This window comes from Corvus hawaiiensis, chromosome 18 (assembly GCF_020740725.1).
Source record: "Corvus hawaiiensis isolate bCorHaw1 chromosome 18, bCorHaw1.pri.cur, whole genome shotgun sequence".
In the NCBI taxonomy this organism is placed as follows: Eukaryota; Metazoa; Chordata; class Aves; order Passeriformes; family Corvidae; genus Corvus; species Corvus hawaiiensis.
In genome coordinates, this window is record NC_063230.1 from 3,457,847 (window position 1) to 3,596,954 (window position 139,108).

The 139,108-nt window shown below is 52.0% G+C and overlaps 5 protein-coding genes across 17 annotated transcripts; 3 read left to right on the forward strand and 2 right to left on the reverse strand.

The window, feature by feature from the left end:
• The first annotated feature begins 8,577 nt into the window (after positions 1–8,577).
• On the forward strand, positions 8,578–11,282 carry PLA2G3 (phospholipase A2 group III). The gene is made up of 7 exons (XM_048323163.1): positions 8,578–9,004; positions 9,078–9,210; positions 9,290–9,424; positions 9,527–9,987; positions 10,098–10,227; positions 10,342–10,476; positions 10,639–11,282. The coding sequence occupies exons 1-7, from the start codon at positions 8,578–8,580 to the stop codon at positions 10,841–10,843; spliced, it is 1,626 nt and encodes a 541-aa protein (XP_048179120.1). The 3' UTR covers positions 10,844–11,282.
• Positions 11,283–11,376: 94 nt separating this feature from the next.
• On the reverse strand, positions 11,377–19,518 carry INPP5J (inositol polyphosphate-5-phosphatase J). 5 transcript variants are annotated; one of them, XM_048322849.1, is made up of 13 exons: positions 18,890–19,470; positions 17,932–18,042; positions 16,350–16,458; positions 15,637–15,753; positions 15,390–15,565; positions 14,723–14,834; positions 14,554–14,619; positions 14,209–14,318; positions 13,724–13,913; positions 13,371–13,508; positions 12,926–13,018; positions 12,595–12,699; positions 11,377–12,463 (listed from the first exon to the last, which is right to left on the reverse strand). In XM_048322849.1, exons 1-13 carry the CDS (start codon positions 19,135–19,137, stop codon positions 11,843–11,845), a joined length of 2,196 nt encoding a protein of 731 aa, XP_048178806.1. In that variant the 5' UTR covers positions 19,138–19,470; the 3' UTR covers positions 11,377–11,842. The 5 variants fall into 5 exon arrangements, with proteins under 5 accessions (XP_048178806.1, XP_048178807.1, XP_048178809.1 ...); XM_048322853.1 differs by having other exon boundaries at positions 12,045–12,356; positions 18,890–19,475; XM_048322854.1 differs by having other exon boundaries at positions 12,177–12,489; positions 18,890–19,484.
• Positions 19,519–22,103: 2,585 nt separating this feature from the next.
• SELENOM (selenoprotein M) lies at positions 22,104–23,823 on the forward strand. Its single transcript, XM_048322716.1, has 5 exons — positions 22,104–22,294; positions 22,377–22,412; positions 22,492–22,526; positions 22,939–23,017; positions 23,107–23,823. The coding sequence occupies exons 1-5, from the start codon at positions 22,157–22,159 to the stop codon at positions 23,317–23,319; spliced, it is 501 nt and encodes a 166-aa protein (XP_048178673.1). The 5' UTR covers positions 22,104–22,156; the 3' UTR covers positions 23,320–23,823.
• Positions 23,824–24,461: 638 nt separating this feature from the next.
• SMTN (smoothelin) lies at positions 24,462–46,520 on the reverse strand. Its single transcript, XM_048322717.1, has 21 exons — positions 46,331–46,520; positions 41,171–41,331; positions 40,835–40,928; positions 40,664–40,742; positions 40,287–40,570; positions 38,702–38,804; positions 38,260–38,489; positions 38,070–38,133; positions 36,754–36,852; positions 35,899–36,222; positions 34,832–34,935; positions 32,687–32,803; positions 31,525–31,683; positions 31,362–31,437; positions 30,932–31,096; positions 30,319–30,381; positions 30,091–30,154; positions 29,589–29,759; positions 29,367–29,490; positions 29,144–29,295; positions 24,462–25,378 (listed from the first exon to the last, which is right to left on the reverse strand). The coding sequence occupies exons 1-21, from the start codon at positions 46,379–46,381 to the stop codon at positions 25,228–25,230; spliced, it is 2,835 nt and encodes a 944-aa protein (XP_048178674.1). The 5' UTR covers positions 46,382–46,520; the 3' UTR covers positions 24,462–25,227.
• An 18,244-nt stretch (positions 46,521–64,764) lies between these two features.
• MORC2 (MORC family CW-type zinc finger 2) lies at positions 64,765–118,692 on the forward strand. 9 transcript variants are annotated; one of them, XR_007207357.1, is made up of 26 exons: positions 64,773–65,021; positions 71,186–71,239; positions 72,701–72,735; positions 73,717–73,785; positions 82,572–82,662; positions 84,217–84,325; positions 85,542–85,701; positions 85,786–85,897; positions 87,126–87,269; positions 94,077–94,156; positions 98,980–99,062; positions 99,913–99,998; positions 102,906–103,046; positions 103,466–103,620; positions 103,748–103,876; positions 105,164–105,269; positions 111,576–111,708; positions 112,509–112,583; positions 112,695–113,069; positions 113,464–113,604; positions 113,698–113,752; positions 114,509–114,650; positions 114,975–115,166; positions 115,261–115,377; positions 116,762–116,950; positions 117,798–118,692. XR_007207357.1 is itself a non-coding variant. In XM_048322485.1 (26 exons), exons 1-26 carry the CDS (start codon positions 64,936–64,938, stop codon positions 117,864–117,866), a joined length of 3,105 nt encoding a protein of 1,034 aa, XP_048178442.1. In that variant the 5' UTR covers positions 64,777–64,935; the 3' UTR covers positions 117,867–118,692. The 9 variants fall into 9 exon arrangements, 8 of the variants coding, with proteins under 8 accessions (XP_048178449.1, XP_048178444.1, XP_048178442.1 ...); XM_048322485.1 differs by having other exon boundaries at positions 64,777–65,021; positions 115,261–115,354; XM_048322486.1 differs by having other exon boundaries at positions 64,779–65,021; positions 87,144–87,269; positions 115,261–115,354.
• The last annotated feature ends 20,416 nt before the right edge of the window (positions 118,693–139,108 follow it).

Genomic DNA, 139,108 nt, shown 5'->3' on the forward strand with positions numbered 1-139,108 from the left:
CAAGGCCCAGAGAGTCTGTGGGATCACCATCCCTGGAGACACTAGAAGCTCAGCTAGAGGAGGACCTGAGCAACGAGTCCTAATGGAATCTGGTTGGAGTGGGAGGCTGCTCTGAAGGTCCCTTCCCACCTACATTGTTCTGTGATACACTGAGCAGCAGTGATATCACAGACTTGGCAAGAAAACTTGCAATACATTTCAGTGAAACCAACTGGGTGACCACAGCCCTGCCCATGGCTGATACCGGATGAGAGGAACACCCCATCAGAAAGGGAGAGGAGGACAGAGGATTGGTGTGCTAGAAGGTAACTGATGACAAACCCACCCTCCAGATTTCTCATTGTACTCCACATCTTTGTGTGGGAGAAGAGGTTTGTTTAGGTCCATTTGGAGGCAAACTTGCAGGAGTCTACTAGGTGCACAGAGCAGATGTCTTCTCTCCACCTCACCCTGAGCAGTTCTGGCAAAGTGCAGAAAGTCTGCCCATGGTCTCCAGGCTGCTGGGGGTGGGCTGTGGCATCCCCTCACTCCCTCCTTCCACAGTCCATCCTGCTTTTCCAACTGCTGGGCCGATGGAGGACATACTGTGGGACACGGCATTTGGTGAGGCAGTTGGAGAACAAAGGACAAACAGGAAGTGTATTGCTGGAGCGTTCAAAGCAGTGCCAGCAAGTGAGAAACCTGTGTGGAAAGAAAAACTGTCCAGCTTGCAGAGATTTGGGTGCACATAGGGACAGATTTGCTCATCTCTGCAACTCTGACAATCCACCAGGTAGGGTCTGTGTCTCCAAATAGCTTCTTCACATAGTAAGGGAATTAGCTTGGAAGGGACCTCTGGAGGTCTTCTGCTGGTGCTGGGTGCCATTCCCCAACCCTGGCACATGCAGAGCGCTGGTCACTACGGCTGCTGGGCTGCCACACAGGGACTACACCGACCCAAACACAGCTGCCGCCAGGAGCTCCCGTATCCCGCCGGGACAGGGACCCAGCTCTTGTCCCCGGGCTCCGCGGGCTGGGCTCCGCCCGGCCCGCAGGGGGCGCTGCACGACGGCACCGACATACTCGAGAGGAGCCGTTCGGCTCCGTACGGCTGCGTTCGGCGGCGTTCGGCTGGGCTGCGCTGGATTCAGCGGGATTGGGCTGCGTTCGGCTGGGCTCACCTCAGGGAGTAGCTCATCGCCAGTTCGTGGTCAGGATGGAGTTTTATCTCCTGAGCAGACTGGGAGGGAGTGTTATCCACTGGACAGACTGGGAGGGAGTGTTAACCCCTGGGCAGGTTGGCACAGGTGCCCTGGGTCTTTTCCCTTCTCCCGCAGCTCTGAGCACAACCCCTCGCCAGTGGGCCTCTGAGCCAGTTCTGGCAAGGGATTCCCTGCTGTAGCAGGGCCGGGAGTCCAGCTGTGCTCTCCATCCCTATGCTTCTCCTCCCTGTGCCAGATTGGCAAGTGAACTCCAGGTCTGAGAATCTTCATGTATGAGGTCACCTGGGGGGCTTCTGTGCTGTACAGAATTTGGCTGACTTGGTAAGGTTTCATGTGGGACACTCTGTCAGGAAGGAGTTACCACTTGCCACCAGGACATGCCTGCAATGAAAGCAGAGCTCTCTCTGCCAGAGTTGTAGTTTGTGCCTCAGTCACCACCTCAGTCAGAGGACCTGATAGGTTACACCGTCACTAACTGGAATGTGAGTGAAACAGGAATCAAATCCGCTCACAGCTTCTCTGGTGTTCCTGGAACAGAATTCAGGAAGCCCATGTCCCTGCATAACCCTGAAGTTCATCTTTGCAAGTGCATGGCAATGCTTGAGGGGTTCCTCCTGTGTTTTTATTTGTGCTTTCCAAGAAAAATGGTCAGTTCCACTTTGACCATTATTTGAATCCAAAATAAATTGGTGAAAATCAGGCCCTTCCTTGCCTGGAGCACCTCTGGCCACAGGGCACAGGAAGGTAACTATCAGCCCCAATAATGCATTGTGAGGTAACTGTGCCTGTGGAGTGGCCACATGGTAAAGGCAGTCCCGAGGACTGAGAGCCTGTGAAGCTGTTATGGCCCTCCAAAACAACTGACATGGACACAAGGATGAATTAAAGCAACGTTGCAGGTGCTGTGAGTATCCAAAATAAATACATGCAGCTTCCTGACCAGCACTGCCCTTTCTTCAGGGATGTTCCAGTGGCAGATTTCTGGAAGAGCAGCTGCATTTGCTAATTAACTTGGTGGTTTTCTAGGCCAGATTCATTCCCCAGCCATGGCCTCCTGCTGCTCACAACATGTGGGTGCTTCTGCAGAGTCACCATTCCTGATGGCTGCGCTGGACCAGGCATGGGCATGTTTTGTCTCAAACATTCTGACTTAGAACAGGAAAGATGTGATTGGAGGAGAGAGACTCATGCAGGTTGGGCAGTGTGTTCTTAGCCAATCTCCTTCTCCTCCCTGAGTTTAATGGTCAGTTCCCTCCTCCAGCTCACTTCCTGCAGGAGGGCTGAAATGGCAGGCTGTGCATGCATGAAAAAACAGCACAAAAAGTCAAGTTTACATAACATGCTTGTACCAGGTTAACTAGAAAAGAAAGTGGATTGGGCCCCCCCACTCTGTTTTCCCTCCCTTTTCTCTCCCTTTCTTTTTCACTTTCTTTGTCTCACAGTCCCAGCTCTGGACCACCCACACGGCAAGACCAAGGTGCCTGATGATAATCTTTGTTCTCTCTCCCTCTTCTGTATTATTTCTCTCCTGGGAAAAGCACACTTATCATATTCCACCCCATACTCTGGACTGAACTTTGTTGTGCAAGTGGGGAGTTTATGGGAGTGTCTTGTGACTTGTTTTCTAGCACCTTTGAGTAGTGGTGCGTTGTGGCATGTTAGCCAGCACCTTGTGGAAGTGTATTACAAGAATTCACAGACTTGTTGGGCAACACCTTTTGAGTCTAAGCAGTGGGCTGGTTGCCAGAATTACGGTGACTGTATAATGAAAGACAAGAGTTCCTGACATGTATCCAGTGGCTTTGCTCAACCTGATAAGAATTTATGCTAAACATCATTCCTGACCAGTGGGTCATAACAACAGCAGCACAGGCCCAGGCTACCATCTTTGGCCAGGGGACGAGGAAGCTCCTGAGTCCCAGTTTCCTTTGCAGAATCCCTTGTGTCAGCAGCATGCCATGTCTCCGGGACTCACTCCATGAATTGCTGCTCTGTGTAACTGCCCTGCTTTTTTACTGCTGAAAACCTTTAACAGCCTGGGACACAGCTGGCCTCATCCTGCTGCTGGCCAACATCTGCAGAGTCTCTGTGGTGTGACTGTTTCTGAGGTTTGCCCTCTGTAGAAATTGCTGGAATTTGTGAATCTGCCTTGTCTCTAGGTTGGACCTACAAATGAGAGCCAGGACAGCAATTTCATTGGATGGAGCCAGGAGAAGCCCAGACTCAGTTGTACCAGACTCAGCTCCAGTGGGAAGGAGAAATTCACTGGGGCCCAAGGCCATCTGAAATTAGCTACTTCCTTTACCAAAACCTGGGAAACTGCCTTTACTGGGAGATGTGTGGAGTTCAAGGAGGAATCCTCAAGTTTTTAAGCTTGTCCTGCACTCGTACTTCTTTGCTGAGCCATATGGTGATGTGGATGTAGCATGGATGCTGCAGGCCAGGGTGCACAGCCTGCAGCCCTACCAGCCCCCATGGGTGCTCAGGGTGGAGCTGGCTGCACGCCAGACCCTGCTCTGCCACCTGGGAGTAATAACCACACATATGTTCTATGGCTTGTTTGCCTGACTCTGCAGTAAATGATTCACCCAGCGCCACACACACTTCCTGCTGCGGGCACCCAAACCTTCCCGGCATTTGTCACAGGCAGAGCTCAGTCACATCTCTTGTACACAATGGGAAGGAAACCTGAAGCATGTGGGAATTTTTTCTCTTGTCAAGCTGCTTTGGTCCCTTCATCTCATTTCCAAAGAGATAATAATACCAGCCCACAGTTTTCCTCGGACATTGAAAGAAAAGAGACTGTGCTTTCCAGAAATGCCTCAACCCCATGACCTTTCCTCTCCCCACAGCATGCCAGCCCACAGCTCCTGCCAAGCCCCCACACATGCTGGGAGGGGGGTCCCTGCTCTGAGCTGATGCCCCTCCTTCCTGCTCTTGGTCAACCCAGCTCCTGCTGACTCATCACTTACCTGACCTTCACCTGGAGTGCAGTGATATGCACCAATCAGGTACCACTCCTCCTTGCAGAGCTGCTTCCTCCTGGGTAGTTCCCATAATTTAAAAGGAAAGCATTCACCAGGACAGTAAAACCAGGTGCTCCCAAGATCACAATGGCATGGAGAATTGCCATGGGGCTAAGGGAAAACAGAAAATGGTAGGAACTTCCTCCTACCATCAGCATCCTCTTACAAGGAATCTCTGTGCCTTGTGGTGGGTTTGGGGGTGGTTTTCTTTGTGTTCCTTATGTATTGGGGCTTTCTGTATTTTCCTATAGGCAAGTCTGGTTATTTACTGCTGGAAGCAAGGCACACCTCCTTGCTGAGGGTGGAGGTTGTCTAGTCCCTGGCTCAATCAGGGTCACCCCAACAAGGCTGCCCAGGGCCTTCAGGGTGCTCTTTTCTTGGAAAAGACCTTGAGGAGGCTGCAGCTCTGGCTGAGAACCTGGAGCAGGAGACTGCTCCTGTGAGCTGCAGGACCTGCAGATGTGCAGACTGACCATCCCCATCTACAGCCCAGACTCACACTGAAAATAGCTGATGGAGCTCGCTTTGCTTCTGCAATGAGAATCTGGCAAGAGAGAAGAAAATTCTGCCTCTGTAGTCCCTTCCCCTAAAAATATGTATTAGACAATATATCCTAGAGGGATGGCTCTTTCCTTGAAGGACTCCGGGCAGATGCTACATGATGACAACCAGCACAGCCTTCTCAGGGCCTGGGGCCAGGCACGTGGGCTGTCCTTGCCCAGGGTGGCCTGAGCACCCATGGGCACCAGTGCTACCCCAGCCTGAACCACTGCTGTCCCTAGAGGCAGGACTGCAGGGTGCAGGTGAGTTAAGCCCACCACCCTGGCCTCTGGCCCCACAGGATAGCCAGGGAGCAAGCAAATGCTACAAAAGCAGCAGAAAGAGCCTGATTCCCACCACATCCCAGTGCCATCATCTCCATCAGGCTGATGGAAAGCCTGAGCAGCCTGATGCAGCAGGCTGCTGTGTGATGATGGTGCCCACGCAAGTGTGACAGGGTGGCACTGGCGTGGGGTCTTGATGCCAAAGGATGGGATCCAGGTGGGACAAAGATATCACATGGAGCCACAGCTTGACCCAGGCTCTCCTAGGGAGACAGGTGGTGGCTGTGTTGGCTGCCCACCTGGGGAGTACCAACCCACCAGCATGGGGTTGAGGGACTTATGGGTGCATGCTAGAGTCCAAAGGAGCCTTCAAGGGTCTCCCCTGGGTCTGCAAGGTGCTTGAACTGATAATCTCAACTCAGGCCTGAAATAACTGCACAATTCCTTTGCTCATTCCCACTTGATTTTTGTCTTCCAACCTTCACAAAGACATTTTCTCTCATGAAGTTGTTTCCCTGTTCTGCCTTTCATGTCCAGAGCCATGGATCCCCTGGATGCTCTATTGCACAGGATGGACACATGTTCATCCTTCCTTCCACAAAGTCGTAAGTTCCAACTTAGAGTAGTAAAATGCAGAGAGACTTATATCCAGTGCTGCAGCAATTCATCTTCCAGAAGGGAAGATGTGTATCCCCTCCAAGGATGCCTGTCCCCAGAGGACACAAGCAGGACATGGCCAGCAGCATGCATGGTACACACACAGTGGGGAGCCAGTGCTGCCAGCTGGCTGTGGTGAAGGGCAAGGCTGGACATGGGGACATCTGGGGGTGTGTCAGCACTGATACAGGTCTGTCAGCCACTCACACAGTCTGGTCATTCAGCCCCTGCCTGCAGGATGTCTTCATAGGATGCATCACCCCAATGCCCATGCTGGCCTGGGGAGTGCAAAAGGAGAAGAAATGAGCCCTGCCATGACTCAGAGTTCAGGGCAGATAAAGTCTGATTTCTCCTCTCCTTCAGCCCAAGTAAGCCTAGCTCCACTCCTAACCAGCTCAGCAGCCTTCACCAGCCTCACTCCAGTATGGGATCTTTCTTGTACTGGGGAGCCCCAAATGGAACATGGCATACAGAGAAGGGGGGAAAAAATTGCTTCACCAGCTTCACCAGCCCATTCCTGTACTCCTGCTGACCCAGGCCCACCCACTGCCCACCCTCGCTGCATTGACCATGAATGTTGGCATCTCCACCACAGTTCAGTGCTCCCCCACTGCGGGCTCAGCCCCCGAGTCCTTGGCAGCTTAGCCCCGCACTGGCCTTGTCTGCGGCCTTGAGCCACGTCAGCAGAGCTGGGTGCAGGGCTGGCAGTGCTGCCTGTAGGGATGGGTAGCCCAGGGCTCAGCCCCACGTCCTCACTGTCCAGCCAGCCACCAGCCTTCTGCCAGCAGCTGACAGCAGGGCAGTAGCTGCGTGATTACACAGTGGGTAGCTCTGCTGCAGAGCCAGCCCTGTAACCCACTGGCTGCTTGGGCAGTGAAGGCCAAAGCATTGAGCATCCCTCCTTATCCCCTGTTATCATCCAGACAAACCCAAACTGGGTTTTGTGTCCCTGGTCCCTGACACAGTTATACACTTGTCAGCCAAGGCTGTCCTTTGCTGCCCCATGGATCCCTCCCTGTGGGGCCCCATGGGACTGCCAACACAGCCCAGGCACAGGGCAGCCCCAGGGTGCTGGGCATGAGGGGGCACAACGCATGCACAGGGCAGCCCCAGGGGCACTGGGACAGGAATGCAGCACAGTGTGGCAGAGCCCATGGTAGAAGGGCTCTGTGGATCCCTGTGGGGGTGGTGGAAAGCTGGTTCTCCCACGTCTGGGGTACCCCTGAGCAGAGCCCTTCCCCAGCCTTCGTATGCCAGTTCCCATCCTGCCAGCCCTCATCCAGCTTCATGAACACAGCTGCCAGGACAGGGGAGACCTTTGTGACACCTGGGGTGATGTTATTGGTGGCTCACAGCAGCCCTATCACAGCCACAGGGTGGACTCTGCCCTGTCTGCGGTGCATTGCTGTCAGGGAAATCCTGATAAGGTGAGATAAACCTACACTGCCAAGCCCCATCCATCAGCCCCCAGTGTCCCTGGGTTAGGGTTAGGGCTCCACAGACCACCTCCCCTGGCCCCCCTGAACCCCAGCAGGGCAGAGCATCAGCCTGGACACAGACATGACTCCAGACTAGCCCTGGAAGAAAGAGCCACACCAGGGGAACCATGGTTTCTTTCCTTCCTTCCTTCCTTCCTTCCTTCCTTGGTGCATCTGAACTTCAGTGGGCCAATTCTCCAGAGCAGGGCCAGCATCCTTTTGGGATGCAGCAGTGATGCACAGGATTACCAGACCCACTGGCTGCCCTAAGCAATGCTTCCCTGGAGCACTGGGGCCCTGGGATAGGTGGGGAGTGAGCTCTGCCCCACAGCCCAGCTACCCTCCCAGGGTATTTCCAGGGTAGAGAGATCCTGATTCCCATGGGGATATTGTACCAGCATAAGTTGGGCCACCAGGTGGAAAGCAGCTCTGCAGGGATGGACCTTGGGATACTGCTGGGCACTGGCTAAGGCAGGAGCCAGGGATGTGTCTTCACGGCAGCCACCCAAGCTGCACCAGGCAAAGCTGGGCAGGGAGCACTAGGGGAGCCGTGCTGCTCTAGCTAGGATCACCTGGGCAATCACTCACCCAGACCTGCTGGGGTGAGTCCAGCAAAGAGCCGTGATGGTGGTGGAGTGACTGGAGCACCTGTACTGTGTAGAGTGTCTGCAGGAGCAGGGTCTGCTGAGGCTGGAGCAGAGGAATTTTGGGGGATCCTGTTAATAGCCAGGCAGGGAGGATGCAAAGAGACAAGACTTTGTCTCTTCCCACTGATGTTCAGTACTGCAACAAAGTACAATGAGCACAAACTCGGACATGGGAGGTTCCTTTGAACATCAGGAAACACCTTTGTACTGTGAAGGTCAGGCAGTAGTAGGACTTGCACTGGGAGGCTGTGGAGGCTCCATCCTCAGGGATACTCAGCCCTCGAACAGGTGTGGTCCTGGGCCATGGGCTGCTTCGGCACGGGCTGGACAGGACAGTGCTGTGTGTCCTGACTGCACGCAGTGCACACTTGAGCAGGGACACGGCTACAGCCTGTGCGGGACACACACATGGTTGGGCATGCACGGCACATGGGCATACGCTCACACACGTGTGTACACGTGTGCTCAAGGTAAGTGTGCAGGCACCTGTGCATACCTGCACGCACCCAGAGCCGTGCACGTGAGAGCACACTCGTGGGTGCCCAGGGAGAGAGCGCGTGGGGCGGGGATGCGTGTAGCAGGGGCCGCCCAGGAATGGAAGCGCCAGGGCTGGGGACTCCGGCCGCACCCCGCCGCTCTCCCCCGCGGTGGGGCGGGGCCTGCGCGGCGCGGGCCAATCAGCCCTGGGTCCGCCGCCAGGCGCGGGGTTAAAGCCGGGAGCGGGGGGCGGAGCGGCGCGCGGGATGTGGGTGTGCGCGGCGCTGGCTTGCGCGGCGCTGTGCGCATGCGCGCGCGCTTGGCCCGGCGGGGCTGTGTGTGCGCGGGAGGTGGCGGGGGCGGGCGGCGCGTGGTACGTGGCGTTCCTGAGTGCCGGCACCGGGCCCGTGCTGGTCGAGAGCGTCTGGGCCGCCCCCGGCCGCCTCCATGCCTGCTGGGCCCGCCGCGATCCGCGCCTCGCCCGCGCCTTCCGCGCCGCCTGCGCGCACCGCCCGCCCGCCGCGCACGGGGCCGCGCTGCGCCGGGCCCTGTCCGTCCTTTGGCGGCGCCGCGCCGCCTGCACCGACCCCGTGACGCCGGGACCGCAACGCCGCCGCCGCCGCCGGGGCTGGACGCTGCCAGGCACGCTGTGGTGCGGCGCGGGGGACTCGGCGGGGAACTGGAGCGAGCTGGGTAGGGAGAGGCGGGGGGCGGCGGTGGCACCCGGTCTCCCTCCCCTGGGCCGCGCTCATCGGCGCCTCCGCAGGGCTGTTCCGCGGCCCCGACCGGTGCTGTCGGGAGCACGACCAGTGTTGGGCGCAGATCACGGCGCTGCAGTTCAGCTACGGCATCCGCAACTATCGCCTGCACACCGTTTCTCACTGCGATTGCGACGCCAGGTGGGCCCGGGGCCGGGGGCGTGGGGACAACGGGGGGGGCCTGGGGAGCCCCGCCCTCCTCACCGGTCCCTGCCTGCAGGTTCCGGCGGTGCCTGCTCGCCATCAACGACACCGTCTCCAACATCATCGGCGTCACATTCTTCAACCTCTTGGAGGTGCCCTGCTTTGTGCTGGAAGAGAGCGAGGAGTGCGTCCAGTGGCACTGGTGGGGCGGGTGAGTGCCCGGGTGCCCCGGCCCTGAGCGTGCCCTGCCCCGCTGCCTGCCCGGTCACGGCTTGGTTGGTGTGCAGGACCTCACAGTACATGGTGTCCCCAGGTGTGAGCGTTATGGTGTAGTGCCTCTGGCCAGGATGGTGCAGCAGAGTCAGTACCACCCCAGCCTGCCGGCAGAGGAGAGGGGCAGCCTCACTGTGCAGCCCCCAGACAAGGGAAGGAATTTCCCTAGAACTGGGCGTAAGCAGCTTCGACAGCAACTGAGGGTGAAGCTTGGGCGCCGCCAGGCATGGAGACCTAAGACAGCCCAGCAGCTGCAGGGCCCAGGTACCCCTGCATTGGCCAGGAATAAGGCTGAGCTTACAACCAGGCACCCAGCAGTGCAGTGGCAGCTAGAGCCTGGCCCCACAACAGCATTGACCGTGTCGGGACAGGATCTGGTTGGAGCAGAGCAAAGGGCTGGAATCTCAGCACACCCTTGGTATGGCAGCATTGGGCCTAGCCCAATCACAGCACAGTGTGGAGCCACACCCGTACCTGCTGTGAAGGAGCGTAGGCAGCAGGGTGAGCTGGTACTGTGGGCAGCATGTGCACACCTCAGGAGGGGTGGCCCAAGGCCTCAGGCTGGTGGGGTCATGTGCTTGGGGTGCCTCTTACCTCCCCACTCTCCTCAGGCCCAGGCAGGGGGTGCAGGTGCAACAAGCATCTGGGTAAGTGTGAGCACCAGATTGCACCCCACGAGGTGAGGTACCAGCTGCACAACGTGGACAGCCGGACACTCCTCCACTGCAACTGCACACGCAGGTGTGAGTCCAGGAGTAAGAGGGCACTGTGTGCATACACACAGTTGGGGATCAGAGGAGGTGGGATGCCTGCCCTGGCCAGCACCTGCTGACGCCTGCTCTCCTGTGCCTGCAGGCTGGCACGGTGCCTCCACAGGGTGAGGGAGTGCAGTGACATGGACGTGGCTGTCCTGGCTGACCACATCACCATGGACTGCTTTGTTCTGGAGCTGCTTGCTGCCTGCAGCCCAGGCAGGGGGTCACAGCACAGGTAGGTGGGGAGGTCAAGAGGCCAGGGCCTGTGTGGGGCAGGAAACAGCAGTGCACACAATGGCCCTTGCTCTGCCATGCCACAAGCAGGCTGCAGGGCAGGGGCAGTGGATGTTGGTGCTGCAGGGTTACATTGATGGTCACAGCTTTGCTTCTTTGACAGCTGTACCACAGTGACCAGGGCTGTACTTGTACCTGCACGACAGCTCAAAAAGACTCTAAGAGGCTGGGGCCCTCTGCCTGTGAGCTCCAAGGCCAAGCATCCACACTGGAAGACACAAGCCAAAGGAGGCACCTTCTGTGAGCAGTGCCAGCATCTGGTCATAGAGCACACACCAGGTACTTGGCCCCACACAGTGCCTCGATGATGCCCAAGCAACGCTGCCTTGGGAAGGAAAGGGAGGAAGATGTGCTGTGCTGCAGCCTGGAGCTGCTTGGGATCTGGTCCCCGAGTCAAAGGATGGCACTGAGCATGTCTGCTGGCATGACTGCACAGAGCTGAGGACCACAGCCAGAGCAGGCAGAGAGCCTGAGAAGCCTCTCAAGGAACTGTGGCTGCCATCCATGAGCATCAAAAGCAAGGGGAAAGAAATAGGAGGGCTCAGGAATGGGGAAACCCATTGTCCTTCCTTGGTGTGCTCTGGGGCAGGGGGGATGGCAGGGTCCCCCACTCCTAGACTGGTGACCCTTCAACTGGGGGGCCTGAGCAGTAAGGTGTGACACTGACCTTCTTGCACAGGCAAAGTAGGAGGGCTGGGGTCAGTACCTGCATGCAGCAGAAGAAATAAAGGGTGGTCAGAGCATGGTGTATGGTGCAAGGGCTGACCCTGCTGGCCCCCTCTTCATGCTGTGGCCCCCACCCCAGGGCTGATCCTGCCCCCAGCAGTGAGCACAGTGCAGCTGGGGTGGGCAGAATCATTTATTTTGTCACTTGCACTATGTTCAGGCTGAGGCACAGTGGTAGAGCAGGGAAGGAGCAAGCTTTGATCTCCAGGGTACCCTGTGGTGGTCCTCGCTCTGTGCCCATCGCCATTCCTGCCAGAGCCCTGCCCTGGCCTCTTGTGCTACCTCAGGTGTGAGGCCAGCACTCCTCCCATGGGATAAGAGTCCTGCACTTGGAAGTTCATGAGGGGTTCCCCAAACCATATTAGACCAGCTTTGCCCACCCTCCCCTGTGTTGTCACCTCACAGCCCTGCCCAGGGCAGGAGCTTGGGCTGGGAGCAGCAGGGGGGGCCTCTACCTGCCAGGCACACAACAGGGGTGAGTAATCACTGCAATAAATAAGGGAGGGAGTGTCTCAGCAGGAAAGTGGCAGAGGAAAGCACACAGCAAGCGCGCTATGGGGAGGAGGGAAGGAACCACTGCATCAGTGGCCCATGGCACAGCTATGTCTGTCCAGTTCCTGGGGGTTGCGCCCCTCCTTTGGGGAGGTGCCACAGCCTGGAAGGCTGGTGGGACTCATTTTCCGGCAGGGGTAATAGCCCTGGTCTGCGCTCTCCCACCGCCGGCCCAGGGCCTGGTCAATCATTTCCAGGCGCAGTGCGGGCAGCAGGCCTAGGTTCCGGGGGTCAGCCCTGGCCAGGGGGCTGTCAGCAGAGACACGCCGAAGGCCACCTTGCTCCTCCACAGTCTGGTAGAAAGAGCTGCCCTCCAGGCTCTCAGCTGCCTGTCCCAGCTCCTTGCCTTTGACTCCGTGGTACCCCAGCTCTTCCTGTGGCAGATGGATTGTAGGGATATTCCTGGGGAGGCTGCGACGGCTCTGGGGTGAGGGACTGCGGCTTGTACCCCTGTCCCGGCTTGATGGCCGCAGGATGAGGCCCTGGAACTTGGCCAGGCTGGGGCTTCGGCTCCGATGCCGTTTCATCTTGCCTGGGCTGGGGCTGCGGGATTTGGGGGCCAGGAGGACAAGTGTACTGTCATCCTCTTCTGAGCTGCTGCCTGAGCTGTCTGTGGAGCTGCTGCCCTCCTCTGACCTGGGTAGGGAGATCTGCACCCCTGCATCAGCACTGCTGGCTGACACTCACAGGGGATTGTTGGGTACCACAGCAACTGACCTCCCCCATCCAGAGACTCCCCCACACCCATTCCCCCTCCCCCTCACCTCTTGCCTGTGCTTACCTGGAAGGGCTCAGTCACACCAGCTATGCTACTGGAGGTGTTGCTGTAGTATCCAAGAATGTACTCGCCATTCCCCTTAGGCAGTGCTTCTTCAGAGAACATCACCTGCAGCCCAGAGACACCTGATGGGCACCAAGGTTGGCACAGAGGTGCTCCCCACCCCACCTCCAGCCCCAGCCAAAAGCACAAATCTCTACTGCCAACACCATGAGCCTGCCTGAGGCTCAGCACAAAGCAGTAACGAGGTGTCTGCCTCCCCCATCCAGGGGCACAAAGGGATGCACCATGGGGCAGAAGTGCCAGCAAGACAGCAGGGCTGGCCCCAGCTCACCTGTGCACACAGCTGCTTCTCCAGGCAGCGTTCCCCCTCATCACTCCTGGCCCAGACATATGACACATAGTCTTTAGGGTGCCGAAAGCCCACCTGTGCACATACATAGGAGAACACAGGTGAGTGGGGCAATGTGAGCCCCACTCGGCACCATCACCCTTCACTCTCCTCTTGCTCAGCCCCCTCTGCCTCACACAGGATGACCCAGAGCTGCCTTGCACCCCCCCACGTGTGCCCTGGGGCCCTGTGGGGCCCACAGAGCAGGAGGAAGAGGGAACTGCTAGACCTGAGCCTCCTGAAGCAGGACCACGTCATGATGCCAGGGGGAGGGCACAGCTCCATGCCCTCACCATGTTCGCTGGTGGGGGGGTAGCTCAGAAGGGACCCCACAGTGCTGTGCAGTGCTCCCCACTCCCTCCAGCCCCAGCAGCCCCCAAGCCCCTACCCGGTAGAGTCCTATCCAGTCCCAGGAGCTCCGGTGGAAGCCAACAGCCATCTTGTACCTGACAACTGCTTGCTCAGGCCTGCTCCACTCGTCAGCCACATAAATCTCAACCTGGGGCTTGTCCACCTTGGAAGCAAACTGTCAGAGACAGGTACATGGTGAGCAAGGGCATGGCAAAGAGCTGCCTTTGTTGCCCAGGGCCCCTGTGCATATACCCACAGAAGGCCCCACTCAGGGGCAAGGCAGCTGAGCTTGCCAAACAGAAGTAAGCCCCACACACTGAGATGCCCCTGCCGGGCATCCCAGCCCTGCAGGTCCTGCCTGTGTTCCCAGCAGCCCTGGACAGTGCTCACCTGCACAGCGAAGATGGCAGCTACTGGCTTGTGGTCGCTGACCGTGTATTCCATGTGACTGCAGTAGCACAGCTGGCTCACTGACAGCACACCCTGGCTGGGCCGGTGCCCACCTGTGCCCCACCCCTTGCTTGGAGGTTTTATCTTCCACAGGATGCGGTCAGTCCAGGCAGGTTTTCGCTTCTTGGCACTGCAGGGCACAGAGAGGCATCTCTTGCCAGGCAGTGGGCTCTGACCCAAACTGCCTCCCCCGGCACTACACCACATGTGGGCAGGGGATGCAGCTCATCTTGGCACTCCGCTCAGCACAGCTGCAGGGACAGACCTGCACTGGTACCAGCATTGCCATCACATCCCAGTCCAGCCTGTGCCCACCCCAGCATGGCTGCTCTCCTCACCCATCCACACCAGCACCCACCCTGGCTCTGAGTCCCACTGCTCCTGCATCTCTCAGCCCCACCTCATGCCCAGCTCTCCTCTCCTACCTGCTGTCGTACTTGTTGGTGCCCACATCAAACTTGAAAGTGGGTGGGAAGTTCAGGGGTCCCTCCTGGAAGCCTCTGAGAACAGGCCAGGTGCTTTTGGCAATGTTCAGCTGTGGGGAAGAGAGCACATCAAGGAGCACAGCAGCCCCCATAGCCAGACCCCTTTGCAAACACCACCAAGATCTCTCCACCCTCGCACACTGTGACATCCCTATCCCGTTCCTGCTAGCTCCCACAGCTCTCAGGGTTTGTCCATCTATGCCAGCAGCTAGTCTGTAGACTCAATGCCTCAGTTCTTCCTCACTCACTGATGAGGGAAGTGTGCCCAGTTCCATCCAAACTGACCTGAGACTCTGCTGTCCCTTCCTCTCTCCAGAGACATGAGAGCCAGGGCCCTTCCTGTCCTATGGGCTGCAAGAGGACATGCCCTGTCCCACAGCTGCATGGGCAGTTTTGGGGAGAGTCAATCACTGCCTGGGGTCCAGTGTAGGCTGCCAGCATGCCCGTCCCTCACCTGATCCTTCTCCCAGAGCTGGCTCAGGACATTGCTGTCAATGGCATACTTCACAAAGCAGATGTCCAGGCTCTCGATGCGGAAATTGAGGTCCCCAAACCAGAACACGAGGCTGTGGATGGGAGCGAGGGCAACAGGCTGAAAGGGCTGAGGCTACCAGAGCCAGCACAGCAGGGGTAAGATGTCCCCAGCCTAGGGGCAGCCTTATCCCACAGCCCAGATGCTCTTGGGAACACTGGCACAGGTCAGTGCTCAGCTGGCAGCCTGGCCAGCTGCCAGGATTCTGCAGGTAGGACCAAGCATCGTTAGCCAAATGGGCCAGACTTCCCCAAGCTGAACCTGAGGGTCCACAGTGAGGCACCCGTTGGATTCAGACAGCACAGCCAGGACACCAGGACAGTGCTGGCCCCTCTGCCTCACTGGTCCCAAACCCCAACAGTGCTAGTAAGGCTTGAGCTGTACCAGCCCTGAATGTGATGAGACCAAGACCCCTCTAAACACCTATCCCACCACACTGAGTCCATGCTGGGCCAGCTCTGCATGCAAGACCTGATCTCCAGGCTGTGCTGGGATGCAGGGGACAGACCCCAGACCCTACATGGATGTGGTCAAGGACTGGGACTGGCAGTAGAGCCCAGACCGGGGAGGAAAGTGGTGGGGTACGCACTCATGGTCCAGGATGCCGTTGGCCACAGGCCCCTCAAACTGCTGCATGTGCAGTATGGTGGCAAAATCCTCCTTGCGCTGCTCTGCCTTCTCCAGGTGTGCTGGCAGGTGGCAATTCAGGAAGCAGACCATGTGGCCGAAGATGGAGAGACGAACGCTCACCCCACCCTTGTTGCCCTGCACCAAGAGGATCCCATGACTCCTTGGGAAGCCAACCCCCTGCCATCTCCCCCCAGGGCCACACTCACCCAGTATCCCCCCAGCCCTGTCCTGGTGCAGTCTGTCTGGATGTCCTGCAGGAAGGGCAGGTGGTAGTACTTGGCAAACACCAGCAGGATCACACCTTGCATCCGCACTGTGCTGACCTGGAATGGGAGCAAGGGCTGGAGGTAGGATGGCAGAGAGCCTAGGGACAGCAGGACAACTTCCCCTGCTCCAGGCCATGGGGCAGCACCTCCACCCTTCGTGTGCCTCCCCATCCCACAGGTGACTAACAGCACATTTGGTTCAGAGATCTGCGCATACCCTCCTGAACACTGACAGCCAAACCTGAGCCTCAGTGATACTGGGCTTACGTATGCTCTGAGGCAAATGCCCTGGGGAGCTGAACCTGACTGGGGAAGCTGAGCCTGCTCAGAGCCTTGCAGGCTACTGCCAGCAGCACAGGCCGGTTCCCACATTCACCTCCTCACCGTAGTTCAATGTAGTCAGCAACAAAGTCACCTCAAAGCACCAGAGAGGAAGCATAAGCACAGGAAAGGGAGCAGAGTGACACAAGCCAAACAACTCACTGGGTGAGATGCAGCAGCGGTCCCTGCTGCTTGGATGGCTGTAGGCTGTCTCTCCAGCCAGCTCTCCCACTGCACCTCCCTCAATCCTGCAGTCCAGCTCTCTGTCTCTGTGTCCCACTGCCTGGCAGGCAGAGAGAACACCAGCTGCCAGCTCCTTTGGGACTCCTTACCAGGATGAAGTGGAAGGGGCTGAGCACATCCATGAAGAGTTCGCTCCACTGATCTGTGAAGAGGGCATCCTTCAAGCGCTTGTTTATCTTGGAGTTTACCTCCTGCAGCCTGAGAGGAAATGTACAGGTCCTTCAGCCACACCAGGAAAGCATCTGTGTCCCAGTTAGTGAGAACTCAGGAGAGGTGCAAAAGCACAATGCTGGGCAGCAGGACAGGGTGTGAAGGGCAGTTCAACGGAAGACATTGATTTTAGAGCACAAACCAGCCATGTCTTTGCTCCAGTGATTCTGGGCCATGTGCTGGCAGGAGGCACAAGTGGCCCTGAATCCAGGAGGCCTTGGCCCTTTCTAAAGCAGAAGCAGTTAAGCTGCACAGGGTTGAGCAGAAGCCTGAAGCCCATCTCAAGGTGCAAGAGGGCTTACGGGGCCTTTCAGTCAAATTAGTCTCTACAGAGAGGTCATGTCCCACCAGCACCAAGCGTCCAGATGTAGTTGAGCAATGCAGCTCGGAGCAGCAGCAACCAGAAAGTTAATAGTGCTCCTCCCAGCTCAGGAATTAATGAAGAGAGGGAAAAACATCCATAGAGAACAGCACAATCAGGAAATGTCTTGCCCAAAAATATCGAGTGCTTGGAGCACAAAGACACAGGTCCAAGGAAGGATGCAGCCAGGCAGAAATGCCAGGAAGCGAGGAGTAAGCAGGACACCTTGCCCGGGCCGGAACATGGTCCCAGCAGGTCCCTCACTGTCAGCTACACCCCTCACCCTATCCATGCAGCTCAGGTTGACCTCTGCAGCCCACACAAACTCATTCCACTGGCCTGCAAGTCTGAGGGGACTGGGAGGCTGGCTCCAACACAGCATCATAGCCCTGGCAGCCTCAGCCCTTACACAACTATGCTCCTGTGGCTGGGAGCTCTGGGGCAGTCCTGGAAGCAGATCCAGCTCTTCCACCTCACATCTATAGGCAGAGGCTGCTTCCTGCTCCCTGTGCAAGGACCACACATCCCTGGCCTTAGCAGGAATTCACATACCACTGCAGTCCTTGAGGGACAGCCACCCTCACCTCACCAGCCTCACCACAGTGCTGTGGCACTGCCCTGCCAGCAGGTCTATGTACCAGGGGCATGGAGCCAATCCAGCCACGGGAGAACAGCAGATCTATGCCCTTGAGGCCTGCATGCCACATGCAAAAGCAGAGAGGAGAATGCTCCCAGAGGACTTAGCCAGGCGAGTCAATTGCCTTGACAGACCTGACCCAAGGACCACCACGGCTCACAGCAAGAGCAGGGCTCACCTGGCCCAGCATAGGCAGCCTCAGGCTTGATGAGGATTCAAGTCTAATCAGTACTCAAGGGTTTCAGTTCCTCTCAGCACTCCCATTCTACCAGGAGCTGATTCTCCATCACCTTTTCTGATATGCTATCATTTGTGATGCACACTCCTCCCTACTCCCCATGCCCCATGGGAGGCTGAAGCTTCCATTCCTTGTCTGCCAGAGCTCTGGGGATTCCCCAAAAAGGGGATTTGCCAGAGGGGGGGGAGGGTAAGGAGAAGGGGAAGCCGCACCTCATTCTCTTACCCGATGGCGATCATGTCCACATCGTTTGTCTCGCCCGTGTTGAGGTGCAGCAGCGATGTCACATCATTTGGGGGCATGGCTGTACCTACGTTCCAGGTGACCACTGTGATGCTTGGGAGGACAAAGGAAGAATAGGCTACCATGGGGGCTTGGAGGGGTTCTCTGTACCCCTGTTTAGCCCCCAGCTCTTCCAAGGAAGCTTTTTGCTGGCAATAGAAGTAGCCAAGGCTGAAGCTTAGTCATGGCATATACACCAGGTCCTTAATTCCCGTATGAGGGAGACAGGTCCTTGCCTCCAAGGCCCCCCAAGATCTGCACCTGAAATTCTAGAAATCAGCACAAAGAGCCCTTGTCTTCATCACCACCAGCTAACACAGGCAGGCTGGCACAGCAGGCAGGCTGCAAGACAGGGTGTCTCTGGAAAACCGCTTCCCCCCCTCTTCTCCAGGAAAGCTCAGGTTCCCGGGGAAAAGGACCCGGATCTCTGTTCCCAGCCCCTGCCAGCCACAAAGGCCAGGGCAGCACATGCGACAGCAGTGCTGCAGCCCCGCAGCGGTGTCCTTCACCAACGCAAAGCCACATCCATCACAACACATTAATGCCATTGCGCACGGGCACCAGCAAAGGGCCCGCAGGCTCTTTTGATAGTGACAGGAGGAGCCTCAGACACAAGGGACACGTTTCAATAGGGAAGGAGAGCAGCGCCACGCTAGCCCCAGTGCTCGAGGACAGCGGGGGTAGGTGGCACCCACTCTGCAGTCGATGTCTCTATCACGACATCCCCCACGAACAGTGGATACCAGGCATCCTCCCCGCCAGGAGCATGCCTGCAGCCCCGCACGCCAATCCTGCTGAACCCGCCACAGTGGGAAGAAGGGGGCACCTCCAGTGCACAGCGGGTGCTGCTCCCACGGCACTGCGCGCCCCGTCCCCGCGAGCGCCCCGCAGCCCCACTCACCGGAACGTGCCGTCCTCCGGGACCCGGTCCGGGCAGTCCGGCAGCGGATCGCAGACGTCGCCAGGGCCGAGCCGGCCGAGGGGCCCGGCGAGGACGGGTAGCTCGCCCGGCTCCGCTCGGGGGGTCAGGCCCACCCGCCCGCCGGCGAGGAACTCGCTGGACACGGCCTTGGGCAGCGTGGGGGCGCGGGGCATGGCGGGGCCCGCCCAGGCCGCGATGTGGTCACTGGACTCCGCCTTGGGCAACATCTCCCGCCGCTCCGGCGGGCCCGGCGCGGGGAAGGCGGCTCGGCCGGGCGCTGCCGGGGACGGGGGGCCACCCGGGACGGGGGGCAGCAGGGCCGGCAGCGGGAGCCCCTCCGGCGGGGTCCGGGCCGGAGGCCGCTCTTCGGTCCCTGCGCGCCGCGGGCAGCCGTGCCCGAAGGGGTCGCACGCGGCATCCGGTCGGGAGCTCCTACGGCCGCCCGGGACGCCGCTGCCGAGGAAAGACGCCGCCGAAACCCCAGCATCGGGCGGGAGCCGAGCCGCGCTCCCGGGGCCGCGCGAGGGGCCGGGTCGGGACCCCGCGCCGGCGGCCGGGCCCCGGTCGGCGCTGCCACGCCTGGCCGGGTCCATCGGCAGGAGGAGACCGGAGCGGCCCCGACCCAGCCCCACGCACCTTGCGGCCCCACCCCGTGACGCATCCACACAGTGACGTCAGCACCTGCCACCTGCGTGGCGCCTTAAAGGCGCAGAAGCGGCCCCGCCCCTCGCGCACCTGCCGCCCCGCCCAGCTCACGTGACCGCTCTTGCCTCGCTCCCTCCCTCTGCCCCCGAAAGCCTTTCCTTGCGTGTGCGCATCTGTCACACCTGTCCTTGCGCACCTGTCCTTGCGTGTACGCACCTGTCCTTGTGCATGAACACGTGTCCTTGCACACCTGTCCTTGCAAGTGCACCACATTGACCATGGGCTCAGCGTCTCCTCAGGGCAAAGCAGGTGAATGACATCCTGGGCTGCGCTGGGGTGTTGTCAGCAGGTCACAGGACGTCACGAATGCGCCTGTGAGTGCTGTGTCCAGTGCAGAGCTCCCAAGAGCAAGTCCTGGAGACATGGACATGCTGGAGGGAGTACAGTGAAGGGCCCCAAGCAGGAATGGCTGGAGCATCTTTCATATAAGGATAAGCTGTGAGATCTGGGACTGTGCCTCCCAGAGCAGAGGAAGCTCAGGGGGATCTCATCCATGTAGATAAATACCTAAGGGAAAGTGTAGGGGCCAGGGATTGGCTCTACCCAGGAGTGCCCAGTGGCAGGACCACAGGCCACAGGCACAAACCAGAGTGCAAGAGGGTCCCTCTGCATGTCAGGAAACACTTTCCCCTGGCCCAAGATGCTTAGGAAGGTGTGCAGTCTCCATCCTTGGATATTCACAAAAACCACGTGGAGACTGTCCTCGGCCCCTGGCTCTGGGTTACCCTGCCTGAACAGGTGATGGGACCAGAGAGACCCCAGATCTGCCTCCATCCTCAGTCAATCCAAGACCCCATGACCTATGTATGGGATGTGCCTGTGCATGGGTGTTTGTGTGCAGCTGCAGTGGGGGGCAGGGGTTTGAGATGGGTGTGTGCAGGGGTACATGATGGTTTGCACATGGATGTGCCTCAGATGAGTGTGTGCAGTGTGTGCATACAGCTGGGTGTACATGTAGATCAGCATGTGTGTGCACACCACTGCACATGTGACTGAGGTGCTGGTGTGTTCCGGTGCACTGCTGTGTAGGCTAATATGTGCAGCTGTAGGCATGGCTAGGAGCAACTGGAAGGGGGGTAGCAGTGTGTCTGTACCCATGTGCTATTGTGAAAACTGCGTATAGATGTATTCAGGACTGTGTGCACGCACCTGTGCACGTGTGTGTGTACAGCTGTGTATGCAGGAGGGTGTGTGAGTGTGCACAGCTGTGTGTGTGAATGCACACACTGACATGGGTGTCTCTGCATGTTTTTGCACTATGTCAGTGTCAGTGTGCCTACTGTGGATGTGTGCAGTGCAGGTGTCATGGGGGTGTGTGCGGTGCAGGTGTGTGAGATGGTGTTTGTGGTGTTGGGGTGTGTGGTGTTGTTGGTGTGCATGTTGGTCTGTGCACATGGTGTGTGGTGTTGGGGTGTGTGTATTGGTGTGTGCTGTTGGCATGTGTGTTGGCATGTGGTGTTGGGGTATGTGGGTTGTTGGTGGTGTGTGTTTTGTCTGTGTGTCAGTCTGTGCACAGTGTGTGTGTTGCTGTGTGTCTTGGGGTGACCTTATGATGTGTATCCCATATCGCTGCCTATGCCCAGAAATTAATTTTTGTGCCTTTCTATGCCTCTAAACTGAGCCTGAAAGGGGGAAGGAAAAAACTGAGCAAAACTTTCTCAAAGCAGTTTGCAGCTCGTTCAAGGTTACAAAAAGATAGCAGGTTTTTTTTTCCCTAGCTGGGGCAGGGGAGGGAGGAAGCACCCGGCTTGTTTTTTCCAGTCAGTTTTTGGCCAGTTTTTCTTCTTGTTCTCCGGAGAGAGACTGAGAGTTGGACTTTGGATTTCCTTCTCTGGAATTCCAGATTTTTCCCCTTTTCTACTGGACTGCTTGATTGCTGTAACATCAGAGCACATCGGGAGGACTTTCCACCGGGCACAGAGGGCCTGGCCCCGGCCCAAGCCCCAGCTCCGAGGAGACCAAAGGGAGGACTCGAACACTTTCCCAGGTTTTTTCCTCTACCGCGAAGGATTTTACCATCTAACATTATTTTCCTTCCCATGTGTTTGTTAAATAAATAGTTCTATCTTCTTCACTTTCCTTCGAGGAAAATTTATTTTTTCCCGAACCTGGTGGGGGAGGAGTGGTTGTGCCTTCTCTCAGAGGATATATATTTCTAAATTTGCCCAAACTGGAACACTGTGTCTATGTGTAGTTGTTGTGTGTGTGGTGTTGCACAATGGTCTGTGCACAATGTGTGTATTGGTGATGTTGGCCTCTGTGTGTCGATCTGTGCACGGTGTGTGTGTTGCTGTGTGCATGCTGCTGTGGGTGGTGCTGTTGGTCTGTGTGGTGCCGGTTTGTGCACGGTGCGTGCTCGCGGGAGTTACGCGCCACTCACACGGTGCGTACGTGTGTGCGCATGTCCGTGTGTGCGAGCACGTGTGTGCGCATGTCCGTGCGCGCGTTTGTGTGTGCACGTGTTTGTGTGCGCGAGTCGCTGCTCATGCGCTGTGCCGGGCGCGTAATCGGGCCGCGCCAGACGTGGCAGCGGCGGGAGCGATGCGGGCGTTGCCGTCGGGGCTGTGTCTGTGGCTGCTGCTGGTGGCGGCGCTGGCGGCGCTGGCGGCGGGCGGCGGCTCGGAGCACCCCCGGCTCCGCGGGGCCGTGCTGCGGGACCTGACCCACGGCAAGGTGGAGGTGAGCGCGGGCGGGGGCTGCGGGGCGCGCTGGGGGCCAACCGGTGCCCGCCGGGTGCCTGATGGGGTGTCCCCTCCCGCAGACCTGCGGCGGGTGACGGCTGAACCGTCTCAGGGAGGTAGGTATCGGGGCCGGGCCGGGCTGGGGAGCCGGGGCTTCCCCGCGCTGAGCCGGGCCCGGCCGGCCACTCTCCGCAGGTGAAGGCGTTCGTCACCCAGGACATCCCGCTCTAGTACCCACCGGCGGCGGCTGCAGCGCTGGGGTCCCTGTGGGATGGGATGGGAGCGGGACAGGTTGTGAAGGAATGTAATATGGGAGGGGATGGGCTGAGGGAGGATGGGGTTTGGTGGGGAGTGGAGGACGGGTCGTTGGGGGATGTGATGGAGGATGGAATGGTATTACATGGGGGACAGAATGGGATGGTATTCAGTGAAGGACGGGATGAGGGACAGAACAGATGGGGTGGGAGGGGGTAGGATATGAGAGAAGATGGGCTGGGATGGAGGATGGTACAGGATAGGCAGGAATGGGATGTGAAAGAGCATAGAAGGGGATGGGATGGTATGGGATGGGATGGGATGGAGATGGGCATGGGGGTTGCTTGGGCCTGACCAGTGCTGCCCACTCCTTGACACATTGCCCAGCCATAACCTGGAGATGAAACACCTGCCTGGTGCTGACCCTGAGCTTGTGCTTCTCAGCCACCGGTATGAGGAGCTAGAGGTGAGTGGGCAGTGCAGCACCTGCTGCCACAGGGCCTGGGGTGGTCAGTGCCCCACAGGTGCCAGGCTACAGCCCCTGTCTGGGTACAGAGAATTCCCCTGAGTGACATGACCCGGGAAGAGATCAACCAGCTGGTGCAGGAGTTGGGCTTCTACCGCAAGGAGACACCTGATGCCCCTGTGCCGGAGGAATTCCAGTTTGCCCCTGCCAAGCCTCTGCCAACACTGCTGCCCCCCCAAGCACCCACCGCTCATGGCAAGACCCCACCCAAACGTGACAAAGAAGAACACCCAGACCTCTAGCAAGGAGTGCCACACTTGAGTCAGGGTCCTGCAGCCAGTCTCCAGTGTAGGGAATAAGGGTGTTATGGCAGCTGGGGATGGTGTCACAGGGTGGGCAAAGGTTTTCCCCCCCCGCTCTTGCTTGGTGCTGTGTAGCCTCTGCCCCGAGGATGCCCTAGACAGATTCAGCCTCAAGCAGGGGCTTCCTGGGTACTTGTAGGCATTCTGACAGGCCTGTGTGCTGGTTTATGCCCTCCCGTCCTTGAAGCCCATTATCCCTGGCCAGTCAGGAGGAGCAGCATTCCTTGCAGTCCTTTGCTGTACCCAGAGGTTTAGCTGCTCCCAGCACTGGGCAGCAGTATCCCACCTGCATGGGACAGGATGAAACCCTCAGCAGAAAGCGCCAGGTGCTAAGGGTAGATGTGCTGAGTCCCAAAGGTGGGAGAGCTGCTCCAGGAAGGGGGCTTTACCCTCCAGCAGGGTTATATCATATCCAGCTCCTAGTAAAGCATTTATTTGCAGTCATCTGCACTGTGTCTTTTTTTAAGAGAGGGCTCGGTGGGGTTCATCCCACACTGCTCTGTTCCGAGGGGAACTGGGTGCATCGAAGCTTCTCACAGAGGCAGGAGGCAATGGCACGGTCATAGTCACTGCTGGTGAGCCACAAACCAACCTACAGACCACTGTGCCATTCCTGTGCCAACCCTCCCCAGCATGATAGAGGGGTGAGGGTGGTGGGCACCATGGCATGGGATGAGCTGCTCTCACAGGGTGCAGGGGGATGGGCATGAGCCCATGAGTGAGTCCTGCAGTGTTGAACTGAAGTCCCATGGCTGCATGGGCCCAGTGGGGATAGCTGGCCCTGAGCTAGGGAAGGAAGTGGGGCACAGCTACACTTGACCACAGCCTTGCTGGCCACATGGGATCTTTTCCCTGTGCCAGGCCTGGGGCAATGGGGGGCAGTGAACTGACAGCCCTGGTCAGGGTGGTTCAGCTATGGACATCATCAATGAGTGGAGGAGCAGTACATGCCCCAGTGTCCCTCTGGGCTGGGCGAGCAGTGGAATTGCAGGTAGAGAGGCCAGGAGCAGCTGGACTGCCAGTGCTCCCCAAGCACTGTGGTGTGCAATATGCTACTGGGAGAAGGACCTGAGCCAGAGGCATTGCCTTTGATAAACCTTTATTATCTGGCTGGTGTTGGTACACGTGTCAGCGCGAGTGTAGAGATGTGACAGAGGGGCTAGCGGCGCTGAGCACGTGGGTGCCCTGAGCTGGAGAGGGGAGTGGGGGAGGCTTGTCCCAGCTTGTTCCTTTGGCCTTGCTCCCCTGGGACCCTTTGCCCCTGCCCACTCCCCAGTCCACAGGTGCCCCCAACGTGGAAGTGCCCCAGGTGCACGTGGATGTGGGAAGCAGGGTGTCAGCACAGTTGTGGAGCTGTCCCCAGGGAGGTGACACGAAGCAGGGCCTACAGTGGGCAGAGAGGCTTCCTTGCAGGGGGCCAAGGGAACCACTGCAGGATGCACCATGACCCTGGCTAGACCTCACAGCCCTGCTCAGCCACAGACTCATGCAGTGTCCCGAGTCTGAGGGCACAGCTGTGCCCAGGCCACCCCAGGGACACAGGGATGCTGCCTGCAGGGCAAATAATTCCTGGAGAACAAATAACTTAAAAGGCTGGAGCATGGGGGGCAAGCCAAGCTGGGAGCATCCCCAGCAGCGCCCAGCTGGCTCTGCCCACAGGGTCAGCCCACAGCTGGCCGAGGCAGAAGCAGCTCTGCCAAGGCAGAGGTGTGGGGGTGCCCTGGTGGAAGAGTTCTCCTGTCCCCAGTGCCAGACCCATGGCCCCCCAGACCCTCCCAGGGCAAGCAGCTCCCCTCCCGCTGGGCAGCTCTGGGGTGAGGGCAGCAGTGGGGGTGGGCAGGGCAGGCTCTAGCACTCTTTCTGCCGCATGCGCAACTCGTGGCGACGCAGGTGGTTATAGAGGGACTGCACATAGGTGAAGACGCACTTGGCGTCTGGCTTCTTCCCCATGATCATCATGTCTTCAACCTCCACCAGCGGCACGCAGTCCACCAGCGTCCTGCAGAGATGAAGCCTTCAGCATGGCCTCAGGCAGGCTGCCCCATGTGGGAGCTGGGATGGGCACCCCACACTGCCGTGGGCCTGCTGGTGTGGGTACTGCTGCCCTCAGACTGGCTCAGCTCCTTTCACACGCCCCCCACCCCACCCTGCTACCCACAGTCCTGCTGCTCCTGACACTGGGAAGAGCATGTGCTATCTGCCCTGGGAGGTGCCTGCCCCAGGGCAGGGGTTGCCCAACTATCTGCACCCCTTGCTCCCCTGGTACTCTCGGTCCCAGCTCTTGGTGTTGGCAGTCATCCCCTGCTAAAGCCGTGCCCCCTCCTCCTCTTGCTCCTCCAGCCGATGCTGGTGACCTCTAGGGAGAGCCCTGCCTGGCTGCAGCTGTCTGCTGTGCCCCTGCCTCAAACCCTACCAAGTGGTCCAGGGAAAGCAGGGGGTGGGTCTTGGTTACATGCTGCCCCTTACTCCTGCCTCAAGCCCTGGTCCTGCTCTTCTGCCTTCCCCCAAGCCCTGCCAGCCTGGCTCCCACCCTTGTCCCAGACTGGAGCCCAGGGGCTGCCTGCCCCAGGCCCAGCACACCCTACTGCTGGAGTGGGCACTGCCCTGCCTCAGCCCACTCAACCTGGCCTGTGCCTATCTCCTCCTCTCCCTGCCCCACCACAGTGCAGGGGTCCATGCAAGACCCTGCTCCAGCAGCTACCAGTCTTGCGGGGCCCTGGCAGATCAGCTGTGGTTGTGTCCCCATCCCCATAATAGCCTTGGGGCTCTGCCTCTGCCCTTTTGGTGGGGTGGCCCATTCTGCCTTGCCACCCATCCAGTGCCCTGGGCCATGTCTCTCCCCAAGTGGAGGCTCCCTGGGTGCTTGAAGAGGCTGACAACACGATTAGGGGTCACTGTGACAACCAGGAAGGACATGGAGGGGGATCCAGCCACCTCTGTCCTCTCCCTTTTACTGGGAGAGAAGGAGCGGGGTCACAGAAGCAGCCCTGCCTCTGCTGCCAACCCTTCTGGCCCTGCCCAGCCCCCTGCACCCCTACCAGGCACTGTCCCCCCTTCAGGGGACAGATGGTGCTGGAGCATGCCAGGCTGCTGCTGCTGGAGCAAGGGCTGCACTTGCACTGGGGTCTGTGCTGACACAAACTGGCAGCACCTGCTGCCGCCATGGCCAGTTCAGCTGCTTTGGCCCAGCAGAACTCAAGGTTCTGCCCCAAGACTCTGGATGCACAAGGAGGATACCCCAAGGCAGGGCTCTGCCCCAAAAGACAGGGTGCACAAGGAGGGTCTGAACCCAATGCTGCCACCCACCACCACAACACCCTCACCCCCAAGCCCTGTACCTCCCCTCTCCCCTCCTGCAGTAGCCCCACTGCACACGTTGGCCCCCTAGAACAGCCCCACCCAACGAGCAATCCCAGCCAGTGTCAGCCCCTGGGGAGCACCCAGGGGAGGCCCCCACCCTGGGTCCCATGGCCCCCCGGCATCCCATTAGGTCTCTGCTGCCTGGTCAGTGGGCTCCCAGCCCACAGCCTGGCTGGCACCAGTCCCACCTCGTGATTTGGCCATCATGGGGATGGGGGGGCAATGCTTGGGGCCTTGGGAAAGCCCTTGCCACTGCCAGCCTGGCTCGGGGGGTGATGGCAGAGCAATGGCAGCACACAGAGAATAACTCTGCCCTTATAAAGCCATTGTTTGGGCCCTGGTGTGCCAGCGCTGTGCAGAGCCAGGGGAGCCGCAGCTCCAGCGCCAGCCAGGATGCCCTGAGAGGCGCAAACACTGCAGGCCGAGGCAGAACCTGAGCCTTGAGTCACACTTTCCAGGCTCCTGCTTCTGCCCATATATGAGCAGGCAGCATTTCAGAGCTGGGCATGCACTCTGGGGCAGGGGAATGAGGCAGCAAGTCCAAGCAGTGATGCTGCAGCATCCTGGAGGGCCACCCACACTCAGGCAGCACCACTCAGAACATCTTGAGTGGCATCCCCAGCAGCTGATCCATGAGTCAGGCTCAGCCATGGGAGAAGGGCTCTGTTATCACTACTGCCCTCCCCACAGGTGGAGAGCCAACAGTCTGTGACACAGTCCCCCCTGCCCAAACTCCCATAGGCACTATTCCAGAAGGCCCGACCCCAGCCAGCTGTCTCTGCCCACCTCCTGCTGGGCCCTGTATGGCACCACCAGCACTCACCCCTCACCCACCAGCATCCCCCAGCCTCATCCCCAGCTGAGGCAGTCAGTTCCCTGCCAAGCCCTGGTGGTTGTGGGGGCATGGGCAGGTACTTGGAGGGGAAGGTTCTCACCATTGGTCCTGGGGGGGTGACAATGGGCTACGACTTTTTGGTTTTTACCAGCCCCTTCTGGACCAGGCAGCGATAGAATTCCTGAATGTATGTGTACACACACTTCCAATCTGGCTCGCGCATCCGGACCATGTCCTCCACATCCAGCAACTGTGGACAGTCCGCGTGCTTCCTGGGTGCAGGGAGAGAGAGGGGCAAGCCAGTGACCGCAGCCCAGTCAGGGAGGGGAGGAAGAGAAAACAAGAGACACAGATCAGTGCAGTTCCCGTCCCATTGGCAGCTGCTCCGCTCTGGCATGCTCTGGGGATGCACGATGCAGGGGCAGGAGGGCTTTGGGCACCCCATGCCGAGGCCATTCAGTGAGATTGGGGGGGCACAAGCAAGGGAGAGAGGGGCAGGTGAGTGGCGTGGAGAGGCGTGAAGTCCAGAGGTAAAGACAGATGGAAGAGGAGGAGGAGGAGTGAGGTGTTCTGGCGCGCCAGGTGCTCGGGGAGCGGGTTCCAGAGTGGAGCATTGCTCTATATAGCTCCTATATAGACCCGCTGGGAGGATGGGGGAGCAAGCCCAGCCCTCCTGCCCAGCTCCACTTGGAACCGCGCAGCACAGCCCTGGTGCAGGAAGCTCGGGAGAGGATGCTCACAAGAGCTGGAGGAGGAGGAAGGACGAGAGGCCACCTGGCTTCCAGGCCGGAGAGATCGATGGCTCTCTCAAGTCCGCACACCAGTTTCCCAATTAAGGCAAAAAATCCATTAACAGGAGTGCCAAGAACCAGGCCCGCAGCCCCCTTCTCGCTCCACCAAACAGCACCACAGCACCCTGGGAGCTTGCGGGAGCCTCCAGCTCACCCCGCCACCTTGGACATCAGCAGGATGGGACCCCCACCCCCAGCCCTGCCCCTGGGCAGGGTGCTGGAGGAGAGGAGTGGGTGGGTGGGAGAGAGACAGAAGGAAGGAGAGAAGGGCTGGCTGCCAGCCCTCCAGCTGGGCGCACTCCCATCTCTCAGCACCCAGGAAAACCAGAAGCAAAAGGGAAGAGACTGGAGAAGCTGCAACGGTGTTTGAGCCCCTATAACTGTGAAAGGAGGCACCTGGCACAGGCAAACCTTGCTCCCCCCACAGGCTGCAGTGCCACACCTGGTACCCCAGGGTGGTATGTACTGCCTGAAGCCAGGTGGGCTTGTGGGGCTGCTGCTCTTCCTTTGGGTGCTCTGCCCCACACCCAGGAACCCAGATTCCCAGACCCACCCTTGCCACACCAGACTGGGTTGCACTGGCCTCTTGTGACTCTGCCCACACAGCTGCTGCTTGCCCCCACAGTGCCTAACCTCGTTGCATTGCATGGGAGAGTGACACCTACTAGAACCCACCTCCGGCACCATCACCTCCACATGTTCCCCCTCGCCCCAGTAGCGAGCAGGAGAGCCACCCCAAGCCATCCCAACTCCACGTGACGGCAAGAGAGGTACGTACTCTGCAGAAGAGAAGGCCACCTCAAAGTTTTGGCGGCGGTTCTGGGGCGTCAGCTTACTGTAGTCAAACGCGTCAGGGAAAAAATTGTGGACCAAGGCACAGAAGGCCATGCCATCACTCCAGCTGGATGAGAAGTTCTGGATGTCCACATGCTGAGAGGGCAACAGAGTTACCAAGGGACAGAGTGACTGGCCTTGGGACAGGAAGAGGAGATGGCACCCACCTCATAGCCCCGGGTCTTGGCTCTGCACCAGTCCAGCAACATCTGCTTGATACTGCTGGCGTTGGGCACGCCAAAGCTGGAGGACCGCTGCACAGTGGTCTGTGATGCTGCGGGGTTTGGTGAACTGTGGCAGGAGACACGGGGTGTTATCCACAGCTGCAGGGTGTTGTTATTTGTGCAGCACTCACTGCCCCGGCCAGCCTGCCCCAGGCCCAGCCTCACCTCCCACCCTCCTTCTGCAGCTTCTCCATCATGGCCTTGCGCGCCTGTGAGGCTGATGTCTTGGGCAGGCTCTGAGCCTTCATCAGTTCCTTCTTCTTCTCCGCCTGGCGCCGCTCCAGCGCAGCCAGGCTGCTCTGCCGAGAGGCACTCTCATCCTCACGGTCAAAAATGCTGGGAGAGAGACAGGCAATGCTAAAAGGGCTGTGGGCAGCCCAGGGGAGGGCAAGCAGCGGTCTCAGCCCACGGCCAGCCCTGGCACTCAGGAGACCTCCATGTCCCTGGGACAGCAGAGAGGTGGCTTAAGGTCCTCAGCTGGCAGACCTATCTCTATGCCCATGGAAGGACCCATGAGAGCCTCTGAACACAGTGAACATACCCCACAGACCCAGAAGGCTTTGGGGCCACGTTTGTGTGGGGACGCTGCAAGCTGGGCAGAAGGTTTGCACAAGCAGGTGAGTGACAGGGACTGTGTGGGGCTGTCCCCACAGGCGCCTCTGCTCACCTGCCCGTCTTCTTGGATGAGGAGCTGTAGGATGATTTGGTTTGAACGAAAGTGCTGTTGCCATCTGCAGAGAGAGAGGAAGGAGAGAGGCCCTGGGCAGGAGCAGAGGGCAGCTGTGCCAGGCAGGCAGGACTCTACCTGCACCAGGGCAGTGACGGCTCAGTGGTAGCGATGCCCCAGGGTTACACCCTGAGGATGCCATGGGGAAAGGGGAGGAAAAACTCTTACTGTCTGATCTCTTCACATAACTTGACTCCATGGTTGTAGTATGGGAGGTCTTGGTGCCATCACCTGCAGGGACAGGGTAACAGGAACTGCTGGGCTGGGAGGAGCAGCACCCACAGATGCCTGCTGCTGCCAAGCACCCTCGCACCCATGCAGTGCACCCATGCAGTGCACCAGGGAGAAGTCCCAGATGGTAGAGCCATGCGCACGGCAGGCAGAGGGAGGACAGAGGACATATGTCCCCCAGGCAGAGAACAAACAGGCAAGCGCAAAGCAGCAGGGAGCTGGGGCATCCCTCAGCCCCTGCAGTCACTCAGCTTGAGCCACCCAGGGATGGGGAGAGCAGGGGTATAGGAGACAAGAGACAGGCCAAAGGTGCAGATGAGGCCCTGCCATCCTGACAGGGTTGGGGATTCAGAGGGAAGTCACCAGAGCAGAATCCTTAATTATCCCCAGGCAGGCTCTGGCCAAGCCAGAACCACAGTCCTGCTCCCAGCAGAGTCAAGCCAGACTCAGGACAGGCAGTGAATGGCAAAGGATCTGTAGTGGTGGAGCACTGGGAAGGATTCTGCAAGGCTCCCAAAGGGCTGGCACACCCCCCCAGCCCAACCCGTACTAGACTGGATGAGACGCTCAGTCTTGGTGACAGTGCTGCGTGCCGAGCCATCGGCTGACTGAGTGCTCTGCATGGTGGTGGTCTCTGTGGTGTGGCCAGCCCTTCCTGCGACAGATTGGCTCCTAGCTTCCTGCAGCCGCTGGTCCCGCTCCTTCTCCCGCTGGTCTGCAAATATGAGTGGGAGATAGCATCAGCAGCGAGGTGGGGTGGGGGGCATGGTTCCTGCCACACCAAGGGTCCTGCAGCTTCTGCTGGCCCACAACTGGCTCATGGGAAGGATGATGTCCTTGGCCTTGCAAAGCCAGGGGGGCAACAGAGGACCCAGGATGCACCCTCCTGCACTTCCTCGTAGCTGGACATCTGCACTTCAGCACCCCATATTGCTACCACCACTGCTCTGACCCCAGCGGGGGTCACCATCCGTGAGTACCTCGCTTGCGCTGGCGCAGCTCCCGCATGGCATTTCGAATCAGCCGTCGCTCCTCAAAGTCTGTTGTACGATCCAGCTGCAAGAGGGGAAGCCATCATTAGTCTGCCACAAGCTTGAGGTCCCTTTACCTTCCTGCAGGAGCCCGAGCCAAAGGAAGAGGTACCATCTTATCCAGAACATCCTCATCCTCAATCCTGCTCAGCTCCTCGACATTCAGCTTGCTCTTTCTCTCCACCTCCCTCACTTGCACCTTCTCCATGCCATTGGGCAGCTCTGGTTCCAGCCTTGGTGCCTGGTGCTGCTCTACCACCTCCGGCTCCATCTGCAAGGACATCATCGTGTGGCTGAGCCCCTGCCAGCCTGGCCATCCCCCCACCTCTTCTCAGGGTCCAGGCCCTCATCACCCTGACACCTGCCCAGTGCTACAGGCAGTGAGGACCCTGGAGAGGATGTGCCACATGGGGCGTTAAGTGCTCTCAGCTGGTGGGATGCCGCAAGCATCTGCAGCACCCAAGGCAGGCAAGGGAGCATAACACTCTCCTGCAGCACCCTGTGCCCCAGGAGGGCCCAGCAGTCCTTCTCCTCCTCCCAGTATGGCTGCCAAAATATCTCCAAATCCTCTCTGCTCCCTGGCAGGAGGTGGCTGGGCCCCCCAGCAGGCAGGGGCTGCCCAGGACTCTGGGCTGGGCAGTGGCTGTTACCCAGCACTGGGCAAGGTGCTGGCAAGGCCAGTGCACGCCATTAGCAGCACAGGGATTTCCATGGAATTAAGGGACTTAGTGTAGAGAAGAGCTTGTGCAGGAGATCAAGAGCCTTCCCCCACATCCCTGCCAGGATCTAGGCCAGTTCAGCCCCTGCCTGAGCACAGCCAGGACGCCAAGTCCCTTTCAGCACGACCCCCCAGCAATGCACAGCAGGCAGTGGGCCAGGCCCAGAATAGGGCACAGAGGCAGCAGGGATGACAGAGCGGGGCCAGAGCAGCCACACACACACCTGGCCCCATCCTCCATCCTGTGGCCCAGTAACCAATCCATGGCAAAGCCATCGGCAGAAGCTGATGCTGGCCACATACGCCCATGCCACCACCTGTGCCTGGTGCTGCGGTGGGGGCAGGACAGCTGCCTGCAGTCTCCCACCTGGCACACCGGGAATGCACAGCCCCATCACAGTGAGCCCAAGGAGTGGCAGATCCCCACGATGCCGTGTCCCTGTGCACCACTGTCACAGTCATGCCTTGTGCCAAGGCTACAGACACCCCCAGGAGCCCTGGGGGCTGGTGACCCCCTTCCACCCCCCTTTCATGGGGCAGGGCTGCCCACACTCACGCTGCTGTTGCTTCGGGAGAGATGCAGGGCCGATTGCTGGCGCGTACTGGAGAAAGTGGGTGGATGGGCCACAGGGCCACTGGGCTCCTCCGTGCCCTCAAAGTGGGTGCAAGGGTCCTGTGCTTCCAGAAAGAGGGTGCTGATGTCCTCCCCAGGGGGCTCCTGCAGCCCTGGCGCCAGCAGATCGATGCAGTGGCCCAGGCGCCCCAGCTCTGCCCGCAACTCCAGGTGCTCCTGCTCCAATGTCTGCAGTGCCTGCGCCAGCGCCTGCACTCGCTGCAGGGCCCGCTCCAGCTGCCCCTCTGCTGCCCCCCGGAACACCACCAGCTCCTGCCGCAGCTCTGCCAGCTCAGCCGCCCCAGCCTGCGCCAGCCCCTCCAAGCTGACCCCCGGCATGGTGGTGGTGCAGGCGCTGTGGCGAGCCCCGCACAGCTGTCCACTGCCCTTTATAGGGGCCCAGGCACCCCCCCGGCTGGAGGCTGGCCCACTCCCTGCCTGTGGGCTATTCTGGTCTCAGCAGCCGGGGGTCCCGTGCAGGGGTGCTGAGCCAGGCGCCACACTTGGCAGTGCATCCGGCTCTGGAACCAGGTGGCTCAGCAAGGGGAGCCCTGCAAGAGGCCCTCCCCCACCCCCAGTGGCTGCCAGGGCCACACACCCTCCTGGGGCCTGTGGGACAAAGTGGTGGGAACCAGCCCTGACCACTGCAGTGCTGGGTGAGTGAAAAAGCCAACGACTGCTGCGTCTTTTCCCCCAGGTGCCTTCCCACTCTGGGCTGGTATCACCCACAGCACAACATCTCCAGCCCCAGGCTAGCATCAGTGCCATGGCATGGGTTTTAGGTCTTCATACCCCCATGCTGCCCAATGCCTGCTCCAAGGAGAGCAGGTCCCTGCACGACGGGCACAGGCAGTACCCCACCAGTGAGAAGACATGCCACTGTGACTACTGCCCCCAGGTCCCTGCACCCTGCTGGTCCTCCGACCAAGCCCTACCTGGCAGGGCTGCCAGCACAGCTGCCTCATCCTCCTCCTCTTCCTTAACCACCAGGAGCATACCTGGAGGGTGCATCTCCTGACAGGCAGCCGACAGGTCTCAGGCCCCCCACCTCACTGGACAGACCCACTAATACCTTAATGAGAGCTGACAAGCGCTCGGGCCAAGCCTGCCCAAGCGCATTAGCACAGGGAAGTCACCCCACTGCAGACAGCTGCCCACAGGCAGGACCTGCTGGCAGGTATGGGCAGCACCTGTGGACACTGCCTGCCTCATGCTGGCAAGGGCTGGGCTGATGATGGGGTGAAGCCAGTGGTACCACAGCCACCAGTATGCCACAGGCCACGGGTGGTACCACAGCCACTGGCAGTGACACAGGCCACCCACAGTGCTGTTCCTGCAGAGGCAGCCAGGCGCGCACAGGGCTACGAGGGAGACAGAGCTGTGTTTGACATCCTGGCTCTGGCCAAGGCAGCACACGGGCGCCTCACATTACCCTAGATGGGCAGGAGCAGATAAAAGCACTTGAAGGGCTGTCTCCTGTATGCACCCAGCCCCAGGGTGACCACAGCCTGCTCTCCCTGCAAAACACTGCAGAGGGATTGTTTTCTCAGGTTTTTTCTCCAGTTGCATCCAAGAATCCCTCCTGGATGGGCTGCAGCTGTGGCCACTCTCCACTCAGGATGGCATAGCAGGAACAGGCAAGACCCCAACCCACAGCTCCAGGGTGCTTTAGAGACCTTTGAGGAGTAGCCCCACTCCAAGGCGGGCTCCCCAGAGACATGGCCAAGGTCCATCCCCAGGAGGAAAAACAGAGGGGTGGTTGGCAATGGGTTTTTCCCTGAGCTGCTGCCACCCTCAAAGGTGTTTAAAACAGAGGGAGACCCACTCCTTGTCCCCCTCTGCCCATCTCCCCAAGTGTCTGGGTACATGGTGGCACAGTTCAGAGTGCAGTGGGCTCATGTGGGGCTGTGCAACCACAAACAACGTCCAGGGTCTCTTGGTGAAAAAAACCCCACCAAAACAAAAGCACCAACCAAAACCAGACAGAGCCTCCAGAGCATGCTGCCTGCACTAATTCCTTGGTCCCTGGTCCCCACCCCAAGCCCTGGAGCTGCCAGGCAATGGCCAGGTGGCCCCCTGGGCACTCACCTTGGTGACATTGCTGCTGACACTGCTGATGTTGCAGATGCTGCTGACAGTGCTGGGGATGGTGGTGATACGGATGGGGGTGCTCCGCAGCCCCAGAGTCACCTCTGCAAGGGGAGCAAGAGGCATGTGGGGTCCGACCCAGCCCACAGGCTCAGCCCCACAGCTGGGGAGTGGCTCTGGCTGAGCTATCTGCCTGCCCCACACATCCTGCCCTGGCAGCAAGCACTGAGCTCTGGAAGAGGGAAAGGGCTTTGGGGACAAGCAAGGGATGGGGAAGTTGAGACCCCTCACTGCCCTGGCTTATCATCCTCCCCAAGGAAGGGCACTTTCTGCAGTGCTCCAGCTGAAGCCAAGGCCCCCGGGTGAGAGGGATGGCCACAGGAGCCACATCTGCAGGCAGGCAGGGTTGGGGCAGGGCTGGAACAGACATGGTGCAGCAGTGGGATGGGACAGAGCAGGATGGTGTGGGCTCCCCCGAACCAGCAGGTCAGTGAGGAGAGGATGGGGCAGGGCTGTGGGGCCAGGGCAGGGATTGGGGAATGACCCCAAACATAAACATGGTGAGATAGTGGGGCTGGGGACAGCCTGCAGGGCCAGATGGTCTCCCTGAACTGAGATGCCCCAAGCAGGCTGAAAGTGCATGCCAAAGGATGAGGGCTACCAGGCACACTCTGTTCTTCTGGCAGCACCTGTGCTCAGCCTCTGGGCTGGCAGCACTCAAATGCCACCACTGCTGATCAACACCCGCCTGGCCTGGCTCAGCCTGCTCGCCTTCACCTACCCACTTGTGCCCACCATCTGTCAGTGCCTGGCTGCCACTGGCACTCACTTGCTCCACTGCCCAGCTGTGCACATTGTCATATTAGGAGCACAGTCCTGTAGTGCTTACAGCCCTGCAGATGTCCACTCCCGTGCAGTGCCCATCTTCCTGAGGGATCCCCACCTTTTCCAGTCATACCTCCCTGCGTGATACCCATGCCCACTACCCCTACAGCATCAAGCCTCATGACAGATGCCACCTGCACACTGGACCTGTCCTGCGCACCCCGTACTCCATCAGTGCTCACCTGCCCGCTGGCTGCCGGGGACGGCCGTGATGCGAGATGCCAGGGGCTGCACACGCCCATCCTTGATCTCGATGGTGAAGAAGGTCTTCATGGCGTCGAGGCGGGGACCGGCAGGGCGCGGGGCCGGGCGCTGCTCTGCGCCGCCGCCGCCGCTGCCCCGTGCGTTTTGAGGGGGCGCCGGCGGGGCCGTGCGGGGCCCCCGCTGCCATTGGGCGGCCCCGGCCCGCCCCCCCGCGCCGCCCGCCCCCGCCGGCCCGAATCGCTGCGCGCGCTCCCGCACCGAGCCGGCGGCGGGGGAAGGTGGGGGTCCGGCGGGGCGCGGCGCTGCGGGGATGGGCGCGGGGTCACCGGACTGCGGCCGCCCCCGTGTGTCCCCGCCCGGGCTTGGCCCCGCACCGTGCGTGCAGCCCCCCGCGATGCACGCTGCCCCCCATCCTGGGGTGCCTCCTGCGATGCATGCTGCCCCTGACCAGGATGCCACACTGTGCATGCAGCCCCCCTGGGTTGCCCACACGATGCACAGTGCCCCCGGAGTGCCTGACCATGCATGCAGCCCCCCACAGTGACCCCAGGATGTATTGCTGCCCCCCAGAGATCCCATAATACACCCAGCATTTCCCAGCGTGGCTGCCGCCCCTTAAAGCCTCCGGTCCCTCCCCCCACTGATGCCGGGTGCTTGTGCACATGGATGGGAAGGAGGGAGGGATTCTGGGCAGGAAGCAAAAGAGCAGGTGGGCAGCCAGCAGCATCCTGCAGCATCCTGACACTGCAGAGCTCCACACCTGCCCAGGCTCCACCGGCAACATCCCGCCACCGGGAAGCAGAGAATGGAGGCAGCCACCACTTGGATCTTACCCGTGGGGCCAGCCAGGCAAAGGGAGGAGGGCGTCAGCTCCCACCGGTGAGTATTCTGGTGAGCCGGGGTCCCCATTACCTCCTGGGTGGGCACTGATGCTTGGGAAGAGACAGGCCAGGGAAGGAATGAGACAAAGGGAGCAGAGGGTGAGCATGGCACAAGTGCTGCTGCCATCCCCCACCCCAGCACAGCACCCTGGAATCTCCTTTCCCATCACTCCACACTCCCCAGAGCTTAGTGCCAAAATCCACCAGCACTCGTAGGCTTCCCTGCACCCTAGGCATGGGCTCTGCCCTGCAATTCAAAACCACACTGTAGAGGAGGGTAGGCTCTGTGCCCAGCAGTGCAGTGGGGGTACCTGGGGTCTGTGTTGGAAGGTTGGGATCACCCCTGTCCTCACCAGGCCCTGACACAGCATTGCCTCTGGAGGGATTGCCTCTGACCACAGGGCCAGGTGGCTCAGACTTCAAGGGTGCAGCCACGGCTCTGCCCTGTGGCTGGAGACATTGATGCCCATGGAGGGAGGAGGGCTCAGCTTCTCAGAACCCAGGTTTGAGCCTCCCTGTGAGGCAAGAGGGGGTTGGGTCCTGCACACTTCCCTCTACCCCAGGGCTGTGCCACGCTGCAACCCACCACCCCCAGCATCTTCCCAAGGCTTCTTCCTTCCCACAAGCCAGCAGCCTCCAGGGGCTCCTCAGAGGGACAGCAACCTCCACCTGTCAGGGCAGCAACCCTGACCCTGGAAGCAGAGAACTGCTTTTTGGTTTTTCCCCATTTCCTCCTGGTACAGCCATGGGGATGGTTTTCCCAGCAGTAGGAAGAGGGCAACTGCTGGCCACCAGCATCCCTCAGGGCTGTGGGGAGGCCCTGCAGGGTGCTAGGCTCAGGGCGGGGGTTGTCAGAGCCAGCCATGCACAGCTCCCAGCCTTATTGGGACAAAGAATGCAAAAGGCCAGGGTTTATTGCTGGCACCGATTCCCTTTCACGGCCCTGCAGCCACCCGGCCAGAGTGGGAGCCCCAGTAAACAGCCTGCCTGGCACCCAGCTCCCTGGCTGGGGTGGGCATTGCCACCGCTTGGCTAGGCAGCAATCAGCCCCCAGCTATGGGTGGCCTTTGGCCTGGCCATGTCCTACACTCACATTCCTGGCCCAGCACATGTGGGCTGGAGTCATGTCCCCAGGGCTGCCTGGGATGTACATGCTGCAGGACAGTAGAGTGGGGGGGGGGGGGGCCGGGGGGGGGGGCCTGGGGTGGGGCTGCCCAGCTGGCAGGGCCCCATGGCTCTTGTGTCACCCCCCTCAGGGCTACACTTACCCAGTGGTGGCCTCCTGTGTCTCCCACCTGGCCCCAGCACCTGGCAGTGCACCCCAACATGAAGCTGTGGGAGGAGAGGGGCAGAGCACTCAGCTGGGGGTTACATGCAGTACCCCCATCAAGTTGCCTTCACCCACAGACTGCCAGCCCTGAGCAAGGAGAGCGGTGGCAGCTGCCACCAGTTCTGTACCTGGTTGCCAGCACTGGGCTGGCCCGGGATGGGGTGCTCCCCTCTGGGACCTTGCACCACACTGGGCTCTGGGATGCTGGCAGGTCTGCCCAGGTTCCCTTCATTCCAGGCTGCCTGTGGCTGCCCCTGGGGCTGGCCATGCTGCAGGTCCTCACCACCATCCTCAGGCTCTGGATCGGGCTCTGGGGCTGGCTGCAGCTCCAGGAGCACAAGGGTCCCCGAAACCACAGCTGTGAGTAAGAGAAGAGGCTCTGCTCGGGAAGCCTGCAGCTGTCTGCAATGCATCCCTACTCATGCAGCTCCTCCAGGCACCTGGCTGCCCTGCCCACCATTGTGAGATGCCATATGCATCTCCCTCCATCATCTTGCAGCTGGCCAGGCACAGCTCTTGCCCCAGGCACGCACCCAGAGGGCTTTGCCACGGACATTTGTGGGGACTCACCCTGACCAGTGGGTTTCTCGGGGTTTCCCGCCTGCTGGCTGCACAGCTCCTTCATCCTGTCTGGGACATGCTCCTGCTCCACCACATCCTTTCGCTTGTGGGCCTGGGGAGAGCAGAACCAGCCACACTCCAGTCTCTGACTGTGCCACCATCTCCCATTCCAGCCAGGGACATACAGGCTGTGGTCTCTTCCCATGCTATCCAGCTCCCTGCTTGCATGCTGCCGGGAATGGACAAGCCAGTCCCTGCACAGGGGTCACAGCAGGAGGCTCATAGGGCAACAAGTGTCCCCACACCCCACTGCATCCTGTGGGCAGGGAGGGAGACAGTGTCTAGTGAAGGGGGACCCCAAATCTGCCCCATGCCCCTAGCCCAGGCACTCCAGGGCTCCATGATACAGGAAACACTCAGTTTTATCCTGTCCTCGTTCATGGCACCTGCAGCTCTGCTTGGCAAATGATGAAATATTCTGGACATAGGACCACACAGAGGTGACAGATGTGTCTCTGACATAAGTCTGAGCAGGGCTAGGGTGTCCTGGTGTCAGCTAGGGAACAAGGTGCCAGTCCTGGCTGTGCCAGTGCCTCTAGCAGCACCATGACTCCAGAGCAGGGGGAGACGAAGATGGGCCCATACCCTGAAGGGGCACAGGGGGACCAGGCCCCAAACCCAAGGACGGAAATGGTCTTGGGTTTGGAGCAATGAGTCAGACTGAATGGAACAGCCCTCTCAGCTGCTCAGTGATGTCCCAGCCCAGCCAGGGCTTGGGGGCTGCATGCCAGCACATCCAGATGGGGAGGCAGACAGTGCTGAAAGGCGGCACAAGGCCACATCCCTTCTGCAGCCTCCTGCTCCGGCCCTGGGGCAGGCAGAGGAAGAAGCAGGGATAGACAGAGGCAGATGGGGGAACCCATGCCTTCTCACCCAGCTGTGGTTAAATCCATTGCTTCTCTTCCCACCCTCACCCTCAAAGGGCAACCCCACAGGGTTGGGTGCAGAGATCTCCTACCACCATACAGTCTCTGCAGGGTCACCCCTGCTGCACTGAAAACCCCAGCTTGTGCTCATTCCTTCCAGCTCTGCCCACCAGCTCATCCTTCACCCATCCAGAAAGCCCCCAGCTTCACTCCAGAATGAGCCCTGAACCCTTGAAGGATGGCAGGAACAGCCATCATGAGAAGGAGGATAGGGAATCAAGGTTTCTACCCATGCAAGGGAACTGCTGCAGGAGAGATGAGCAACTGTTGCCTCCAAAGAGCCCCATCCCCGAGAATTGGAGCAGGGAGGAGTGCACCACATGCACTAAGGGGCTCCCAGATCCCCACCAGGTTGCACTCTTGGGAGAAGCCATGGGGCACCCTGGCCTGAGGCCCCAGCCTCAGCTCACCACTGCTGGAGCCATGCTGGCACAGCCCAGCCATATCTCCCCTGCCCCCAAAGACCCCAGCCCCACCTCCCTCAGTCCCTTCAGGCAGGCGAGCACAGATTGCCCAGGGCTCTGTGCTCCAGAAAGGCTGGCACAGGAGCCCCAGGAAGGGGTGAAATCTTGAACCGTCCCACCCCCTGCAGTGCCCTACACACTCACCACTGAGCCTTCGGGCTCCTGGGCAGGGGGCTGCTCCACAGCCTCCTCATACCCACTCTCGTCTGGCCCAGCCAGTGCTGGCTCTGCATCATCCTGCTGGCTGCTCTCCCTGCTCCTGTCTGTGCCTGGTGGCTTGGTGCTGCCCTCACCACAGCTCTCTTCACTCGCAGTAAGGGCTGGTGTTTCAGCATTGTCCCTCTGGACAATGTTCGCTTCCCCAGGCACAGTGGGGGACTTGCTGCCATCCCTCTGGCTGCTCTGCACATTCCCAGCCAGGGTCGCGGCTGGATGGAAGCAAAGATGGTGTTCAGGAAGGAGCTGCCCACATCCCAGACTCTCCAGGGCATCCACCCCGGAACATGGGAATGGTGCCTCACCTTCAATTTCCTCGGCCCGCAGCTTACGGATAGCAGCTCGGATCAACTTGCGCTCCTCATACTCACCTGCTGCCCGCAGCTGCGAGGGAGAAGGACCCAGGAAAGAGCAGGGTCAGTCCCAGCACAAGGTCCATCCCAGCAAATGGTCTCCCCCAGCACACAGTTGCTCACCAGTTTTGTCAGTTCCTCCACGCTGGTGATGGCTTCCAGCTGCTCAGACAAGGCAGCCAGGGCTGCCTGCTGCTCCTCTTCCAGGTGCTGGGACCTGAGCAGGGTGAGAGCGGTGGCCATCTGGGAGCTGTCACAGGCACTTGCGAGCAAAGTCCCCTTGTGGGCAGCTGGCAAATCCAGGCAACAGGCCCCACCATGTGCCAAGCTGCTCTGTGCCAGGCTGCTCCCACCCTCATGTTCATCCAAATCTGTCCCAGCCACAGTGGGGCCAGGTACTGCAGTCCCCATCTCCCAGGGCAGAGGGAGAGAATGACCCCAGCTCCCCACAGGACTCACTGTGGCCAATTCTCCTTGTCGTCCTGTTGCTGGCTGCTGCGCTCTGGGCGGAAGCGCTTGGATGCCAATGTCTCCTCGTCCCGCTCCAACTCCTGCCGCTGCAGCTCCCGGATGGCCGAGCGGATGCGGCGCCGCTCGGCCAGGTCCAGTGTGGCCTCCAGCTAGGTGCACAGGGCAGAGCTCAGCACTGGCTCTGGTCACTGAGCCCCCGTTTCAGACCTGGTGCTGCCCTCTGCCACGCTGCCATGAGCTGCCCACACTCTGGACAAAGGTGCTGTCTTGTCTGTGGCACCCACATGCCCAGTGCATGCTGCCCAGCACTGCTATGCCCTGTGGAAAGTGGGCATGGCCCCCCTGGGGCAGGATGCTGGGACCAGCCATGGTGAGGAGAGGCTGCCATGGTGGCACTGAGACCTCCGGGCATGTAAAGGTCAAAGAAACGAGCATGTGAAATGAACACCCACCAGTGGTCCTGCAGCCTCCAAGGGTTGGTGCCCTGAAGCTCTGCCCCTCCCAGTGCCACCAGCTCTGGAATGAGCCCTCCTCCCAGCCATGCCAGCCCCTCCAGCAGCGAAGGGACAGGAGAGCCCATTCTCTTCCCATCCCATGTCCCCCCAGAGGTGCTGATTGAAAAGGTTCTAGCATCCCACCCAGGGGTCATCTTGGCCACCCTGCAGCCCTCCCCACCCTCATTCACTGCTAGGGGATGGCAGGCAGCTTTTGGAGCCAAATCCATGAGTGGGATCTGTCCTAAATCCTAGTCTAACCCCTTATGTGTGGGAAGCACAGCCACAACTCCCCCAGATGCCCCCCATGAACATCTCACAGGCACTCCAGGTGCTCCTCAGCCCACCCAAGGTCAGCACCTGCCATGGGCACCCAGAGTTGCTCCCCCTCTTCCAGATCAGATCACACCCCAGTCCCACTACCAGCTCCAGTTTTTCCAGAGGGCCATGAACACAACTCCTGATGTTGAAGGGGCAAAAGGCAGCCAGAACTGCAGTGAAAGGCCAGCCAGGGCAAGCATGGGCCCACTATCCTCACACTGTCCTGCTGTGGGACAACAAGACTGCCCTGACACTAGGAACCTGGGAAGTGATTTCCCATGGATCTTGTTAAAAATAAACCCTGTGACCAACAGCAGCTGCTGTCAGCATCAAGATCTATCATGCTGGGAGAAGCCATGGCTGTGCCACAGGACAAGAGCGTCAGTCCATTCCCTTCCGGTCCCATGGGCCACTGACTGGCCACGCATCCAGGCTCTCTGGGTTCCACTGCAGCAGAGATCCAGGGTCAGTCCCTTGATTGCACCTGAACTGAGCCACACTGGGGGCCCCAGATCACCACCTGTAAGCAGACCCCTCTGCAGAGACTCTGAGAAGCTATCGCACTTTGCCCTCTCTGCTTGGAGTTTGGTGATATTCGGAGAGTATTCCCATCTTAGTGAAGCCAGGAAGCACAGAGCAGGCACAGAGATCCCATGTGCCATCCCAGCAGCAGCCAAAGCTGTGGTACTCCAACCCTTGCCAGCTGCAAAACCCAACTTGGGAGCATTATCCTTCCCCAGCTGGGAAGATCCCAGTGGCCAGGACTACCAACCCCTAGGGAAGACCAACTCTAAAAATACACATAACCTCTGGGGGAGCTGCCTGGAGCCAGGGTGCTCTTTCTCCCCCACCTCAGCAGCCCCCACCATGCCAGCAGGCAGTACCATCCCTTCCAGCATCCTGGCTAGAGCTGAAGCCTGCAGCCCCCTCTGTGCTTTTATCCAGAGCAGGCACCTCTGCCACCACAGGGCCAGGGAAGCAGCTGGGAAGAGCAGGAGACATGGTGCTGCCAGAGCAGTGAGGAGTGTTAGAGAGAAAACCAGCCCCTCCATCCTTATGGGCCTCTCATTTCCCGTCTGCCCCTGACGGCTGATGGCATCCCAAGGAGGCTGCTACAGTGGGGACACTACTACCAGGACAAAGGCATGGTCCAGCAGCAATGGCCAGCTGGGAAGCCCGGCTCCCTGCACACACGGCAGCATTGATAGGCTGGGAAGTGGTGGAATCTGGTTCAGCTCAAAATGAAGGGCTGGAGGCAGAGCTTTGCAGTAAGGACAGCTCTCCCTGCAGCTATCCAAAGGCTATGAGGACAGGAAAACAGTCCTCAACTGCATATTGGGTGGCCAAGGCCTTGGCCCTTCACTAAATAAGCTGCTGGCAGTGAGTGGCTTGGCCCCAGCAGCTGGGTCAGGGCGATGAGGAAGGTGGGAGGAGGGAGGAGAAGGGGCGTGTGCACAGCAGCTTCGTAAATTGTGAGTGCCAGGGAAGGCAGACACAATGGGACACCAGCCCTGCACACCCTAGTGCAGGGAACATGCTGGCACCAGTGTGTGCTGTGTGGCACCCATCTGCCGGCTCTGAGGTCTGCCCTATCCAGGAGGCTCCAGCTGAGACCTGACCTGCACCCAAGTCCTGGAAGGCTTCTCCCCACAGGACAAATGGCAGAGCAGGAGAAAATGCCTTATTCCAAGCCCACGTCAGCAGGGAGCTGGGATGAGGCAGCTTTGGAAGCTCCGTGGCCAGTGGCAGGGGAAAGCATGCTGGAAACCGCAACAGCTGCGAAGGGACCAAGGGGCCCAGCCCTGCCGGCAGAGGCAGGCTCAGGGATCAGCACATTCCGGGGCCCCATGGGCCCTGCTCAGCTTCCAGCAAATTAATGGTTCCAAGCAAATACCCTCCTCAGCCGACAGAGTGCCTCTGTGAAAGGGCACTGGCACAGCACCCATAGGGTGCTTCCCCACTGGTGCCCACCACAACAGTGCTCAGAGCCCTGGTGAGGTGGGCAGCTCCTCCAGGAGGGCTGCAATTAGCCCTGCATCCATCTGTCTCTTTGGAGTGCCTGAGCACACAGCACTTTGGAGGCTGAAGCCCGGCCACTGGGAAACCGCTTTGCAACATCAGATGAACCTGGCACACTGAGCACCTCCTACAGCCCCAAGCTTCACTGTCACCTTTGGAAAGAGCCATGGGAGCATAGGTGTCCCCTGGCAGAGGAAAGCAGGAAGGACACTGGATGACAGGGACATGGCAGGGATGCAGTGCTTCTCAGGGCCATCAAAGATGTGCCAAAGGCTACTGGGTATAAGAAGGAGATCTCATGGCAGCGACTTTCCTAGCTCAAGCCTGCCCTGCCTCCAAAGATATTTACATCCTCCCTAATTAACCAGACTAAGATTTGGAGGGGCTGGGAGAGGGAAGCATTCCCCAGCCCAAGGCCAGCAGCCTGGAGCTCAGCACAGCCATGAGCGCTCAAACAACCCCCTGCTTCTGGACATCCATCTAAAGGCCACCCTGCAGCAGCACCTACCCCATCCCCCACAGCTCCCTCCTCCGGCTCCTCCAAGCCCTTGGTCACCTTTATGCTGCACCATTGGTTCATCCCAACTGGCCTCCCTGGAACTGGGATACCAGTGGGCAGCTGGGGAGGGAATCATATGGATGCCTATGGCAGGAGTTGCGGGTCAGAGGCTTCCTGGCAGCTCCCAGCCCAGCCAGCACAGGAGTGAGGGGGCTGCAGGGACCTCCTCAAGTCCCCCAGCCTCCTTCTTCCAGTTTCCCTGGGGACATCAGATGCTGCTGCCTAGGTGTCACTTGCTGGGAGAAATGAGGAGAAGCAAGGCAGAGTGGAGAGCTGGGGAGAGCAGAGAAGGGAGGAAGCGGTGGGAGAGGCAGTTTTCCCTTATATGGACTAATCCTCTTCCAGCTGAGTGGTGCCAAAAACCTAACCAGAGGAAAAATAATTCTTTCCCTGCCTCACGTCAGCTCAGAGCAGGCTTTCCCCAGCCTGTGCCACAAAGCACAGGGAGATCTGGGTCACAAGCATGGTGCTCTGGGGAGGCAAAGCCCCAGCACATCAAAGAAAAAGCCCCCACAGAACCAGTGCTTGCTGCAGGATGAGATCCACCTCCCTGGGCTAGCCAGAGACTAGGAACCCACCACTGCTCCTGGGGCTCCATCTCAGATCAGAGACCTCGGCTGGGACACGGCAGAGCTGGAGCACTGGCAGGATGGGGAAACACCCAGACCACCCATCCCCAAACCTCTGGATGGGTGGTCTGTTAGCCCCGACATCACCCCACGAGAAGCAAGTAGACTTCTCTGCTCGAACCACGGGAAGGTCTGCATGTCGTCACGCAGAGATGGCTGAGGGTAGCAGGACAGGAGACTCAGTCGGGGGCAGCCTCCATGCCGACCCACGGCACAGCCCCCGCTTCCCGACGGCATCCCGACTCCTTCCTGTTCCAGCAGACCTGCCTTCCCGGCTGACTCAGCTTCCTGCTGTGACCATTCCCCAGCGCTGGGCCGGGCCACCCCGGCTCAACCCCCGGGGCAGCCAGCACAGCCCCAGCCCCGGGCCGGGGGTCCCTGGGGTTGCCCTAAACCGGGCAGTTGTAGGGGCTTCCCGGGACACCAGCCCCGGCCGAGTATCCTGAGTCCCGTCTCCGGGACACGGAGGCCCTCCAGAGCCCACTGGACCCGGCAGCGCACAACTGCGGCTCTCGCTCCTCGGGCAGTGCTCGGCCGGTGCTCCAGAAGCCGTCGCGCAGGAGGGGATGGGATGCAAAGCCATGCGGGCAGAGCCTGGGAAGTGCGCCTGGCACCGCGCCAGCCCCCGGCTGCGCGGGAACCCGCAACGGGAAAGCCGGCAGCAGGGGACCATTGCCGGCATCGGGGAACGATTCTCCGGGATCCGCCGGCCGAGAAGATGGAGCCGGGACAGGCGGTACGGCCGGGCGTGGTTGCGAGCAAAGGGGCAAGCGCTGTCAGAAGAGCGGGACCAGAGCCTCCGGAATCACCGGAGTAGAGCGGGGGCTCATGCTGGAGCTCACCCCGGCCCAGAGCCCGACCCGGGCCGGCGCGGGTCCCTCCAGGTGCTTCCGCCCAGGATCAGAGCTGGGTCCCCAGCGTTACATCCGCTCCCAGACATTGCTCGGAATCCTCCCGGCCCAGCGACAGACCCGAGCCCCGCCCGGTCTCGCTCTGCCCGCGCCTGGGACAGCAGCCCCCGGCCCGGGGGATTCAAGGAGCCGAGGCATCTCCAGGCACGATCCGCCCCTGGAGCCACCGCGGGCGCGCACCGTACCCCGAGCCCCGGAGCAGCCGCGAGACTCACCAGCTTCCGCAGCGCTCCCTCGTCCATCCCAAGGAGGCTCTCCTGGGACATCCTGCCCGTCGGGCCCACGCTGCTGCGGCCCGAGCTCGGTGGCGGCCGACACAACAAAGGGCGGCCGGGGCGGCGCGGCCCCGCGCTCGGTTCGGCTGCGCTCCCGCCCCGCCCCGCCGACTCCACTCCACTCCACTCCACTCCACTCCACTCCACTCCACTCCACTCCACTCCACTCCACTCCACTCCACTCCACTCCACTGCCGTTCGTGCTCCCAGGAGCGCTGCAGCCCCGACGCTTCTCACCGCCCCGCCCCGCCACCGCCTGCCCGGCCCGGCCCCGCCCCGCCCCGCCCCGCCCCGCCCCGCCCCGCCCCGCCCCGCCCCGCCGGACCTGCGGGTCTCGGGTCCCGAATCCCGGTGCACAGCCCTGTTCCGGCACCGTGACTCGGGCACTGAGACGAGTCGCCGTGGCGTGCCGCGGGGCTCCGGACTCACTCCCGTCCCGGTCCCCACGCCGGTGCCGGTGCAGCTGAACTCGGGCCTGGCCCGCTTGGGGTGGCACCCCAGGGTGTATCGCTGCCCGCAGAGTGTTCCCGAGCCCAGCCCGGGCCCGGGGACTCCCCGCCCGCAGGAGCTGCTGCTGACTCGGCTTGCGGGATGCGGGACAGAGAGCCACCAGCACCTCCTGCCCAGAGGCCCTCCCCACCAGGCCCGGGGGATCCCACCATGGCATGCCCCTGCATGCACTGGGGGGCTGTTTGAGCTGTTCCCTCACACCGCTGCAGGATTAATGCCCAGGGCACCCCCAAAAACCTGCGAGGGCTCCCTGGGGATATGTTGTCCCCCCCACATGGTCCCACTGCTCGCTCCAACTCAGAAGCTGCTTGTGGTGTGCTTGCCCTTACATCCTGTCCCAGGTCCCAGAAGGCAGTGCCAGGACACCCAAGCCCTGGTGTCTTGCTGTCGAGAGGTTCCCCTGGAGACCCCAAGCTCCTTACCTGCAGCTGAAGTCCTCTGCTCGGCAGAGGACAAACTTGTTGGGGGTCAATCTTGCTTCTGGGCAAAGGCCAGAAGTATTCCCTGGAGAGGACTAAGTACCTGAAGTAACCGGGAAGCACTGTGGGCTCTGCAAACCAGGCAGCTGCCACCTGCTTCCAGCTCCTAGGAGATGGGGAGAGGTGCTGTTCCCTGCCTTGACCAGCAACTCAGAGACCAAGGGGCTTCTCCAGAGCAGGTCACTGAGATTAAGTTCACTGCTACTCTGGGAGTTCCCAGCAATCTGGGAAGATGGATGGGATGGAGCAGGACCACAGCACCCTCTGTCACAGGGAAAGACCCACCACTGTAGGCCAGAAAGCTGGGGTGTGGTAGAGGTGCCTAGAAGGTCCAGCAGTTTCCATACTGGGAGTGTTGGTTCAGATATCTCACTTCAGGCCTGTTTGGCAGGGTGGGTCTCCAGCTGCACTGGCATCCCAGAGCTCTCTGCTCCCCTAGGTTCCTCAGCAGCTCTCCACTCTCCAGCCCTGAGCAGCATTGGGCTCCACTGGAGCATGACAGCCCCTGCCCAAGCAACTATGCTAAAGCCAGCCCCTCCAAGCACTGTGCCCTCTAACATTACATCATTCTCTGCCAGTCTCAGCAGCAACATCATCTTCACTTGCTAGATGATCTCTGCCACAAGAGCTGTCACACAGGGGTCTGGGGTCTGCCCTGCCCTGAATCTCTTCTGTCACACAGCCCCTCAGGGAGCAGGCACCAGCACACTCAAGGTTCTGCATCACTTGCAGCTCTGCTGTCATGTGGGAGCAGGCACTGGCACATACCCAGCTCCTGGCCTTCAGGCAGCACAGCTGGCAGCAGCACAGCTGGCAGCAGCTCATCTGCCCTTGGGTTATGGGGGGGACCCCACTGCCAACCTTCAGCTGTTGAAGGTACATCAGGTTTGTTCCCCAGCCCTTCTGCCAGCAGCAGCACTGGGCAGGGCAATGGATACTGGTGCGTGGCTGGCAGCGTGGATGGTGGCCTTCCCACATGGAGCACCCAGAAGCAGAAGCATGCTGAGCCATGTGGATAAAGTAGTCTTGGGTGCAGAGCTCTCAGCATATACAGTGGCACTTATCCTGCCTCTGCTCCCACAGGTCTGCACCACTCCTGGCTGCATTCTCCCAGGGCAGTGACCCTGTCACATCCTCACTGACCCACTCCCACATCCCCAGGATCACCACCCACCACACAGCATATGCGGGGCTCCCTGGGGGTGAGGTGGGCATGCAGCCAGCCAAGCACAGACTCCAAGCAGACCTCCTTATTCCATGAAGTGGAGCAAGGAGAGATTTAAAAATCCCCCCAGAGAGCCCAAGGCTTCAGCTCCAGGCCTGGCTCTGGGAGGGCACAGGTGGCTGCCCTGTGCATTGGTGCAGCGCAGGTGAGGGAGTGATCTCACCGATCTGCAGCAATCACAGTGCACTGTTGTGTGTTCTGTGCTGACAAAGGCAGGCATATCGCCCAGTAGATGGGATGAACCTGCACCAGGGGGCAGAGGCCTGGGTGGGTGCACAGGTCCTGGGGGCTCCCTCAGCCAGGGGACAAGTACAGCAAAGAGAGGAGGGGCAAGAATCCTTTGGGTTCCCTTTGGGGATGCTAAACATAACGTTAAATACCAGTGATGGAATTTTATTGTGCAAGCACATGTCTGGAACTGGTTTGGACACCTTCCTGACTCAGGTATGGGACAATGCAGACAAGGGTAGGGATGTGACTATAGTGCCAGGCAGGGAGAATTCAATCTTCTTTGAGGCATGGCCTTTCCTCTGGGCACAGGAGCACAGTATGGGGCCAGCATTACCCTGCTGTTCTGGCAGCACAGACCCACTGGCAGTGCAGGGTTGCACAGGCTGCAGTTGGGCAGAGGAGGGTTGTGGGATCCCTCTCTTCATCCTGAAGCTTTTTTGGTTTCATGCCTCCTCTCCTGGGAACTGCTGACACCCACAGACCTGTGTCCATCCTACTGTCCACACACCCAACACTTTGTGACTGCTCCCAAAATCACAAATTGGCTTGACCTGGTTGGCCTCACTCCCAGAGGAAGCCAGGGAGGGGGGGACCTGTCACCCCAGGTGGGTGTTTGGGCCAGGCAACCACATCTGGCTGACCAAAGCAGCAGGATGAGCTCAGGGAGGAGGAGAAGAAGGAGGAATAAAAAGGGGAGGAGGAGAAGGAGGATAGTTCTTAGCTTCAGTGCACTGTGCTGTTCACCCACGGCACGCACATATGAAGCCTGATGCTGCCACTCCTCTGTATGCTGACAACAGGGCAGCTCCCACAGAGTACCATGCTATTATCAACAGTGACATCATTATTATCAACAGCTCTCAGACCCACTTCCCAGGGCCCCCCATGGCAGAGTACCCACGTGGTGCCCAGCTCCTCTGGGCAGGAGAGAAGCTCCTCCAGCTGCCTGGGGCTGCAAGAGAAGTTGGGCTCTCCCTGACTCCTCCTCTCACTCCTGAGGATTGCAGCCTTGGGTGTGATGATGTGCCAAGATCCTCCTGGACAGTAGGTCCCTGGGCACTATGCAGCTTGTTTAGTTCAGAGGCTGGCATGAAGAGAGGCCAGACCTGGGGTGGATGTAGTGCTGTGCCCTCTGAGAGATGGCAGAACCTGGGCATGGGTGCACCCCAGAGATGGGGCAGGACAAGGGATGGGTTAAGTGCTGCCCTTGGGTGTGGATGGAGGCTGGGCAGCACAGAGTGGCCAGGGTGATGCACTGGAAGGTGTCCTGGGACACGCAGCACAGCTGGAGGGCACCATTATGGCAGCTCTGCTGCAGCCAGACCAGGCACAGGGACCACCTGCCTGCACGGAACCAGTGCCACTTGCTTAGGACAGGGCACTCACGCACAAACCCATCCCCATTTCTCAGGCATGATTCACATCCTGCTGGGAGCTAGGGCAAGATCAGGTGTGATGGATCTCTTACATCCCGCTGCTGGCAGGGGCACTGGGCAGCCTCCTACCTGCCCAGGGGTGCTGCTTCATCTGGGATAGGAAGGAGCCATGTGACAAGGAAAGTCGCACTTTTGGGGGGGTACATGGCCCAAGGAGGATCAGTGCTGCCACGTACATTGAGGGTTCCAGTTGCCGCACTTGACTGGCCTGTATGGGGACCAGGATGCAGAAAGCACACACCACTTCCCTATGAGCTAGAATCAATTTGCCCCAGGTGTGGATCTCGAGGGCTGGATCTCTGTTGTGCCTCTTTACCTGCACAGAGGAAGAGAATGGGTAGATCTGTCCAGATGTCCGCAGTGTTATAAATGACTGTGGGAGGTTGACTTTTGTAGTCCCCCATGACAAGAGTCTCTTATTGTTAATGATTCGTTAAAACAGTTAATGGCTAAGAGGTTCCAAGTTATTGTTAAGTCTGGTAAATGGTTAAGGGGCATTTTGTTATTCGGGGATACTGTTAAATTTGTTTGTGTGTGAGGCTGATTAGCTTTAGGTTTGTTTCTTGTATTAGTACTAGGCCTGGAGTTGATTGACAGGAGGGGAAGGGAGAACTTTCTAGAAGAAGGGGGTCAACGGTGATTAGTGTAAGGGGATAACCCGAGGACCCAGATTGGACCAGGACTTCACCAATCACTCGATGTTCCTATCTTGTCTATTTGAATGAACCAATCACCTGGACAAATGAGCCAACAAACACCAGTCAAGTTGTCTCCAAGACTCTTGGAAGGGGGGTGGTGCTCCCAGGAGGGGCATAAAAGGTGACTCCCGTAGCAATCTGGGTCTCTGCTATTCGGTAGTGGTGAGGTGCCTAGTGTGGGTTGAGTTCTCCTCCCTGGGAATAAGCTAGCCAGCTGTTAGGAACCTTAATTGCTCCATTGTTAGTTTTTGTAAATAAACCTGCTTAGCAGGAAATTGGCTACAGTCATTTCTTTCATGCAGACTCTGGTCTGTTGCTCATGTTGGTACAGGAGCAATGCTGGTGAGTATCCAGGAGCTCAGCCTGCTCAGGGCATGCACCTGTGCTCCTGGTGGAGCCTCTCCAGAGGGTAGATCCACACAAAAAATGCTGGGTTAGCACCCTTCTTGCCCCTGCCCACCCTGGTCCAGCTCAGCTCCTGCTGTGGGGGCTGCAGCAATGGGGCACTGAGCTCCTGCACCACCACAGCCTTGGCTAGCAGGAGTTAAAGCCCAGATAAGTTAATCCATTTCCCTCCACTGACCTTTGGCCCCTGTCCCATGCAGAATCCCCCAAGGACCCTGTGAAGCGAGCACAGTCTGTCCCATTTCCTGCCCTGCCACAGAAGTCAGTGGGTTTATCCTGTAGCATGACATCTGCCACAGGAGCCTGAGTCTGCTTCTGCTGCAGTGCCGCTGATGCAGCCTGCTCCTACCTGGGCACCTCTTGGCCATGACTCCACCTTGCCTGTCCACCAGGAAAGAAGGGAGAAGGAAACACTTTCAGTACCCAGCAGTGCAGGAGCCCAGGGCACTGCACAGCACCCTCCAGTGCAGGATGCAGCCACAAGCAGAAGCAGGGCACCATGGCTGCCAGGAGCAGAGGGAGCCTGCAGGCAGAGGCTGCCGTGGAGCTAGCATCTACTCAGGACATGACTCCTCAGGCTGTAGCCTGCTCCCTGGCAGTGGGCCTGGGGGATTAGAGTGCTTGAAAACTGTCAGGGCCTTGGTGTCAGCATCTCCAGCGACCACAAGGCTGCCAGCCTGCGAAGAAGAGTGGGAACCTCCCTTCCCTACTGTATGGCATTTCCAGATGGATCTGTGCATGGCAACACCTGTACCCAGGCTGAGCGCATGGTCCCTGTCCTGCTGCACAGCTGCTGCTGCCAGGGCCTGCAGAGGCACTCTGTGGCATCTGAACTTCCCACAGAGCTGTGCCCCTGCTTAGATGGCACTGGTAGACTGTAGAGTTTCCCCTCCAGCCTGTCCAGACCTCCAAATATCTCTTGTCTGACTCTCCTTCCTCCAAGGGGCTGTATCCCTCCCACCATGCTGACCCACAGGGCTCTCATCCTGCTTTTATCTGCACTTTGAGCAGTGGTGAGAAACAGGGTCCCAGGGGGACCACAGCTCCTGGCCACGTCAGAAGCCCCACCTGGAGCTGGAGAGAAATATCTTTTTGCTGTCAGAATGGAGGAAGGCTCCAGCTCAGCTTCACATGAAGCCCTGGCTGTGTGTCACACTGAGGGAGGCTGCTTCATTATTTCGACAGACAGGACATTCCTGAGATGTGACCAGACAGCATTCCTCCCTCCTGCCTTTCCAGTTTCTTTGTTACACTGAATGAACACAACTCTTTTTTCCCCTTTTTGAGACACCTCAGAAGCCCACAAATCACAACATTGAGATCTGCTGTGGTCAAGAAAGGAAGGATTTGGAAAAAGAAGAGGGGTTCAGGAAAGATGCCACTCCTGGTCACTTACCCCTAAAACCCAGGCTCCAGACATCTCCAAATACTGCTCAGCCTGGAGAAGAGAAGGCTCTGGGGAGACCTCATTGCAGCCTTCCAGTACTTAGGGGGGGCAGATAGTGATAGGATAAGAGGGAATGGTTTTGAACTGACAGAGGAGAGATTTAGATGAAATGTTAGGAAGAAATTCTTCCCTGTGAGGATGGTAAATTCTTCCCTGTGATGTTGCCCAGGAAAGCTGTGGCTGCCCCATTTCTGGAAGTGTTTTGGGCCAGGTTGAACAGGTCTTGGAACAACCTGGGATAGTGGAATGGCAGGGCAATTAAATGAGCTTTGAGGTCCTTTCCAGCCTAAACTATTCTGTGAAACATGCCAACCCTTTCACGGTTTTCCCAGAAGAGCAGCCACATGTATATCCAAGAATCCTGCCTGTCAGTTAGGAGTTAGGGATTTTGACCAACAGGATACTGGGAGACAATCAAGGAATCGTTTTCCAGACTGTCCCAAAAAATGGCTTTATTCACAAGCTGTATGTCAACAGCAAGATGACTCTTCTTGCAGGGATGGGTTTGGGGAAGGTCCCCCAAATCACTGGGACTAGAGACCAAAGTGGCACTACTGTACCACAAGCAAGGCCAAACACACCTGGGTAGAGATTGCCAAATCCCCTGGACTGCCCAGGTCCTCTCTGCAGCCCTGTGCCAAGGCAAACAGACCACTTGTCCTGGAGCTGCAACACTGCCTGCGTGGAGGGAGACACAGCCCCAAATGCAGGGTTCAGCATGGCCCACACTCACAGGCTGGCTGCAGGCAGCCCTGGCTATGGGCAGCCTGGGCTACAGGCACAATTTCTCCTCCAGGGCTGAGGAGCTGGGGACAAATCTGCCTTAGCACTCAGAGGTTGCTCTCTTGTGGTCAATGGCAGCATGGAAACCACATCACAGGCACCAGTGCCACATGACTCCAAGAAACCTGGAAGCTGTAATGTTATCGAGAACCTGTACATGACCAGACCTAGTATTTGCTAATGAGCCATATCACATGCTGACAAAAGACACTTGGGTGTGCTGCTCCCAATGGCTCATGTCCTGCCAACTGGTGGAGGGCCTGGCTGTGTGTCACACCTCTAGGCTTCCTGCTGCCTGTGGTCGGTGATGGCTGCCCCATGCTCCAGGTCTACCATGTCCTTATGGATCAAGAGGATGAGCTTTCATTTGCTGCTCTCTGGTGACAGCTCTGTTTGCCTCTGCACCTGTCTCAGGCTGGGCCCCTTCTGTCTCATTTACCATGTGAACTATTTCAAGACCAGACTCTTTTCTGAACATATTTTCTCCTTATAGTCACTTGATTCTCCCCTGGGACAGCCACAAGGAATTAAGAAGACTTGGAAAAATATTCCTGAGTATGCTCTTCAGGGCTGCTCCTCCCCAGAACCATCCTTCCCCTTGCCCGCAGCTCCATGCTGTGTCCTCTTGTACTACCCGAGTCTTGTGGGCTCACCATGAGGAGATATTTCTTGGCAGTGCTGCACCTTCTGTGTGCAAAATGTCAGATGTTTTTGTAGCTGTAATAAATCTCACTAGTTACTGTTCTTTTCCATTATTTTTATAGCTGTTCATAGACTTTTCTCTGATGCATAGCTGGCTGCACTACCAACATCCTTTTTCTGTTCCCTTCTTGCTTTGCACAAGCTCAGATATGAAAGCTGTAGACTGGAGACCATCTGTGTAGGGAGCAATACTCTCATGCCAGGGCATTGCTTCTTCTTGTCTTCTTATCTAGACAGCTTACGTAAGAAAGAAATGAACAGCCACCTGGTCGGGAGTCTTCCCTGCCCAGCTGTGACTCTGCCAACTCTTGCACTGGACTCCTAATCCTTGCTGCTATGCCTAATATACTGCAGGCAGGCTGAGCTGTTGCATTAAAATGCCCTGTCCACACACAATGAGATTCACAGAGCTTTTCACAGAATCACAGAATAGTCTGAGATGGAAGAGACCCAGAAGGATCAACAAGTCCAACTCTTAAGTGAATGGCCCATAGGGGGATCAAACCTGCAGCCTGAGTGTTACTAGCACCATGCTCTGACCAACTGAGATTGCTAGTACTCCATTCAGCATTTCACATGTGGTCTCAAATTAACTTTGGAGATGGAAGATTAATTTATCCACTGCAAAGCCAGTATGAACAAATCCTTATCCTGCAGCAAAAGCTCCCACCAGCATCTCATGATGCTCTGCTGTCTCCCTGCGATGTGCTTTCCCACCCTTCCCTTTTCTGGAGGTCATTCTCTTAAGTCCCAACTTCAGTCCCTGACTAGGGTCAACTGCAGCTTTATCATGTATGGAGGTCACAAACCAGCACTTTGCTCCTTTTGACTCATTTACAGCTGACATCCCAATCCAGCTACTGCCTTCCATGATATTCCAACAGCTGCCTCCCAATCCACCTATCTCCTTCCATGACATTCCTTCTCCTCCTCAGTGGTATGATGGCACACAGAGAAATCTTAAAATAACCTTTCACAAAAATTCTGCCATTCCTTGCAAGTTGTGCCTGCATTTGGACGTCCCTTATACTCTGTTCGGTCCCTCAAGAAGCTGCTCTGCCTGCCACCCAAACCGTGCCTGATTCCTGTCCCCACTCCAGCAGCTGTGATGCAAGACACAAAAACCAGCTGTCACAAAGCAAAGCTTCTCCTAATCACCTCACAGCATTTATGTTTTGTTCTTAACAGCCACGCACCTTTAACACCCTGCATATCAGCAGGTGGTTGTTACAAGGCTCCTTCTATTCTCCCAGCACCTGTTAAGATGTTTCCTGGCCCCAGGTACACATGGCAAAGTGAACCAGCAGAATAATGAAGGATGTCATCAACATACATGGAGACCATAAAATGGATCAAAGTCTCCATCTGATGTCACAAAACTTCCTCACAATTCTTAAGATGCTCCTACAGTGGACTTCTCAAACCACCCCATGGAAACACAGCAGGTATTGCAGACTGGTCACTGAGAAAACACCGCAGAACACACACTATAACTGCCAAACTTCCTGCTGAAAGCAAAAAGAGCAGACAGCTTGTCCCACCAACTACCCTGTGTGACAGACACCATTACTCCAGGTTCCCTTGACAACCACATCCTATGCCTAGCGTTGTGGCTCAGCCTCAGTGGCAGCAGGAGCCTCCAGCTGGTCCAAAACTCATCAGCTACAGCTCAACACCAGGCTGGGGTGGTGGGCTCCCAGCTGAACGTGCTTCCCTGTGCTGGGCAGAACTTGCACCAACACGCTGCATGCTGTTACTTGTACCCTTGAATCCTTTGGCCTCCAGTCCCCTCATCTTTCTCCTTGTTTCAGGGAAGCACTTGCTCAAGAGACACCCAGTTCCTATCAGTTACTGGCATCCCAAAAGAAAGTTGGGCTTCACCTGTCTGCATACCTGGAAAGTGGTGCCTGCTTGTTCCAACAGCTACAGCCCAGCAGCCTGACCTCAGCTCTGCCATGAACTTGGGAGAGAGGAGAGCATGGCCAACCACTTGTGTGCTCTGATGGCAGTCCTGCCAAGGTGCAGTCTCACACTCCTCTCTGCCTGGTACATTTCGAGACCACGAATCCAGCGGACACCCGTGAACACTGCAGAGCCCTGGGTGCAGGACAGGATGTTTCTCCACAGCAGGGACCATGCAGTGTGCCTAAAACCCCTTCAGCACTATGAAACTGGGCAATACCTTTGCCATCTAGAGGGAAGGCAAACCCCTCAACAAGCAAAGGCTTTGGAGAACCTCAGGGAGGAGCTGGCAGGGACAAGTTCCAGTTGTGGCACTTGACCCACACTGCCTGCTCTTCACCATGCTGTGAGCTCTGGGGGTCCAATGAATTCTGAGATCCTGTGGCTTCTCTTTCAAGGGCTCCCCATTCCTGGCAAGTGCCCCCTTCCCTGCACAGCTGATGCTTAGCACAATTGTCCCATCCTCTTCCCATGTGTGTTCTTTCATACTCCTCATTCTCAGTGGAAAATCTGTCAGACGGAAAGCTTCTCCCAGGATTAACTAAAGACAAATTCTTTTCTCCCCCTTGCTATGACAGTGGCTGGATTAAGACCTCAGCTACATGTAAAAAGAGGGCAGAATGGAGGGAAGCCCCCAAGCATCATGGCCAGAGCCTGAGCCACATAATCAGCAAAGAAGTAAATCTCTGTGAGGTGGCAGAAGAAAGTACTGTCTTAGAGCAAAATATTTAGATTCTGTGGAATATTGGCCAATTACAGTATTTTTCTTCAAATAGAACATTTATAAGAACACTGAAATAAATATCTGAGAACACTATATACCAAAGCCTTGAGTAATTCTTGATGCAAAAGTGCTCCCTCATTTTTCAGGCAGCTTTCCCATTTAGTGTTTGGAGTTGGGATGACTTCTGGTGGCAGTGAGTTGCACTGACAGTATGTCCCTGCTGCCTGGAAATGGTAAAAGCCCTCCTGGCAAGGGTCACCTCCCAGTTTGAACCGAATGGTTGGGTGTGCTGGAGAGTGAGATGTGCTGTCTTGACTTAAAAGATCCTGCTAGCAGCAGCTTGGGGAAAGGCCTGCAGGCAGCTCTTCCTGGGAAGTGGGAGGGCAGTTTATGACCTTCCTCTGTCTTTCAGTCCTGTGTGGAGGACTGCAGAGGGATGTGGACAAGAATGAGGTTCCTTAAATGGCCTTTTCTGAGATTCTGATGAACTCAGCTGCTAATTTAAGTCACACTCACTGCTGCCACGTCAGGGGACTTGTTCAGTGATGCTGGCAGTCACATCCCACTGCCATGGCTTCAGAAGCAAGGCAAACCCACCCACACAGCCCTAGCAGATTTGGTGTCATGCTCCTGAGCTGATGACCACCCTGGCGCCGAACAGCCCCAACCACATGCTTTGCCTTCTATTTTGCCCCCATTTCCCCCTGCAATATGAACAACCTAACCCAGTTCTTTCTCAGGCTCAATTTTTTCCTGATTTTGCACCCCTCTGCCGTGATTGTAGCCTTGGTGAGTGATCCTAGTCAGGCAGCACTGCTGACACTCTCACCCCTTTGTCTGGCTGTTTCTTGCTTTTTGCCCAGCCCCTGGACAGGGCTGGCCCCTCTTTGGCCTGGCAGTCACCCCTCCATTCAACCTCAGCCCAGAGCCAGACACCTCCTTGCAATTTTGCCATTAATGCTGGTATTTTCCTACATTTCAGCCACTGCCACCTGATGCAACACCAAAACTTACTTTCAACACAAGCTGGAGTCTCTCTTCATTGGCTTTCACATACCCATTATCCCATATGCCAGTAGGAAACAAGCCACCACCACACTCCTTGTGAGCCTATGGATACTCTGCTCTTCCTTATGTTAGGTGGGGCAGGGTTAGAGAAAGAGTTTGGGAGAGGCACACAGTCAAAACCATTTTTACAGAACAAAGTCCTTTGTCTTTTAAAAATATTATGCAGATTATGTATTATGCCGATCACCGATGCAGGACAAAGATGCGGGGCTCAGGATGTATTGAACAAGCATGATGACATCTTCACACGTCCTCCAAATGGACGGGATTACAGGATTGATGAGGACTGGTCAAACCATCACGAGATGATCCAACTACGCTGATAAAACATTTCCGGAGTTTGTTTCTCTTAAATAAAGTAACTAGATTTGGATGGAAAATCTGAGTGACAAGAAATAACTTCAGGGTGAAGTTGCTGAAAAAATGACACTACCTCACAGATTCTTCTTTTTTGGCCTCCCAAGAACTTCCCAGCTTCCTGATAGTTCCAGCTCAGTCTAGGGACAGTCTCTGAAGCTGTATGCTGACAGAGTGCTGACAGCTTTTTGCTACAGTACTTTTGCTCCTCACACCATCTCTTGACTGCCAGACTGACCAGCTTCCTGCAAACCATGACATTCCAGGGAAGATATTACACATCTGTGAAGTTCCCCTCATTCTCTCCCACCAAGGCAGTCAGGCCTTCATGTTGATATCAGCTTCTTATAAGGCAGAAGGGCAGCCCAGGGTTCTGGTGCACCTTGCACTTGTCTAGGGCTAAAGCTAGGGGAGATGAATGCCTTCAGGAGATGACAAAAGACGTTTGACCCGTGGTGGCATTCCCAGCACATGCTAGGGGAGCAGTTATCTAGTCACCACTGAGAGATGCTTTGATGGGAATGACTGGCACAGCCCCACTCTCTCCGTAGCACTCCCCAAGTGTTTTCTGTGCCAGATGTGGTGATATAGCTGTTCATCTCTTCATTGGTAGCACAGCTCCATCTACTTGGATGCTGCCTCCATGAGGCAGCCAAGAGATTTCCATAAGCTTTTCACTACAAGAGTATGTTTTTGGTTGCTTTCAAGTTGCCAGACTGAAATTACCTGAACCGCCCTTGTCAGGCATACATTCATCAGGCTGGGTTAAACAGACACTTTGAATTGGACCAAACTCACAAGTAACACTGTCCACATATTTCAAATAATGAGACAAGGAAAACTATTTATTCATGAAAAGAATTGTACTAGTTAGTCACCTTGTTAAGAAGCCTGCACACCTTACGTTGGTTGAAGCCACTAAAAACATCATAGTTACAGTTCAGAGCAGAAAGCCTCTGGGCATGGGTCCTTTTCAGCATCCATGTGGAAAACCATCCAACCTAGACCAAACTATCAATTTCTGACAATGAGTTCATGCCATCCATAACTCTTTCAAGTTAGTGATGAAAATTCTTGTAAGATACTACCATCGCTCCTTTTCTACCATCTTCTCGTAGGCTCTTCTGCCTGTCTTTCCTGGCAAGGGACTGAGCGTTTTCTGCGGTAGGCCTGAGGTGGTGACATAATGCTGTAACAGCTGTGACATTTTTTTCATGTTGTTAGTTCATTAATCAAACCCGGGCTCAGGACAGCGGGAGCCTGAGTGGCAGTGGAGGATCCTCCCTGTTCACCATTCCGCTTACAATTCACTCAAAGATGTCTCCCTGCTCTCACCTAATCTTACCCTTTCCACTCTTCTGCAAACTCATTTACAAAGTAATTTCTGACAACCAGTGTCTCACTGAGAATGGTACCTAGACTGAAATAAGGAATTTAAATCCATGATGTGACTTTCCCTGAAAACAAAGCATCAAGAGGCTGACACTTGGCACTACAGAAAACGTCTCTGAACCATTATGCTAGTACCTTCCACATGTTTAGGCATCTTTGAACATCTTGCTCTGCATGTCTTGTAAGGACTGACACACAGACTCTTCATAAAACTACTGTTCCAGAAAAGAACCACAGGATTTAGGCCTCCCAACACAAGAGAAAAAGACACTTCCGTGAAGAGAGGTCCAACTTCACGACACTTGCATTTAGTCAGCAAATTGCTCTGCTACTTGATGCAAATGATAGAGAGGCTGGGCAGACATGGCTATGAACACAAGAAACAGGGCTGCCCCAGGTCATACAGGGAATAACTCCTTACTAGGAGAAGCCAGGAGGAAAACACTTCCTTCTAAATTCTTGACTTCAGGGTTGTGTTCTTGCATTGTATTGAATCGACATGGAGATGCAACTCACACCCAAGAAAAGGTGGAATGCTTTGATGCTTTTTGACACAGCCCTTCTCTGTGAGTGAGACTGGCATGCTCTGTCTAAAGGAGAACACCCCACATTGTTTGGAGGCAGCAGCATATTTCATGGCAGAAGTTCTCATTGTGTACAGGGAGACAATGAGAACTCATCACACAGCAGAGGCAGCATATCCCATGACACAAAAGAATGAACCAAAAAGCTGTGAGGCAACATGATTTCAAGCCCATTAAAGGAAGCTGCTTTGAAATTCTTTCTACAAACTCAGGGCAATGGAAAAGAGATCCATGCCAGTTTGGTTACTGGGGCTTGCAACTGCACCCAACCTTCTTAGGAGAAGTACCAAGGTGAACACTCAGTAGAACAGCACTGATCTAGAACTTCAGCAGCTTCTGTCATGACATAGAGGACCTTGCATCCAAAGGCAATGCCATTTTTTCCTTCCATAAAAATGAAGGATAAAGGAAAGACCAGTAAACCCCTGAGGATTACTGGTCATGTCTCAGATTTATTTTTCACTGCCTGCTTATTTCACTCTGACACTGAAAACCTCGTTTCTACAATGCAAAGGTTTACATTTCTTCATGTATATAGACACAGAATAAAACTACAAACAGTTAACTTGGGAGACCTCACAGGCATCTGGAAAAGACACTTTGCTGCACTCATGGCACTTGTCTGGAGCAGAATCTAATACTTACCACTATGATGACTCATGCATTAAGTACTGGCTTGGAAGTCTAGCTTCTTAAAAAATAGCAGAGAAAAAGAAAAATTGTTGACTCAAGACCCACACAGGTGTAGAAGAGGTTACCTTCAACTTGCAGAACAATGGCCACATAAATAAACTCTTCAGTGACCTCAGGCTATGGCCTGGATTCCAGTGGAAAGAGGCTTAACAAAATGCTACACCAGAGTAAGGACCCAGCAAGCACCACACAGGACCACATGAGAACTCACACCACAGCCTAGAAACATAGATTTTGAAGTGTAGAATCAAAAGACTAGTTTTACAAGGGCACGTGGGGATTATTTCAGAGTAAGAAACTCAGCCTTAAAGATGAGCAGTACAGTTTGCCCCAAGCTCCACACATATAGGCTGGACAAACCACCAACCCACAGGTCATTTGTCAGGAACGTTATGTGCACCAGAGCAAACTGCTGCCTTCCACTGCTGCACTGGAGACTTCAAAAATGAGGGCGTACTGCCTGTGACACCTGAGCAGCCAGACTTGTTTTGCCTGTTACTGTAAGATGCAGAGACCCTGGGACTGAACAGAAACTCAGGGAAATGGTGCTGGTAGCAGCAGAAAAAAAAAGGGAGGTTGCCTGTCATAACCACTATAACTGAAAGATCTAGAACTATTTAAACAAAGTTTGGGGAGAGAGTTTCCAAGAAAAAACAGCTGCCCCAGAAGAGGATAAATGTGAATTTCCAGTGGGAAGACTTTCATCTCTAAAGTACTGAGAAAATCAGCAGTTTGCAGCAGTGGTACACAGGCCAAACAAGCCTACTATGTCTCCATCCATGGACGGAGAGGTCCTCATCAAAGCATAGCTCTGCTGTGGCCAAGGCAGAGCGTGATGTAATCCAAATGCTGCTTTGCAAAAGGTGAATTCATTTCATTACACCTTGGGCCAATGTCTGGTAGCTCAGAGAGCCAGTAAACGAATGTATAAATCTTTCAAGACTTGGGCAAGAGAGACCAAAGAGCAGAAGTCTGGAACATGTCTGAAACCTACTGCAGAACAGCTATGGAAAGTGTGTAAGAATTAAATTCTCACTTCACTTTTGTCAAAGAAAATTAAAAAGATGTGGAATCGACCACCACCAAATGGCAAGATGATAATGAGCAATTTCCTGCCTGGGCTGACCAAATGAAATGGAAGTGCAATGTACTGGTCTTCTACCAAGAGCCAGATAGAAAGGACTGGCATCTAGCCAGCTCATCCTCAGAACAGGTCAGATCCCATAGGAGCAGCAGGAAGGTGTTCAACTGCTCTGTCCAGAGCACTGCAATACTCAGATGATGTTGTCAACCTCTCCAACATCAGGAAAGAAACATTGGTTCCTCCCTGAAAGTAAGATGATGAGGCAAAGTTCCTGGTAGGTACAGAGACACTCAGATTACCTAAGAGGACAAGGCTGATATGATGCCTAAGTTCAGGTTCATGTTCCTCAGGAACACATATTTGGGTAATTACCTTGCCCTTTCACTGATAGGATTTATATTGCTTTTTGAACATCTGCTGTTGATATTGACTACAATGGGACAAAACAAAAGCTGAGCACAACAGATGATGCTACAATCTTTAATAGACTCATTGCATGTCATAAACATAATACACCTAAACACAGTTCTCAACAGTAATTTTCCTAATTCTTTCATGCAGTTTGATGTCCTGCTGTGCACAGCTTTTCAGAGATAAAGTCTAAAAGAGCCACTGCAAACACAGGCACAGTCATTTTTTGATGCCTTCACAAGAACACACAGAGAAATCCTTGCCAGGAGGAATGATACAACTTGCTGGCCTGAACAGGCCAAACTGAGAGTAAACAGAGTTAAATGCTGTTCTGGGAAGTGAAGTTCTTAGGCCAAAGCTGCAGACTTGTTAACTCAGGCTCACACACCACCGGGAACGGGGGTCAAACAACTCAAATATGAAACTCAGGTTTTAGCCATTTACCAATCATGAGTAACAGATTTAAGTTTTCACCACATAGCTTGGATATCATAGAATCACAGAATGATGGAATGGTTTGGATTGGAAAGGATCTTAAAACTTGTCTTGTCGTACCCTCTGCCACAGGCAGGACATGGACACCTTCCACTATGCCAGTGTGGGAACTGGGGGGCTCAGCCTGGAGAAAAGAAGGCTCCTTCTTGCTTCAAAAGCCCCATCCAACCTAGCTTTCCACACTTTGAGGGATAGAGCAGCCACAGCTTCTCTGAGCACCCTGTGCCAGGGCCTCCCCACTCTCACAGGAAAGCTCAGTATTCCATTAGCCCTGCCCTCTGGCAGTGGGAAGCCATTACCCCTTGTCCAAAGTCCCTCTCCAGCTCCCTTGGAGCCCCTTCAGGTACTGAAAGGCTGCAGTAAGGTCACCCTGGATGCTTCTCCAGGTTGAATAATACCAACTCCCATAGCCTTTTTTTTTTCTGATGAATTAGATTTTATTGTTGGAAAATTATCAGATAAAATTGAAGTACTTCTTTTTTTTTAGCAAAACTTTACCTTTTCCCTGTGGTGCCCTATAAATAAAGTATCAAATAATGTCTACCCTTTTTAAATCTGCAATCTTACACGTTCCATTCTTGCTGGACATTCTTCAAGAACAAATATGCCACATCAATTTCTGCACAGATTGAATTCCTTCAGATTTTGGATATTTAGTTCAGATTCCTATTAACCGAGACACAGCAAACACAGCCATGCTGTTTCAGTGTCCATTTCAGAAGTACGATTGGGGGTGCTTTTCCAGTGGACAACTCAGGTGCTCAGACAAGTATTCCTGGCCTTCAGGGTTCCCGCATTCATGCCGCATTTAGGGGGCCATGGTGTGTTCAGGACACAGGTAGGACAACCCCTGAGCTCAATCCCTTCACATTTCAAGATGAGCCAAAGGCACAGAATTGCAGCAAGAGTATTTATGATTTTATGTGCCCTTTACATTAATGTTTTTTGGTGAGTGCGGGCACGTTCAGGAGCTTCTCCTCGGTGACTTCCCAGAGCCTTCATCAGCGCCGCAGGACCGGCACCCTCCGAAATCCGCGCGGAGCCTCCGTAAGAGTTCAGCGGCGGGATCCTTCCATCCAGCTGCGTCCCGGAGCCGCTCCCGACGTTCAGGACCGGTAGGCCTCACCCGCTCCAACGTGGCACCCGGCAGTTACCGCCAGCTGGTGCCCCCCACGCACGCCGCCGGCACCGCGGCGATCGGGCCCCCCCCGCTCCGGCAGGGCCGGACGGGGCTCCCGCTGCCGGGCGGCCTCATCGCGCACCCTGGCCCTACCACACCCGCAAGCCCGCCCTAGGAGGCAGCGGCGGCCGCTCCCGCGGCACGGAGGCGTTCGGTTGCCGCCGGGGCGGAGACTGGGGAAAAAAGGGGGTCCCGCGAGGGGTCCCGGAACAGCCGCGCACACCGCACTCACCCTCCTCCACCGTTCCCTCCCGGCCGCGCGCGCCCGTCACGCGGCGGCGCAGAGCCTACATTGGCCGCGCCGGGGCACTTTCATCACGTGCCTCTTTTTGACCAATGGGCGGCGGCCGCGTGGACCCGCCCCCACGGGGGCAGTTGCGGCGCTGGGTGCGATCCTAGCGCGGCGGAGACAAAGCGGGCCTGGGCCGGGCTGGGCCCGGGCGGCACGGCACGGCACGGCACGGCACAGCACCGCACCGCACCGCACCGCACCGCACCGCACCGCACCGCACCGCACCGCACCGGCGGGGCGCGGCGCGGCGCGGCGCGGCGCGGCATAACGAAGTGCAGTGCAGCGCCGACTGTTCAACCGGCGGGGGCCGTGACCGGCAGGGGGCGGGGAGGGCTCGAGGCGCGCGCGGCCGCCGGTGCATGCGGCAGGGGCCCGGGCCTGGGCCCGATGGCGGCTACTGCCGCCATGTCCCTGGGCAATTACAGCAGCCTGAACCGGGCCCAGCTTACCTTCGAGTACCTGCACACCAACTCGTGAGTACCGGCTGGGGTGGGGCGGACCCGCGGCACCCGGCCTGCTCAGGGCCTTGGCTCAGTGTGGTGGGCCTGGCTGAAGCCACGCGGGCCGGTGGGGCTGGGCGGACCCCTGCCCCCGGCCCGGTCGCCTCGTGGTCCCTCCAGGCCCGGCTATTGTACCGTGGGCGGATCCGCGGGTCACGGAGAGCTGGTACATGGGGACAAGAGGCTCCAGGAGGAACGGGGATGCCCCTTGGGCAACTAGACCCCCATGGCCGCACTTCCGCGGAGCAGTGTGTGCACTGCCATGACGGCCACCATCCCTCTGCAGCAACTGGCTTTGTGTGTGACTGAGTATTTTCCAGGTTTATTTTCAACAGGATTATGATACTTTTCTTCCAGTCAGATTTTTGTATGTCGTCAGTGAATCCCTCAAAATAACACCTCTTGAGACGAGGCAAAGCCATTATTTAAAATGAGTTTCTTCTGAGCACTTGTCTAGAAAATGAGAAGCACCATCAGGAAGCAGTGCTTAGCAGGATCAGGCACCTATCAAGACCTGCCTGCTGCTCCTAAGCCTTGTAATGCCATGTGTAGAGGAGATGAAAGAGCTTATTCTACCTGAACTGGAAGAACACTGTGGAAACCACTTGGCATTGCTTCATTTTGATCAGCTGGTCACCGTTGTAAGATTGTCTGCTGATGTTCTGTGGAAGAGTTGACTTACTGTTATCCGTCAATAGAAGAACAAATAAAGTGCAGGTTTATCTTTTTGTTTCCCTTTTCAACGTGTGAAGGATCACAGTGGTCTGTAGCAGTCTAAAGATGGCACAGAATCACGGGCAACTTGGTTTCAAAGTATTTTTGTCTGGCTCTGTTGATAATAAGAGACATCTGCAAGAGCAGCTAAGACTAATCTCATGTATTCCAAGAGCATTACGATCCATTTATTTTCAGAATTAGGAAAGTAGTGGGCTTTGAATAGGGGGTAAACCTAGTAATGGCTCCATGTCACATTTGCATCTGCTGTCTAGCTTGGCTGAAGATTGACAATACTGAGTCGTGTTGTGGTGGAGGTGTTGATTTCTGAAATTCTCATGTCCAGCTCCAGAAGACAATCTTTTTTATGGATTAGAAGACCGTGCAGATGATGGCAGTGCTCTGTCAGCAGATTGTGTTTGTCTGCAAAGCTCCAGAACTGTCCATCTTCGTAAGAAGATAAAGCCTGTGCTGTAGAAAAGACTTGAGTTGTTGCTGCTGCCCTCAAGTATATTAAAGCTGCTTCATGTTGCCACTGTGCTTATGCTGCTGGTCTGCTTGTGGTGTGCTGCATGTCTACAGTGATGCCTGCATTACCGAATTGTTGGGAAGAGCTGGAAGCTAATGCTTAGATAAGCCAAAGCTAGGGCTTCTTATCCATCATGAACAAAGAGCCTTTTGAGGTTATGGGAATCAGTGCATAAGTCAAATGCTTCCCTAAGAATGGCAATGGGAGTAATGGAAGTCATTTTAAAAGCAAAGAAAGCCCCAAACTAACCCATGACAAACATCCCCTCCTGTTCCTCCAGTAAAAAAATGAGCAAAAAAGAAAAAGAACCAATCCCCAAATCAACCCAAGGCCAGCACAGGGCTTTTGATAGAGGAGACTGGTCTTTTGGACTGTTCTCTCATGCTGAGGAAGACCATCCCTCCTCAGATAAGTTCTAGTTCAGTGCTAAGGGTCTTCTCATGTTCAAGGAGGTGGAAATTCTTTAAATTGCAGTGAAAGATCAGCCATCTGGCCGTTAGGGTGCAGAAGAAAACCATGCCTTTTTTTTTTCCCTTCCTTTTTAAGACCATCTTTAGGAAAAGTTTCCATATGTCTACCTCAGAGCACTCAGTCTGAAGTGCTTTACAGGAGATGGTTGATCAGGTCCCTGAGCTTGAGGACCTGCAGCAGATCTTTCCAATAGCTGCTTAATGCTTGCATGTCTGATGGCATGTTGAGGTGACCCTCCAGCATCTATATGAATTGATTCGTTTGCCATATTTTTTAAAAAATAAAAATACCACCGTGCTTTTCCAAGTGCTTTACTTGATGAATAGTTGAGTGGAGACATATGTTTTAGTAAGTTCTGTAGCGATAGGACAGAGGGTAATGGCTTTAACCTAAGAATGTAGATTCAGACTAGATATAAGGAAGACGTTCTTCCCTGTGAGGGTGGGCAGGCCCTGGCAGAGGTTGCCCAGAGACTGTGGCTGCCCCTGGATCCCTGAAAGTGTCCAAGGCCAGGTTGGATGGGGCTTGGAGCTACCTGGTGTAGTGGAAGGTGTCCCTGCCCATGGCTGGAGGTTGGACTAGATGATCTTTAAAGGTCTGTTTTCCACCCTTATGTTTCTATGTTAAAGTTCTTTTAGATCCTGAGAATGAAAATCAGTGTGCATAAGCACATGAAAATTACATATGCATTGTTTTATGACTTTTCAGGGTCACCTGCTTGCCTTCTCATTGATTTTCTTTAACAATTAAATGCTGCTATGTTAAGATACTTCCAAAGTTATTCATTGAGATGATGCCAAAAGCATAACAGCAACCAGCCAATTTGTATTTGCATATTTTGAATATTTATAATTAAAAATTGAAGGAGTTTGTTAAAAGTAGGGGACCTGAAATTGTCTTCTAGCCGTAGGTAGCCTTTAGCTTGTAACTTGAGTGTTGTTGTGTAACTAGAATTGTCCTGGTGAATACAGTTGGAGTGGAAGAAGGTCACTCAAATAGACTTCAAGATGACTAAATGGTAGACTTGAGGAAAACTAGTCATAACAGACCAACAGTATCTCCCCATCCCCCCAAATTCCCTCTTCTTCTTGTGCTTTTTTTTTCTGTTTTGGCCTGAAACAGAGTGCATTACTTAGAGAATGGCTGTTGTTCCTGTTGCATGTGCCAAAATAAAACATTTTCCCAGGTGTGCCCTCCTTCTGAACAAAATGAATTCTTAAGTCTCTTATTAGTAATTAGGTACTTGTCTGCAGGGTCTGGAGTCCAACTAGGTTCAAGCAGGAGGTTCCTGTAGGAACTGCTCACAAAACAAGCTTTTCTTCCCTTGGGGTGTTACTCCACGGTTCTTTGTAGAGGTGTTTGAAGTTGGTCATGTTTTAGAGCCATCTAACTTGACCTTTTGTAATTTATGTTTCAATAAATTGTCGGCATTGGACTCCCTTGTTCTATTCCTTGTCAAGCCTGCAGTTCTGTGTGGAGCTGGCTCAGATGGAAGTTACACACTGCGGGATGGTCCAAGCTAGTCTGTGTCTACCAAGATGAGCTGTTGTTGAGACTATGGATTTTGATAATACTTTCCTCCTTTCTATATGTTGTTTCACCCATTGTATGGCAGTAATAGTTGTATTTTGAATACTCTGATGCAGGTTTTTGCCTCTGATGATGCCTATCTAAAATATACTCATGTGTTTGCAGGTTACTTGCAAACTCTGATAGACTTCATTTTGCCAACATCTTGTCTCTTTTTTTTTTTTAAGTTATGTTGCGAGTATAATAATCTCAAACTTTTTTGGGGAGGTGTAAGAAATTGTCACTAGTTCATCATGATGGATGTGAAGTATTTCAGGCACTTTTGACTGTAAGGCAAGACCATGGGGTTTATTTAAGATTAGCTGATTGAATCAGGCCAAAGCACTTCATGTGACTTTAGTTAGGTGTTGACAAGTGTGTTCAAATTCATAAACTGAAAATAAGACCTTTTAGTGTATATTCGTTTATGTTAGTGATAAATAGCTGGAGTGAATTTCATTGGCTTGTAGCAAGGTTTCCCTTTGCTTGTGTCAGCACAACTGGTTGCAGTTTTGGGAGATGGTCAAGATCAGTACAGTGCTGGGCTATGTGGAGATGTTTTGTCTTATTATCTGTAGCTGTGTTATCAGTTGTTTTGTTCCAGCATCTTTCTTTGGAAATCCTTCTTTGTATCTTATTTGCACCTTTTCTGACTTTGAAGTATTCCTAAAATTGTGGAGTAAAAGCTGCTCATGAAGTGTAGCTACTAGTGCTAAAGCATCCATTTGCTTACAATAAGGTCATTTCCTAAATAAACTTCTGTGATGTTGACCTATGGAGCTGAATAGACTGAAGTAAACTCAAGAGAACACTTAAAATCTGTAATCATCCTACGTATCTGCTCACTCACCTTCCTAGTGGGATGGGGAGGTGGATCATACAAGGCTAAAATCCATGGGCTGAGATAAGAACAGTTCAAAAATTGGAGTAAAGAAAGATACGGTAATAATAGGAAAAAGAGAGAGAGAGGCATAAACCCCGAATGTCAGGTGATGCTCAACAGAATTGCTCAGCACCCACTGACCCAGGCCCAGCATCTCCCCCAGCAGTGATTGGCCCCTCCTGGCCAGCTTCCCTGGCTTATAGACTGAGCAGGACATTCTGTGATACAGAGTATTCCTCTGGCTGATTTGGGTCAGCTGCCCTGCCCATGCTCCCCTCCAGCTTCTTGTATAGCTGACTAGCGTAGGACACTGAAAAGTCCTTGACTTAGGGTATGCATAGCTTGGCACCAGACTTTGGTGTGTTATTAACGTTATTCTCACACTAAATCTAAAATGCAACACTGTAACACCTACTGAGAAGAAAATTAACTCTATTCCTGCTGAAACCAGGACAGCAGGAAATCCTGCTCAAAGGAAGGAACACCAAGATTGTGTTTCTATGGAAGCTTTCTATTAGGTAGGTAGTCTTCCAAACACCGTTCCCATTGGTCTTGTCTGTGGGAGAGTGGAGATATGCAAATCTCTGTTCCCATGGTTTCAGTGATAACTTTGAAGGCTGATGTGTTTTCCTCTGACTGGAGCTTGAGGGGTTCAATGTGATCTTCCTGAAGATGGATATGAAAGCTTATTTTGTGGTTATTAGCAGTGTGGACAGCTATATATTGTATGTGTGGGAAGTACCTATGTGTCTGTTCTTGAAAGGCTGAAAATATGACTAAATATCTTCTCTTTGGTCACCTGTTGCCCTTTTTGTGTAGTGGTGAGAACAGGCTATATGTGAGGGTTTTGTGCAAACTGGAACATGTGCATAAAACCAGTTTCTGAGGTCTTGGTCTGTTCATTGAACAACCTAGAGGAGCAACAAATCCCAGCAACTGTTTCTCCACGTCTTTGCTGTTAACGTTATGGTGGATGTGGCTCATCTGTGTTTGAAGTAATTGTTAGATTTTGAAGTTAGGATGCCAGCTTGGGCATGAAGTGGAGATATGGCATTTATGTTGACAGACAATGTATTGTAATGATTTTTATTAGCTTCTTAAGTTTTTCTCACCATATATCTTCTTTCAATGTTGAGGCATATAACTAATGGCTTCCAAATGGGAGCTGCTTATAAGAGATGGCAGTTAAGGGGCTGGAAACTAAACATGTCTCCTGAGATTGTGCTGAAGTGGTAGCTGGGTTCATGATTTTAGTGTTAAGTTGGAAAGGTGGTGTGGTACAGTGGTGTCAGAAGACTCTTTCTCTGGATTAGTAGCAGTTGCACCTACTAGACGTTAGCCAGGATCTGAAAGCTTTTTTCTGTCAGAAATAACTTCTGCAATGAGACTGTGTGCATGGGGGAGACAGCCTTGTTCGTAATGTTGTCCATGTCTTGTTGCACAGAGCACCTGTGGCTACCGCATCCACAGAAGTGTTCAAGGCCAGGTTGGACAGGGCTTGGAGCAAGGTGTCCCTACCCATGGCAGGGGAATTGGAATGAGATGGGCTTTAAGGTCCCTTCCAACTCAAACTGTTCTGTGATTCTATGATAATCCTCACGTGGCCATATTTACTTATAGGCAGAATTTAGTTGCCGTGAAAAGGCCTGTCAGTGTGGTGAATAAGGACTTCCATGAACTGTTGACTGGGTCATAGGCCGGTTCATTGGATCATCATGTTCTCTATCGTTTTTGAGTACTTGCAATATGTTTTAGACAATAGTGAGCTGCAGTTTGGGGCAGATTGGCTGCTACATGGCTACCTCTGGCAGACAGTAAATCACTTGTTCCTAGTCTGCTGTCAGCCAGACCGTAGTGTTGTACCCATTTGACTGGATTTGTTTAAAATATAGTTGAGATTCTCATTTATTTAAAGGTCTCTCTTTTTTAAAGTGTTGGTGTAACCCTGCTGATTTCTGTGTTTCGTTGCAGAACTACCCATGAGTTCTTGTTTGGTGCCCTTGCTGAACTTGTAGATAATGCCAGGTATGTACCTGAGACCACTTAATTCCCAAGGTAACTTTGGTTAAGATTTTATTCCCCTATGTATTTAGTTGATCTTAAGCAATTTTCACTTCTAGTAGACTTTACAAGAAATACAAAATAGAAGACATTGCTGCAATTTAGTATGAATATTTCACTTGCTCCTCTTACACTGCCACATCAAACCCCTAAAAAAAATAATTATTCCTGGAAAGACAGGTTTGAATGAATCCCAAAACAACTCATATTGGAAAGGAAATTGATAGAAGATACAAGATAGATTTAAAGAAAAAACCAGTCTGCCTTTTTGTGTAAAGAAATTGGTAAAATAAATACTACAGAAGCTGTGACTCTTCTGATATCTAAGTAATCATAGTATCAAACATGACTATGTAAATCAAATCAGAAGTGGGATCCTGAAAAATAGAGCAAGAGCAGCTAAAGGAATTTTGACACTTGAGGAGGCATGGTCTTTGGAAATTGCAGGTGTTGGGCCACCCATCTCACATGTGTGTGGGGAATCCATGCTATAGCAGCCTCCCAAGCCTTGCGTGTTTTTCTCTTGAGCTGCAGGAAGTACTGTCATGAAGCATTATAGAAATATTTTGGGATTGTTTTCTCTAAATATGGTTTGTCACAGTTTGTGATGTAAGGAGCTGAAACTGGGGCATTTTTGAACAGGAAAGCTTCTGTTTGGGAAATCAGCTGTGTGTGTGTATGTGTGCGCGCATGACCTGGTGCTGTGTTCACTGTAGCTACAAGGTAATAAAAAGTAGGGTCTTTGGGGTGGTTTTCCCTTCACCTCTTGGTTCCCCTCTGGCTGTAGAGAGGTTGTCTTCTGGGAAGAAGGTAGCTGGGCTGGGCTGGAGGTACAAAACTGGAGCAAAGTGGCTGTGGCATTTGTCGAGTGGGGTTTTGTTGTAGCACTACAGCTCCACACCTCTAATCAGCAAACCAAGGTTGGTTTGAGAACAGGGCAGTAGTGCCATACATACTGTACTTTCAAATACAGAGAAGGATGCAGTGTGTGAAGGGCTTCGCTTCAGTGATCTTGTAATGAGTTTCCTGTAACAACTGTGAATGTATTGGGATGGAGCTTTATGTGGAGTTACTAAACCTTTTGCAGGCAGCTTGACAGAAAAACTATAGGCGTTGTTTGTTTCGTACAGGAGGGAGCTCAGAAGCATGTACTCATTTGATTCTCAGTGCTAGAATGACTTTTGTTAGAATGCCAGTGATACTTCCTGTCACCAGATCTGTTTGTGTGCCAGCAATGTCTTACGCTGGAGTTTAGGTTCAAATAAACAAAAAGTAGACAATGTTTTCTGTCAATGATGACTGTGGAGCCTCTGTGTACTTTGATCTGTGCAGCCAGTTATTTTTGAAATGATTGTATGTGCCTAGATTTTTAGCTTCATTTCTGTTTAACATTTGAATAACAGCTGTGTTTTTATTTCTTTGTAGAGATGCAGATGCCACGAGAATAGACATTTATACTGGTAAGTCACTCCTGCTGCTTCCTTGCATGTCAGCAATTAAGTCAGTAGTTAATTTGGATTTAGGTTGCAAAATGTGTGTTGTCCTTGACAGAATAGGAATGAGGGTGCTTATACTGAATCCTGGGGTCAGTACTGGGCCCCTACAGACAAGGAAGACATTAAGGGGCTGGACCGTGTCCAGAGAAGGGCAAGGGAGCTGAAGAAGGGGCTGAAGCACAAGTCTGATGAGAAGTGGCTGAGGGAACTGGGGGGCTCAGCCTGGAGAAAAGAAGGCTCCTTCTTGCCTTCTTGCTCCTACAACTCCATGACAGGAGGGTGCAGCCAGGTGGGGGTTGAGCTCTTCTCCCCAGTTACAAGTGACAGGAACAAGAGAAAACAACCTCAAGTTGTGCCAGGAGAAGTTTAGATCAGATATTAGGGAAAATTTCTTCACTGAAAGTGTAGTCAGACACTGGAACAGGCTGCACAGGGCAGTGGGGGAGTCATTATCTACCCATATTTAAAAGATGTGTTGATCTGGTGTTTAGGGACATGGTTTAGTGAACTCAGCTGTGTTAGGTTTGTGGTAGGACTTGATGATCTTAAGGGTCTTTTCCAATATGAATAATTCTATTGTTTTACCATTTCTTCTGTGCCATAGTGCCTGTTGTCTTTCAAAAAGGAGTACTTTTACAAGTACCTTGGGGAAGCAATTAAGTCAGCCTTCACCTGGGGTCAGGTGAAGTGAGTTGCTGTTTGTACTGGATGCTTAAAAACTCCACTGTATTGTAATACAGTTTTGTAGCACATGCTTACATACAGTATGAAGTAAAGAAGTTCTTAGTCGTTCTGTAACAAAAATCTGGTGCTCTTTCTTACAGCTCAGCCATATTGCAGATGTAAAAGTCCTGTTTATTGTGTTACATTTGATGTTAACACCAATCCTGTTTTATGGAACTTACAAATTTTGGTTACGGGAGCAGTGAATAACTTCTCTTGCAGAGCGACGGGAGGACCTACGAGGTGGATTCATGCTATGTTTTTTGGACGATGGAACAGGAATGGATTCAAGTAAGTGGCAGAAAGTTATACTTGCATTTGCAAGCTGAGGTTTCATGTTACGGTTTAAGTTGAATTAACAGCTTAGTTCCGTTAAAAAGGGGATGTTCCATGCCTGTATACATGTTCCTGCCTCTCCACTGGCTCTTTTCCACCATATTACATATCAAACCATTTGCCTATTCCATTGCAGAAAACTAATCTGGTCAAAACAAAATTGTTTTGCGGCATTACAGAGTTGAGTCAGCCTGGCCTAAGTTTCTCAGTACACTGAAGTTTGACTGTGAGGCTGAAGGGAGAATAGTGGAGCAAGAAGGGGAATAAGCCTTTTCCCCATCTGGCTGCCCAGTAGTCAGTGTCTCTCAGCTCTAACCAGAAGGTGTGCCGTCACAGAAGTTACAGGCTCTGCTTTGAAAACAGTTTGCCATTGTGTCATCATGGACATTGTGACTGAGATCAATGCTGGACAATATAAAATCTTAATAATATGAGAAGTATATAACAAATGTATTTCTGCCTTGTAAGTATTGATGTAAATCATATTGTATCTAGCAGGAGAAAGCTAAAAGCTTTTCTGTTTGCTTTAGCATCGATGAGCAACACTGTCAACCTACCTTCTTGGAGTCTTGAGGACTGATAAATCATCCTGTGAGGAGCTCTCTACAGGGCAGAAAAATTGGGTAAAATTGGGAGGTGAATTTGGAGAAGACAAAGGAAATGGTTAAATAAGCAACAACTAACATTTTTGCACTGATTCCTCAGTACTTTAAGTTCCTCTTGTGATATTGTCACAGTTTAATCCTAGCTGGCAGCTCAGCCCCACACAGCTGTTTACTCCTCCTCCACTGGGATGGTGGAGAGAATCAGAAGGGTAAAAAGTGAGGAAACTTCATGGGTTGAGATAAAGACAGTTTATAAGGGAAAGCAAAAGCTGTGCCCACAAGCACAGCAAACCAAGGAATTCATTCCCCATTTCCCATGGGCAGGCAAGTGTTCAGCCATCCTCAGGAGAGCAGGGCTCCATCAGGTGAAAGTGACTTGGGAATGCAAATGCCATAAGGCTACATGTGCCCCTCTTGCTCTTACTTCCCCAGCTTTATCTGGTGAGCATTACACCAGGTTGCACAAGGCTTGGAGCAACCTGGTCTAGTGGAAGGTGTCCCTGTCCATGGCAGGAGGTGGAACAAGATGGTCTTTAAGGTCCCTTCTAATCCAAAACATTCTGGGATTCTGTGATATTGTCTGGAATATACCTTGTGTCAGTTGGGATCAGCCATCCGAGACTTGTCCCCTCCCATGTCCTTGTGCAACCCAGCCCGCTTGCTGATGGTGCAGTTTGAGGAGCAGAAAAGGCCTTGATGCTGTATAAGCTGTGCTCAGCACTAACGAAAACATCCCTGTATTAGCAACACTCTTTTCTAGAACACAGCCCCATGCAAATTAGCATGGAGAGATTGAACTCTATCCCAGCTCAAACCAGTACAGATATGAAGCATTTCATTCAATTTATTTGTGCTTTGATACACAGATTTGTGACCTCCATAACGGAGTTTGGTTTGAACTCCACGTACCTTCTGTATATTCTTTGGAATACAATTAAGGATGCTAAACAGGTCTCCCAAGAGTAATTTTCTGCCACCAGTGGAACAGAAGGAAGCAGTAAAGCCTCATCCATGAAAAAAAGCTCTGAGATTGAAGTGTGGCCTTCTCACAATCCTTAGGATCAGGGAGAGGAAATACAACCTTCTTTACCTGTGTTGAAAACTGTGGTTTTCTCTGGAAGGTGCCAGATGTCCTAATGCTGCAGAATTTCATGGCAGCTTTTATCCTGTTATTGCTTCTGTATTGCTGTTTCTGTGACAAAATGGAATTTAAGTATTGGCTATTGTCTTGGTATGATTTAAGGGGGATGCACTGAAATGAATTATGTCCCCTTAGTTTTAACCAATCCTTTTCTACAGGAAATTAATATGAGTAAATATAAGTGAAAAAATAACAGTTTACTAGCAAGCAAAACAGCAACAGTCACAAAATAACAGTAAATAATCACTAGATACAAAATTGCTAAATCTCATGGACACCGTGGGGACAAAGAGAAACTCAAAATGGCGGAGTGACCCTTTCCCCAAGATGATGCTTGCCACGGGCAACCACATGTGGGGAGATAAAGGGAAAATGATGGCAGGCCTCCCTCTTATCTCTCCGGTGGCAGCAGCTCCATCAGTGTATGCGACTGACACCCTCTGGCAGCTGGTACTTGGTTAAGGACTAGAACCTGTGGAAGGACTTCGCCTTCCTCTTGGGAGAGGACGGCAAGGCAGCCAGCTAAGGCATCTCAGACTCTGCCTTCCCGCGTCAGCTGGGTGCTGCTGGCAGCTGCAGCAACTGCAGGGAGTGGGGCCTGTTCACTCCTCTCAGCCCCCCACCACAGCTGCAGACCAGTGTTGCAAAATTCGCTCTGAAACTGTTCGATTGTGAAATGCATCTTCTCGAGTTGCTACTGTTGCAAGCACAGAAAACCTACCTGAAACAACCCCTTCTGGAGCTCAGAGAGAAACATAGAGGAAAAAAAACCAAAGCAGAGCCTCTTCCTTGAGCAAAAGCTATGAGGGGAGAGAGGAAGCTCTGCCTGAGTGCCTCAACTTTAAAGAGCGTGACACTTGCCTGCCCCCACTCCCAGCCCTGTGGTTCTGGTTCTGGCTACACTGCCAGGTCTTAAAGAGGCTAACAATTTTGGGCACAGATGGATACGGAATACAATAACATTTGGGTTACCCAGGACAGCAATAAGTGGCTTCTTTTGACTAGTCTTTCAGCTAAATGTTGAAGAATTTTATTCTGGTAGCCTGAGATGCTCAGTAAAGAAGATGGGTAGATACTGTGCGTTGCAGGGGTATTTCACAGTGCTATGCATTGTATACAGCATGTAATTCGTGTCCTTTGACTGTCTTGATGCTTGACCAAGGGCAGCCAGGTGGTAGCTCCGTGTCCTGCACCATTTGCCTGTCAGCATGGACAGAAGCAGCTAAGGAGAATTTTCATTCAAACGCCCTGCATGGGGCTCTCTGGTTTCATCCCTGGCTGTAGGGATTTAAGCTTTAATTTCCTGTAATGCAGAATCTACCGGTTTTAAAGACATCCTGAAGATCTCCTATCTGACTTTAAGAGATATCAGTGAAAAACCTTCTATTGGACTTTTCTCCCTTTATATAGACCTTGCCTCAACAGAAATCATGGATCTTGGGAGTGTTTTATTTTTGTGCATGATAACTTTAATTAAGAACTGTTTTTATTGTACATAAAGCTGACATGTTAGAAAGAATAACTCCATGACTTGCTGTAGTGCTGTTGGAGCCCATGCTAACATGTGATCTTCCCAAGTCAGCTGAAAGGACAGCTTGGAAGGCTGGATGAGGCACCATCTGGGGACGAGGAGTGAATAAACCCAGGTGTGTCTGGGCACTTCTGAATGGAGGGAAGAGCTGAAGGGGTCAAGTTAACTGTTCCAGGAACACACTCTCTATGTTACTCTGTCTTGTTGCTGTTCTCATGGGTCTTGTTCTGTCTGGGACAATTCTGGATTTGTCTGGCAGGCTCTGAAAACAGAAGGGTATAGTGAGGCGGTTGGTCAGATTTGAGTGCTCTGTCTGATGGCTCCTGATTAGCAAGCCAAATGACAACTCCTCATTTCTAAAAATTAGGTATGCTTGTCAAGTGATTCCTGCTACAGTTGCATTCAGTACTCACTGCATTGGCTCTCCTAATGATCACTCTGGGTTGTGTGTTCTGAAGACCAAAATACATTTGTATTCAAGCTGCAAACATCTCACACTGTAGAATCACAAGTTATCAAAAGGTCTGAGGATTCAGTGATGTCACAGGACAGCTCTTTTCAAAAGAACTATCATGTACTGCAGAGAGGTATCAGAAATATAGAATCTTCCAAGTTGGAAGGGATCCGCAAGGATCATGGAGTCTGGCGCAGGACACCCCAAAATCCCACCCTGTGCCTGAGAGTGTTGTCCAAATGCTTCTGGAGTTCTGTCAGGCTTGGGACCATGACCACTGCCCTGGGGAGCCTGTTCCAGTGCCCAACCAACCTTTTGGTGAAGAACCTTTTCCTAATTTCCAATATTAGAAAATATGTTATCCAATAAATACCCTCTGCCCCCAACAGAATAATAGTACTGGCCCAAAAGTTTGGCTTTTTCATAAGGAACTAGATAGGAGTCCATTAGAAAACCAAACAATGGATCTCATGCAGCACATCAGATTTCTCATACTATCAGTGAAATCACTACTGGGAATACTGAGGCTTGAAATTTTATCTAATGCCTGGCTCTGAAATTTTAAATTCTGCATGAATTTAATGAATCAAAATACAGGTTGAATGATTCAATGAATCAACGTGTAGGTTGAGAAGGTATAACAACTCGTTTAGGAAGTGACCTGTAGTTTTATTCTTAAGCAATTGAAGAAAACCAGTCTCTACCTGGCATTTTCATCATAGAAGTGCTCAGGTTGGAAACTACCTCAAAGATCATTTGTTCCAGCCTTTCATGGGAAAGGGAAGAGATGATTTAGCACCCTGTCTCTCCAGTGATGGGGGCTCTACCACATACCTGGGGAGGTTGTTCCAGTGACTGATTAAATGAATGATTGATCTCTAAAAAAATTTCTTACTTATTTTAAGAAGAAACCTCTCCCAGGGCAACTTGTATGTATTGCCTCTTTTTCATGTGATTCCTAGGGAAGGGAGAGCCTCCATCCTCTTTGTAGCCACCCTTTAAGTACTGTAATACTATGATGAGATTCCCCCTGGGCCCTCTCTTCTTGAGGAAGGAGACCTAGTTGTCCTCAGAGGGCAGATTCTGCAGCCCTCTGATCATCTCCTTTGCACCCTGTCCAGTCTGTCTGCATCTGTCCTGAACTGAGACAGAACTGGATACAGGACTGCAGATGGGGCCTGCCAGACATAGAGTGGGATAATCACATCTCCATCTCTTTGGCAGTGTCCCTGTGGATACAGTCCAGGATCCTGTTTGCCTCAGTTGCTGCTGTGGGACACTGCTGGATCATACTCAGCTTGTTCACCAGGACCCTTCCAGCAAGGCTGCTCCTCCCAACCTGCAGATTCCAGTCTGTGCTGGGCTCTTGGGTTATTTAATCCCGGGTTCAGGACTTTATGCTTCCCTTGAACTTCAGACATCTTGCTTGCCCACTATTCCAGCATGTCCAAGTGTCTAAGAAAGCACTCCTTATGTGCCCAATTAACCCCCATCAACAAAGCTGGTGAGTGTACAAAAGCACCCTAGCATCCCGATCCTGTATGGAGATGTTGAGTAATGTGGAGCACAGCATCAATCTGGGGTCTCTGCTTGTTACAGGCTGCCAGCTGGAGTGAAAGCCATTGATGATCACTTCTGAGCATGACCTATGAGCGAGTTCCCTACTTGTTTTGTATACTACCTGCCTGGTCTGTATGTCCCCATTTTGTCCAGGAGCAGGCTGTGGTAAACTGTGTCCAACACTTTGCTGAAGTCCAGCCAAACAACACCCACTGCTCTCTCCATATGGACAGAAAGTGCTGCCTTGTAGAAGGTGACCAAATCAGTCAGGTGTGACTTGCCTTGGTAAATCTCTGCAGACTTAGCCCATTCACCTGCCTCATCTGGCTTCTAATACTTTTTAAGACAACTTGTTCCATTGCTTTTTGAGAGATTGAAACAAATATATTAGTTCTTGCTTCTTTCAGCTGTATTTTTGAAGTTTGGAAGCTCAAAACAGCTTTTGTTTTAATGGAAGCAGTTAATTAAGTAGTAGTGTCTGGGTTGCTTTATTAGATCTTGTATTTTAAAAATACTGTTTATCCGTGGCTCACAATAGTGAGGAACACTGTTTAACTGGAACTCCAACTCCTACTTCAGAGTGTGTACGCACTTGTGTGTGTGGACAGGGACTCTTGGGGGCCACTTTCAGGGGAGTGGTTACAGAATTCTCAGGAGAAAATGTCTCTTTAACCTTGTTTAGGGTTAAATCTTAATCCTAAACATTGATATTTCCTCTAATGTTAACAGATTTTTGAAATAAATTGCAGGAACATATATCAAAGTCATTTGTCAATCACTGGCTGTTTCCAGTCATTGCTCCGTGTCGGGTTGGTGTCCTGCGTTTGTTACAGTGACGAAGGACCTCACAGCTTCTCCCTTGTTTCCATATCCCAGGGAAAGTTCAACTTGGCTTTAGGCTTATTTCCCCCGGGTAGTGAATTAAATTCTTTAGCTCTGGGATATCTTTTGAGGATGCTGTTGAGTCTACTGCAAATACTCCACCTAACATGAATAGAGCAGATGAATTTGTGGAGAAGGCAGGAAGTATAATTTTCTCTGCTCAGATTGGGACCTTCTTTATCGCATTCTCAGCTGAAGACCTTTGAGATACAAGAGGACTCTGCTCAACGAGCAAAGCCAGGTCTGACTTCAGAAACACTCAGAGACTGAACAGCTCCATCCACCAGTTCCTTCATCCCAGGTGTCCAGTGTTTCTTATGAAAAATCTTTTTCTATATGCCCTTGATTTCTTGGGCTTTGAAGATCAACCTGCTATCTTGACCATCTTGAGTGAATTTCTTCAGCTTGTTTTTTTCTCCTGTTTGTTTTGCATAGATCTCCCTCCCCTTTTAGGGACCAAGTCTGGAGAGCTGGCCAGAGTAAAGACACATACACCGATACGATTTGAGCATTGTTCTCCCTCTATTGTTCAACTATGCAAGCTTATATCTACTTTTGCAAAGATTCACGCCCAGTCCCTCTAGACAGCCTCTAATCAGCGGGGGAGACGACCAGTGTATATAACTTTGCCAAGGACTTTCAGGGGTGCCTGCAGCTAAGTGCTTTCCAGGCTTACCTGCAGCCAGGGGCCAGTTCAGGGGCTTTTCCTCAGCAACCCTGGGCTGTCCAATCTTTCCAGGGGTATCATATGCCCTTGTTCCACAAGGAATCCCTCTACACTCCCCCATTTTTCTTGCCAGTGAGTTTGGCTTTTTTTAATCCAGTAGCTCTGAGACACAACAAAACAAAAATAGTGTAACTAAAATAGCCTTAAGTGAAACACCTCCAGAGCCTTAAAAGAGCTGGAAAAAAATGAATTTGTATCTTGATTCTTGGGAGGATATAAGTATTAAATGTCTCCCAAAGACAGCCTGGAGAGAGATGCTCCCTCACAGTCCCCTCTGCTCAGCATTACCTTCATCCCTCTGCCCTGAAAGAAGAGTCACAATAGGGTGGTTTCAGACATCCAGCATTGAGTGATAAACCATCTGGTCACCTTTCCTGAGAGGGGAAATGCTTTGGATAATTACTCTTTACCCATTTTAGACTTCCTAAAGGTTTCTTAAAAACAGTTAGTGAAAAATGTTTGTAGAGCAAAAAGGTTCCAATAGTCCTTCTCTTTTTAGAATATCCCCTGTCTGCTTTCCTCACCAGGCTTTAAAAATAACACAGTAATAGTAGTTAGAGTAATAATAATATCATCATCAACATCCACACCCAGATCTCTAATACAAGGTATTCCAGTGTTTTCTTTTTTTGACTAGAAAATGCAACAGTAGGCTGAAGGGAAGGCAGAGGTACCCTTATCCAGTCCAAAGCTGTTTCTGGAATAGCTGTGGAGCTCCATTGAGAATAGCTGCAGTTGAGGCAGTGAGGTGTTTGCTCAGTTGTTCTCCTGTATTTGTGTCTTTAAATCTGAGTATCATTTCAACTGAAAATGGCATTCTGACACCAGCTCAGTGATGTCATGTCAGACCAATAGTGTTAGTACTGAATATTTTACTGTAAAACTAGTCAATGCTGGTAGGCCTGTATGAGTCTTTTGCGTGCTGAAATATAGCTTGTCCATGGGCTCAGCCACCCTCCTCACCTGGTGGGGTGAGTGATGTCTTGTGCTCCATTATAGCTTGTGTATGCATTTGTTTTTAGCCCTCGTGGTAAGGTACTTTGCATTCCTTGTGTCTGGAATTAAACTGTATTTCTTCCAGTAAGCTCTCTGGTGAAATAATTGTTATCTCTTGGGGGAAGGGAAAGGAATCATTCTGTCCTAGGGATGATGTTAAAATCTTTATCCCTTGAACAATAGAAAGGCTGTAACTAAAAATGACAGACCCTCTCAGCTGTAAAGTTATCGTGTCCTTTCATTTTTATCCTGTGCTAATGAAATCCTCTGCTAATTGCTGTAGGACCTGCTCGTGTTGCCTTTCCCCCCACCTGTCCTGCTGCCAGGGCTCCAGCAATCTGCTGCCAAAGTTAGCTTGTGTCTTACTAGTGCTTTAATTAACCAGAGTGTTCAGTTCAGCACTGTGAAGAAACAGTAATGTTTATTCTGGATTCCTGACCTTTTTTATAATCCCGACCTCTGCTCTAGTGCCCATGCTCTGAAGTGTGTGGTGTCAGTGGGACATGGGATGCCATGCATCCCAGGGTCTTAATTTATGAGAACAACAACTATTCTGGACACTAGACTATTTTTGTGGATGTTTTTTTTCTGAAACTTAAAACTCTTTTTGTCAGCATCATGGCACCTGTACAAAGCTTCTGGTAACATCAGTGGCCTCAGGCAGCATGTATGTCACAGGGCTCTGTGGTACAGTTTCAGGATGGAACTTCAGCTTGGGCTTCTGGCCTCTTTTCTGGCCTATTTCCAGTGGTGAAGGAGTTATCTTCCTTCTTAATCTAAAAGATGTGTGTGTGTGTGACTGTACACTGAAATAAGCCTTTTTTGTTCCCTGTCTCTTGTTGCAGATGAAGCTGCCAGTGTTATCCAGTTTGGTAAATCAGCCAAGCGATCACCTGAGTCCACTCAAATCGGGCAGTATGGGAACGGCTTGAAATCGTAGGTACAACAAGAGCCAGCCTCCTGAGGCTGGGGAGGTCATAGTCCAGGTGATCGATGTACTTTTTGCTCAGAGGTGTATAGCTTTTTTTCCAGAAAAAAAAAAGCAGATGAACTCTTAAGATCCCCTGGTTTGGTAGACAGGAGCTCTGTCAACATCTGCTGTGGTCTTCCAGGGGCCATCATCTGTACAGCTGATAACATTGGTTTGGCACTACGTTTGCATAAGGCAGAGGGTGCAGGTCAGAGCTCGGGGAAAATAATGGAAGAGCTAGAAACAAAATGGTAATCTCCCTGTGACAGTCAGGTAGTAAAATTAGAGCAAAATAGTGCTGCAGCCTTTCAACAGGAAAGTTGTCTGGTACAAGACAGATGGACTTAAACATTTTCTTTTTGTTCTTAAACCAAACAAATGCAGGGAGAAGGGGAATGATGGAAGCAATGAGAGAAGGAGTGGGATTAGGTGCAGAGGAGTGCAAGGAAGGGACTCTTAGCGGTTGGAGTGGATTTGCTAGGAAATAGGAAGAAGTTTGCTGTGTCTTTGGAAAAGTTACAGGGCTTTGTGGCTTACTCTGACTGTTCTGCTTTGTGCTCACCCATGTGGCTTGATTATATGCATCTTACTGGGCCATCAGTGGGACTCTATAACCTGGGGGAAGAAAATCCAGAATTAGGGGATCTTTACACACTGTTGGTTCAGCTACAATGCAGGACAGATCCCAGATCCTGACTGTGTGCTTCCAGGACAGATCTCTGTCCTTTCTTAACCTTGAGCAAGAGGTGTACTGTATTACAGCTGAGAAATGCTGCCTGAAGACCCAGCATGCGAAAGGTAGGCTGTGGTATCGCTGTGGTATGGAGTTAAGCCAGTCTGAAGAGAAATGCTGACATAATACTAATACTTCTTTCAGTGCAATGTTAATTGTTATCTGTTAAGGTGTTTTGGATGAGTTTGGTAACAGGATAACTTGGTAGAGAAGACAGAGAAGATGCAAACACACTGTTTGGGATAGGAGAGTGGGGAGGAAGAGGGGACTGTCCCTTTTTGTGACAACAAGCTGCTAAGCTGCCTTAACTGAAGTGTCAGTGAGGCTTTAGTTAGGTTAGGAAATGAATTTTCAGTCTCCAGACTGCTGCAGTTGATTCCAGGTACAGTGAATTGAGGAGTGCCCTTGCTTTCTCACTGACATTTCTGCTCAGGGATTTGAACGTTATTGTCACATCTCACCTCAGTTGTCTTTTAAAGTTTTTTAAAAATTTTTGTTTAAGCTTTCTACATAGTATGAGTCTGGAATGCCGTGCTGTATTTCTGCACCTTTTAATTGTGACTGGTGTTAAATGTTTTGAAACACTATGAAAATGCCCAGATTGATATGCTTTCTGAAAGGAATGAGATGTTTAGAGAGAGATGGTATTGCTGTTTCAACCCTTCTGCCTAACCTGGTTTTACCATCTCATAACTGAGCATAATTGGAAGAAAGCTGGGTAATGTGGTCTGCGTTCTGAACAGTGTGGTACATCAGGTGTAACACACAGTCTGACCTCTGTCTACAGGGGCTCCATGCGGATTGGGAAGGATTTTATCCTGTTCACAAGGAAAGATAACACCATGACTTGTCTGCTCTTGTCACGGACGTTCCATGAAGAAGAAGGCATCGATGAGGTTTGCATGTGCTTGTTGTAATGAACTAATATAGTGAATGCTGCTTCATCTGAACCTGCCCAGCTCTCACAGAAGAGTCTGTATCAGGGCTGGTTGCTACTCTCGTCATACCAGTGTATGGTTTTCTTTTGGCAATACGCTTGTAGGGCTTCTGCAAAGTCAACAAAATTTTTTTCCTTTTGGTTTTAATTTCTAATTGAGAAGTCTCCCCAGAGTAGAGCAAGTTTGAAGGGCTTGTTTCAGTCACTTAAAGGTTTGCTTATGCTCAGTTCAGGACATGCCCAGACATCCTGTGTTTTCCTTTTCCCACAGAATTTGAGTTTGAGATGTATTTAATTTTACTGCTCTGATTTTATTTGTGATAGAGAATTAAGGTGTTTGAAGTTGCTACCCACAGGTCATTAACTGCAGGTGTGTCTCTTCTTTCAGATATTTTTGATTTTTAATAAGAAGTCAGTGTAGTTCTACCTATGAAAAACTTGGATATTTTAATAGATAACTCAGCCATTGTTGTTCCAGGCAAGGTTGATAATGAAAAGTTTTTAATTTGCACTGGGGTGGTATCTCAGAAAGCATCTTCCACCATGAGGGAGGGATTGAAGGGACTGCAGAGAAGCTGGGGAGGGGCAGTGTATGCTGGTAGCTAGCCCATGACTGAAGCAGGTTGGGAACAGTAAAGTAATTCTAATTCCCACAGCAGCTCTGGCTACTTTTTTGGCTTGACCACAGTTCTGGAATGGGATTTGTGTCTTTGATGTGCAGCTGCAGTTTATAATTCTATCTGTATTTTTGCTCTAAATGACAGAAAGCACCTTGCTAGCATCCTATAAAAACAATAAAGACTGAGATCAGGATAAATATGAGTGAAGGATATCTGAGTTCAAGAGAGAAATTAAGCCAGAGTGGTTTTTTTAGTATTATGAAAGTTGCTACATAGGAGGGGGAAAAAAGCCATTGAGTATGTGAGTAGCCAGTACCGTACATGTGACTTGGGAATGGTTCAGTCTGAGACAGGTATTGAAAGAAGGCAACTCAGAGGCTTGCAAAGAGGGTCTTTGAGTATTTGACAGACATGCAAACTACTGAAAAGTTGGAAAGGACTCTCATGGTGACTTAAGGGGCTGTCAGGAGGGGTAAGTCACTGGACCGTGACCCGCAGGAGGGGCTGACTGGAGTGGGAGAACCAGAGTCACTCTCAATACAATGGGATTTGCAGGTCATCGTTCCCCTGCCCACCTGGAATGCACGGAGCTGTGAACCCATGACGGACAACATGGAGAAATTTGCTATTGAGACGGAGCTCATTTACAAGTATTCCCCTTTCAAATCAGAACGGGAAGTGATGGACCAGTTCAATAAGATACGTGGTGAGAAAGGTACATGTGCAGGATGGTGCAGGTCACGGGTGAGGTATTTGGGGTTTGGCTGGGATTCACCTGGTCAACTCGTTACTTGTTCAGGCACCCTGGTGATCATCTTTAACCTCAAACTAATGGATAATGGAGAGCCAGAGCTGGATGTGACTTCTGACCCTCAAGATATTCAGATGGCAGAAACACCCCGAGAGGGAACGTAAGTGTGACTGGTGTAACAGGCCCTGATCAAATTTGGTGTAGGGTTTGGCTATATACTATGTGCATGGGGTTTTTTTTAAGCTTCTGTTTCTATAGTGAATTAGAGAATTTAGAAGATCTGTAGTTTGTTCTTTAGTTTGGGGTTCACGTGTGTGTCAGCCCACGGGTGCTGTGGCTGTGTTTGGGGTGAACACCTGCGCTGGCTGGTCTCAGCTTAGCCAAAGCAGCAGACTTAGTGTCCTTTAGGCACCATAAAAAACGGAGCCCTGAGCTATATGTTTCATGTTCTACACCTGTCAAACATGTTTTCATCAGCATGAGAGCTGGTTGTGAGTCAGTGCTGGTCCCAAACTGCTGTTCAGTTTTGTGATTTTGTTGCAAAACATGAGATGCTGTGCAGGTCAGCCTCTGTGGGCGGGTGGTACGGGAGGCAAATGGGGTGTATCATCACATCTGTCAGGGAGCAGGGGGCACTCCTCCCTGCAGAGGGGCAAGAAGGATGTGCTCGGAGGGCAGCTGGAGGAGCAGAGGGCCCTGTTTAGAGAGAGCTGAGTGTTTGCTGAGTTGATTATCTGTACCCTGAAAAGGAAAAACTGAGCTGAAATGAGCCAAATGCTTGATTAAATCCCAGAGCTCCATAGGCGCGCTTAGCAAGCTTTACTTTTCTGATGAGATTACATGCTTCTTCCCTTCAGTGCTTGAATTTTCCATAGAAAATTTCAGACCCTGTAAAGCAGCTCTATCTATGTATTAGAGTGATGATACTGAGCAAATTCCTTGGGGCTCTCCAAGGGATCTCAGCATCTTTAATGCCTGTTTGTAAGGCAGGCATGATTGCCACTGATCACTGCCTCTTCCTTCTGATGTTGTGGTACCATGTCTGTGTGAGTAGTGCAGGTTCTGTGGCAGTGTACTGCTGACTTACTGAAGGGTAAAAAAGCTCTGGTAGGTGGGCTCGCTTTTAGTGTTAAATAGTCCAGTTTATAGCTTTGACCATTATTATCCAGATGTATTCAAGCGCCCTCTTCAGGCTGCAGTAACATGTGTATCAGTGTCCTGTAGCAGTAGTTACGATGTAAGCTCAACAGAGATTCTGGAGAAGACATAAGTAGAAAAAAAATTAAAGAAAAGCCTTGCTTAATGTAGCTTCATGGTAATTAAAATTGACAGACCTTTTCTTTCACCTGTCTGTTTTGCTGAGGGTATTTTTTGGGCATCTTCTGAAGTAGACGGCTCTCTTGCAGCAAGCCGGAGCGCCGCTCCTTCCGTGCCTATGCTGCTGTGCTTTATATTGATCCCAGGATGAGGATCTTCATTAACGGACACAAAGTACAAACCAAACGACTTTCGTGCTGCCTCTACAAGCCAAGGTAAGGTTGGATCCAAGACCTGTGGATGTGGGACCAATTGGAATTAGAGAAGAGGTGAAGTGTTTTGCTCTCCAGGTGTATCCTGCATAATTCCATTCCTAACTCTAACCCTAAAGCCACAGAAGCATAACAGAATGGCATGTGGTGTTGACATCGTGGGAAAATAGATACATAGTGGAAAATCTAATGCCTTTGAAAATTGTGTGAGTCATTGGTGCAATTTGGCTCCCTTTTAGAGCAAACAAAGAAATTAAGATCCTGGTTGTATGGAATGCCATATTCATACAAAACTGTTGGGTAACTGTGTTGGTTTTTTTGAGCAGAAGAAGGAAATACATATGGTGGGTGGTAGGATTGCTTCCAGCCCTTCCCTTCCCCAGTACCTGTTGGAGCTTGTTTAGCCATATGGGCTGTGCAGGTAGAAATAGCGAGGCCATGTGCAAGGCATGTGCCTCCATGAGACACTTTGAGGCAGTTGGAATGAGCGTCTTGAAGCTCGTGATGGCTCACAGTGCCGTCATCTGGGATGCCCCACAGTTGCTACAGCAAACGAGTGCTGTCCCTACGGTTCCCCCAAGTGTTACCCTGCCCCCTGAGCTGGGCATGGGGGGATAATTCAGCTTCACTCTGCTTCTCTTTTTTTTTTTTTCCCCTTAGAAGTCAGGCAGATGTGGGTGAAGTAATGTGGTTCTGCCAACATGTTGAAAGCAGCCTTGCTTTCAGAGTGTGCTGTCTCCTGGCCCCAATAGCTTTCATCAACCTTACATAGGTTAGAGATGGCACCACCAAAATCCTGACTCTTTAGCTCCTGACATGGTGAAATCACAGACTGTGATTTCTGGAAGTGTTAGCACCTGCCTGCTTTTACCCCAGGGAGGAAATCTTTAGAAGTAGCAGAAAATGAGTTTAGCAAAATGTATTTCAGGGAACTGTGCTTGTGGTATTAATTTTCTAGATTTGGGAGCAAGGGATTCCTATTGGTGAGACTATTTCTGATGTCAGTACCAACATCCATGTGTGCTCACCCCCAGAAACAAACCTAAACAAAACTTTTCATCAGTACAAGGCTGCTTCTCATGAATCCTCACAGTTTATCTGCCATTTGGGGGGAATTTTGTCTCTCAGGATCTAAGTGTGATTCTTATCAGTTGGTCAGTCGAGTGTTACATCCCCATGTGTTTTTGCCTCTCTGTAAAAACAGCATTTCTAGTGGCTTTTGCTTTAGCTAAATGCTGGAAAAGTTTATCCCATCCATTTGGGATGGGATTTTCCTCTTGATACATCCAAAACCTTGTGTCTTAAGGTGATCTGAGTTCCTGCAGGCTCCGCTTGTCCTAGGTGTCATCTTTCCTCATTATGTACTTGGAGGTGGTACGCACTCATGAGCTTCTACCTCACACACAATCTCTCACTCTGCAGCAGTCAGTGAATTTGGATCTGTATTTGGCATGCTAGGATACAGGGAAGGTGAAACAAGCCACTCCATCTCCAGCACTATTTACAACGTTGTGAGTCAGATATGGTAATACTGTCCCTGCCTGGCTTCGTGGGGTCCCACATGCCCCCACAGAAGCACGGGTGGGTTCAGTATTACAGTCTGTACCAAAGAGTCAAGCAGGGCATTTGCGTGCATTCCGGCAGGAGCATTTATTGCTTCTAGACTGTCGAAGGTAGCAGAGGCAAATACGAACATGATCCCGAGGTTCACAGTTTTGTCCAGGGGCAGGGAAAAGGCAGGACTAGGGAACAAGGACCAATGGAGAAGCTCTGGGGGAGTGACGAGGGGTAGAGGCTGACAGCCAACTGGGATAGATTAACTTAACAGAACAAGCATCCTGGGAGAAGCCCCTTTGGCCACCCTAGCACAAGGTGGCTTCTGTGGTACTAGGGACCCATCTTACCGAGAACTCTCTGTCCCTCGTAATGTACGTCCACCGGCCACCACAACTCCTCCTTTCTGTATCAAACAAAAAGGCCTCCCCTAGGGATCCCAAAACCCAACGTCCCAAACAACTAAACATACACGAAACAACAATGATCAGAAGCACCCACAACCCAATGCCTCAACAAGTCCTTAAGTCTTTTAGAGGATTTTTCTCTCTGGATGCTGGAATGGATGCTCTCAAGGGCAGAGGTGAGGTTGAAGCAGCACAGTTCTCTGCCTCAAAGGGGCTGCAGCACAGTCCAAGCATTCACTGTTGGTGGCACCAGGAGCATCCAGAGGGCAGCAGGGTGATAGGTGTTGGGGGCTGGGCATCATGGTGGTGAATGTGGGCACAGGCTCTGGCAGTTGATTCTGTTGGGGTTTCAAACAAAGCTTTGCAATTTCAAATGGGGGGGCCTTTCCCATCCCCCCTTCTCTTACTTCAAGGTCTGGGGGGAGGGAAATGGTATAACCAGTAGTAAATAAAGAGAGGGGTGCAAGTTAACAGAAAACATCTCAATAAAAGTATTGGGGAGCGTGGTTGTGGGAAAGACAAGGCAGAGGGGTGGTAGTAGGGAATATTAACTGCTGGGAAAGCAACAGAAGGGGTAAGATCTGGGGAGACACCACAGGTATCTTGACTTATCCGTTTGAAGTCATGTTTGCAGTTCTGGTTACGGGACGGTGTGTCTGTTTCTATGGTGGACATGGGTGCTGTTTTGAGTCATCTCCGTTTCCAACCAGTGGTGGTCTGGTCTTTTGACTGCACCCTGTTCATCCTGGTGTGTGTTGTGTCCACAGGAACGGTGTTTGCTGGGCTGGTGCAGGGCTTGTTTTTCTCTGGCAGTTTCCAGGTATAATCTGTGGTCCTTGGTTTCTTCACTCTAGTTTTTGGTCTTTACACTCAGCATCAGAATGTGAGAAGTCACTGTTCTGTTTCTTTGACTGTTGTTCTGCATGCTCCAGCTGCACGTGCGAGCTGGTCAGGTTGACTGCTTCACTGCTTCCCTTACGATGTTTTCGCAGCTCTCTGGGAATAGTCTGAGTCCTACAGCTTGGCTCCTGCTACCCCCCCTCATGTTCTGCTTCTCATGCAGCACAGGGGTGGAATTTGCTGGCAGAGCTCGGGCTGAGGTGAAAGGCACCATGCGGGCAGGGTTTTCGCAGCTGGGGGAGCAGAGCGGCAGCTGTGGCGACTTGGCAGCCTCAGGGCATTCGCAGAGCAGCGGCGGCAGTGGGCGGAAGGCGTGGCTCCACAGTGCCGTGGCAGTGAAGGAGCGGCTGGGGTGAGCTGGGGCAGAGCCTTCTCGCAGGAGCAGCCTCCAGCCCGCTGCCACAGCGGGGGGAGCTAAGTCTTCTAGGTTGAAAACGACAACAAACTGTCCTTTCAACTCTTGCGCCACGTGGGCGGCTAGGGGGAGCCGCTGCAAGCGGCTGCGCGGGGCTCGGTCCTGGGTTAGCAGCGTGGCTGGCTTGGGCGGGCCCGGTGGCAGTGGTGACGGGGGAGGGGGGAGGGGGGGGGGGGAAGCGGCTCGGCCCACGTCCTGTCTAAGCTGCCGCGCAGGAAGGGAAGTGACGCCGGTCAGAAGACCGAAGGGGTCGGTCGGCAGCCTTTGGTCTGGGCTGAGCACGCAGCGCGCTGCTCACTGCCCCAGAGCTCCTTGGGGGGGACGGCGACCGCCGCCCCCTCTGCTGCGGCGCTGCTGGGGAAACCGAGGGCAGCGGAATCAGGCACCTCTAGCATTTGCCACAGCTGCCGCTGCTTTTTCAGTCTTTGTTCGGAGGGCACTAGATCCCCTCTGTTTCTAGCATTGTCAGGCTGTCTCAAGCCTTTCAGGGAGTCCCCATATAACGCAGTTCTGTGCTCGCTGCACGAGCTCTGGCGTGCCCTCGATCAGAGAGAGTCCAGCTGCATTACTTCTGTGCGTCGCAGAAGCGACCTCGGCATCAGGATAGGCGCTGGCTGGGCGCACTCGCTGGCTTCTTTGCAAAGGAGACACGGCAGGAGCCGATGATACAGGCTCACGTTAGTTCGGAGATAAAGGAAGAGAGAGTGGGTTCTTCTGGTCTGGCTTCCAACAGGTTTATTGTCAGAAGTTTAGCAACCAGAACACGGCAACGATCTTAATCCTAATAGCCCCGGGAGCCTTTTCCCTCAGTTTTATAGGGGGTTTGAAAACCGCGGGAAAAGGGGAAAACAACCAATGAGTTACAAGCAAGGGGGAGGACACAATTCAACAAGAACCAATGGGGGAAACCGAGAGGCGGGAGATACAACAAAGAACCAACGAACAACCGAGTAAGAGAGAATTTTCTGAGCCGCCCATCGACCCACCCTCTGAGTCTGTGTCTTGGGGAAACTCAATCCACGGGAGGGCCCAGGGTTGATCGGCATCTCGCTGCCCCAGCCCAGCAGTGGGCTGGGACATAACAATACCCGTATGCCGCTTTTTCAGCTTGAGGCTTCTCAAGCCAGGAACCCGCCAGGATCATGGCACTGGGGGGGCACCACGGACTCTGTGGGAGAGTCATTGCCGCTTCGTTCACGGCTTCTGCTGGGGCTACTGGGGCCCGAAGCCAGGTCGGCTGGGGCACAGAGCTGACGCTCAGGGGCAGGCTGAGCCCGGCAGGAGCGGCTGTTCCAGCACAGGGCTCGTAGCAGGCAGGCGTGAACACTTTGCAATTTCCCCTCATGAGGCAGGTACAGGCGCTACATTCGTGCAGCAGCTTTCACAGCACCTTGCGCTCTAGCACACACATATGCAGCCCTCACTATGGCTGGGCAGTGAAGGGAGGGATACCAAGGCAGCACATGCAGAGGTGCTGCTGTCCCTGAGCGTCTTGAAGTCTCCCCGGGTGCTACCACCCCCACTCTCGGTCTCAGCCGCGTGGGAGCGTGAGGTGGGTTGGTTTTCATGGGCAGGGCCATCAATGGAGGGCACAGGGACACAGGAGGGAGAAGAGGCAGGATCTGCGGCTAGGAAGGGAGTCTCGGCAGAGGGGGAAGGGCCCCATGCAACACGTATCAATGCATGGGAGGGGCCAGGGACAGAAGTGGGACCGCATGCAGGCGAAAAGCCCACCACAGCTTCCACGTATCGTTCGCCATTTTATTTGAGGGGAATGGAAGTGGGAGAATTAAAAATAAAGGTAGCAGCTGGGTTTGCGGGATTGATTCTGCTGCCACCATGATCTTGTGGCAAATGTTAAGTAGAGAAAACCGGGGAGGTGGGTACAGGGAAGAGGTTTGGGGTAGGACCCGGGGTGGCCTGGCCAGCACCACCATGGACAGGGAACAAAGGAGATCAGGAGAGAGCAGGCAGATGATAGCGGACCTGTGCACTCTGGCAGAATCCGTTTCCCGGTTTCCCTTGAAGCAGGGCAGAGGGATCAGGGATGTAGGGAGAGGGAAGCGGTAAAGGGTTTTTTAAACTGAGGTTAACATTTCCCAACCGTTTTACAAGACAATCAATAGCTTTTGCTAGCTTGTAAAGGAAATAACCTTTTCCAGACATAACAACCATCTCACAAAGCATTTTAAATACTCAACTAACCACTGCTTAAACAACCACTGAACAAAATGTTTTAAACCTTCCTTTGTATAACAAAAATTCTCACGAACAAGGACTCTTAGAACTGGGAGAAAGGCTTCCCACAGGAGATGAGACAACTCTGCCCCATCTCCCTCTCTTCCCAACCCTCAAGATAAAAGGAAATTAACAGAAAAGGATACAAAAGTGACCCATATTACCTTAGAGGGTCAAATAAAAGTCTCGAGGGTGGTCCACCGACTTTAGACCAGTCTTCTCTTTCCCTAGAAGGTTGTTGGTCTCCCTTCCAAGACCCCGGATAGAACTCAGAGGTTTCTTTGGGGGAAATGGCTGCTCGAAAGGCGACTTTATTCCAGCAGCGAAGTTGTGCTGGAGACACTCTCGGGGACAGTCCGAGGCCATCCACGTTCAGGCACCATTTAATACTGTCTCTCTCCGGCTCTGTGGGGTCCCGCGTGCCCCCACAGAAGTATGGGTGGGTTCAGTATTACAGTCTGTACCAAAGAGTCAAGCAGGGCATTTGCGTGCGTTCCAGCAGGAGCATTTATTGCTTCTACACTGTCAAAGGCAGCAGAGGCAAATACAAACATGATCCTGAGGTTCACAGTTTTGTCTGGGGGTGGAGAAAAGGCAGGACTAGGGAACAAGGACCAATGGAGAAGCTCTGGGGGAGTGACGAGGGGTAGAGGCTGACAGCCAACTGGGATAGATTAACTTAACAGAACAAGCATCCTGGGAGAAGCCCCTTTGGCCACCCTAGCACAAGGTGGCTTCTGTGGTACTAGGGACCCATCTTACCGAGAACTCTCTGTCCCTCGTAATGTACGTCCACCGGCCACCACAACATGGAGCACACAGAAGTGTCGTGAAACTTGAAGTTCTGGTCAAATTGTTGCTCTGCTTTGAGCTAGCCCTGTGTGAGATGGACCTATCATACTGCACCTGTAGACAGCTGTTCACAGGAAAGGTTATTTAGCTGTGGTGGGAGTGTTTTGAGGAGCTTTCCGTATATATTCACTCCTCTTTTCCACTTCTGAAGAAATTATTTCTCTAAGTCTTGAGATTTGCTCCAAGAATATGGATATACTTCATCCCCACTGGTTAATGCAGAAGAAGAGAGGATATTGTGGTTGCAGCTACTACTAAAACACCTCTGACTTAAAAAGATTTTGCCTAGCTTCATCCAAAAATGTCCAGTTCATGATACGTAAACTTCCTCCATTTACTGAATCTGTTGGGAGGAGTAGAGTAGCACATGGGGACCTTGTTCTCTCATGGAGTGATGAAATCTTACTGCTGAGTTTGCTGATTAATAAATTTTGATCATCACAGGATGTACAAATACACTTCAAACCGTTTCAAGACCCGTGCAGAGCAAGAGGTGAAGAAAGCAGAGCACATGGCAAGGATAGGTGAGTCCTCAGGGTATGCATGTGCCTTCATTCAGCTATTGCTAAGGGGAGGACCAAACCCTTGCTGGGTGTGACCTGGGATTGCTTGCCTCTAGGTTCATGGATTGCTCAGGAACTGAATTATTGCAGCAACTACAGATGACACAGACTTACTTCCATGCAATGGAAGGAATGTACATTGTTCCTAGAGATCATTTCATCTGAGTAGCAGATGTACAGGATAACCCTTGGAGTCCCAGCAGTTTGCCCTCATTCCGGCAGAAGCCTGGCTGAGCCCTGTCACCCTGCAGTTTTTCTCTCACCTTTAACATATCATGAGCTTTTGGTTGTGTTCTGTGCCTTTCCTGTTAAGGCAGCTAAAAAAGTAGGTTTTTATTCTGTCACTTAATGTAAAGGGATTGGTCTGGGTGTACCAGGGAGCCCTGGTTTGTTTGGTTTTAACCCTTCCAGGCATACCTTTTGCTCATCTAATCTTCCTTTTCTGTTAAATCCTGTAATCCTCAGGGAAAAATCAGTTTGTCATTATTGGATATGCAGCGTATAGAAATCACACAAGCATATAAATATAGCATTAAACTGTATTTTAACTGTATTAAATCTCCAGAAATTTAATACACAAAGCAGTGTCCCTCCCTAACCCTTGATGGAAGAATGCTGTAGTGAAGGAAGAATCTTGGAAGTTGTAAGTCATCTATATGTGACCTGTATCTTCTGGTAGGTTTCATAAATCAACTACATAAATCACTTGGAGGCATGTGTCCTCTGTCCCTGTGTCGGAGCTGCTTTAGGCACGTCTGTGTATGGCTGCAGGTCAGATGCACAAGGGATGGTGCCACATTCAGCCTGTGCAGCATCACAGACAGCAGTGTGGCTTTGACCCTGCCCCAAGGCAAAGCAGCAGAGTGAAATGGTGTGAATTGCCATGTTCCCTGTTCCTCCTTTAGGAAGTACAGCCTGGTAAGATAGACTTGATAAGATGAAGCTTAAGCAGATTTTATTGTGTGCGTCAGTCCTCATAGGTGAATTTATTTTTAGATTGAGTCCTGTAGCCGGGGCAGGTCTTGAGCACACACTCCCATTGCTTTTCAATAAGGTGCAAAGAGCAGGATTTAGAGCGGCTTCTTCCCTAAAGCAGTCTATGAGGCTTTCACGACACTTAAAAGTGGAGTTTTAGCATCTGGCACTGAAAATTGGTGTCCATTGGTGTCCCAGCACTGAGAACAGGTCCTGTTGGCACAAAAATGTCACCCATTTCCATCACCAAACCAGCCCGGTGCCTTTGGGTGTGCAGGGATCACTGAACCTGCAGTGTTCCCAGGTGGCCGAGAAGGCCAATGGCATCCTGGCCTGTGCTAGAAATAGTGTGGCCAGTAGGACCAGGGAACTGATTCTTCCCCCTGGCCTGGTACTCAGCACTGTTGAGGCCACACCTCAAGTACTGCATTCAGTTCTGGGCCCCTCATTTCAAGAAGGACATTGAGGTGTTAGAGTGAGTTCAGAGAAGGGCAACAGAGCTGGTGGAGGATCTGGAGTGCATATCCTGTGAGGAGAGGCTGAGGGAGCTGTGGTGGTTTAGCTTAGAAAGGAGGCTCAGGTAAAACTACCTGAAAGGAGGCTGTAGCCAGGTGGGGGTAGGTCTCTGCTCCCAGGCAACTAGTCACAGGACGAGAAGACATAGTCTGAAGGTGCACCAGGAGAGGTTTAAGTTGGACATTAGGATGAATTTCTTCACAAAAGGGGTCATTAGATATTGGAATGGACTGCCCAGGGAGGTGGTGGAGTCACCATCCCTGGAGGTGTTTAAGGAAGGACTGGATGTGGCACTTAGTGCCATGGTCAAGTTGATGTGGTGGTGTTGGTCACAGGTTGGACTCCATGATCTCAGAGGTCTTTTCCAACCTAATTGACTCTGTGAACTGGCCCAGTGCTTCCAGTGTGCAGGGATCGTCAAACCAACCCTTCAGGGAGCGCAGGGATCACTGAACTGGCCTGGTGCCTCTGGAGGAAAGAGGGTGTTGAGCAAAGGGCTTAGGAGACTGTGGTGAAAACTCCCAGCTGACCTCAGACTGTTACTGCAGGAGTGGGTCACATGGAGCCTCCAGGACTAAAACATGCTCAGGGCATTATCCTTGGTGGCATACATCTCATCACTTTGCTTGTAGGAAAATAGATTTAACCTGTAGCACCAAGCTTTCTTGTTCTCCTGCTGGTAGAAACAATTAATTTCTCATAGTGTCCAGCTCTCCAGAGGGATCCTCACCCAGGAATGATTTGCAGTTTGCTCTTTTAAAGCCAGGAGTACATTGTGAGAAATGGTGGGTCTCAGCTGAGCAAACAGCAGTTCCAGAATGCCAGAGATGCCTGCCTGCAAGGAATGTGTTGGAATCAGTCAGACTGAGGGATTGCTGAGTCTCTGGAAGTAGCTTATGAACTTGTGGAATCAAAACAGGATAACCAAAAAATAGCTGAGAGGGGGAAGATGTATGAGCAGCAGTGACTGTTAGTGACATGGCTTTGGCATGTCTAAAAAGAGCTATGACTCAGGAGTGAAGACGTACATATATTTAAGATGAGGAAAAGCCACTTTTCATTCCCCAGGAACTAACTTCCTGCTTCATGCGATAAGCTGTAATATGTAGATCCCTAATTGAGCGGGTGAACCTAGGAAAAAAGTATCATTCCTGGGCAAGGTGGCTGTGAAAGACCATCACCTTCTTTCTCTGTTCTTCTGAACCGAGACTGAGTACTGCACTGAGGCACCTTGGCGTTGCCATTGCCTGGCTTCTGGAAATCCCCTTCCAAAGTTTGGAAAGCAAACAAATGGAAGAGGTGGGGAGTCATGCAGGTGTCCAGTACTGGAAGCTAACAGCTCTGTGCTGCTCTAGGTATTATTTCAGATTATTTTGGTGTGTTCAGTGACATGCTTGGCAGTGTCATGGGTACGCCATGCCTGTTGTCCCCTGGGAGGATGTGTATACGGGTTCCAGCTGCTGCGTGCTTGCTGTCCTGCCTAGGACATGCATCTTTATGCCTTGGGGCCTCAGCCCTGTAACTGAATCGGTCCCTTTCAGCCGTCTCAGTTGTCACTGCATTAGTGGAGCAGGTTTGACCTGTGCCCTTCTGGGTTACCATTGTGTTCTTTCCACTAGTCACAAACATATTTAGCCCACCAGCAACTTCCCTACAAGCTCTGATTGAAGTGGACCAAGTGCTTTAAGCAGCCTCCAGCCTCCTGTTGGTTTGATTTAGCCAGACTATCTCTTGATGATGGCTAGTCACACAGCACAGTCCTTGGTAAGCAGCTGTGAACTCCAGAGCATGCTGTTGTCGGAATGAGGTGAACAAAACTCCAATGGGACACAGCATAGAAAGAAAAAGGGATTTCTGTTGTAGTGGTCTAAGTGAACTGAGTCACTGATTTCCTTCTGGCTGGCAACTGAGTGCTGCTTTTTGGAGAGATGTTGGTAATGCCTAGGAGCAAATTGCAAGCCTGTCATCTTCGTGCTTACCTCATGCTATGTAAATCTTAGGCAAGGTCGCTCCTCCACTGGTGTGTTTCCTTGTTTTGGGTGTCTTACAGCAACAGTTTATCTCCCTGTGAGGACAGTGGGGAGGGAGGTGGCTTTTGGGTGTGCTGTAATCAGGCTGCTGCGCCCCCGGGTGTGGGAGTGCAAGCCTTGTTTGCCTTGGTGTGAGCAACACCATTCCTCAGCATGCATCCATTGTATTTCCAAATTACAGAATCACAGGATAACTTGGATTGGAAGGGACCTTATAACTCATTTTGTCTTAAGTCTCCCTGGAGTCTTCTCCAGGTAAACACCCCCAGCTCTCCCAGCCTGGTTCCAGAGCAGAGGGGCTCCAGCCCTTGGAGCATCTCCGTGGCCTCCTCTGGACTGGCTCCAGCAGCTCCAGGTCCTTCCAGTGCTGGGCCCCAGGACTGGAGGCAGCTCTGCAGGTGGGGTCTCACCTGGGTGGGGTAGAGGAGCAGAACCCCCCCCTGCTGCCCATGCTGTGGGATCAGCCCAGGGTATGGGGAGTTTCTGGAGGCCAGTGCCAACAGCTGGGGCACTGCCAGCTCTCATCAAGCAGCACCCCCAAGTCATTCTACTCAGGGCTGCTCTCAGTCCATTCTCCTTGTGGAAAATGAGGTTCATTGAATAAATCTTAAGTAATACAAGGGTGGTGTGCGCCTATCCTCAGCATTCCTGTTTGTCTAGGAGAGAGGCAAAAAGGGGTGTTCCTTTTATGTGGTAAGTTTCTTGTATGCAGGGATCACGTGCAGGGTAGGTTTTCAGAATGCTGGGCCCTATTTAATGCATAGCACAGATTTGTCTTTTTTCCAGGCAAAATTTAGCAATTATCAGAGATAAAAGTGTTTCTGAGAGTAGTCCTTTCCCTTAATCTCTGCAAGAAAATTACCTTTTTGGAACTCCTTTTCAAGCCTGAACTTAGTCCTGGTTTTGTGAGAGCCTTTCTCTGAATCATGTTACCAGGCAGAGCAGGCAAGAGCCATGGGCATCCTTACACTTTCCAGTTCCTTGTTGACTTCCTCATGGATCCTTCCTTCAAACGTGCTTTTGCGCAGTGTATCCCTGCTATTGTACCAGTGTTGACTGTGACCTCTGAGCATGTTTAAGATGCCATGTCAGTGGGGCCCTCTCATGTAAGGTTTGATTTTTGTACCTTTTTGTGTTCCCTTTGTACCCTTTGTACTGCACATCAGTGCAGCAAAGGCTCTGTGGAATTGTTCTCCCTGGGTGAATTCCTGACGATGTCTGTCTGTACTAAATGACAATCATCCTTGTCCCCGTATGTTTCAGCGGAAGAGAAGGCTCGTGAGGCAGAGAGCAAAGCCCGTGCCCTTGAGCTACGCCTTGGAGGGGATCTCACGCGGGAGTCCAGGGTAAGCCTTGTGCTTTTGGCAGCATATCGTGTTTTGGGCACCAAGGGATGGTTTGGAGCACTGGTGGTGGAGTGATGCTGACTGAACAGCACCCCATGGCAGCATGCTCCAGTCAGCAGTGAACTTCCAGCAGCATTTAGGCATCTGCATGGCCTCATCACCACTGGATGTGCTTCACCATCTTCACATGGTGTCCAGCCCAAGTGAGAAGTGTGCTGGCATTCCCCTGCCTACACCCCCAATATATCCTGCATGGGAAGGTGACTTCCAGACTAGAGGTGCTGTTTGCTGACAGCCTCTGTGGAAGCGGCCTGGGAAACAGGACTAGAACTAGGGGCTTTTTGGCTGTTCCCCGCAGCCTGTACAGCTGACTCTGAGGCATTTGGGCAGGGACTTTTGGGGAGGGCTCTTTGCTTCCTTCCAGTGGGACTGTGGTTTTGAGAGGGGCAAGGCTGAGCCCTGGTGCCAGGGGTTCGGAGGAGGGCTGGCAGGGACACCAGGAGGGTCAGCAAGTAACACCAATTTAAAATCTCTGGGCTTCTATTGGTATATGATGGAAACAACAGTATCCAAGTACCCTGGATGTTTCCTTGTGCTCCCTTGCCACTGATTTCAGTTTCCTTGATCTTTTATTACATGTAGACATTTTCCTCCAAGCAGCTGTGTAGCTGCTTAAACAATCTAGCATAAGTGCTGCCCTACATATGGAGTCGCACTGGTTATCACCCTCGACCGGTTGTGAATTCTTTACATTTAAAACATTTCTCAGCTCTTCCTGAAAGAGCAGAAAACCATAAATTGAGTGAATTTTATGAATTTCCCAGCTTGACTATGCAATGCCTGTTTCCAGGTGACACTGCGTCAGGTCCAGAACTTGGCCATCACCATGCGGCAGGAGGCTGACGTCAAGAAAAGGATTAAGGATGCAAAGCAGCGGTGAGTGCAGGGGCTTCCAAACTCTGGAGTTCCTAGGCTGTTTGCTTCAAGTGCTCATATGTCTCTCCTGCTTCGCATGTATGTTCGGTTCAGCTCAAAGCTTAAATATCCATGGGCATCTTATATGCCTGGGCTGTTAAACTGAGCAGCTGGATCACTATTCTGGTTACCTTTGCTATTCTCCTTTTACCTGCTGAAGGACATGTGGGTCTCTGGGTTGGATTGTTTGCTGTAGATGTTTATGTGGTTTTCACATCACTTTTTTTCACTCTTTGCTTTTTCACCTGCAGACAAGATTAAAGCTGATGAAAAAATGTTCACAAGTTACAGTGAAACAGCTTTAGTAATTTTAGGGATGTTTTCTAAAAACGGGCTGAGTTTTGGTGCAGTCAGTGCTATGAAATCCCAAGGCATTCTTCTAGCTTAGCTCTGGTGGCAATTAACTTTGGTTTTTGATGTACTTACAGGAATATTTCACTCTTAATATACATTTGCTTTGCATTTCTCAAATAAAGTGATAACCAGAAACAAATGCTCTTAAAACAAATACTGAGTCTGAGGAAGTTGGGGATTTGAATACAGCACATCTCCATTCCCACCTATCTGTGTGCATGCTCATTTACATGGCTGCCTAGGTCAGAACTATCCCAGACATGTTGCCGGAGATAGATCTAATGCATCTTAAGATGCTAAAAAGAAATAAATAAATACAGCTTCAGTTTAAAAGTGCTAGAGCTAGGATCTGAAGGATACAGAAGCTTGTGAGAGAAGCTGTTTTCTTCACCTTCCACATTTCCATCTATACCTTGTCCTTTAATTCTTGGGTTTGGTGACATTAGTGTGCAATGAAAAATTTTGTGAATAGCTTTCTGCCCTTCCTGCCCATGGGCAAAATACTTCTTCCTCTTAAACTGATCAGCAAAATAAGCTCTGGGCAGGTACATGGATTTCCCTGTGTCCCTGCATTCATCGCTGGTGATCAGAAGCAGTTCAGAGGATCATGCTCTTCCACAACGTTGTACTTCATCCAGAAAACAGAAGAAAATCCTGAAAGATGTGTATAATAGGATAGCTTCTGTACTAATCAATCCCTGTTGTCTTTTGGAAAATTCTTGAGTTACAGAGAATGTCCTAAGACAGTTTTCTGCTGTTTCCCTGATGCTGGGTGCATCAATGAAAGAAGTGCTTTATGGTTTCTAAAGGCTGTGTAATATCAGGTTGGATCTGAATCCAGACAATAGGACAGGTACTACATTCCTAGTAATGAAATCCCTGGCTTTTGATACCACTTCATTTTCCATGGTTTGGATGATAATTTTACTTCCTGTGCTCTCTGATAAAAATGAGGAGATGCCCTTCTTGTTTTGTAGGTGAGTACATGCTATTACTTGAAGTGTAAGGCTCTACATTCTTTTCCAGAAGTTAGAAAAAGAAAATGAATCCCTGAGATGCATGTTTTGCCACACTTGCTCATGCTCTTGAATCACAGTTGTCTACCTCGGTGAGCTGAGACCAAAGGGTCACATTCCAGCTGAGCAGTTGGCAGTGTTCAAAACCCCTCTTGGCAAAGGTTTAGGTTTAAAATTATTGAAAGCTGCTCTTCCAGATGTTTTCTGAGGAATGTACTAGAGTCACCTCTCTTAAATGAAGATGTGTCACAGGGTACCATTGCATCTGTGTGGGGGAGGATGGCCTTAAACAAAAAATGAATATGAATTTAATATGCAATGTTTCAACGTTAAGACAGACTCAGATCTCATATTTGCAGGTGATCATTGTGTAGGGCTCATGCGTGCATGGCTCAAGTCTTCCTAATATCTGATATTAGTAGACAGTCAACAGAACATTTTTAATAATTCCACTATGTTCAACTAACCATTTAAGCATGCTGAAGTCAAATTCCTCATTAAGATAAAGCACAAAAGTGCGAAGGACTTGATATGGGCAGATGGGGAATATAAAGGAGGTCAAAATTGAGAGGGGTGGGCAGGACTGTGGTATAGGCTCTGCCTTGCAGTAGTTACAGGTTTGGACCTCGCATTTGAGGATACCTCCATCCTGAAGCTACAGATCCTTCTTATGAAAAATCCTCAGCATGGATATCAGGGAAGATGTGGAACCTGATTAATCTAGTGTGTTGAAGAGCAGGCTTCTGTTTGTGAGACACAGGGATTTTGTTGGTTTATTGCACAAAGAGATCAAAATCTTGAGGCTTTTAGCCTTGATGGAGATAGAATTGCTGGTAACCAAAGATTCAGATTCAGAAATCCCTATGGGCTCAGAAACATGCTTGAGGCTGACTTTTGTTGGAGTCATCTGCTGCATAGATAAGGGAAAAATCATGTGACTTGATAGCCTGACATTCCAGGGAAAAAAGCTCTGCTTGGGCTGTGTGTTGTATCCTCCATCTTTCCAATTTAAGGAGCAGTCTTGTGAAACTTGCAATTAGGAGAACTTCCTAGAATCTGCATATCAAGACTTTAGTTTTGTATTGAAATTTGCATTTCCATGCTTTATCTAGATAGGGATCTGTATCTGGAAAATACAAACCAAAATTGCATGGGAAAGGACCAGTCTGGACGCAACAGCACTCTCATAAAACTAGTTCACTGAATGAAAACATCTGAAGTAAAAACCAGAATCGATTCTGAAAGAGAAAAAAAATTCAAATCAATAATAAAATTATCTGTCCAACCTATATTAGTATCTGTATTGCAAAGTTTTTGTATTTTGTTCATATTCAGCTGTAATGCCCTTTCAACAAATGTTTTGTACTTTTCAGAAGTAGCAGATTACAGGATTAATTTAATGCTCAGGGGTGCTGGATTTCCATACCCTCTCTCTAACACCAGCAAGTAATACACTTTATTTTCAGCATCTCTTGAAGTTCTGTTTTGTTCCCTACAGGGCGCTGAAAGAACCCAAAGAGCTGAATTTTATCTTTGGGGTGAACATTGAGCAGCGCGAGCTGGACGGCATGTTCATTTATAACTGCAGTCGGCTGATCAAGATGTACGAGAAGGTGGGCCCACAGCTGGAGGGTGGCATGTGAGTCCTGCAGATTTTTCTGCAATCTTTTTGCTTAAGCCTGGCACATTTCTACATCTGACTTAGGCTGTGCAGTAACCATGTTCTGCCTTAGTCATTCTTCATGAGCCTGAGGCTTGCTCACTTTGTCAGCCTTCAGTTTGCATTCTGACAAATAAATTATATTTAATACTGCCTAATATTTCCCTGGTTTCTTGATAGAGAGTTCTCTACACAAGTTTTAGTCATCCCTGCAACAGTATGAGGTGCTTGGCATTTGGTGCTGTTGAGTGCTTGTAGTAATAGTGCCTCATTCTACAGACAGGCAAAATAGGTCTTGACAGGAAATACAAATATTTGAGCCTATGTTACATTTTGCATGATGGTTCAGGTTGCCAACCTGTCAGTTTAATGTTTGTGACTGTGTGTCCCTCTTCCAGGGCATGTGGAGGAGTGGTAGGCGTGGTGGATGTGCCCTATTTGGTTCTGGAGCCAACCCATAATAAACAAGACTTTGCTGATGCCAAGGAGTATCGACACTTGCTGAAGGCCATGGGAGAGCATTTGGCTCAGTATTGGAAGGATGTTGCAATAGGTAATGAAGGTTCATGATTACCAGGGTCTGGAAGGAAAAACTTGGGTGGCTGGAGGGCAGCCAAGAGTGCAGATGGTGATTTTGTGGTAATGGCTCCATATTGAGCAGAATATGGTTTGTTTTCCAGCCCAGAGAGGTATCATCAAGTTCTGGGATGAATTTGGTTATTTATCAGCAAACTGGAACCAGCCTCCGTCTAGTGAACTGCGCTACAAGCGCAGGAGAGCCATGGAGATCCCCACCACAATTCAGTGCGGTGCGTCTGATCCAGCTGCTTCTCCCTGGGGAAGGGGGGACACTTCTGGCTGCAGCTGGGGACAGCTAAATGCGTAGGAGACTTGGGATGGACTATCATTATCCCCTCCTAGGGCCTGTCTCCTCTGCAGGTTGCGTTTGTCTGCACTCAGTGGTACTCTGTGACATCCTGGCACAAGGCTCCTTTCCTGCACAGTTCACTAACTGATCTTCAGGTGCTCTGACAGAGCAGGGCAGGTATGGCCAGTAGCAGTGTTGAGAGCAGGCTTAGAAATGTTGTATGAACTGGAGCTCACCAAAGCCACCCACCCCAGCACCAGAATAAGATCTGAAACATCCTCACAGGCAATGGGAAGTGTCCAAGTAATTTGTACCCTGATGCACTGGCCTGCACTGTGTGTCAGCACAGAGGGAACCTTTTACAGTTGCCTTGGAATTTAATGCAAGTTCTCTTCTGTGCACCTCTAAACAGCTCTGGCTAAGCCCTTGTTAGGGTAATGGGAAGTTCAACACCATCACTTTGTCACCTGGTAGAGGGACACCAAACTCCCTTCTTTACTCCCCAGGACTTGAGGATAAGGTTGTAGGAAGGAATATAAGGCCATTCTTGTGGAATTATTTGTTAGGCTCTTCTGCCTTGATGGTTGTCTCAGTCTTTTCAAGGTTCCTTTGAAGGAGGAGGGGCTTTACTCCCCTTCTTCTTGTCTTCCCGTGTTGATATCCTTCCAGAGCCTGATTTAAGGGCGTTTGGATTTTCCTGGAAGAATTTGATTTTGTGAAGCTGTTGGTTTCCTGGTAGGCCAGCAATACTCTGGAAGACAAAGTTGTGTTCCTGGTTCATAAAGACAAAGTTGTGTTCCTGGTTCATAAAAAAATTGAATAGTTTTTTTTTTTTTTTTTTTTTTTTTTTTTTTTTTTTTTTTTTTGTGGATAAGTAAGAGACAGCCTGACTGCTGGGCTGAGCTGTGATGTCAGGACTGGCTGTTCAGTTCGGTTTGTATGTGCCATTGTTGCACCAGGAGTGTGAGGTCCTCTAGTATTGGTTGATGCCAGGCTTCATTGTGTTCTTGTTAGGGATGTCTTTGAGAGTTTCATTCAAGCATTTTGTGAGCATGAAGAAAGAATTGACTCAATACATTCCGTGACTGTCTCATTTTTTTTTTGGCCACTAGTCTTACTGTTGTTGGATACACTTCGGTGTGGTCCTTGGGCGTTAAATGGGCTATGGGAAGAAAAATGATGTGTCTTGGGCTGTGTATTTCTGACTTGCAAAGCATCTCTCTGACAGATGTCTGTCTGAAGTGGCGGACTCTCCCGTTCCAACTGAGCTCAGTGGAGAAGAACTACCCTGATAGCTGGGTGTGCTCCATGAACCCTGATCCTGAACAAGACAGGTAAGAATCAGTTAATATTAAGACTTTTCTGCAGGGTGCCTTATCTGCACATGTGGAACTTTTTCCTGGTCAGTTCTTTGAAAATAGTTGGAGGGATTCTGTACCTTTAAGTTGTGCTCACAGTCTGCGAAAAGGCAGCAATGGCAAGTGTATTGGGAACTGAATGCTGGGTGGGCATTTGCAATGTGCAGAGGACAGCAAGTGACAGGTGACACCAAACTGGGAGGAGCAGCTGACAAGCCAGGCAGTCACAGGTCCATCCAGAGGGTCCTGCAGGGTGGAGAAATGGGCCGGCAGAAACCTCCTGGCATTCAACCAGGAAAATGCAAAGTCCTGTCCTTGGGAGGAACAGCTCCAGCACTGGTGTGTGCTGTCCATCCCAGAGCTGAGCAGGCTCAGGGGGTTCTCATCAATGTATACAAACATCTAAAGGCAAAGAAGACAGAACCTGACTCTTCCCGATGGTGCCCAGTGGCAGGACCAGACACCATGGACATAAGCTGGACTGCTGGAGGATCCCTCTGCACATCAGAAACACTTTTTTCCCTGCAAGGGTGACCAAATCCTGGCCCAGGTTTCTCAGAGAGACTGTGCAGTCTCCATCCTTGGAGATATTCCAGGACATGGTCCTGGGCTCCTGGTGTTGGGTGGCCCTGCCTGAGCAGGGTGGAACCAGAGGGACCCCAGAGCTGTGTCTAGCCTCAAACAGTGATATGGTGAAGTTTGGATCCTTGGTGGTTGTACTAGTTTGAGAACAAACCAGTGGGAGGCACCAAGTCAGAATAACAATTTAATAGGGAAATTTAAAAAAAAAAAAAAGCAGGAAACACTGATTTAAACTGACAGAGTCAGGATACAACCTGAGACCCTGTTAGTCAGGGTGGCAGTAGCAGTCTGATAAAATGGTGGCCACAGTCCTCCTGAAGTGGTAGATGTGGTTCTGCTGAAGTAGTGATCCTGTAAAAAGGGTCTGCTCTTCCTCAGAAGGTCCAGTGGTGGCTATGTAGTTCCTGTCCTCTGGAAATCCAGTGGAAAGGTTGTCTCTGGTGTTCGGAATCTCAGATTATATCCAGGATGGAATGCTTGGTTCTTCCCTCTGGGTGGAGCATCTCACAATGGGATGAGTCATGAGGCCAGGCGTTGATTAGGTTCATTAACAGAAGAGGAGGGAGTTATCTCTGAGTCATGTGGCAGGACAATGATGGGCCATTAACAGAAAGATAGTCTGGGGGGAGGAGGCAAGGAAACACTACCCCACCTGGTTTCAACAGCTCATGAGGAATAGAATACACTGCAACCCAGGACAGTGGTTTTTCTGCACTGGCACTGGAAATACTAATGTAGGTTTAGATTATATTAATTTTGCCATGGGCAGAATAGATGGCAATTGGAGAACTGTCATGGTGCAGGCTGGTGAGTTCAGGGGGGGCTTTACAGTTGTCTTTATTGCTTCTACAGCTCCCATCCATCAGAGACCAAACTGCAGCAACTCCACTGGGTTGGGGTGAGCCCGGGAGGGATATTTTGCATGCTTGAGGGAGCAGCACAATGACTCACTTTCTAGTGATGTTTTTTACAATTACAAAATACAGGTAGAATCTAGTCATTTATTTGAGTGAGGAAGATTATTGCTCTAGGCTGCTACCCTGTGGAGAGCAACGCTGCTGGAAGCCAGTTCTTGTCTGTATTGTGTAAGGAAGGGAAGCTGCTTCGCTGTAACTCCAGTCTTTTGGCTCAGGGCTTAAAGACAAAGGGGATGAATCCAGGCAGTAACTTTTGATTGGAATAAAAATTTTAACATCTATGGCTGAAAATTTTACAGAATACTGATGCTATTTCGAAGTATTGATTTTCTGGTTTCTTCCTTTTGGTACCTCCCAGTGGAAAAATACCTGTGCTAACTTCCCTGTTTGCTCCATGTGTATGTAGAGCTCCTGCTGTAGAGCTCTGAGGAGTCTGGCAATGCTGAGGATGTTCTTAGACAAAATGCTGGGGCAGGGCTGAGCCTGGAACCTAAGAAGGAGCTGCCACATCCCCAGCCCTTCAGGTGGAAGTAGTAGCGAGGCTGGGAAGATGTTGCTTGTAGACACACAAAAACACAGACAGACCATGTATGTGCACACATCCAGCCCCATAGCACAGGTGAGCATGTGCAGCACTCACACAAGACTGCACTGGGCTGTCAGGATGAAGTACCACTAGTGAAAATGGTCATACCCATACCTGGCTTCCAGATCCCATGCCTCTGCTTACTTGCACTGGATAGACAGGCCCTGAGGTCTGCAGTCCCAGGGGGTGAGGTGTACAGACCTCCTTCTGTGGGTACACTTAACATACACACACTACAGACCTCCCAGTGTCTCACACTGAGCATCTCTCTGTCTTGATTGGATTGGGATCTTTGTTCTTCCCAAGTGCTTTCTGCCTAGAGACACCCATAGCTCTGCCTACACCCCTGTACCCATCTCCATCAGCTGGGCAGGACTCATCTGTCCCTCCAGCAATCAGCTCCTGTGGGTCACCCTTGGACATCCCCTCCCCTGCTCCCAAGTCACCTCCTGGTTGGCTCCTCTGGCCTGGAGTTCCTGTGGCTCATGTTCATTCACGTGTCTGTAGACACAGCAGCTGGTGGTACTCAGGCACATGGGCCACTGTGGCCAGTGGTCCCACTCCAGCTGCTGGCTCTTGCACCCCAGTACACGGGTCTGCACACAGAATGGAGGCCCTTGCCTAGGAAAAGGGGAGACATGGAGGTTAGTACACAGAGATGTACTGACCAGCCAATGGTTTATGTACAACTGGCCCTTGTTACAGTCTATTTTTCCCATGTTTGTTCTTCCCTGAATCATCTCAGTCCCTTCCTTTACCTGGTTTTGGTTCCTCCCATTGGTCCAAAAGATGTCTCAGAGGGCTTCCCCCATTGACGAAACACCGGGACTGAGGCGGACTTGAGGCAGGAGCCCAAAGGGGGTTTCTGTTCCTCTGAACAGATTTGCATTCCCCAGTTCCCACCAAGCCAAATTCACATTCTCCGAGCTGCCTTTGGGCCTCTGGGCTTGTGGAAATGGACCCTAGATGGGCTGCTAGCTCCTGGCATGACCGAGGGTAGCCATGGAAGGGTGTTATTCAGGTCCCCTCACCTGCCATTGTATCTGTGCACTTCTGTCTGCAGATGTAGTCTTTGTTGTATCACCTACCAGGAACTTGATTTACAGATGAAAGAATTTTAATTTTTAATTTGCAATACCTTGAAAATTGTGGATGGCTGGGGGTGGGTGGCTGCATTTCATGTGAGAACATGTAGGGGTGTTGTTTGGAGTGAGTCCCGAGTGCCTCTGCCATGCATGCTGTGCCATCCTACATCCCCCATACATGGAGCTGGGAAAGGGCAGGTAGAGCACATGGCACTGGTGATCCAAACTTCTGGTCATTTCAGCTTCAAAAGGGATCTCAGGAGTCTTACTCTGGAAAAATAAATAACTCCAGAACATTTTTTGATTAAGGAGGCTTACGTGTGCTTTCCAGCAGCAAGTGCAGTTGTGTCCTTTACATGAAGCAGAAGTTGCTCCACATTCCTCTGGCTTTTGGCTGGGGCCAGTTCTGAGTGCTGCACTGTTGGGTCTTTGTGTAGAGTTTGGACACCTTCACATCTGTGTCCTGACCATTCCAGGTATTTGTAGTGTCTGAAGGATGACAGGATTTGAGAAGCACATGGGTAGGGTTCTCAAGCTTGTGTACCGTGAGGGTCTGTGCAGGGTCTCATTCAGCCAAATTGGAAATGAAGCAATGTCAGAGCTGGTGTTGAGACTCTCCTGGCATCAGAGATCACATGGTGGTTTTGGCTGCCTCAGCCCAGTGTCCACTGGTGGCATCGAGCTTGTTCCCCACCCTTCTGGTTTGTCCACCTACACTTCAGTGGCTGCTCATGGCATGTTCCAGATCATGGGAGCTGAACACCCTTCTCGGTCTCTGTCATGGGAAGCAGTCACTCCTTCCAGTGCCACTGTTTGTGTTGGGGTCAGCACTAGGTGCCACCATCACTCACTTTATTACAGAGAAGGCAGTGTCCCTGTTTCACACTGTAAAATAGTGTCGGGCTCGCTTGCCTCTGTTCTCCTATCTGATATCCAGCTGGATCCTAAATGTCATTTGAATGGGTGGCTGAAGCACCAGCTGAACATGATTGTGTGTCTCAAAGCTCCTTGAGCACTACCAGAGTCTTGGTTTTAGGCCATTCTGACTACCAAGATAATCCTTTGTTCTGGTTTGCTGCCTCCGGTGATGCAACCTCTGGGTTTGGATGCCATGAATAACATGAATTTTTCTAGTCGCAGAACTCATGGTGCTTTCATTCTTTACTGTGCTGTAAGACACAGCTTGGCAATGCTTCCAGCCTTGCCATGAGCTGGAAGATGCATGTCTCTGCTGGGAAACCTGTGTATGGTGCCACTTGTTCAACTTTGTGTTTGGGAACTGCAGGTTTGGTGTCAGGCAGTCATTTTGCAGTGATGACACACACTTCGTTAGCTGTTGAGCTTTTGATGGGATACCCTTCCTTTTCGGACGAGGGTGAAAGAGCAGAGGAGGCTGCTGTCCTGCTAAGTTCTTTATTTCATGGTCTCACAGTTTTCTGAAGGTAGAGTTCGAAGGGGTTACATGATAAGGCCAAGCAGTAACAGCAGCAGCAGCAGCAGCAGGCCGACAGCAAGTAGAAAACAGCTGCTTCTTCTGTTATCTAAACTTACAAAAGTGTGGATTATTTGTTAATTGACCAATGAAATTAACACACGATTCTAGTTTTTCTTTTCTTAACCTATCCTGGTCTAATTCTAACAGTCGTAAGTCTTACACAAGTGTTACATAGGTATTACACAGATTTGCGTATATAGTTTCTATCAGCTCTTATTATTTATGTGAACACTCTATCTAAAAAATGTGAATAGTATAGTTCTATCTATGTTTTGTCTAAAGTAAAGAAATTCTGTGAAAAGGTAACACTGCTGCAGTAAAAACTGTGTTTAAGATTTCTTTGCTGCAGCTTTTCAATGTTTAAAGCGCTTAGCATATATTTCTACTAAAAGTTAAAAATCTATATTTCCATTTCACTTTGGTGTGACTTCATGCATCTCAGCTTATCCAAAGGTTTTAATTCAACCCCTGTGCTTTGGCTTCCCTCTGGGCCTGGGTCCAGGGGAGCTTTCACTCCAACACTTAGCCAAGGAAGTAACCACTCTATGAAAACACCCCAGCAGTGCTTCGGCTGGGAAGAGGTTGATGGAGGAACTGCTGCTTGTGCTCCTTCTCACTCACAAAGCTGATGAGTGTGTATCTGGTAGTCAGAGATCTTGGTAAAATCATCTCTCCTCAGCATCTTGGAGCTTTGAGTGTTCTACAGTGAGAGCAGGGTCCTCCCTTTACTAATAAGACTCACACCTGCAGGTTGCCAGCTTGTCTCCAATGTAGTGTGAGATCTGCTAGATCTCTTGTGTTGTATAAGGGCCATCTCCTGCTTTCCTGGCTCAAACCATTCTTGCATGACTTCACCCCAGCAGGGCTGATCCTGGTCTGTCTTTCCATGACTCCATTTGGTGACAGGAGATGAGCCTGGGCTCAGTCCCCTCTTCCTCCTCTGGCAGTGCTCCTGAGGGCCAGCTGCTCAGCCAGCACTTTGCAGGTGATGCCAGTCCATTTGAGAGAGTATTTCCTACCTGTTTTCTTTCTCTCTCAAGGACTCTTCCAGGATTCTGCACCTGAGAGGACCTGAGAGAGTAGGATACTCACCACTATTGTAGGCCATAGGCTGAACAGGATGGAAAAAGCAAATAGCTACAGGATATTGCAAAGGAAGCTGCGTGGCCTTGAGTGGCAAGGCAGAAGGCATCTGAGGCTGGAGGGCTTGTGGTAACAACGTCTTAGTCATGGGTTCCTGGTACTGTGCTTTCCTTTCTGAAGGAAAAGAAATCTGTAGAAAGAGGAACTGATATGAAGACATAAGCTGATGGGAAGGGAAATTGCTGAAAAAGTCGAGTACAGATGCAGTACAGAAGCTATCACAGCTATCACAGTTCCTGGGCTCTGAGTTGGTGATTCCCAGCATAAATGCCTTTTTATTAACAACTGTACTTTCAATCCTTAATTCATATTTGTTTTCCAAGATGAAAACCACTGCTTTTGCGATTGTGGCTACTGCAGAAAGGCAAGCGGCTTTCCTGCTGCATTTGGAACGGGATGTTGGGATAATCCTGCGTGAGACGGTACAGGTTCTGCTGTCCTTGCTGAGGTTGTTTTGCATTCCCTCCATGCTAGATGTGAGGCTGCAGAGCAGAAGCAGAAGGTACCACTGGGAACTCTAAAAAAAGACTTGAAATCACATGAGGAAAAGCAGAAACAACTGACAGAGAAAATCCGCCAGCAGCAGGAAAAGCTGGAAGCTCTGCAGGTGAGTCTGGAGGTCTCCAGCTAAGCAGAGCAGGTGTGATGGTGATGCCATGAAGATTTTTGCCTTTTCTTTTATACCCCTGTTATACCTTTTTACAACTTCTGTATTCCTAGTGCTTTTTGCCTACATTCTTGGACTTGTTTGTCAAGCTAAGAGACTAAACATTTTAGAAGCTTCGTAGCTAGGGATCAGTGTGCCCCAGACCCCAAGGTCCTCTCCAGAACACATTCTGTAAACCAAGATAGAACCATCCAGGGGAAGGTTCCTTGGGGAGGAGGGGCTCACTTGAGCCTCTCATTGGGGAATCTTTGATAGATACGCTAATTAGTAAAACCTATAATGTTATACCCAATGTTGGGGCGGGGAGAGACACACAGACACTCAGAGACAGACTCGGCGGGGTGCATCTCGATGCATATGATCTGGACGTGTACACCTAAGGATCCTTAAAAATAAATACCAAGGTAAAATCCCTTTTCCCCTTCTAACCATGTATGCCTCTTGATTTTAAGACCAGGAAAAGGCATCAATGGACCTCCTTGTGCAAAGGGTTGCTGCTGAGACTGAAACCGCCTATGCTCCTTCATGGTGCTGGGGCTGTTCTGTTCTAATAACAGAAATTGACCATCTCAGCTTACATTTAATTTTCTGTTGGGAAAATGGGAATGACAGCTGAAGAGATGTCTCTTGAAGGACACAAAACACACTTTATAATCGTTTTAGCCTGGAAAACTGCTGCAATGGGTTCAGGCAGCCCCTGGCAGCTTATAAACATGACCTTTCTGATTTTTTTTTGGTAGAAAACCACTCCAATTCGATCTCAGGCTGACTTAAAGAAACTGCCTCTGGAAGTGACCACACGGCCTTCAAGGGAGGTAAATGGGATCCTGCTGTAGGCTTTTACTCTTCTGTGCTTCCTTAGCTGCTCTGAACAGCAGATCCCCATTCTTCTACTCTTCCTCTCTCTGTACCCCCCTTTGTTTCAGCACACCCGAAGTCAGCGCCCACGATCTCCTCCTTTGCCTGATGCAATCAAGAATGCTCCCAGCAGACCACCAGGATCTTCACCTCCTCCTAAGTCCTGCAGTCAGCTGAAAAAGAGCTCTTCAGATCATCCAAATAGCAGCTCTCCCAAGCTAGCCAGCGTGCTCTTCAAGGAGGAAGCCAGCACTTCCAGGACACAGCATCACACTGTGACAGCTGGGAAGTCTAACAGCACTTTAAAAACTCTTGCCAAACCAGGTACAAGCATGAAGTCCCTCTCTGGCCTTCAGAGCCCCAAAAGCCCACGTGAGACACCCAATCCAAAAGCTGCCAAGGTGCCAGCAGTAAAGAAATCTGCCTCTGGCAGATGTTCACAGGTAAGAATCAACGGGATGAAAACCCTCAGCTCCTCACCCACTGTCCTGCTAAGCCTGTCTGCTCTGCCTTGTGGGATGTGCACTGTGGGCCCTGCACAGGACAAGAGAACTTTTACTTTACTTGTGGGTTAGGGTGCCATTTACACCCCTCGAGAAGACTTGTCTCATCTCTTTCCTGTTAGACCAGATTGTTTCTCCAGAAAAAAAAGGCATGTGGAGTGGTGGGGTGAGCGTTTTCATGATGATGTAGCAGCTCCTCTAAAACCTTCCGGAAAAGCACCAATACTGGATGTTGGGCTTTTTTTTTTTTTTTTTTTTTTTTACCTTGGCTGCAAGAATGTTTTGGTTGGAAGCGGGCTGGAATTAATAGCTAGAGCTTGTTTGCTTCCTCCAGGCCTCCAGCACTCGAAAGAGGGCCTTGAACATCCCAGAGGATGGGTCTGAGGAGGAAGGAGAACACAAAAAGGAGAGGACAAAACGAGGAAAATTTTTGGCAATGAAAGAAGAGAAGGATTCCAGTGAGGTGGTGGTGGAGGTGAGAGTGTGCTGGTTTCCCCAGCAGAAGGCATTTGTCAGGTGTTTATAATCTTGATGGGAGGCGACTAATATGAGCTCTCTCTGCTCCCAGCTCACAGACAGTGCTGGAGAGGAAGAGTTGTTGGAACTGAAGAAAGCACAGAAAGGTGAGAAATGAGCCCTTGGGCTGCCACCAATATCTGACATAGAAAAGAACTCTTGCACCAGTTAAACGTGTGATTTCATTGATGAGATTTTAAAATAAGAAATAGTGTAAATTTGAATCCTAAACCCCAAGATGACTCTAACTTGCATAAAACATTTTGGCTGGGAACCCTTTGATTAGACCAGAGGCAATTGTGGTGCAGAAAGGTCTGTGATCAATGGCTGTGATCGATGGTGGGGCTGAGCTGCAGGGTGTACCTGATGGCATGTTCACCCTTCCTGAGTGGATCATGCAGCCGTGCCAGCTGAAAAATGCTCCGAACTGTATCCAGATCTGCTGCACTGCTGTGAGAGAAGAGGGGCTGGGAGACGCCAGGAAAGGTGGTACTGCACCATCTGTCAGAGCAGGGCATCTCTTCAGCATGCTTCCAGGGAGCTGTCTGGAAAGTGACCCACTAGGGACATGTGGCAAATTGTCCTAGAGCCCATCATGAGACTGTGAAGCCCATGTCAAACAGCTTGGAGTACAGGAGAAACCTTCCATCTGGAATTGCCAGTTCATTTCCATGTATCTTCATGTTTCTCAGCAGGAGCTGACCTGTGTGTCCATTGTGTTTTGATGGTGTCCATTACTGTTTGAGGGTATTGCCGGAGGTTCAGGTGTGCTCCCTGCTGAGGTGCCTGAATCTCTAGAGTTCCTGTAGAATGTGCTTTCCAGCAGCTGAATGTTTGCAAACACCTTTGCTTCCCCCTCACAGATAAGGGGCTGCACGTGGAGGTGCGTGTGAACAAGGAATGGTTCACTGGCCGTGTCACGGCTGTGGAAAGGGGCAGGCACGCAATCCGGTGGAAGGTGAAGTTTGATTATGTCCCTACAGACACCACGCCAAGGGATCGCTGGTAACTATTTTGAGCTACTGGATTTTGGAGGCTTGTTTTGTTTTTGGGAGGAAGGGCCTGTTTTATTGCCATAGATGCTGAAGAAAAATGTGCTGCTGTCATGTCAGGAAACCTGCGAGGTCAGGACTGTCCAGCGCTTCATAAGGAATGAGCATGACAGACTCCATCAGTCTGTCACTCTGATGCCTGCCCTGGAGGCAGCTGTTAGGTGTCTAGAGGTCTGAGTGACACTTGGGTACAGATTCTGATGAAACTGTTAACCATGTTTCACATACGTCCAATGTAGAAAAAGATTCCTGACATTCCCTTAATACTTTTTCTCAGGGTAGAGAAGGGCAGTGAGGATGTAAGGCTTATGAAGCCTCCCTCTCCTGAGTACCAGGCTCCAGACACACAGCAGGAAGAGGAGGTGGTTGTGGCTGAACCTTCTACCTCGGATTGCGTCAGAATCGAGCCTGACACCACCGGTCCCAGCAGCAGCCAAGAAACAGTTGACTTGCTAGTCCAGATCCTTCGGTGGGTTCACCACAGACCTTGTGAGCTCTGCAGTCTGATTGCTTCAGTCTGTTGAACTCCCAACTCTGGCTTTGTGTTTTGTTCTCCTGCACAGGAATTGTTTGCGATACTTCTTGCCTCCAAATTTTCCAATCTCCAAAAATGAGCTGAGTTCCATGAGCTCAGAAGGGTTGTTGGCATTTCCCTTGGTGAGTTCAGTACTTCTAGAAAAGTAAGTTTGTGTGTTTTCACCACACATATTCCATTCTTATGGCAAATGTGCATCCTGTTGATGCAAGAGTGCACTCTTAAAAAGATAATTTGGATCCTTGGCAGACTTAACATAGCTGAGGAAAAGAATGAGAGCTCTGAGAGATGCCTTGAATCTTACAGAAGTTGTCTGAGGATTTTTCTAATTACCATGCATCTGTGTGGGAATGCTGTTGGCTGCTACTATCATAAATTCTTAACCATTGCTGTTAAACTTCTAAAAAAGAGAGGCCAGGTTAGAGGTTTTTAGAAGCAGGAGGTAGACATATCTGTTTGTTTTGCTCCCAGCCTTATAACTTACCTGGAGACAATCTTAAAAATGATAAATAATAACAAATAACTATCACCAGATTCACAGAATATTCTGAGTTGGAAGGCGGCCACAAGGATCATCAAGTCCAACTCTTAGGTAAATGGCCCATACAGGGATTGAACCCACAATGTTAGTGTGAATTCAGTCCCTTTATAGGCCATTTACTTTGGTGTGAGAGAACATGGAAGCCAACCCCTTCCCACTTCCCCAGGAGAGCAGGTTGACTGCCAGTGAGTCAGCTGCACACCTTAAGACTTTTGACCTCTGTTTATTTGAGCACAGGACAGGTGGAACTGAGCTTCCACCAGTGTCTTCCACCAGCGGGCTGGTACTGGGAGGACCAGTGCTGGCTGGAATGCAGGGCAAGGGAACTGGCCTGTCTGACTTTTTCCTTCTCCAACATACCACCAAGAGAGACCTTTCCAGGAGGCACATGTAAATTACAAAAGCCACCTGCAGATGACCACATGACCAAAGCCAGTGCTGTTTTTTACTCCCACTCTCACAGTGTGTGTATTGGCAGTCTCTCTCTTGTCTCCTTCCCTTCTGTTAACTCAGGCATCTCCTGGCATTTGCTGGAGTTACCACTCCTGCTCCTTCCACAGGACACCTTGGTTGTGTCTGGGGTTTTTGGTGAGTGTAGCTGTCCCTACCGTGCAGTGAGAGGCTGTGTTGCCTGGGTGATCTGTACCAAGGATACTCACAGTGTACAGGGGATATCAGGCCTTGCCTGCAGCATACCTGTGGGTTCAGGCTTTTTAAAGCACACTGCACCCTTAATCTAAATTCAAGCAGCTTTGGGGCAGTTCTGGTATTGGAAGAATGTGAAAACCCATGTGAGTTCCATGCTGGCTGCAGTAGGCAAATCAGATGTAAATATGAGCATGGGCAGGGCATGCAGGGGCACACTGCGGGGAGGATTTGATCAGGGGGCCAGGAGTTTGGATCTTCTACAAGCCTGTGAGTGCTCATGTTTTTGTGATGCTTGGTGCCTTCTCTTAACGTGTCATCTGTTGTGTTTTGCCTACTACAGAAAGAATATTTCAAGCAATATGAGGTGGGTCTGCAGAACCTGTGCAATTCATATCAGACACGTGCCGATGCCCGGGCCAAAGCCTGCGAGGAAAACCTCCGGAACTCAGAGAGGAAGCTGAAGGAAACAGAGGAGAAACTGCAGAAGTTGAGGACTAATATCATGGCCCTTCTGCAGAAAGTGCAGGAGGTGGGTGAGGAGGAGTGGCTAACCCTGAGCTGCCTCGGAGTAGCCACCTGGCTCATCCCCTCCAGGCATTACAAGTGTTTCAGTCCAGTGTCTCACTGGGCACCAGCTTCCTCAGTTGGGAATGGCTTGGGCTGTCACTGCCCACCCACTGCCTGAGATCCAGGCCCTGGGAGTCCTGATGTGTGTTAATTCTCACAGAATGATTTCTCACAGCGTGTATGTAGTACACAGGTTCTGTTTGTTCTCTGCCATGATGCTGCAGGAGAATTTCCCGAGGCACAGGCAGTGCTCAGCAGGGAATTTTTGCCCCATTATTGGGCAGATTCTGAACTCCACATATAGAAATGCAAACCTTTAAACAAATGAGATAAAAAAAAATCTTGTGGTGAAATTGATATATTAGTTATACTATTAAATTAAAATAGAAAATATATATTTAATTAAAACATTTAAATAAATTAACTTTAAATTTTAAAACTACTTTAATAAAATTAGGATCAGCCAATGGAAAGGCTGCTGAAAGCATCTGGAAGCAGTTGCTCCCTGTTAGGAAAATGTACTAAATCTAAAAAAACCCCAACCAAACCTACCTCGACTGAGATCAGTACAGTAAATACATCACTTGAGTGCATTGTTTGAACATCAGGTGCTGATGGGTTTCCAGTGTTGTCTTCTGGGGGCTGACAGGGAAAGCAGCTGTCAGCAGCTGGAGGGTGCTGGAGGTTGGGGCATAGAGGCTGAGCAGACCAGATGTAACAGAGGATGCTGAGTTGCTCTGGCTCCTCTTTTCTTGCACTGTTCTTCAAGATTCACTTCTCACTGGTATTTCTTGTTGCTTTGGTTTCAGGACATTGATATTAATACAGATGATGAACTGGATGCATATATTGAGGACTTGATCATGAAAGGAGACTGAGCAGCTCCAGTATGAGTGCTGGAGAAGTACAGAGGAGCTGGCTGCTGCAGTGGGAGATGTGGATCTCTGTGCAGGTGGACTGGGGCAGCTGATGAGGAGAGAGTTTTTTAGACAGTGCTCACGTTGGTATATAACTTGTTCCTGTGACTGTACATAAGAAACATCCGTGCTGTTGGCAGGAAAATTTCCAACTTTGTAGTTCTCTGAATCTCTTCCTTTTGTTTATAAATATTTATTTTTAAAAGAAATGGGAGCTGTGCCTGATATGATGGGTGGTTTTAGTGATGTAAGAAGTGTGAGTACCCTTTTTGCATCTTGGGTATATTCATATGCTAAACCTGGGAGCCCAGAGCACTCTGCTTAGCATGTTGTCTTCAGTAAGAACCTGGCAGCAACTAAAAAATAAGCCTTGAGCTGAAGCAGAGTGGGCCAGGACTTTGTTGTGGAGGATACTGAACCTGGGCTAGAGAAAGCCAAGCCATGAATTTGAGCCATAGAAAGGAGATGTTGCTGTATGAGTTGTGAGCAGAGGGGGTGGAACCTCGGGGGATCTGGGGAATTGGGCACTGGCACCTGCAGTGAGCTTCCTGAACAGGAGGTCGCTGCCACCGTGGTAACAACCAAGAGGCTGAGGGTCCTTCTAGAAGAGGATCACCTCCTGGACTGTTCATAGTGGGCAGCATCAGAGGGAGAATGCTGGAGTTTGTGTTCTCTGCTTGCAGTCACTTTATAACTCACTTCTGCTGCTGTTTCTTTGAGACGTAATTACAGTGTCAGAAGAACTCCTCGACCACCTGACAATAAAGTGACTCCTGTTCTATTGTCACCCCCTCAGGTTTGTGTTGCTTTGATCAATGTGCTCTTCCAGGTGATTTTATTATTAGGGAGTGCTAATTATTAGAGAGAGGCTGTTTGGAGCCTTCGGAGCCCTACACCGCTGATTGGCATCTGGCCCTGTGCCTGCAGCAAGGAAAACACCTGTCTCTTATCCTTTAGCTGCAGCCAGCTCCTAGTAGGCCACTTGTGGCCAAGGGAACTCAGTCTGAGTTTGTCAGCTGGCCAGCAGCTTCTCAGGCCTGCTAGGACAAAGTGCCTGTGGACTCATGCTCAGAAACTGGAGTCCCCTGCAAGCCAGATGGTTGGAGAAACATGGTGTGAGCAAGAGGTACCCACCATCAGGAAGGTCAGGTGGAATGGACCCTTGGGGTTCACTTGACACCTGGATGTGTAGTAGATGTTTTGCAGAAAACCCTTCCAAATTAAATATCTGTTGCACAGATAATCTTTGGCACTAATTGTTTATAGTCCTGAAGAACTCCCAAGTTTCTACACACCACAGGAGAGGGAGAAGGCTTTTGCTCATTACCTGAATTCTGTGGTGAGACTGACTGCTTCCATCCAGAATCTGGGCCTGACATCCCACAGTAAATGAAGGTAAGGAGTATTCCCCCATCCTCATACACCTTCCTGCACAGAGGGTTCCTTAAACAGAGGAGCAGGCTGCACCAGTCTCCATTTCCTCACACATACCGGAGGTTTGTTAGTTGTGATGATACACTGCTGTTTCTGATGAAAATAATCTGGAGAAGATGCATTTTTTATTAAGGTGAAAGAAGAAATCTTTGTCCTTCCCAGGAGCCAGCAGACATTCTAGAAAAGCAGGTTTTGTTATATTGCAGTTCAGAGCTGCTGCTGCACACAGGCTTTAATTCCTGGCACCCAGAGGACACCAGTGTGGGGCTAACAGCTCTTACACAGTTCTTGAGCTTTCTGGCACAGTTTGACTCCCTACTTCTCTCATGTTAAAAAGTGCTACTGTTTTGGTTTGGTTTTTTTTTTTTCCCTCTGTTCTGTGGAACTTCTCATTTCCAGTTTTAATTCTTGTTTTTTAATGCATTTAATTTTTTTGATCTTCTACCAAGGTTTTTTGCTAGGAAGAGCAAGCCAAGAACTTTTAAGTGCCAATAAATCAAGTTTTTCATTCTCAAACCCTTTCAGGAAATCCTCTGCAGCTGCTTTTCTCTTTTTCTTGATTTTGTTTTTGTAAATTTGTTAAGCATATCTGTGTGTAACATCAGGTTTTAGTAACACCTCTAAAGCCCAAAGTCTGAGAATGCTTCCAGAGGGTATGGAAACTGCTGGCTTCAAGTGGGGTGCACTCCAAAGCTGTTATCAGGTGGTTCAGGACATTTTTGTGTTGAGCTCTTAAAATCAGGGGTGGAGGTTGCCCCACAGCTCTCCCCCACACACCTCTCCCATGGGTGTTCTTCCCCAGTATCACACAGGGATGTCCCTTGTCACATCTTGACAGCCGTTACAGCTGACATCAAGAACCTGTCCCCTGCCTGTAGCCCTATCATGACACCTCCATCCTGCAGTTAAGCCTCTTGATGCTTCAGGTGTTCCCTAAGTCTTCCTCTGTGCTTTCAGCTGCTTCTTACAGCAGAAATACTAAGAAAGACACGAGTTTCATTTTGCACAACATTCCCTCCCCCTCTCTATGGCCAGCTTAATTCCCTCTTTATGCATCCCATTTTGGAAATTCCTCGTGCAGCTGTCAGCTGGGTGCTTCATGCCAGCTCACTTCTACTGGTGAGGCTGCACTTTTCCTTCAAGCTCTCTGCCACATTCCCCTTGCATCTGCTTCTGGGAGCAGCAGGAACAGCAGGTGACTGGTATTCTTGCCTGTGGGAGGGTAAAGACAGTGAGGGTCACTCTGGGAGAAACCAAGCGGGTCTGGGAAATTCACCAATTCTTGATGATTGCCGTGGACTAAAATGCTGTGGAAACGGAGGGGATGTCCTGAGTGCACAGCTCTGCAGAGGTGTAAAGTAACACTGATCTGGTTTGGATGGAGAAATCTGAGGGGTGTGTGCATGCAGTTTTGGAGGTGTTCATTGTCCCTAAGAGCTCCTTAGTTCCCAGAGTTGCTTCTTCATGAGGAAATAAGAAGGACTGTGTGGTTCCTGTTCTTTTGGAACACTTCTTGACACACTTTTTGTCAACCAGAGTTTTCTCCTTGTTTTGGTTTGAAAGACAGGTGTCTGCCAAGGAAGGCAGTAACCTCCCTTGGAATGGAGAATATGACCCCTTTCCCCCTGAATTATTATAACTTTGAAATTAAGAGGCTTGCAGGCAACGATACAGGAAAAGGAATAACAGTTCTAGTTATAGGAATAACTAGTTCTAGTAGTATATATAAGAAGGCAAACAAGCAACAACAACAGCAGTAACAACAAACAGAACCAGTAACCCAGTAGCAGCCTTCTCTCGGCTGTCAGGCACTTTCCCCTTTGGTGCAGCTCCCGTCGCAGCCGGCAGGGGCGCTGATGGCTCCGGGCTGGCCAGGGCAGGTGCGATGGTTCCCCCGTGGCTGCAGGGGGCGCTGCGGCACAAACCCGGTCGTCTCTCTCACGTGGTATGGCAGACGCAGTGGGTGGAAGGGATGGAAGAAAGGCTTGCTCCACAAACCCCCAGGGGCAGCCGATCCCGGTGCCCCAGCAGGAACCTTGGGAGCAGCAAGCTGGAATGGCAGGAACGAGCTCACACGGGGTAGCAAGCAAGAAGCAGCAGAAACCCAGAAGCTGTAGCCGGAGCCACGGGGGTGTCCCGGCAGGCAGGGGTGTGTGGGGTTACAGTGTAGCAAAAAAGCCTCGGAGCAGTAGCAGAGGCACGGCAGGGGCTGGGCAGCAGCAGCCCGGCTCCCCAACAGGGCTGGGAGAGACTCCCTTGGACAGGGAAAGGGCTCAGGGATCCCAGGGTTTCCCCTGAGGCACCCAAGCAGATGGTGAAGGGTCCTTTGTTTGGTGAGGTAGGGTGTTAACAAGGTCCCAGTGCAGTGGCCGCACTTATGAGCAAGAGCTCCACTCATGGTAGAAGAAAAGCAGCAGGAGACAGAACCCCGCAGTGGTGGTGAATTCTTCCCACAGTGACCACAGCCTCTTTCCCTTCTGAAAGCTGAGAAAGCAAGAGAGTGTCAGGAAAATTAATTCACAAACACCAGAGGTTTATGTCCAAAAAGGAGACAGAGGAGTCCTGTAACTTTATTCGAATAAAGGGAGAGGCCATGGTGTAAGAGACGGTCCGAAGATCCCTCATCTGCCTCACGATCATCACCAACGACAGAGACTGAACACAGGAGTCCTGGCCTGGCTGAGGTGGGGTGTCTGCCAAGTGTTGCCTGCAGGTGTGCCCGCTGGGAACTGGTACACATTCCTGAGGAAAATGAGTGCAGGTCACAGTGGACTGTACCATTCTTGCTGCCCAGGCGGGAAGGACTGCGCTGAAGCGGAAAAGAATGACCTGTCCTGTACACCTCTCCTGTACCTGTTTTCCCAAAGCAACGGGCCTCATAACAATGGCTGTAGATTTCCCCACCTCTTGGCCAGTTGCCCCTCGCTTCTGGGAAGGACTATAAAGGGACTTTCTAAAATAACTGAGACGAGATCTCCCCACAGAAAGAAGAAGAATCTACTGGCAGAAGACCACGAGGACTTTGTCTCATCCGTTGGTAGCTATTACCCCCCTTTCTTCCTCTCTACTCTTTTACTTTGTTTTCTTTCTCTCTCTCTCTTTCTCTCCTCTGTCTCATTTTACTGTGTTGTGGGCACTTAATAAAGGTGCACTCTTTTGATTAAGACTGAAATCCCTTGTGTCCTTTTGCATCTGAGATCTATAAACGAACCATCACGACCCTCGCTTGTATTAGCGGATCATGACACATGGGCATTTCCCATGGGGTCTCTCGAATTGCTGGGGTATGCAACCCCCTTCTTATCCTAATTCCCGGCCACAACACCCTCTTCCTTTCCCCATTGGCTGAGGTACTCAGAAGATACAGACTTCTTGAATCGCCTATTCTATGCCCCCCTCAATATGCACCCCCCTTTTTGTTATATAAAAGAAAAAAACCTATTCATAATTCTATTAAGTCTTTGTTCTTTTTCTCTAGGTTCAGGAATTTAACATGGCCTTGGCTGAGCAACAGTCTGTGTCAATTAGTAACATCTTCTAGAACTGAGAGTTTTCTCCTGTTGCTTCCCTATCTCTAAGCTCCTAGCCCTATCTACAAGCAGATTCGCTTGTAGATAGGGCTAGGAGTCTGTTTGTAAAGACACATTCATCTTACTCCTTTCAAAAGCTAGGAGCTGCGCCCAACCCCCTTTTCCCCAGCCCAATTCTCGTGGTATCTCTGCCCTTCCGAGAGAAACCCTCAGATAAGAGAAGTGCAGCCAGGTGCCCTCCTCCCCTGAGCTTGGCAGCTTCTTTTGTCTCTTCTAGGAACTGATCATTATGGTTATGGATTGTTATGGAGCGATAGATGGGACAAAGTTCCATGAGAGAAAGAAACAAAAAGAAAAATCCTAAACCCCGACACTCCTCCATTACGGACGCAAGCAACTGCCACCACGCAGAACAATTCCTGTGAGTACTGAATTCCCCAAAAGACAAGACACGTTGGAGGAAGGCGCAATGAGTGGGGTTGCCTTGTGTGCTAGTCACTTGCCTTTTTCTGTCTTTCCTCTGAACCCTCCTTACCAGGTGATTCCCTGTAGAAACGCCTAATCAGACTAGTGATCAGATGCAAGGCTCTGGGTGGAAAGAAAGCTGGCCAGAGTTAGTGAAAAGAGAAAAGCAGCTTCTTGCACATGAGCAAAAGGAAACAGTCCTTTTCCAGAACTGCGTGTGGAGGGGTGGAGGAGAATGGCAGTGCTAAGGCTGCCTCTACAGTGTGCTTGGGTTATAGGTGAGAGCTGGGTCTTCTGGGTGCAGAAGAATGCTTTGTGAAAAGCTTTTCTTCAGCCATAAGAAACTTTTCTTGTCCTTCAGCATCTGATTTCTTTGCAGGCCTTAGTGAGGGAGTAACTCATCTGCAAAGGGTCCTGTTTCCTCTGCAGAAACTTTGCGTGGCCTGGCAGCAACCAACCAGTGTCGGGGTGGGGGGGGCTCCACAACCTGGACAACACCGACTTCATAAGCTTTGTCCTGCAGCATTTTGACATACACTCTGCCACTGGCTGGTGCCACTTGCTCTCCTAGGGGCAGAGCTGGTCCTATGAGTCCTTGCTCAGTCAGCTCTGAGGGATGGAAAAACAACAGTGACTCTAGGAAGATAGGTCTCAATTTTTCTCTAGAAGCTGCCTTTGGGTGTTGCCTTCAGAAAAGGTTCAGCAGAGCATAGGGAGCATGTTGTTTGATTTCATAAACTCATGGAATCCCAGTTTGGAAGGGACCTCAAGGATCTAGGACCAACCTTTCCTGGCAAAAGCACAGTCTAGACAAGATTGGCCCAGCACCCGGTCCAGCTGAATCTCAAAAGTGTCTGATGTTGAGGAATCCGCTACTTCCCTGGGGTGATTATTCCAGTGGCTGATTGTTCTCATTGTGGAAAATTTTCCTCTGTGTCCAATTGGAACCTCCCCAGGAGTAACTTGCATGCACAAATGTGCCATGCTCAAAGTTTCAGGGAAGGTCATTCCTATCTTCCTGTGACTGATGAAGTGCATTTGAAAGGATGTTGTCATTGGGATGTCCTGCTGTTGCCGGAAAGATGCTAAAATGGAGGACATGGGCATCCTGGATCCTCAGCATTGCTTCGCACCTCGTTTCTGTAGTGCCCTGCCACTGTGCTAAATGACACAAAAAAACCCCAAACCAAACTGTGGATACAATATTGCTGCTAGCAAGAATTTTTCTTGCTTCTTTCCAGTCCCGTGAGATACTTTCTCTCTCACGGAAGATATTAGCAGAGTTCTATAAACTATGAACACCTGCGACCTTGCAGAGCTTTGTTTATGGTACAGTTTATTTATGGTACATGGTTTATTTTAACAATGGACGTTTTAGGATTTTAGCGAATCACCCCAAGGCGTGGCTGATCCTTTGACCAATTAGACTACGAAGAAAAAAGTCTATAAAAGAGTTTGTAAAATAATTAAATAAATCAATCTTGCTGCACAATTCCTGCCCGTTGGATCTCTCCTCTCCTCCCTACAGCTGCGGGATACCGTAATACAAACCACCCCTGAAAAGCCATGTCAGGTGGCACTGTACAAAATCAATCAGAAACTTGTGTGGGATTCTATTAAAAGTTGGAATTTTATGGAGGAAAAAAAAAAATTATTCCTTGTTTGTCAAACCCTTGAGTTTTCTGGCTGTGATTCTAGTTCTGGGATGCAATAAGCCTTGCTGCAATGATAGGTGTTCATTCTCACAAAGGCACCTCTGTGCTCTCCAGTCTGGTGTGTCGGTGCCTTTTCTGCCCAGGGGAGGTAAAGGCCAGGACCTTTCTGCCCCCACACATTTTGTGTGGGAGCAATCCCTGGACGTGTTCAAGTTTTGGAGGTGGTATCCAAATTTGGGAGGTGGGCTCACAAAGGAGGAAGACAGTGCCTTCCCTCCCTGGGGAAGGAAAATACCCAGGGCCCAGGGTTGCTGGGGGCAGATGATGGGCTGCCCCGGGGAGGTAAAGGCCAGTGACAGCTTTCTGCAGTGCTCTACAGTCTCCCCAGTGCTCCCAGTGCCCCTTCCATTGCTCCCTGTCTCCTGCACTGCTCCCAGTGCCCCCTCCAGTGCTCCCAGTGTCCCTCATTGCTCTCCAGTTCCCCCCCATTCCAGTGTTCCCCAGTCTCTCCACCTGGATGGTGGCACCTCACTGCAGGCACCTCCCAGCAGGCACCAATGATCCCACGGGTGGTGACACCTCCCCCTCTTGGTTTCATATCACCTGTGCCAGGAAACGCATTCTGGAGATCTCCCACATGTCTGGATTCTCCTCCTGTCAGGTACCAGGGGAGGGTGGGGCGGGTTGGGGGTGGCACAGGTCCCCCATGAGGACCAGGGCTTGTGAAGGAGCCTCACCTACCTGTTCCTCCTGAAGAGCAGGTACCTGCAAACATGGCACCCACCTTGGCCTATCTGCTGCTCGGTCCCACCCTGAGCAGGAGGCAAGGGGCAAACCCACCTCCTCACCTTCCTGAAGAGCCTGTGTCCCCTCACAATGCTTCCCCTCCCCATCCCAGCACAGTCCCAGCCATTAGACAGCTTCATCACCAGGCCTAGACCACTCAGTCCAGGTGGGAACAGAGGTATTTATTTTGCATCCACAGGTGGACCTCAGCAGGTGAGCAGCCTCCCAGCCCCGTCACCAGCAGCTGCTGCTGCAGCCACTGCTCCAGCCCCAACCCCTCATGCGCTGGACCAGCACCTGGAGCTGAGGTGAGAGGGAGAGAGAGAGAGGCCTCCGATCAAGCGGGTGGGGAGAAGGCAGAGAATTTCTGCAGGATTGGCTCAGACCACCTGGGATGGGATCACATCAAGGTGTCCATGGAGATGCCTCTGGTGATTTCCCAGCCCAGGAGAAGGTCCCTGGTGCAGCTGAGGCAAAGACAGGTTGGGCTGAGACCTTGGGTATCCCATACAGGTGTCCCAGCTCAGGACAGGGTGTTGTGGGGTAGGATTCTGCCAGGGAAGGACATGCTTTCAGGTTTGGGAAGGGGACAGCCAGCCATCAAGGTCCCTCTGCCTTCAGCCAGGACCTTTCCGTCCCACGTGGGAAGCAGATGCTGGGTGTCCACGTGGCTGTCAGGGGAGTCCAGCCCAAAGGCAGCCTCCAGATCTCGCTCCTTGTAGGTTTTACGGGCGGGTTCGGTCGGGACGGAGACGGAGAGATCTCTATAGGCAGGTCTTGGGACACAAGGGGTTTATTGTAAAAGGCTTGGGTATTGGGGCACTGCTCAGAGCTGCCAGACTCAGCTCTGAGCAGGCCCAAGAGAGCAAGGGAGTAAACGGGTGAGAGAGAGAGTGTAAGAGCAAGAGTGGAAGTAAGAGTAGGAGTGGAAGTGAGAGCAAGAGAATAGAATGGAAGAAGGAGTAAGGAATGTCTGAAGTCCTGGTTGCAATACAATAAATCATCTTCTGTACTGAATATTCTAATTGTCACTAACCAATCTAATAAAAGATACAAATCCTATAGCATTTACATACAGCCTATAAGAGTTCTTATATTACCATAGAGTGTTACATCTTAACTTCTAAAAACTACTCTTTGGACCCCTTCTGCTGAGCTAGTAGGGTCTGCTCTGACCCTTAGACCTGCTTGCAAGCAGAGGGTATTGTCCCATCAAGAGGGGATTACCTTCAGTTGGCCATACCATTGTTTTCTAGTTGTTCAGTAACTAAGACTTGGTATTTCAAAAGTGGCTTTCATTTCGATGTTGCCTGTAGTTTTCATATTCCCAAAATCTTTTGTCAGGCAATCATATTTATAAGGCTTTCCTGTTTCATCTTCCCCAACAGCTCCTGTCCTCTGGGGCTGCCTCAGCGGAGGGACATGGGGAATTCCATCCCTTTGGAATTACCTGCAGAACTGCCTCTGCTGCTCCTGCCACCGTTGGTTGTTCTCAGCCAGAAACATGAAGATGTTCCTCCGCATCTGATGTGGCTCCAGCCCACGGAGCACCTGGATGGCTCGTGTCTGCAACAACAGGGAATCGTCATCCCAGAGCTGCCAGCTGCCTCTCCCCTCGCCCCACCCTGCGCTCACACAGTCCCATGTCCACCCACCTGGTCCCAGGCTGGAATCTCTCTGCCATTTTCTCTGTGGGGAGGGGGGTTCCAGTCTTCTTCCTCCTCGCAGCAACCCCCTTTCTTGGGGGCTTGGATGGACGGTGGGGAGCCCAAACACCTCCAGCGCCAAATACCTGCCAAGGAGGGGGACACTCTCAGCAAACCAGAAGCGCCACTTCCCAGAGGACTCCTGGAAAAGTGGGAGCCAGGATAAAACCCTCAATCCATCACATTTCATAGCAAAAAAAGGCCCGGAACACTGATTCTTCATCATTTTTAAAATGATTAATGTATTTTTATTTTTATATTTTTTTTAAAATATATATTTACTTTGGTTGTTAACTAAGACTATCTCTAGGAAGTCATCCCAGCTCAGCAGCAGTGACACCTCTTGAAATGTGGTGACACCTGAGGTGGTCCCGGACAGGCTCTTACTTCTGCAATCCCCCTCCCCCACCTCCAAGGTGGCATCTTTCTGCTGACATCACAATACACCTCCCCAGGCTGCTAGTGACATCACAAGGTGGCACCCCCATCACTGAATGCACGCTGTGGTGATGACTGGGGGCTGCTGGGCACTGCCTGGAGCAGGGTCAGGGGGTTGTTCTGGTGGGTGTGGGGGCTTTTATGGGAGGGCCCTCAGGGACAGACAGGGCAGGGGCTGATCAGAGAGGAATTTGGGGAGCAGGATGGAGGGGTGCTGCACCATCAGCATCAGCAAGAAGCAGAGTTGCTTGTTCCCCACACTCCTGCGGCTCTCTACCAAAGGTGAGGGTTTGGGGAGCCCCCCAAGGGCCAGAAGGAGGGTTGGACAGAGCTAGGGCTGCCCTGAGGGTCCTATGGGCACAGCATGTCCCCTCTACCAGGGCCAACTTTCAAGCTGTGGGAGCTGTGACCTTTCGAGGTTCTGGCTCTTATGGGAGGTCTGACAGTTCCTACTGGGCTCTCAAGAGCCAGCTGGATTTTGGGGTGCTGTCTGTTTTTGGGGGTTGGATGACCACAGCCCTGGTTCTGAGCCCTTTCCACACCCCCAGTTCTGCCCCAGCACTGCTTGGGGAGTAGAAGGAGGCAGAACCAGGGGCACGGTCCAGTCCAGGCTCTTTATCAGCCCCATCTATCACTCCACGGAGCTTCCCAAAATGCCATGAGTGCAACCTGATGCCTCTTTCTGGTACTTTCCAGAGGTGGTGGCCATCTGGGATGTCGTATCTGCCTATGTCCTAAGACAGATGAAGCTGGACAAGGTGGGCTGGTGTCTTGGTCCCCTGTGGTCCCCCTCCCTGAACATCATGGCACCATCCCAAGAGAGCTCCTCTTAGTGTGCTCTGAGCTGTCAGGGGTGGAGAGACCTAGCAGAGAGATACAGGATCATGCTAGGTCCATGCCAAGGATCATCCCTGGGAATCTTTCCCTAGGTTAGAATGGCTTGGGATCTTCTTTAGCTGAGGAATTTTTGTGAATATTTTGAAGAGGGAAAGTAAAAAAATGGAGAATGTGGGGTTTTCCCACAGTTTTCATATTTCCTATTGTCAGAGACTGGATTAGATCAATGTCTCGAGACATCTTGCACTTGTAATGCCAGTGTCTGGTGGGAAGGGCAGGCCACGCTTTGTGTAGGTGAAGCAGTACCCTGCCCTGCTCCCAGCCCGTTGAGCTGGGCTGTCAATCATAGCACCTAGGGGGCGGGGCTAATCTGTCCTCTAATTGGCTGAGTGACTAGCAGTCCCACCTGGGGGGCGGGCCCACAAAGGCCCAAGGGCTTAAAAAACGCTGACCAGGAGGTAGCCAGTATCTGGACCTTGCCTTCTCTGGGGCTCTGTGGGGGAACTCAGGAGTTGGTAGCTATAAGTGTCTTTTGCTGTAGCTTTTCTGTCTCTGTCTCTCCTTCTAATCCTCTTTTCATGGAACTTTTTGGGGAAATGCTAACTAAAACGCTAAGTAATGGTATGATAAGTGGTTATATGTTGAATTTGTTGGTTTATTTACTCCTTTGCAAAAGTTTCCTTAATTTTCTATAGTTTTGCCTTTTGTGTGATTTTTCAACTCTTGCAAATAGCTGGTGGGGATTTCTGCTTTGCACCAGCTAGAGTAAAGGAACCTTGAGTTTAACCTCTGAATTCAAGGGTCTTGGATGTAACACCTATCTCAACTATTGTCTTCTTCCTGGGCAGGGTGTTCTTGTCCCAGGTCTTGGGACCTTCGCTGTGGTCCATGAGCAAATCAATGGCACAGAAGAGGTGTATGTGGTCCGAAGACCCGTGTTCCAGCTGGACATGGATATGTCCTGTTTACGGGAGCTGGTGTTCCCAACAGTGATGATCCCTGGTGAGAAGGGATCCAGCTCCCCATTTGGGGGGACTGTGTTCCCTCTGCTCTTTGGGGGAGGGGGAATTGATTCCAAAGATGGAGGACAGCTTGAGTTGCCCCCAGACCAAACCTGTCCTTCTGGCATTTTGCCATGAATCTCATGTGAAAATTTGCTCAGCTGTGGCAATGAGAATGCTCTCCTCCTCACAGGTGACATCAAGATCATGCCACTGGATTACTGCTGGCTGTCTCAGACCAACTCCCTCCCACCTGACATGGTGAGGGGCTGTGTGGAAGAGACCATTCTCTTGTACTCCTTCAAGCTGAGCACCAGGCAGCGCCCTGCCTTCACCTTTGAGAATATTGGCATCCTGTCCTGCCAGGACAATGTCCTATGCATGCAATTCCACTGCAGCTGCATTGCAGGACTGGCGAGTCAGGACATCTGGGTGGCTCTGCTGCTCATGGTGAGCTGGAATCTGGGGACATTGGGGTGCTGGAGCATGCCCAGAGAAGGGCAGAGTGGCTGGGAAAGGGTCTGAAGCACAAGGCTCATGAGGAGCAGCTGTGGGGGCTGAGCCTCAAGAAAAGGAGCCTCAGGGGGGACCTTCTTGCTCTCTGCATCTACATGAAAGGAGGGGGAAGCCAGGTGGGGGGTCAGTCTCTTCTCCCAGATAACAAAAGACAAATTGCACCAGGAGAGGTTTAGGTGGAATTTTAGGGAAAATTTCTTCATGTAAGAGGTTGTCCACCCCTGACACAGGCTGCCCAGGGCAGTGGTGGACTCATCATCCCTGGAGGGATTTAAGAGACGTGTAGATGTGGCCTTGGTTGCACCTGTTGGTCTCAAGGGTTCTTCCAACCTTATTGGTTCTTTGATCCCATGATGTTCACAAATTAGGTTTGGGAAGAGGGGTTTGGAGAAGTGGCTCCTATAGGAGCAGGAGACAGGTCTGCTTCCATCATGGAAACCTCCTGACAGCTCCCTGTCACTCTGCAGAGGCTGTGGGTCCCAGGTTCTGGTGTCAACAATGGAGTGACCACTGCTCAGGGGATGCAGGCTGCACAGGCCCACATGTTCCCCAGGTGCGTGCATTTCCTTGGTGATTTTCTGGTTCCTTCATTGCGTGCAGAGTGTGGGATCTGCCATTCCTCAAGCCTGTGGCATCATTTGCTTCTGCAGTTGGCCTCACTGATTATTGTGGGTCCCTTCCACTTCAGGATGTTGTCATTCTTTGATTCCAGGTTTCAGCTCACTGTGTCCGAGGCTTTTTCCACCCAACACACAAAGGTTGCAGAGAAACACAGGGTCAGAACAGGTATGGGATGGGTTCCTGCTGCTCTGTCGCACATCCTTTGACCACACAACCTCACAGGCTGCTCCCAAGAGCTTCCTCCTTTCCCAGGGGAACAAGAGCATCCTGGAAAGTTTTCCCTCCCTATGCTGCCAAACCAGAGGCCAGGCAAGAGGCAGCAAGAGCCAGGGCCAAAGCCACCTTCCAGGTGAAACTCTTGTGGGAAGAGATTGGAGGGATCCTTGCACCCTGGGTGAAAGTCCCCTCAGACACTTGAACTGTAGCAACTCAGGAAGGTCCATGGGAGACAGCGATAGCTCCCCACTTCTCCTGAACACCTGGGGAGTTTTGGCCCCAAGGAAAACAGGTTCCCTATCTGCCCCATGCTCATGGCGATGACTCCTGGTATTTCTGCAGTGTGCTCCCCTCATGCCCAGCCAGTTCTCCCAAGATGAAGGAGACAGGTGGGCAGGAGTTAGCTCCTTCAGCCAGTCCTGACATCACACTCCTGGCTTCTGAGAACTGCCAAAGAGCACTGCAGGTATGTGCAAGATGGATCAGACCTGAAGGAAACCCCTCAAAATCTGAGCTTAATCGTGCCTGACACCTCCAGGAGGTCTGGCAGCTGTGTGCAGAATGGGAGCATGGGAATTCCCACTGGAGAGAACAGAAGGTGGAATGGGCAGCGTGGGAAGCCTGGGCTGCTGCGGAGAACCAACAGATGCCACAGGTACAGGCAGACCGTCTGTGTCAGGTCACCCTGGCTGCCCATAGAACCCCCCTGGGAGAGGGGCACAGGGGGTGGAATTGGAGGTCAGGGGGGACCACAAAGGACTGATGAGGCATGGGACAGGTTCCTTGGAGGGGCTGGATGTTTCTGGAGGGCTTAGGGTGTCCCAGACCGCTTTTGGGGGTCCCTGGGCTGGTTTGGGGGTGGTCCCTAGGAACTGGGGGGACTCTTAGGACCCCAGGAGATGGGAGTCCCTGGGCACCCAGATTGAGAGAGGGGTCTCAGATGGGGTTACGGTGCCCTGGGGACTGTGAGTGTCCTGAGGCTTCAAGAGGACTCTTGGGACTCAAGGAGAAAGGCATCCCTGGTGTGCAGTTGGGGGTCATCCAGGTGCATGGCAGGGATTTACCTACATATCCCCCAAGGGAGAGCTCTGGGGGGTAAGAGCAGCCATCAGCCAAGATGGGGTGCCAACTCTCCTGGCTCTCACTTTTCCAGGAGTCCTCTGGGAAGTGGCGCCTCTGGTTTGCTGAGAGTGTCCCCCTCCTTGGCAGGTATTCGGCGCTGGAGGTGTTTGGGCTCCCCACCGTCCATCCAAGCCCCCAAGAAAGGGGGTTGCTGTGAGGAGGAAGAAGACTGGAACCCCCCTCCCCACAGAGAAAATGGCAGAGAGATTCCAGCCTGGGACCAGGTGGGTGGACATGGGACTGTGTGAGCGCAGGGTGGGGCGAGGGGAGAGGCAGCTGGCAGCTCTGGGATGACGATTCCCTGTTGTTGCAGACATCTTTCCCCACGAGCCATCCAGGTGCTCCGTGGGCTGGAGCCACATCAGATGCGGAGGAACATCTTCATGTTTCTGGCTGAGAACAACCGACGGCGGCAGGAGCAGCAGAGGCAGTTCTGCAGGTAATTCCAAAGGGATGGAATTCCCCATGTCCCTCCGCTGAGGCAGCCCCAGGGGACAGGAGCGAGATCTGGAGGCTGCCTTTGGGCTGGACTCCCCTGACAGCCACGTGGACACCCAGCATCTGCTTCCCACGTGGGACGGAAAGGTCCTGGCTGAAGGCAGAGGGACCTTGATGGCTGGCTGTCCCCTTCCCAAACCTGAAAGCATGTCCTTCCCTGGCAGAATCCTACCCCACAACACCCTGTCCTGAGCTGGGACACCTGTATGGGATACCCAAGGTCTCAGCCCAACCTGTCTTTGCCTCAGCTGCACCAGGGACCTTCTCCTGGGCTGGGAAATCACCAGAGGCATCTCCATGGACACCTTGATGTGATCCCATCCCAGGTGGTCTGAGCCAATCCTGCAGAAATTCTCTGCCTTCTCCCCACCCGCTTGATCGGAGGCCTCTCTCTCTCTCCCTCTCACCTCAGCTCCAGGTGCTGGTCCAGCGCATGAGGGGTTGGGGCTGGAGCAGTGGCTGCAGCAGCAGCTGCTGGTGACGGGGCTGGGAGGCTGCTCACCTGCTGAGGTCCACCTGTGGATGCAAAATAAATACCTCTGTTCCCACCTGGACTGAGTGGTCTAGGCCTGGTGATGAAGCTGTCTAATGGCTGGGACTGTGCTGGGATGGGGAGGGGAAGCATTGTGAGGGGACACAGGCTCTTCAGGAAGGTGAGGAGGTGGGTTTGCCCCTTGCCTCCTGCTCAGGGTGGGACCGAGCAGCAGATAGGCCAAGGTGGGTGCCATGTTTGCAGGTACCTGCTCTTCAGGAGGAACAGGTAGGTGAGGCTCCTTCACAAGCCCTGGTCCTCATGGGGGACCTGTGCCACCCCCAACCCGCCCCACCCTCCCCTGGTACCTGACAGGAGGAGAATCCAGACATGTGGGAGATCTCCAGAATGCGTTTCCTGGCACAGGTGATATGAAACCAAGAGGGGGAGGTGTCACCACCCGTGGGATCATTGGTGCCTGCTGGGAGGTGCCTGCAGTGAGGTGCCACCATCCAGGTGGAGAGACTGGGGAACACTGGAATGGGGGGGAACTGGAGAGCAATGAGGGACACTGGGAGCACTGGAGGGGGCACTGGGAGCAGTGCAGGAGACAGGGAGCAATGGAAGGGGCACTGGGAGCACTGGGGAGACTGTAGAGCACTGCAGAAAGCTGTCACTGGCCTTTACCTCCCCGGGGCAGCCCATCATCTGCCCCCAGCAACCCTGGGCCCTGGGTATTTTCCTTCCCCAGGGAGGGAAGGCACTGTCTTCCTCCTTTGTGAGCCCACCTCCCAAATTTGGATACCACCTCCAAAACTTGAACACGTCCAGGGATTGCTCCCACACAAAATGTGTGGGGGCAGAAAGGTCCTGGCCTTTACCTCCCCTGGGCAGAAAAGGCACCGACACACCAGACTGGAGAGCACAGAGGTGCCTTTGTGAGAATGAACACCTATCATTGCAGCAAGGCTTATTGCATCCCAGAACTAGAATCACAGCCAGAAAACTCAAGGGTTTGACAAACAAGGAATAATTTTTTTTTTTCCTCCATAAAATTCCAACTTTTAATAGAATCCCACACAAGTTTCTGATTGATTTTGTACAGTGCCACCTGACATGGCTTTTCAGGGGTGGTTTGTATTACGGTATCCCGCAGCTGTAGGGAGGAGAGGAGAGATCCAACGGGCAGGAATTGTGCAGCAAGATTGATTTATTTAATTATTTTACAAACTCTTTTATAGACTTTTTTCTTCGTAGTCTAATTGGTCAAAGGATCAGCCACGCCTTGGGGTGATTCGCTAAAATCCTAAAACGTCCATTGTTAAAATAAACCATGTACCATAAATAAACTGTACCATAAACAAAGCTCTGCAAGGTCGCAGGTGTTCATAGTTTATAGAACTCTGCTAATATCTTCCGTGAGAGAGAAAGTATCTCACGGGACTGGAAAGAAGCAAGAAAAATTCTTGCTAGCAGCAATATTGTATCCACAGTTTGGTTTGGGGTTTTTTTGTGTCATTTAGCACAGTGGCAGGGCACTACAGAAACGAGGTGCGAAGCAATGCTGAGGATCCAGGATGCCCATGTCCTCCATTTTAGCATCTTTCCGGCAACAGCAGGACATCCCAATGACAACATCCTTTCAAATGCACTTCATCAGTCACAGGAAGATAGGAATGACCTTCCCTGAAACTTTGAGCATGGCACATTTGTGCATGCAAGTTACTCCTGGGGAGGTTCCAATTGGACACAGAGGAAAATTTTCCACAATGAGAACAATCAGCCACTGGAATAATCACCCCAGGGAAGTAGCGGATTCCTCAACATCAGACACTTTTGAGATTCAGCTGGACCGGGTGCTGGGCCAATCTTGTCTAGACTGTGCTTTTGCCAGGAAAGGTTGGTCCTAGATCCTTGAGGTCCCTTCCAAACTGGGATTCCATGAGTTTATGAAATCAAACAACATGCTCCCTATGCTCTGCTGAACCTTTTCTGAAGGCAACACCCAAAGGCAGCTTCTAGAGAAAAATTGAGACCTATCTTCCTAGAGTCACTGTTGTTTTTCCATCCCTCAGAGCTGACTGAGCAAGGACTCATAGGACCAGCTCTGCCCCTAGGAGAGCAAGTGGCACCAGCCAGTGGCAGAGTGTATGTCAAAATGCTGCAGGACAAAGCTTATGAAGTCGGTGTTGTCCAGGTTGTGGAGCCCCCCCCACCCCGACACTGGTTGGTTGCTGCCAGGCCACGCAAAGTTTCTGCAGAGGAAACAGGACCCTTTGCAGATGAGTTACTCCCTCACTAAGGCCTGCAAAGAAATCAGATGCTGAAGGACAAGAAAAGTTTCTTATGGCTGAAGAAAAGCTTTTCACAAAGCATTCTTCTGCACCCAGAAGACCCAGCTCTCACCTATAACCCAAGCACACTGTAGAGGCAGCCTTAGCACTGCCATTCTCCTCCACCCCTCCACACGCAGTTCTGGAAAAGGACTGTTTCCTTTTGCTCATGTGCAAGAAGCTGCTTTTCTCTTTTCACTAACTCTGGCCAGCTTTCTTTCCACCCAGAGCCTTGCATCTGATCACTAGTCTGATTAGGCGTTTCTACAGGGAATCACCTGGTAAGGAGGGTTCAGAGGAAAGACAGAAAAAGGCAAGTGACTAGCACACAAGGCAACCCCACTCATTGCGCCTTCCTCCAACGTGTCTTGTCTTTTGGGGAATTCAGTACTCACAGGAATTGTTCTGCGTGGTGGCAGTTGCTTGCGTCCGTAATGGAGGAGTGTCGGGGTTTAGGATTTTTCTTTTTGTTTCTTTCTCTCATGGAACTTTGTCCCATCTATCGCTCCATAACAATCCATAACCATAATGATCAGTTCCTAGAAGAGACAAAAGAAGCTGCCAAGCTCAGGGGAGGAGGGCACCTGGCTGCACTTCTCTTATCTGAGGGTTTCTCTCGGAAGGGCAGAGATACCACGAGAATTGGGCTGGGGAAAAGGGGGTTGGGCGCAGCTCCTAGCTTTTGAAAGGAGTAAGATGAATGTGTCTTTACAAACAGACTCCTAGCCCTATCTACAAGCGAATCTGCTTGTAGATAGGGCTAGGAGCTTAGAGATAGGGAAGCAACAGGAGAAAACTCTCAGTTCTAGAAGATGTTACTAATTGACACAGACTGTTGCTCAGCCAAGGCCATGTTAAATTCCTGAACCTAGAGAAAAAGAACAAAGACTTAATAGAATTATGAATAGGTTTTTTTCTTTTATATAACAAAAAGGGGGGTGCATATTGAGGGGGGCATAGAATAGGCGATTCAAGAAGTCTGTATCTTCTGAGTACCTCAGCCAATGGGGAAAGGAAGAGGGTGTTGTGGCCGGGAATTAGGATAAGAAGGGGGTTGCATACCCCAGCAATTCGAGAGACCCCATGGGAAATGCCCATGTGTCATGATCCGCTAATACAAGCGAGGGTCGTGATGGTTCGTTTATAGATCTCAGATGCAAAAGGACACAAGGGATTTCAGTCTTAATCAAAAGAGTGCACCTTTATTAAGTGCCCACAACACAGTAAAATGAGACAGAGGAGAGAAAGAGAGAGAGAGAAAGAAAACAAAGTAAAAGAGTAGAGAGGAAGAAAGGGGGGTAATAGCTACCAACGGATGAGACAAAGTCCTCGTGGTCTTCTGCCAGTAGATTCTTCTTCTTTCTGTGGGGAGATCTCGTCTCAGTTATTTTAGAAAGTCCCTTTATAGTCCTTCCCAGAAGCGAGGGGCAACTGGCCAAGAGGTGGGGAAATCTACAGCCATTGTTATGAGGCCCGTTGCTTTGGGAAAACAGGTACAGGAGAGGTGTACAGGACAGGTCATTCTTTTCCGCTTCAGCGCAGTCCTTCCCGCCTGGGCAGCAAGAATGGTACAGTCCACTGTGACCTGCACTCATTTTCCTCAGGAATGTGTACCAGTTCCCAGCGGGCACACCTGCAGGCAACACTTGGCAGACACCCCACCTCAGCCAGGCCAGGACTCCTGTGTTCAGTCTCTGTCGTTGGTGATGATCGTGAGGCAGATGAGGGATCTTCGGACCGTCTCTTACACCATGGCCTCTCCCTTTATTCGAATAAAGTTACAGGACTCCTCTGTCTCCTTTTTGGACATAAACCTCTGGTGTTTGTGAATTAATTTTCCTGACACTCTCTTGCTTTCTCAGCTTTCAGAAGGGAAAGAGGCTGTGGTCACTGTGGGAAGAATTCACCACCACTGCGGGGTTCTGTCTCCTGCTGCTTTTCTTCTACCATGAGTGGAGCTCTTGCTCATAAGTGCGGCCACTGCACTGGGACCTTGTTAACACCCTACCTCACCAAACAAAGGACCCTTCACCATCTGCTTGGGTGCCTCAGGGGAAACCCTGGGATCCCTGAGCCCTTTCCCTGTCCAAGGGAGTCTCTCCCAGCCCTGTTGGGGAGCCGGGCTGCTGCTGCCCAGCCCCTGCCGTGCCTCTGCTACTGCTCCGAGGCTTTTTTGCTACACTGTAACCCCACACACCCCTGCCTGCCGGGACACCCCCGTGGCTCCGGCTACAGCTTCTGGGTTTCTGCTGCTTCTTGCTTGCTACCCCGTGTGAGCTCGTTCCTGCCATTCCAGCTTGCTGCTCCCAAGGTTCCTGCTGGGGCACCGGGATCGGCTGCCCCTGGGGGTTTGTGGAGCAAGCCTTTCTTCCATCCCTTCCACCCACTGCGTCTGCCATACCACGTGAGAGAGACGACCGGGTTTGTGCCGCAGCGCCCCCTGCAGCCACGGGGGAACCATCGCACCTGCCCTGGCCAGCCCGGAGCCATCAGCGCCCCTGCCGGCTGCGACGGGAGCTGCACCAAAGGGGAAAGTGCCTGACAGCCGAGAGAAGGCTGCTACTGGGTTACTGGTTCTGTTTGTTGTTACTGCTGTTGTTGTTGCTTGTTTGCCTTCTTATATATACTACTAGAACTAGTTATTCCTATAACTAGAACTGTTATTCCTTTTCCTGTATCGTTGCCTGCAAGCCTCTTAATTTCAAAGTTATAATAATTCAGGGGGAAAGGGGTCATATTCTCCATTCCAAGGGAGGTTACTGCCTTCCTTGGCAGACACCTGTCTTTCAAACCAAAACAAGGAGAAAACTCTGGTTGACAAAAAGTGTGTCAAGAAGTGTTCCAAAAGAACAGGAACCACACAGTCCTTCTTATTTCCTCATGAAGAAGCAACTCTGGGAACTAAGGAGCTCTTAGGGACAATGAACACCTCCAAAACTGCATGCACACACCCCTCAGATTTCTCCATCCAAACCAGATCAGTGTTACTTTACACCTCTGCAGAGCTGTGCACTCAGGACATCCCCTCCGTTTCCACAGCATTTTAGTCCACGGCAATCATCAAGAATTGGTGAATTTCCCAGACCCGCTTGGTTTCTCCCAGAGTGACCCTCACTGTCTTTACCCTCCCACAGGCAAGAATACCAGTCACCTGCTGTTCCTGCTGCTCCCAGAAGCAGATGCAAGGGGAATGTGGCAGAGAGCTTGAAGGAAAAGTGCAGCCTCACCAGTAGAAGTGAGCTGGCATGAAGCACCCAGCTGACAGCTGCACGAGGAATTTCCAAAATGGGATGCATAAAGAGGGAATTAAGCTGGCCATAGAGAGGGGGAGGGAATGTTGTGCAAAATGAAACTCGTGTCTTTCTTAGTATTTCTGCTGTAAGAAGCAGCTGAAAGCACAGAGGAAGACTTAGGGAACACCTGAAGCATCAAGAGGCTTAACTGCAGGATGGAGGTGTCATGATAGGGCTACAGGCAGGGGACAGGTTCTTGATGTCAGCTGTAACGGCTGTCAAGATGTGACAAGGGACATCCCTGTGTGATACTGGGGAAGAACACCCATGGGAGAGGTGT

Bases quoted from the DNA above. Each gene is read 5' to 3' on its own strand.
- PLA2G3 (XM_048323163.1), top strand. From the start codon at position 8,578: ATGTGGGTGTGCGCGGCGCTGGCTTGCGCGGCGCTGTGCGCATGCGCG. The intron at 9,005-9,077 runs GTAGGGAGAGGC...GCGCCTCCGCAG, and splicing joins GGGGAACTGGAGCGAGCTGG to GGCTGTTCCGCGGCCCCGAC. The intron at 9,988-10,097 runs GTGAGCTGGTAC...CACTCTCCTCAG, and splicing joins GAAGGAGCGTAGGCAGCAGG to GCCCAGGCAGGGGGTGCAGG.
- INPP5J (XM_048322850.1), bottom strand. From the start codon at position 19,503: ATGGACCCGGCCAGGCGTGGCAGCGCCGACCGGGGCCCGGCCGCCGGC. The intron at 13,914-14,208 runs GTAGGAGAGGAG...TGTGCCCTGCAG, and splicing joins ACCAACAAGTACGACAGCAG to TGCCAAGAAGCGAAAACCTG. The intron at 13,019-13,370 runs GTAGGGGCTTGG...GTATGTGCACAG, and splicing joins ACTGGATAGGACTCTACCGG to GTGGGCTTTCGGCACCCTAA.
- SMTN (XM_048322717.1), bottom strand. From the start codon at position 46,381: ATGTCCCAGGAGAGCCTCCTTGGGATGGACGAGGGAGCGCTGCGGAAG. The intron at 32,804-34,831 runs GTGAGTGCCCAG...CTGGAAGCACAG, and splicing joins TCAGCAGCAATGTCACCAAG to GACCCTTGCACCCACTTTGA. The intron at 25,379-29,143 runs GTACGTACCTCT...TCATCTCTGCAG, and splicing joins GTGGCCTTCTCTTCTGCAGA to GACGCTGGTGGACTGCGTGC.
- MORC2 (XM_048322485.1), top strand. From the start codon at position 64,936: ATGGCGGCTACTGCCGCCATGTCCCTGGGCAATTACAGCAGCCTGAAC. The intron at 85,702-85,785 runs GTACATGTGCAG...TTACTTGTTCAG, and splicing joins TAAGATACGTGGTGAGAAAG to GCACCCTGGTGATCATCTTT. The intron at 99,063-99,912 runs GTAAGCCTTGTG...GCCTGTTTCCAG, and splicing joins ATCTCACGCGGGAGTCCAGG to GTGACACTGCGTCAGGTCCA.